Raw genomic sequence first — 144,179 nt, forward strand, 5'->3', positions numbered from 1 at the left:
CCAACCACCTCGAGTTATACCTCGAATGCTAATAAATATTTTCAGCATGAGAACAAATCAAAAATACCGTGTAAGGTTTAATATAATTTTCTTATCGACGTATTCTAAAAAAAAGATTACGAGAAGATTATAAAGTTGTAGAAATTTTATTAGCGCACCGACAGCAACTGAATTTAGGATTGCGCGAAAAACGAATTGAAATAATTGATTGTTAACATGAACGAGGAACCACGGAGCGCTTATCCTGGGAGTCGAGAAATTTCATTAGCGCTCCGACAGCTACTGAATTTGTGCTTGCGCGAAAAACGAATTGAAATAATTTATTGTAAACATGAACGAGGAACCACGGAGCGCTTATCCTGGAAGTCGAGAAATTTTATTAGCGCACCGACAGCAACTGAATTTAGGATTGCGCGAAAAACGAATTGAAATAATTTATTGTAAACATGAACGAGGAACCACGGAGCGCTTATCCTGGAAGTCGAGAAATTTCATTAGCGCACCGACAGCTACTGAATTTGGGATTGCGCGAAAAACGAATTGAAATAATTTATTGTAAACATGAACGAGGAACCACGGAGCGCTTATCCTGGAAGTCGAGAAATTTTATTAGCGCACCGACAGCTACTGAATTTGGGATTGCGCGAAAAACGAATTGAAATAGTTTATTGTAAACATGAACGAGGAACCACGGAGCGCTTATCCTGGAAGTCGAGAAATTTTATTAGCGCACCGACAGCAACTGAATTTAGGATTGCGCGAAAAACGAATTGAAATAATTTATTGTAAACATGAACGAGGAACCACGGAGCGCTCATCCTGGAAGTCGAGAAATTTCATTAGCGCACCGACAGCTACTGAATTTGGGATTGCGCGAAAAACGAATTGAAATAATTTATTGTAAACATGAACGAGGAACCACGGAGCGCTTATCCTGGAAGTCGAGAAATTTTATTAGCGCACCGACAGCAACTGAATTTAGGATTGCGCGAAAAACGAATTGAAATAATTTATTGTAAACATGAACGAGGAACCACGGAGCGCTCATCCTGGAAGTCGAGAAATTTCATTAGCGCACCGACAGCTACTGAATTTGGGATTGCGCGAAAAACGAATTGAAATAATTTATTGTAAACATGAACGAGGAACCACGGAGCGCTTATCCTGGAAGTCGAGAAATTTCATTAGCGCTCTAACAGCTACTGAATTCAGGCTTGCGCGAAAAACGAATTGAAATAATTTATTGTAAACATGAACGAGGAACCACGGAGCGCTTATCCTGGAAGTCGAGAAATTTTATTAGCGCACCGACAGCAACTGAATTTAGGATTGCGCGAAAAACGAATTGAAATAATTTATTGTAAACATGAACGAGGAACCACGGAGCGCTTATCCTGGAAGTCGAGAAATTTTATTAGCGCACCGACAGCTACTGAATTTGGGATTGTGCGAAAAACGAATTGAAATAGTTTATTGTAAACATGAACGAGGAACCACGGAGCGCTTATCCTGGGAGTCGAGAAATTTCATTAGCGCTCCGACAGCTACTGAATTTGTGCTTGCGCGAAAAACGAATTGAAATAGTTTATTGTAAACATGAACGAGGAACCACGGAGCGCTTATCCTGGAAGTCGAGTTTCACCGCGTAGCGGACCCGAAGCGCGAGACCCGGGAGGTTGAGAACCCGGTACTCGAAATACGTAGCGGACCCGAAGCGCAGGATCCGGAAGGTTGAGAACCCGTACTCGAAATTTGCGGAGCGCGACTCTCAACGGTCCGCTCTACTGCGCGGTTGTTACCAGACTGAGCAACTCGGCTAGCCGATTTTAGATTGGTGACGTCACTTTCCGAACATCCGAAAATTCAAACTTTGGTTTCGAACTGTAATACTAGGTATGATGATGTATGATGTATGATGTATGATGTGTGATGTATGATGTACGGTGTATGATGTATGATGTATGATGATATGATATGATGTATAATGATGTTGGTTTTCACATTTCATACAAGAAATACACACTTTATCTCTCCTGCCGATTCCAGACACAAGCGGCCAGGCCCTTCGATGGTCAGCCGTTGACTGAAGATATATCCTTCGGTTAACGGGTCAGCTGATAACGCTGCCGTTCTGCGACAGTTGGATGATGAAAAATTTTGCTCGTATCTTTCAAATGTGTGTTAAAATACACTCGAAGTGTCAAGAAGCTTCGTTCTTTCTCTCCCCATCACCTTTTTAGGTCTTTAAATCACTACGCAGCGTTAAATACTGTCTCATATACGAAGCATCCATTTCATCTCGTTCAAAATTAGCGCATCCGTGATGTATTGCAGTTACTCCGAATTTTCTTCCATCCGAATACTTTTCGAAAAATAAATTCTGCTCCTCCACCCAACGCAGATACTTCACTTGCGACCAGCTAAAACAGCGTTTCGATTCTATGCCTATGAAAATTCAAGATCGAGAGAGCAAATGAAAAGTTGTTGGAATAATTATGAATACTAATGTTATGGAATACATCGAGCGCGCGTCGAATAGAATCCCATTTCGAAATGAATAATTCTTCTTTTTTCATATCATAGCTAATCTAGTAATATAGGTAAATAGGATGGTTGGAGGTGTTCGGAAATGGTAGGAGGTGGTCGGCGCTGGCAGAAGGTGATAGGGGATGGTCGAAAGTGGCCATTGATGGTCGGAGGTGGCAGGGGGAGGTAGGAGGTGTTCGAAAATGGTAGGACATTTCATAAGTTAAAGTCGACGATGATCCGGTGCATCAATTTGATCGTTACAGATTTTCGTTTCCCATGAGGCATAGAGTATTCAACAACGATAATGCAGTCCTTAAAATTCATCATTCATCTCTGTCTGGAAAGCTGATTCGCAAGGCGTGGTATTCTAGATATGTCAAAACTAAGCTAGCGGCACGTGTTTGCATTATTAGAAAAATACCTGTACTCTAAATACACTGTTTCTAATCCTTTGCTACATTTGGTTTAATCCCCATGCTTCCACAGCACGAATAGTCGGAAATGTTTTTGATTATCCATAATAAAATAACAGAAGTAACAAAGCTTAAATTTATTGTTAAAGCTTTAATGAATACATCAAACTGCGGTCGAATTCATTTATTATTTGCACATGACCTCTGTATATTTGATAAATTATTTCTAAATACATTGAAACATATGTATTTATAATGAAATATCATGCAATGGGCTGTGTAAACTATAAACTATAATTTCTATCAAATAGCTGCTTTTATGTCAACAGGGCTTTGAGACTCAGTTAAGTTGGATCTAGATTTTTGCCATCGTATGTAGGACATTGGGTTACAAAAACAAATGCGAATTACGAAGAACTCCGTATTAGAGATAAGGATATTTTAGTTCAAGTATATCTATACACAGAAATCCGTATGTGAATATACTAAAACCTCTGTGTTTATTGTCAAAATCTAGTTTTAAACATGTGTATATATATGTATATACACATGCGTAAGTATACATATACATATATACACATACATATACATAAATAATTGCCAAGAAATTAGAAACACTCACAACTTGTCGCAAATAGAGTAAAACGTAAGGTTAATAATATACAAATTACACAAGCGCACCATAAAACGTGGCAAGGGTAATCCTAGTGCAGTGATTGTATAAACTGAAGAAATATACATTTACATATACATGATATAAATTAATAGACTAGAAAAGGGTATTTAGAGAGCTTATCTAATTCCGATCTTGTCACAATAGATCATTAACATAATCAATATACGGTTAAGGCTGTATTAGCTACATTCACTATTAGAGATAATATTTTTTATCCATTTTTTTGGTTATTTAATTTCTTGTACAACAATTTTTAAAACTTCACAGCAAAATGCCCAACGAGTTCTCGTAGTGCAAATACGAGTCCAATTACCTTACAGATGGCATTACATTGATTTTTGCCTTCTCGCGTCGAGTTATAAATACAGAGAAATCTCAATGAGAGCTCATTTCTATAAAATTTATTGTAGTGCTATATTCGTAGCTGTACCTGTTATTCTATATTATACATATACTGTCCTTAATTTTAAACACACAGCACAACGATGGCTGAAAGCACAACGGCAAGAAGAGAGGAGCAATCTGCATCTTAATAAATCTTTTCTTCTTTATACGTAGCACAGCGATGTCACGTCGGAGGATATGTACTAGTGGATCACTAGGTGGCGCACAGAACTGAAACATAATTATGTTGAAAATCTTCAACATCTCTTACAGAAAGTAGGTACGTTGCCAGACCTTATATACCAACAATGAATATTCATAGAGGTACATTCATAAATACTTACAAAAGTAAGCTAATATTTTACCCGCAATTGCTTATTACTGATAACTTGATATGATAATATCCCCTTCCCGCCCCTCCCCTCCCCTCCATGCCCCCGCCCCGCCTACTCCTACTCCTACTCCAACTTCAACTCCTACTACGACGACTATTCCTATTCCTACTCCAGCTACTCCTACTCCTAATCCTACTCTAACTCCTACTATTCCTACTTCTACTCCTATTCCCACTCCGAGTCCTATTCCTACTACTACTCCTACTTCTACTCCTATTTCTACATCTTCCCATGATCCTACTCCTACTCCTGATCCCACTTCTGATCCTACTCCTACTCCCACTCCTGATCCTATTCCTGATCGTACTCCTACTCCGCCTACTGGTCCTAATCCTATTCCTACTCCTGATGCTGATCTTACTTCATCAGATATTATAAAAATGTTAAACTCACCCAGCACGAATCCTCGTCCTCCACCTCGTCCAGCTCGACCACCTCCAACCACCGTCAACCACCTCGGGTTATACCTGGAATAGTAATAAATATTCTCAGTATAGGAACACATTAAAAATATTGTGTAAGGATTAATATAATCAATTAATTAATTAATACTCTAATAAATTTTATTAGCGCATTGATAGCTACATTAATAGCTGAATATGTGCTTGCGCGCAAAAAGAATTGAAATAATTTAATATAAACATGACAAGTTTGAGATATTTTAGATAAAATATAATTACAATCGCCATCAAGTATTATAAAAGTGTTTTACTCACCGAGCACAAATCCTCGTTCACCTTCATCTCCTTGTCTTCCTCGTCCTCCTCCTCGTCCGCCTCCGACCACCTTCAACCACCGCCGCCCACCTCCAACAACCACCGATAACCACCACGGGTTATACCTGGAATAGTAATAAATATTTTCAGTACGAGAACACATCAAAAATATTATGTAAGGATCAATATAATTAATTAATTAATTAATTAATATGTAATAAATTTTATCAGCGCATTTGAAGCTACTGAATATGTGCTTGCGCAAAAAATGAATTTAAATAGTTCATTGTAAACATGACAAGTTTGAAATATTTTAGATGAAATATAATTACAATTGTTATCCAATATTATAAAAATGTTTTACTCACCGTGCACAAATCCTCGTCTACCTTGTTCTCCTCGTCTTCCTCGTCCTCCTCCTTGTCCACCTCCGACCACCTCCAACCGCCGCCAACCACTTCGGGTTATACCTGGAATAGTAATGAATATTCTCAGTATAGGAACACATCAAAAATATTGTGTACGGATGAGTATAAATAATTAATTAATTAATAATATAATAAATTTTATCAGCGCATTTATAGCTACTGAATTTGTGCTTGCGCAAAAAATGGATCGAAATAATTTATTGCAAACATGACAATTTTGAAAAATTTTAGATGAAATATATTACAATTGCCGTTAAATATTATGTAAATGATAAACTCACCGAGCAAAAATCCTCGCCTTCCTCGTCCTCCTCCTCGTCCACCTCCGGCCACCTCCAACCACCGCCAACCACTTTGGGTTATACCTTGAATAGTAATAAATATTTTCAGTATAAGAACACATCAAAAATATTATGTAAGGATGAGTATAATTAATTGATTAATTAAGGATATAGTAAATTTTATTAGTACATTTATAGTTATTGAATTTGTGCTTGCGCGAAAACTGAATTGAAATAATTTATTGTAAACATGACAAGTTTGAAAAATTTCAAATACAATACAATTACAATTGCCATTAAATATTGTCAAAATCGTGAACTCACCGAGCACAAATCCTCGTCTTCCTCGTCCACCTTGTTCTCCTCGTCCTTCGCGTCCTCCTCCTTGTCCACCTCGGGTCATACCTCCTTTTTCCTGGATGTCAAAATCCACCAGGTGGAGAACCAGGACAGTCAGAACTACGAAAAATTAGTCCTGAAGGTCAAAAGTCACTAGGTCAAGGACGTGGACAGCCAGAACTTTGGACCGCATGTCCCTGATGTCGAGTTTCACCAGGTAGCGGACCTGGAGCATAGAAACTACGCAACGCTTGTCCTGGAACTCGAGTTGCACGAGAAAGCGGACTCGGAGCGCAGGATCTAGGAGGTAAAGAACACGGTACTCGAAATCTGCGAAGCGCGATTCTCTTACGTCCGCTCTACTGCGCGTTTGTCTCCAGACTGAGGAATTCGGCTAGCTGATTTCAGATCGATGACGTCAAGACGAAAAAAAATTTGGGATGACGTCACTTTCTGAACATCCGAACATCCAAACTTTGGTTCGAACTTCAATACTATGTATGATATGATGTGTGATGTACGATGTATGATGTATGATGTATGATTATATGATATGTCTTTACATTCCAGACAAGAAATACGCACTTTATCTTCCTTGCCGATTCCATACTCAAGCGGCTAGGCCCTTCGATGGTCAGCCGCTGACTAAAGGGTATATTCTTCAGTTAACGGGTCAGCTAATAACGCCGCCGTTCTGCGACAGTTGGATGATAAAAAATTTTGCTTGTACTTTGCAATTGTGTGTTAAAATACACTCTAGGTTTCAAGAAGCTTCGTTTTATCTCTTCCCATTAAAAAAAAAAAAGAGTCGCCGACAATCACCTTTTCAGGTCTGTAAATCAGGACACTGCGTTAAACACTCTCATATACGGAGCATCCATTTCATCTCGATCAAAATTAGCGCATCCGTGATGTATTACAGTTACTCTGAATTTTTTCCCAGACGGACACTTTTCGAAAAACAATTCTGCTTCTGTACCCAACGTAGATACTTCACTTGCGACTAGCTGAAACAGCGTTTCGATTCTGTGCTTACAAAAACTTAAGATCGAGAGAGCAAAAGAAAAATTGTCGGAATAATTATGAATATCGATGTTACGGAATACATCGAGCGCGCGTCGAATAGAATCTCATTTCGAAATGAATAATTCTTCTATTCTCATATCATAGACGTATTATTGTAGGGAATCCAGTTTGTGTTCTGGAAAAGTACAATACTTACAGTATGCATCACGTATTCATCGTAAATGGATCATATATATTAATATCGTACGTCGACCGCATATAACTATATACTTTTCGGTCTCTGCATCATTATTATATCTGATCTATTATTATGTTTGATTTATTTATACACTTTTCTCTCGGGTACCTATACTTCAATTGAATCACTGTTTTGCCACCAATTTTGGAAGAAATTTATTTCCATTAATCTCTTTCATCGCCGACAAGTCGGTCAGTACACACGGGCTAAGTACTGGCTTGGGTTTACCATTGCGAAGACTGTGTTACTCGGAAGGTGAATGCAGCCAGCATCATCTCGAGATTCGTAAATCTCTGATGTTCTGCAATAAGTTCTCAACTCTATTGTTGGAACATCTCAGGGAGCGCAAGTGCACGACGATTTTCGGTTGTCACACCAAAGACCATTAGGGCAACTGTCTTTACATTTCTCAGTCAACGGTTCTAGTAAAGAGTTCAATGCTCAATAGCGCTTCGTATTTCAGCCACGAAGTTTCCAGAGGACTCATTTTGTTCAGTACATACCAACATTTTAGTTTCTCCGAGAATTCCGTTCCGTATTCTATTTTGTTCGACATCTTATGCGGCAAATTTCCGCCGCAAAGGCGGAACGTAATAAATGGATATTCACGTCTTCCACTCCATTCATCAAATAGCTTACGTATTTTCAAAGACAAATGCCATAATTTCAATCGTATCACGTATGAATTCGTGATGAAATAGAATCAATGTTTAATTCATGAAAGTAGTGCAAATTTAGCGAATAGTCAGGCCTACTCTTTTCGTGATTGTTGGAGCAAAAAACCTTCCATCTCAGAATTGATTTAAACGAGTCAATCGCAAAATCGACATCCAAAAGAACGTGGGACCACCAGCAGAGAAATTACGACATGAATCTTTCATTTTTCGGCTGTAACTCTTGGTTTGTTTGTCGCAGCGCAAACTGCATGCAATCGATTTCTCCTGAAAAATTAGGTCGATGCAGTGAATCAGGGAATTGATTCCAGTATGGTTCAAATTCTTCAAAATTTTGACTAAACATTAATGGGTTCAACCTCAATTTTTTGTGAAAAAAAGTTTTAGTTCCTAATTCTCTACGCAGGGAATGGATGGTGGGATAAACGATTAGCATTACAAGAAAAAACCAGTTTAAATTGATATCATTGATTTTTTTGGACACAGAAGACTCCTTCAAGCTTCCGGAAAATTTTACCACCAATGATCTACTTTTTCTGCCACTTGTATCAAATTCCAAGGCATCTGTCTGTACTTTTTGCGTCGTCACGCTTTTGACTTAACAGTAATAAAAATATATTACGGGCCCTTGTAAAACTAATTATTCCAAAAAAAGAAATTTTCATATGATAAGCATGATTATGGTTGGTGACAAGTGATCCGCATGTTCAATACATCCCCACAGGATTATGATTATCCATAAATGCCAGGCGACAATGCAACCGGCAAACCTTTATAAATACGGGCAAAGCAATTCTCGGGCTATCTTCTTGTTATACTATTTTCGATTACCGTTGCGGTTGCTATTTTTATTACAGGTGGCTACAAACCACCTATCTTATTTTAAACAGTCTCTTCAACTCTTTCAACTTTACCTTTCGGACACGTAACAATATAGTCAATTTTCACTTTTCGAAATTAAATAAATGTGCTGCAATGCAAGGTCATAACTATACTCGCTGCAACTTCCTTTGAGGCGGAATAGCAGATTATGACTATGTGTTTCGGGAAAGTAGCGATGTAACAGTTCATGTGAAAGTGTTATCGCGCGTTCGTTACAGTTTAAAGTCAATCGCTATTTCAAGTCGTCCTCATACATGAACGCATTCAAATCCTGCCGCTTGCTCGTGTCTCACCTTGGAATAAATAAGCTGTCTATTTCATCTATAATATATATTTTGTTCATTAATCATCATCCTGATTCACTCGCTCCTATCCCCTATCGTTAATTCACGGATCCCACTTCAGTGATCCGCAGTAACTATCGCTATCTGTCTAAATACTACTCTGAGAAAAATTTCATTTGTTATAGTATCTAGAAAAATTGACTAAAATAGGTATCTAGATAAGAGAACAATTCCGAAATTTCAACAATTTAAAATAGGTATCGTAAAAAAAACTGTTTTAATATCGTTGGAATTACGAAAAATGAGGTACGCGTAACCATTTTGCGTTATTGTCGATCCGATTTTGGTAATCGCAACGCAAAATCAGTTTTGCGGTTTTCTGTGCTTTTTTAGTTAAATAATGATTTAACATCAATTTATTGTTGCGCAAGCATTAAATTTTTGCAACAGTTACAAGAAAATATAGTAACAGTGATCGTAAGGAGAAAGAATAATAACGAATACTAGACTTTCTGGTAACAGCTAGAAAACTAATTTTCATTTTGTACCTAGAACTGTATTTTTCGATTGTGGTAAAAAACGAAAATAGTTAAGGACCGAGCGGTAACCGGAACTAAAACTTTCTCTCAGTGTACGACTTTCCTTTCCCGTACTTCGGTAAAATTCACTATACAATATCCAGATTTGATTAATAATGTGTATCAACATTTTTGATACACTTGAGCACAAATTATCATAAAGTATTAAGCCTTTAACTGTGTTGTATGGTAAAATTTTCAATTTCATACTTGGACTCAAACTACTCTACTATCCTGTGATGCTTAATATATGCTGTGTGGAGATATTTGCTATACACGGTACAATTGTATTAAATGTATTATTCCGGTTCTTACTACTATGCCAGTATGACGATTTTCGCTATACGATAGTTTAGTCGAACCAAATATATTATATGAGTTTTCGCTGTTATGCCAGGACGGAAAATTTTACCGTACCGTGTATAGTATGAATTGCTTCGCGATATTTCGCATACAGTATTGTACAAAATACCATATTGCTAGAATGTCCTCTGATTACAACACTTTATGGCAATCTTTACTATATTTTTTGAGTAGCGGTTTCTATAAATTTCTCTCAGTGCATGAATTGACAATAATCAATATTTAGCATTTTAACAATTGAGAAGAAAAATATGGTTTGATAAGAATCTAAATATTATGCAGAAGGTAGCATAAATTTCCAAAAAGATGCATTGCCGAAAGCGAATATTAACCACTTATCAAAGTTTGAAAGAAAGACACAAGACTTTTATTCTTCATTCCAGTTAATTTACAACGAACCTCACGATAGATTCATTCTCATTATTCATTTTTATTTATTGACATTGAATTTTTTCAATCTGTAAGTTTAAATGTGCTCAACAAATCCAAAGAAAAAGAGAAAGAATGTTCTTCATATGCATATCCTTAAAAGGATCGAAACTAAAAATAAAGTAGTTCAAAATTTTTCTTACCAACGTTTTGCACGCAGTAGGCTTTGGTTATAAAGAACTTCTTTTACCGGCTTCATCGATTATTTGGTTGATAATACGTGAAACTGCTAATACCCAAAACCTGCCAAAACCCGCCGAAATGTTACGAAAAATAACCCGGGGCTGTGAGTTTTTACATATCTTCAGTCAACGCGAACTATGTGTAACTATCTTACTTACCATAGTATGGTTGCTAGGCGGCCTGTCTGACCGACCGTTGGTAACTTGCGATTTTCACATCAGTTGGTATGTGCGCACAGTAATTTTATCGGTCATCAGGAAGCCGGTGTAGAATAGCAACTGTAGTACCACCTGTTCTGTCTTTTCCCTAATCGTTATCACCCTGACGATTCGAGCCACGAAGTTAAGGCCACAGGGGAGAACAATGGAATAAATTAAAAGTAGATTGCAGACAAACTTTTTTACACGAATTACCAGCCGTCGCTTATACGTTTCTAATCTTTATGATCGTATCCAAACGCTTTTTTGTGATTGCTCGTGACTTTGATGGGGCTAGGAAAAATTCGATTTCTCTGAAATAGAATCATCATTTCCGTTTAGAGTTATTAAAAGAGACCACGTACTCAAGGCGTTTTGCTATGAAATCATCAAATTAACTGTGACTAATTGCTGATTGCATATTTTCACCTATGTGCTCCCTTTGTTCTTTAACTTCGTAAGAAATGGTTTGTCGTTACTTCATTGCGCAGAATACTACAGGAATGCGACGCATCAATTATACATAGTTACAAGATCTTCATACTGAAATTGCAACGTCGCGCTTTGACATATTAATTAGCGATTATTGAAAATTATCCATCTACGTAACTTTGAACAAATTATACCTACTCAAGTTTAATCGTATAATTCGTATCAATATAGTTATGGTACTCTTTACGGTTAACAGGCGTGTGCTAACCGCGCGTTTTACCTCGCATGCATCGCATGAACGCTGATTGAGATAATCCAGAATCTAAATAATTCTTTGACACTCCCTTTTAATTATGATTTATTTCTAACTTTGCTCCATCACGCCTTCAAACTTTACACACATTTTCCAAAGTGTTCGTTTAGTATTACTTAGAAAAAAAATTTATTTTGACATTACTTCATTTTTCGTATTTTTTATTTTCTAATTTCGGAATCTTAGGAAATGAAAAATTTAAGTATATCGGGCAGGAGTACGCAAAACAAAAACGAAACGACGCTGAGCTGTCAAAGAAAACTATAATATAAGGTAATGGTTTTGGTCAAGTTTGGAGCCAGTGAGAAAAACACGAGAACCGCCGTAGAAGTTTTTCAGATCTCTGCAATTGGTTTTTATCGCTTGGATTTTGTTCATATTCTATGGTGATGGAAAAATACTTGCATGAAAAAGTTCATCTATAAAAGTGTTACATGTGTATAAAAATCTATAATTTCTATACTTTCTTAAACAGTCTTCCCAGATATAGTGTAAAGAAAGATTTGTTACAGTTTTGAATACTTCGATCATCTAAATCTGAGAGTTATGTTAAAAACAGTTGTATTGAAAATTTCAGAACGCAACGTGAAGTTTGTTGCAATTTACTTAGACATTGGCTCTTCTAAATACCGAAATTTTCGTTAACGTTCAATTCGATTTCCAAGCGACGAAACAGTCAGACTAATCGGAAATTCTGTGGTTAGCTAAACAAAAATTTCCTACCCTATCCTGAAGCGCTTCCAGTAATTGGTAAAAATTCAGCCGCTGCTGTACCTGCCCTAAACTCCTAAGCAAAGAACTCGAGAATGGCAGATAGATAAATATCCTCGTAACCTCATTCGCAGAGGCATTGCTCGAAGTGGTTTTCAGTTGGCGGTCGGAAATGCTAGTCGCGTAGTTTCAAAGTTTAGCTTCCACCATCATGGCGTCTTCTACTGCCGCTTTATCTCTCTCTCTCTCTCTGTCTCTCTCTTTCTCTCTCGAACTAGATTTCTCTCTTACCCACTTCTCTATCGTCGTTGTTAGTTTACCTCGTTTCGCGGCATCGCTACGTTGCACAGCATCGCAAGCGACTGCTGCAATGGTTTTGCAAGACGTACAGCATCGGTAATGAGAGATCTCAAGATTTCCTAACCACACTCCCTCTTCACTTACGCTTGTTATACTTAGGTTAATAACCACCGATCCTGACAAAACGCTAAGCAGCCCACAAGAGACCCGAGACGATCAAAGCTTTCCTTGTTATCCTGAATCATCAACCCGTAAAATTGAAAGAGTATACCAATTGTATACTGTGTAAGATGCTGTTCAAATACATGTGAAAATTTCACCATCAAAATGATAATTTGCACATTTCAGTTGTTGCATCGAACACCTTGTCCATAATAGTGCAAAGTGCCAGTGAAACACTTTGCATTCTATCTTATACGCAGGTACACCATTACCTAACCGAATACTTATCAAAACAACAAAACGACTTGCTTCTTTCGACATGTTGGCCTCAAAGACGTGCAGACGTTGACAATTCACGCTTTTAATTGTACTTCTTCATTTTCACACGATGACTTTGCCGTACTTACTTGCAAAAAGACCTCAGCGCTTAAGAGTGCAAATTTACAGGGGAAAGTCCGCTCTTCCCCTTCATAAGGGAAACGATCGAGATATTGTTTCTTCACCTTACTCACGTCTCGAAGGGTGACACTGGGCCGACCGAGAGCGCGGGAATCTCGACTACCGTTACCTACCCCAAGCCCGGCCTTAAATTTACGCGTTTCCTCCCCAGCGGCCTGGATCCCCGGCTTAAACCTCGTTAGGCATCGTTAGTCGAGGACCCGCGTACCACGGGACAAGAGTTCTCTTTTAGGGGCGGTTAAGCGACGGACACGTGACGACAGACGTATAAGGGCACCAATACTCACCATGAATTAGAAATGACGTCCGCTCTGCGATCCCTGAGTATCCTTTCGCCCTTCGTCGTGGTTTGCGGTACTCGAGCAACCGGATAACTCGGCTAACTCGTGGCAAGACTCGAAACAAGTCTGCAAGGAACTTGCAGGGCCCATTAAGAGTTTGTCGGCCGTTGTCTTCGAAGGTTGATAACATACTCGTATAGGTATAAGATGGAGCTAATTTTCCGCCGGGTCCAAGGTCGATTAATCGGGTAACCGGCAAAGTCAAACGAATTGATGCCTCTCTGTCGGCGAAGATCGGCCACGAAGCAATTCGGGACGATGGGGTGCCAGGCCTCGGTTCATCCGCTCACCCATTCCTCCTGCGAGGCTGATACCTTAACCCTTGACCCTTCTTCCACTCGTATATCCTTTCTTCGCTCTCGTTGGTCCAATCAAAGTGTCCTTAGCTCTGCTCCTTCGCAGATCCATCGGCACTTTAACGACCCTTCAAATTTCGGGCTATTTAATGGCAAAGTTATCAGACTTCGCGGTCACGAAACGGAGTAGATATAAAATTACTGTAGATTCACCCTCGTGCGACTTATCCAATCGATCGTTCGTGTGAACTTTGGTTGGAGAGTCATGCAAAGTCTTGGTTGTAGTTGGTGATATTGGGGAATATACATCAGATTTGGTTCCTGAGCTACAGAGACTCTCAAGTTTCGCTGACTCCACAGATAAGTTAGTTACAATCTCCAGGTCAAATATTTCCTTAGTGAATTAACTATTACCTAGACGAAAATGTGTTGAATCTGTTTACTTCGATCAATTATCTGAATAGTGATAACTTGCTTCAACCATTCGTTGTCACTGAAAAGTAGTTGAATATTTTAGGATACATTTCAAGAATTTCTTATTAAATCGAATAATATGACTCCAATTCTTTCTGAAAATTTAATTTCAGAATTAGTTCATCAATCAAGAGAAAAAACGTCTGACTCACAATAAGTGGAATGTATAACGAAGTATCAAATTTCCAGTAATTTAGGTTCCTCTGACTATTCGTCAATCTTCTTTTCACATCGCACGTTACTGACACGGCACGCGGTGTGGCTTGTATAGTGGGTTTCACTCTCCAGGCCAAGTGCCACCCTGCAATATTATAGACGTACATAATATCAATTGTTAAATCATTTCGGGCTTGTCGACGGCATGGCAGGTATCCCACAGCGGAATGCTTGGAGTTGTATTGATGCACGCACAAGGTACACGTATAACCGGGGTGGATTGTACACGATATGCAAATGAGGGGAGCAGGTATCATTAGTAAACTATTATGCCGGAAACTATTATCATGTACCGGGAAGCCGGGTGATGGACGTGCCGACGAACGGAACCAAGGCGAGAGGCCGGAGCGATAGAAAGAGAGGGGGCATAATTTGGGGATCACGTTGGGGCTCGTATATTACGTTTGGAACAATGCCACAACCCGTGAGGACACCGAGGTACCTACAATCACGCGCATAATCTGCGAGGATCCCCCCACCCCACATGAAATTCTATGGGAGTTTCGTCTCCCGGGGATCCATAGCCGGCGAGATATGATCCTTGGGATTAACTTTACCCCAAATTGTTCGGGCAGCTAGCAATCGTCGACACTTCGACTTGATTAACGAATGTACCAACATTCCGGGAGCAGGGTATCGATTCGCAATTCGATCAGTTTCGGACGAGATTGGAATAAAAAATTCAACCCAACTCTCTAAACGCATGGAGTGCTTACATTCGATCTAGGTTGTAGTTCAAGTTCAAAGTCACCTTGATATCGTTATCATCGATGAATTGTGTGGACGCATAATTTAGTGAAAGAGAGTTAAATATTTTCCAGACACGGCAGCCAATAATTATGTCCAATATATCTTGAGAGACAAAAATTGTTTTATTGACCAATAACCCAAATTATTTGTATCCACGAAGTGGCCCATTTTTGGTCAATTGATTTCGAGTAAAAGTTGGAGCAGGATTTTATTTTGAATTCCGATTAAAAAATTATACTTTTGTCAGAATTGCTTGAATAAAATGCTTTGGATTTTTGTTCCTACAGAATCTTCAGTTTGCTGATGTTCAAACTCCTGAACTTTGTTTCGAACCATCTTCGTGCAGGCCGCCCGCACATAATTCATGAAACCTCTCCAATCCCACTTGGGAAATTTAAGGACTCGCTAGATAAATTCGGAGCTTTTCAGTAAAGATATTTACTGCTATAAATTCATTCTGCAAAGGATCCAACAAACGCCACTTCTCGAAGAAAAGTTTATCTCGATAAACTTTCTTTACACACAACCTATTGAAACAAATAATCACAACAGAACCTCTGCAATTCTTAGAAAATTGTTGACGCTGGTTCCAGATTCGGCTCAAAAAAGTCTGTGCCACATTTATATTTAATATCGACTAGTTTTAAAACACTCGCTCGCTAAAGCTGGCTCGGGGTCGGATGCCTAGTGTAACTGGTTTTTGTGCTCGTGCGCTCGCTTACTCGTTGTCAGCGTTTTACCAGATGACATAGTTGTAGGGGAGACTGGGGCACGATGACTCCCCAAAAAAATTATGGTATTTGCTTCACAGTATACAGAATGAACACTGTCTTTGTGCATGTGACACAAACCGAATCTGACCGTGAGAGTTTTTCTATATAATGCTACAAATCACGTTTACATATGCATGTAAGTATAACCAATTGTGATTTTATGACAATAAGTTTCGTTAAAAAATACCACAGAAAAATCAGCTAATTGCTGATAGATTTGAAACACTTCGCACAGCAATTTCAGCTCTAATTGAATGACGTTATTGTCATGTATTACTATGTATACAACGCCAACCACTCACCAATTGCAATTTGTTGATCCTGGTCGTTCGATTTTTTTTTCCAATTCAAAATGTCATCTGAGGCATGCATATTGGTTTGATAGTATTGAAACTTGAAAATTAGTCCGGAAGGTCTAAAGTCATCAGGTCAAGGACCTGGACAGCCAGAACTACGGAGCGCTTGTCCTGGAAGTCGAGTTTCACCAGGAAGCGGACCTGGAGCGCAGAAACTACGCAGTGCTTGGTCGAAAGTTACCAGGTCAAGAACCTGGACTGCCAGAACTACGGAGCGCTTTTCCTGGATGTCAAAATCCACCAGGTGGAGGATCTGGACAGCCAGAACTATAGAAAATTAGTCCTGAAGGTCAAAAGTCACCAGGTCAAGGACCTGGACAGCCAGAACTACGGAGCGCTTTTCTTGGAAGTCGAGTTTCACGAGAAAGCGGACTCCGAGCGCAGGATCCAGGAGGTAAAGAACACGGTACTCGAAATCTGCGGAGCGCGATTCTTTCACGTCCGCTCTACTGCGCCGTTGTTTCCAGACTGAGAAATTTGGTAGCTGATTTTCGTCGCTAACGATTACTATAGATCGATGACGTCAAGAAAAAAAAAAATGTGGATGACGTCACTTTCTGATCACCCGAACTTGCGAATATCCAAACTTTGGTTTCGAACTTTAATACTATGGCTGATGTATGATGTATGATGTATGATATGTATGATATGATATGATATGATATGATATGATTGTTTCATTTTTTACGTTCGAGTTTGAAAGGTCTTTAACTGTTTCCACTTTCAATGCGGTGACTAAATCCCGGCGAATATTGCGTTGCAAATATGTATCATAATTGTTCAATTCTACACTGTGATAAATTTTAATTTGTTATTATCACTACGCAGGTTCCGATTATTTCCCTTTTTCACTACAACTTCAAAATACATTTTTGCAAGATATAAAGTGAATACCAGATAATACATACTTTACATATTGAACATATTCAACGATACTTTTTTAGTTACAATCTAATACAGTGAAACAGCTGATTGGTAATTAGCTCTGCAAGATTTGAGGTACGAAACGTGTTTCCCCTCGATCGTTGGTCCCAGCATGCGGCGTCGTCTTCAAATTTGCATTACAACTTTTGGGAAGGGATGGCCGCAAGTTTCTGCGGCATTAATCCGCCTCTGCGCCTTCGTAAGTAAGGTGAGTAGCTGGTAGGCAACAGTCGTGAGAACCGCATATATAAACCGACCGTGGTTTGGTCGCTCACCGCTTCTTCGTGGTTGACGCGTTGAACGAGTCGGCGACGGGACGAGGATGCAAGGGAGGCATCTTGGGGAAGGTAATAAAGCACAATTATCATTCATATTACCCAAGGAAGCCCACTTTGCGCAAAGATATCATGAATATTAAACCTCAAAACCCTCGCAACTTGTGTCTTCGTACCCGACGCTGGATATCTTCCCTCGATCTCAGCTGGTTTGGCTGTTTTTTGCTTACATACATACATATATATATATATATATATATATATGTATCAGATTAGCCATCGTGTTATTCAATCGCTCCATACGAAAGTGAGAATAATCTTTCGTCCGCTAGTCATCCGATCATTTCAATACACAATCATCTCTGTATGTCGGGTGTGATTTTACCTAACTAAAGGACCGAACGAGAGAAACGTCTTAACTTTGGCTGCAGTTTACGGAAATCGATAAATTTTTAAGAATTTTTCGTCAGTGTTGAATTGACTTTTTCCAATTTTTATTTACGGAATATGATTTGTTTCATAGAGTATTACAAACACTATTTTTCTCGACGTTTTCAGCGCAGGACATTTGTTAAATCCGAATGCTTTTTCACTCTCACCATATATTAGTTTCCTTAACATCCAGACACTTTTGTTACGTGGCCCTTAAAGTAGACACAGAATCCTTGTACACCTACTTACCCATTTATCCTGGAGATGTATCTTGCAGATGTAAATTACCGAGTTACGGTACCCATGATGAGTCGCTCGCTATATCTATATGACTCACTGAGTACTTATAACTTTCAATCTAGGTATATTGCACAGTGTGATCGTGAAATACTTAACACCGTTGTCGAAATTTTTATTCTATAATTTTCTCCGTGTGGTTAATGAACGTGGCAATTGTTTCGGCCTGTCAGTGCAAGGTGTGTACCAAATGACATGGTATTACGTTCATCGGATGCATCGACTTATAGGAAACACCTAAAGCATCTGGTTTGATTAGCCGTGAAGGCGTGAAGTTGTTAGGCTTCTGCAGCTATAGTTTGATATTGGCAATATGAAATGAGTGTGCAGATACGAGCCTGAATTTGGTTGGAGCATCGCCTTTTACCGATGGTTGAAAAATATTCGTTCAATATCCGAGAATTCTTCAATTACGTCGAGAACCGATTCGATTAGCGTGGCTGTACTAACTCGACCTGCAACCGTAGGACGACTTTAATTAAATTTACTGTGAAAGCTTTTCAACGCGTCTCAGGATTTATCCTTCTACCTATCGATTTTTTTTCGATTTCCAACAGATGACGTGACGTTAAGCCGCGGCTTAATCGCCGCATCTTCAGGCAGCGAGTTCATTTTGGTACGTATAAGGCGTACGAATGTCGTTGGAAAAGTTTGGAAATGTTGAAAAAAGGCAAACAATTAACAATGTCCAATTTTGTCTATCAATTTTGATCATTTTTGACTAAGCGGTAAGAATTCTCCATCCGTGTAAAATGAAACAAACATTTTTATTCCAGCTTGAAAATGTACCGAGCCACGCTCGATTGATTTGCTGTTTTCCACGAATTGAGGTTGTTGCACTTACGTTTAAGATGTGATTGAATACCGCAGGTCTCAATGTGTAAGCTATCATTTTTCAAGTTCTCCAAATGGTCAGTGAATTTGCAAGCCGGGAGAGGCTCAGTTTTTCATGATATTTCCAAAAGCATATCCCTACGCGGTGGCTGCATTTTCATTTCTCGCTCAACTAACTCCGCTATAGCTCGTTACTGCAGACGAGCGCATTTAGTATATTTTCATCCAGAGCGGCAGCTTTCTGTGCATCAGATTTATAATTAGCGTAATGACTTTGTCGGGAATGCATATCATATATCCATGCAGGTATACAACTCTCGCATATAAAGTGCCCTTTATCCTACTTATGTTCCGGGATTGTTCCAGTGAATTGAAACGAGGAAAATAATCCGGCACAAGTGTATATTACCTATACTACGCGTATACACATATGTACATCCCGTGCAAGGATACAGCGTATATCACTCTTCGCCGAGATAAATCCCTATTTTCCACTGTAAAACCATCTGGGGAAATAATCTGTCTCATTCTTCACACCGAATTGCTCTGGTGTACACACTGTGCTGCATTGCCGCACTGCTTCCTCCATCCCGTAACTGTAGTTCGGCGTACAGATGCTTATACATCTCTCTGCGTACCTACACTCGTACCTTATACCTCTGGCTGAGGTGATTTGTTGCTAGGTTTGGACTAGGAAATTTCAACTGCTCGGATCTTATTTGCAGTATGTTACCCAGCTGCTACATTGATCTTCTGGTTGTGTTTTCTAGTCGAATCTCGTCAACGGTATTATGGTATACAGGGTGTTTTCGAATAAACTGGCTGTACGTTGGGTTGCCTACTGCTGAGGGAAACAATATTTGTTTAATATCGGTAAAACAGACTTACCGAGTTGTCGTTTAAATTCCTCGCGAATGAGCTGGAACTGCCGGTATTGCCAAGTTGTGTGGATTTGCCCAAGCAGTTGTTTCGTTACTTATCATCAATGCTGAAGCGTTCAGCGATCGCGTTCCGGAGTCACGTTACAGTGATCATATTACTTGACTTGACTAATTGGCGTGTTTATGACTCGGTAGGTTTGTTTTACCGATATTAGTTCCCCTCAGTGGTAGGCAATCCAACATACTGAGGTGTTTATGCGTAAACAATATCCTGTATAGGTGTGAAGTGAACGAGAGACGAAGAAGAAGAAGAGAAAATATACGCGTGCAAGGGTTTCAATGCTTGAGACATTCAAAATCAATTCAGTGCCTCCGAATGTAAAGTTGAGCTGAAAAATAATTGTTTTCTCAAAATGGTGAACGGGATTTAGATTCTTCACGGCGAAACTGGCGAAGTCGAGTTTGTCGATCGGACGACTGCTTTTAGCGAACGATTCCCAAGGGAGTAATAAACTACATAGAGCGGGCGGGACGCACTCCGCGTAAAACTAACTCGATAGCCGACCGTCCAGCAGCGTTGTAGCCTGGAAAAGTGAAAGCTCAGCAAATCTGGAGGTTCCAGATTATGGCTATTCCGACCGCAATTCTACCGGCCGATATCACACGCGTCACATATATCCCTTGACTGCGGGACGTTTCCGTCAAACGCATACTCGACTCCAACCCCCCTTATACGCCCATGCTTTGGTCCCTCCAGACGCTAACGGACAACCTGGCTAACTCTCTGCAAGGCATTCTGAACATTATCGATGGCGGGTCAACGGCGCCGAGGTTAACCGACGATAGGGAAAGATGAGAGGAAGTAGAGAAAAAGTTACGGCGGTGTATTCATCACGAATTGCGTCGAATAGCGCGTCGAGGAGATTAGAATTTTTAATGAGGTATATGTATCAGTAGACGGTTGAAAAAGTGGATGAATTTTAGGGGTCTAAATATCTCAAGAAAAGGTAATTAATATTGATCGAGGTTTATTTTATTCACAAGTATGCGGATTGAACGTTATTTACATATTATTTTTCACTATAATCAATTGATAGGATAAGTATTGCTAGTGGTAATAACGCGGACGTTTTTGCGATATCTCAAAAACGACTCAGATAAACGATTTACTCAAATTTTGAGAAAATATTTTTGGATAGATTATTCTACTTGTCACGATCCGAATTTATTTTTTTTTCAACTAAATGACTAGTTTTGTGAATAATTAGTGACCAGGAGGTAGATGAACATGTTTCGTTTGCCTAACAATTAAACAAATTTATATACCTGACCGGATTTCGACTAAACCTTCTTCATTCTTCTAAATGACTACTGCTCAAAATTGATATTCGATTGTTCGTCCAGTATTTACAAGTTCTTTATTAAACTATCAATGAAAAGCATGCCAAATAAAAAAAGTGGATCATGGCAAAGAGGTTACTCTAATACTAAATAGATTATCGAAGAATATTATTTCCAAATTTGGAGTAAGTCGGTTGAACCGTTTTCGAAATATCGTCGTCAATGTAACGTACTTTACCTATCAAAAACGGTCGATGTTTTCGTCGATAACAATAGTCCCTTGTAAATTTATACCGAACCAATAATTGGTCGTCGAGTTGTGAACATTCGAAATCCCGTACTATTTTAGCTGTCCACGCATAGATACATACACGGCCTCAATCGTTCAAAAGTACACGCATGAGAAGATTCTTCGTACCACGGAGGTGAAAAGCGTTCCACGGAAACAGGGGTGGGAAGGTGAGAACGAAACGCTAGTGCGATTCGAGAAACAGAGATAGAGTAAGAGAGAGAGAGAGAAAGAGAGAGAGAGAGAGAGTGCGAGTGAGAGGGGGGAGGGGGAGAGGAAACAATTTCCGGAATGCGATTGACGCGGTGGTATAAAGCCGCGGCCCATCTCTCCGAGGCTAACCAGCTTGGCTGTAGGGTAAAGCCAGAAGGTTTGATATCTGCTAATGAAATTGTCTGCCACTCGGGTGCTCCTTGAAACGGGTAAAACCTGTTGGTATTTACGGTCCGAATTACGTGTGCGTGTGCTCCCACGTTAGATATTTGTTTTACTTTAGAGCGATGCACGTTCCTCTCTATATATGTACGTGACTGGTTCTTCGGACCATTTATATTATACGGCAGTAAATTCGAGAGAGTGGTAGGTGTCTACCAGGAGGTTTCCTTGAAAGGACCTGCCCGACTTTCACAGTCATCTAGTTTATACGCGCAGCCGACTTCGTCAGAATTTCACCAGCACGGTAAGGAGAGTGGTCATAGAGATATTAAGACCGAGGATGTGAGACATGGGCTCTCATCCCAGTGGGAACTGGGCACGTCCGGTGAATCGAGAGCGAATAAAGATCAGGGAGCCATAGCCGTCTCTCTTTTACGACGTATCCGCGAAAGAGAAAGAAACGGCTCTCCGATGTTTATTCTCTCTTCATTCACCGGAGGTTTTCAGCGCAGTCTCACCTCCTCTATCTTAATATCCCTACAAGAGTAACCGACGCCATTCTTGATAGGCGAGAGGTTACGGTTAACTGTCACTTGTCAGCCGGTCGATTCTAGAGAATTTGTTCTTGCTAGTGAAAGTTTGCTTTCAGGTTACGAGCATGCAGGATGTCAGCCAATCAAAATTAAGCGAGTTGAATCTCGCACGCTACGAGCGGGTTCTGTCAGAAAAAAAAAACCTCTCGGTATAAGCCAGCTCGCATTTGACGCGATTTTCCGAGCGCGAATGCCCGGCTTGAATCTACAGATACATTATATAGAGGAAAAGGTAAAAAGCAGAAAAGCAGTCGAATGGGAGGGAAGAAGTCAGATTTGCCGAGGGCTTGGCTCTGCTTAGCTTGGCTTGGCTTTTCGAGGCTCGTGAATTCAGTTTCGGGATACCTTCGCTCGCTTCTGCTAAAGTATCTCTCTCTCTCTCTCTCTCTCCCTCTCTCTCTCCCCCTCCCCCCCACCCGCCTTCCTCTATTTTCCTCTTCACTCCTGCTCTTTGTAACCGCGTTAGTTGTCCGCCCTGTCTGGGTGATAAAAAATGTATCCTGGCCCAGTCTCCTCTTATTCTTCTACTTCTTCTTTTTTTCATTCAGCCACGGTGTACATCATCAGCGCGGTGTGCGAGGGCGTCTGACGCTTCGCCCTCGCCTTTAGTCATCTCTTCAACCGCAAAGCTCGTTACCCGCGTTGTAATTGATCCCAAAAACTTTGATTTCAAAGCCTTTAGGCCGCGGGCTTTTCTTTACTGACGAGCGGCGCCCTCCTCATCGTAAATTTTGCGATCTCGGTCGCTCGAAGTTCGCATTTGTAAAATCGAGTGCGAAGGTCGTTATTAGAAGCTCTGTAGGTCGGTGTCCATTTGCAGGATTTTTCGTTTTAGGACTCGTTTTTTTTTTACTCCGTTACAGCTGTGTTCTGCGCAAGGGTTGCAATTCCTGTTGCGGAAAAAGACGTGAGAACGAGGTAATATATCACTTTATTTCATTCCTGTTTCAATTTACCACCCGTAAAAGAGTTTCGTGCTTTTATCGTGAAAGTTTTTCTCCACCTCCTCTTCCTCATTCTCATACTCATCCTCCGTTTTCAAGACGGGAAATAAGGGAAGCGAACGACCAACCGAGGCACCGTGGCCATGGGAATATAAAGCATCGATAGGCCTCAAGTACTCTCGAACTAACTACGTTTCAGGGGGAAATATCTACTGACCAGACTAGCTCTCCTCTTCCCATCTAACCTTGTTCTCTTTCCGAACCGAGAGCGAACTACGCGTATAAGTCAATTCTGCCAAAGTTTTATATCAACGTCTGCTACAATCATCGCGTGTATCGATCTGCTGAGGCCGAATTCACTTTAGCCGTTCGATCTTTGAACTCTAATTTTCAGGAGATTGATTTATTTAATTGAAAAATATCCGAGTATGTATGAAAAACTAATTTCTCCTCCGGGTATTACTCTTTACTCAATTATTAATGGTTTACAAAACCGAATGGCGAAACGTTGTTGAAATGTGGAACGGATCAAAGAGTGCGATGCGGAATAATTCGATGATACGATACATAAACGCCCCCCTTGACACGGAGGTCAAAACATAAAATGAGCAATTGATCGTCGGTCTCGGCAATTAGTCGCATGAAATTAATCTATCAGAGTAATCGGGCGAAAGAGACGCGTTTAAGGTAAAAGGCGATCTCCGGTTTATACGTATGCAATTAGAGCATGTAGGTATGTATTATTCTGTTACAATTCCATGCATTTTATTGGCAAGCTTGCAAGGTGAAAGGAAGCTTTTGCACATATAAACATAATTAATTAATCATTCGATCGCTTCGTTCGTGACCGGAATAAATTATCTGTGTATTGGTACAGAATTATCATAAGTCCTCGAACGAGTCGATAATTTTAATTCAGGTTGCAGGTAAGAGCTATCACCGAATCGAATTAGGACCTGTCGATTAATTAAACGTCAATGTTTACATATTATTGAATTCGGGCTGGGTCGAGGTACGAGAGGAGAAGCTTGCTCGAAGCTTGCTTTGGCATTCCGTTTATTAAATACTTTTTTATTCTTAATAATATAATCATATTTTCATAGCATACGTCAGTTATTTACATGGGTTTCGGTACTTCTTTTTTTTTTTTCTCCTCTCCTTTCGGGTTTTTGGTATAGGTATCTGGATAGTTGAGACGAGCAGACGAATTTAGGGTAGATCGGCACTCATCTTGCGGAGATCGGTGAGTCTCCGGCTCTTCTTTCCTCTTCCTTGCAGCAATAAATATATATGTATACATACGGACCTAGAAACTGCGGCGTTGAATCGCCCGTGACGCCTTCCGGAGAACGATCGTTGACCTCGGACCTCTTCCTCCTGATCCTCCTTCTCTGCGGAGGTAACAACCGTCCCACATACAACAAGACTGTTCGTTACCTTCGGTCAAGTTTCTTTCTCCGAGTGGCCGTCGGGGATTCGGTCAGAAACGCGTGGCCCTCCCTAAACCGATGCTTCCCTCTCACGTGGGATAGAGGCTCGTAAAACTCGGTATCCTCCAGCTGACCGTCGCCAGCAGGGAGACGAGGAAGTTACTCGCGAGAATGGCGGGGCTCAGATTTCGCCGATCGCCCCCGTGCATTGCCGCCGGTTTTTCCTCCTCTGAAAATAGAAGAATAAAGCAAAGGTGAGGGTGCGGCTCGAGTCGTTCTCGGACGTGATTTTTCACCACCATATCGAAATACGGATGTACAGAGGTTCGATTCGTTCGGGCGGATTAGCCTGTTTTCATTGACGAAAATGAGATCAGCTGACCCCCCTCACGCTTATAATTCGTGATATCGTCGGGGTTGACGGGGAGGTTTCTTTGATCCCTGCAAAGCGGCGAGTATTTGCCGAGCCGTTTTCCGCTCAGCCGCGTCTTTTCGATGAACGCATTGCTAATCTGATGACCCGGGAGTATCGCCTGACCCGGGCCGATTTAATGAATACTTAATGCAAGCCCTTCCTCGGCAAGATTCCGCCCCGAGCGCGTTCCGTGTCTTTGAAATGAACGCGGTTGCGCGGAGGAAAATCTATGAACGGATTAGTAACGCGTGGAGTGGAAAATTGTTTTCCCTCTACTTGTAATTGGCATCGGGCAGATTGCGGTGCACAGGGCTAATCTGAATCCCAAAAGTTTAAACCCGTCGCGCTGTTGAACGGTTCTAACAGCGTTTTCCTCAGATACGAAGAACCCTCGTGTTCCCGGGGTGTTTATGGATCAGATACATAACCGGCGGCATCGCTGTGCCAAACTTCGAATATCACACCGAGGGGGTGAAGCAGACACGTTTTTCGCCTGCGGGATGCTAATTCGAAAACCTGGTAACCTCAGTGAGAAACATTATAGTTGTCATAGTGACTAGAAAAATTCAGTAAAACAGGTATCGTCAACTGTTTGAATATTGTTGGAATTACGAAACACGAGATACACGTTTTGCGCTATTGTCGATCCTTTTTTGGTAATTGCAATGCAAAATCAGTTTCTTCGATTTACTCTACTTTCTTAGTTAGATAAGGCTTTGACATCAATTTATTGTTGCACAAGCATTAAATTTTCGCAACAGTTACAAGAAAATATCGTAACAGTGATCGCAATGAGCAAGAATGGTAACGGATACTAGATTTTCCGGTAACAGCTAGAAAACTAATTTTCATTTTCTACCTGGAACTATTTTTTTTTCGAATTTTTCGATTGTGGTAAAAAATGAAAATAGTTAAGGACCGAGCGTTAACCGGAACTAAAAATTTCTCTCAGTGCTGCACCCACCGTCTCGTTTTTTCCCTACTCGGGAGTCCATTGGAAGCTTCATTCCTGATTATGACTTGCCTACAATTTTCTACGGTACACAGGTGTATACATATTATCTATACACGTACATGTAACAACCCTCGCCGAATGACCAATGAACGGGGAATTGTTTTATGTGTGTATGCGGCTGGGCGAGCTCTCATCCCCTTGTTGCAGCTAACTTGGTGTATTCAAATTACCAGAGATATTTCATCTCGGTTTCATCGCGTTGCCCTGAGGGAGCGTTGCCTGGGTCGTTTCCACGCTATCGCCTGTTGTACGGTTATAGGTTCGATACTTACCCGGTTCAAGCAATAAATATCCGATTGAAAATGACGCGAATTTGAATAACGGTTCGAGCCGCTTCGCCAGAGACGGATTTTCAACATCGAATCGTTAATCCTCGGACCCGCTTCGATGTCTTCTGTGTTTAAAAATAACTTTGCAATCATTTTAAATTAAGAAAATTATGCACAGAAACGGGGAAACGTCACGTTGCGCGACGTTCGAATTAAGGTTACAGGTGTATTCTGTACATATTGTGAGAGTTGAACATTACTGTGTCAAGCCGGACTCGGCGTTTGAGACAAGGATTAGGTGGGAGAGGAAATCCGTTTCAAACAGGGGACTCTACGAGAAGACGCCGAAGGAAGAACAGTGACTCAATACCTGGTAGTTCTCATTTCAATTATTCTTTGACAATTTCACAACGTGCCTGTCAACTTCATCAATGCTTTCTAGTCTAAGTTTTTCAAAAACAAGTCAAAAGTTGAGAAATTTATAAAGTGTATCAGCAACGAAAAGTGAAAAGCCGTCTACGAAAATGAAAACTGCGGAACCGACTTCGACAACGATAAACGAAATCAAAGTTAAGTAAAATAAAAAGGGTCAACAAAAGTAACCATGATTTGAAAAAAAAAAGACTAGTTATAGATGCATTGATATAAAAAAGCATTCTATGCATGAAACGCGTATTTTAATCTTGCGAATTAATTGATGGACGAATGAATGATTCAAAGTGAGTAATTTTTGCAACTTTATTTATACAATTATACACCCCTGATTTATTTATTTTTTAAAGAAATGAACGTGTTTTTAATTTTCACCTCGTCCGTGCAATTAAGCAAAATCATGATTTACAATATACTTTTTCACCCTTACTCCGGATATTGACGAAATAAATGATCCATTAGATATACACAAGTAGTTAAAACAAATCGTCACAATTTATATATAGGTATGTATCATCATTCTCAAGATCGTCGAGTGCGATCGGTGAGGCGCGAGAGGAATAACAATTTCGCTTCGGGCGAGACCCTTTTTACTCTAATTCAATGTTAGCATGACTGCTGCTGGGTGGTAGCGAGGTATTTTGAAATGTTTCATATTCCATCAGATATACGGTTACGGGTGACGAGGCATGTATCCATCCGTCGGCGTATTCCTCAAGACAGGCAATAAATTTTTCATCTCTGTTCAGCGAGGCGAAATATCTGTGAATAATTTAACCCCGTTTCATATGGGTGAAAATTCACGTACGTGAACTGCACTTGGCTACTCCGGCCCAAGCGCATCTTAGTCGATAAGTTTTAGGGCTTCCGGACTACTGAAACCATTCGGTGAACCTCGATCTATCTACTGCTCATGCGCGAAGGCGGGAAATTTGAAATCTTTACAGTTAGAATGCGCGGTAGGTCGATTTTGGGGGCTTGGAAAAATTTCGGTGGTCTCGAAGCCTTCTGGCCTGTCTACTGACCTTCGATAACGTGAACTATGACGTATGCTGGCCTCGCGTTGCTCGGGACACAAGTGTAGTTGCCACCGTGGGATGGTTTCGCCTTATCAACGACCAATATGGAGCCCGTCGTCGTCGCCTCCACCCTGACACCAGGCTCCACGTCGTAGTTGATCATCCTGCCCTGGCGATACCAGAATAAATAGACCGGCGGCTCCGTCGACGACATCAGCTGGCACTCCAAACGTAGGCTCGAGCCTTGCTTGACATGGAGGTCTGGTGCTCCAGGTATTATGGCATATGCCTCGGTTACCTTCAGTCGGGCGAAATTCTGCTGGACCGGGTGCGTGGCGACCTGGAAAGAACTTTTGTAACCACCTTTTTCTGGGCATTGTTTTTTGCTAGGAGGTTCGCGTCGTGCAAGCGTACGGTGAAATTATATGATCCCGGAACCGAAGTAATGATCGAAAATCAACCGACCTGATGGAGGAAACAAAATGATGCAAAAACTTTACGTGTACCAAGGAAAAATGTTGGCGCGGACTTCTGTAGACTATAATTTGCTGTCGATCTAACGACATATGATGTCTAAATCTTCGAAGTGACCGCAAAAATAGTTCCAGAGTGTAATTCACACCAGCCACTTTTATCGCGACTTTTTTCAGACAGAACTGCAAACTTGATATTTTCAGGTTTTGGCCGCAGGAAGTTAGCCGTAATTTACATCGCCCTCCTTCTCGTAACATATATGCGACTGTGTGTGTCTATGTCTTCTGAAGTTAGCTCTACGACTGTTTTAACGACTGTTTTATTGTCCATTGGCCGGACTCAAACGTACACCCGCTGGTGTTTCAACGGGATATAAACTCTCGAAGAAGAGTCTGCAAACAGGACCTAAATCCCCCATTTATCACGAAAAAATTCAAATTAGGGCAATAATGTATACTGTGTTTTGTAACTTTCCGCTTTTCCAAGAGATCCAGGAAGTTATTATTATAATGACCCCGTGAATGACAAGTCGAGTTCTCATTGGGTATCCACGTTTACGTATGTAGATAAAGGTTTTTTTAACCACTAATTCCTGTAACGGACACCTGAGTGCAGAGATCGATTCTTTCGTGCCAAACAATATCTCGAAAATGAATAAACGTATTTTTAATATCTTGGTCTCAATTAACGCGATTATTTCTAACTGAAAACTGTTTACATTTTTATCAAAACTTGTCGAACTCAATCCATAGGCTTTTGCGAAAATGAACATTTTTTTGTCCGATAAAACTCGAAAACGGATAAACGAATATAAATGGAATTCAGGCGATTGACTTTCCTAAACTTCGAACTGATAGGGGTTTCAAAAGAAAAAAACAAAAAAAAAAAAAAACGGGGCCAAACCATCGCTGAGTTATCCGTGTAAATAAAAAGTTTTCTATCCAATCTCTTCATTTCCGTAAACAATTTGGAAATGGCGTATAGTTCCGTGACTAATACTTCTATGCTAATAGACTTTTCTCTGGTGGTTCCTTGTTTTGTTCCATTCGGCATTCTGAGTAGAGAACGATTGAAGGAAAAAGAAAGTGCGAGAAGGACGTTTCACGTCAGAGCTGGTACTAAGGAGAATGTGAAAATCACCAAATTGAGATCTTCGGAATATATACGGAAGATCTTTGACCCCGGACTAGCCATCCTTGAGTTCTTGACTTCCCTTCGTGCACGAATCTGACATTTCCACGGGGCGGACCTTTGGAATCTAAGGCCAGGCTGACCGATATGTCAGCTCTAATGACCCGTCGCTAATTGTTCCCCGCTAGGCTAATCTCTTTTTAACTGATATTTAAACGCGCGTTTAATTCGGGCGGACAGCTTATGCGGTCCGGCGGGGCGGCTTTCGGATATATCGTAATTGGTATGCAGGGAGGGCAAATAGCCGTTGATGGCATCACCTGACACTCGTAGACCCCGGCGTCCTGAAAAGTGACTCCTCTGATTAGGAGAGCCCAGTCCGAGCTCGAGGGTCGTATCACAAAGCGACTGTCCACCGAATGCGTCGCTGCTCCTACGGTCAAAAGTTGGCGATCCCTGCGCCGGATCCACGTTACCTGAAACAGCAAAGGGTCTCAGGTTAGCCCATCGAATCAAACGGGAATTCAGTTTGCATTTTATTGATTTATTGATTGCGGGAATATACGCGACTGTTTCGGTCATTTATGGTTCGGAAAATTCGGAAATTGACTGTCGAGGAGGTTGGACAGTTGGGAATTAATCACTTTCGTCGATTTGTTCGCGAGATTGTCGCGTGTTCAGAGTAATTCATCAAATTTATTTATTCGTAAGAGCTATGAGGATTTTGCTTGAAATGCAAGAAAAAGATTCTAAAATTCTTGATTTCAAATTGCTCAAAAATGGTGGAAAATTTAGGAAATTTAGGAAAGGTATAATGATTTGTATTTTCAAAATCTAAACTAACCCTGGGATCCCCAATTGCGTTGAAATTCCGCCGAAACACGATCATAGTGAGTAAAAAAAGACTGAACGTGAACTTGCTCGCGTTTTAATTCCGCCTGTAATATCGAATCACAGGGTATAGTTTTCGGTTCTGTTCGCCAAGCTGATTGACTGCCGCAGATTTTGATCGAAGTCCTTTATAGTCGGATTCCGTCCAGCGGCTCGATTAATGTAAGTGTCGGTGCCCCGCAAAGAGATGCAGAGAAGCTGTTTGAGCCGGCTGCAAGCGCGTTTCGACCTGCAGTGATTGGATTCAGATTGCCCAATCAATATTCTGGACCGTGGATTCTGGGGCGGCGTTCGTCGCCGCTACACAAGGCCTTATTACACGCGTAATTAGAACATCGCACACAGCTAATGCCTCCCAGGAAAGCAATTCTCCGGCAATATAATATCCGAGTCACTGCCTCGTAATCTAGGGTTGCCGTAATCCCTATCCTTCCTGAAGATGTCCTCCACCGTATCTCTCTCTCTTCGTCCTGCCGCAAGGATTTTCGCATCCAATACTGCGCGTTTATACGCGATCTCTCCTGAAACTTACCTCGTAAAGTAACGAGCTAACTTGCCCCGTTATCAGATGGGACGGACCAAAAACTAGTTCAAGGACGTTCCTTCTACACGTTTTACCTTCGCCTGGCTTTTCTCGCTAAACAGGACGTACGTTTTACACTTACTTACTCTTAATACTTTAGAATTTATCGGTAATACTTCCTCATACTTCGTTAGTCTGGTCAGGTTTTGCCTCCTTAACGTTCGGTTAAGGATGGATTGGTTTTACGGTCTGAATCAAGTATTAGGGTCAGAGAGAAAACTGTTTAAAAGTCTCCAGTAGGTAGTTTTGTTTGTGCTAATAATGATCAACGCGAATAAAACAACGTATCTGTACTATAATGTATTGAAAGCGAATCTGATAAAATTTGAGTAACACGATTACTTAATGTATCAACGACCTTACGAAAAGGTTTTTATAAGCAGAAAGTATGATAATATTATTGAACTATACTGTTTTCAATCCAATTCTCATGTTTTTCGGTTGATTTTATTAACCAGAAAGATTTTTAAAGATAAAGTATAAAAATATTTTCACAAATAGTTATTTCTAGAGTAGAACGCTAGAATTTTCTCGCTCCTTAACTTGTCTTTCGTACGGCCGGATGAATCCATCCTTAATATATCATGTATCCGAAGGGTTTGCATATCGTCGAACTCTGGGTTTAATTTCGAAATGTATATTCTGTCATTTTTAGACTTCGATACATAACATGTATGTGTGTATGTATACAATGAGAATATGTATATGCATACAATTGTTGAACGGTTTCGAAGTATTTTTATTTTGTTATTTTACTTTTTTCGTCGTTCCAACTCCAGGTGAGAGATTAAAATGGGATTGCAGGAACGACATTCGTTCCGAAACGATGAAGAGAAGGAGACATTCGTTCTCATTACGATGGATTGAAAACAGAGATAGCGAGAGCTAGGAAGGGATCTTTTTTCGCGTTTCCTTTTTCTTGCTTCCCGTCCAACTCCCGGTCCGGATGGACACCAGAGTTCGTTGTCTCCAGGCCGTACCGGGACACGGGAAGCCGCTAATCCCTACTTTCCCCGTCTTTCCTAATTTTCGCGCGGACGACTATTTATACATACGATCCTTGTTTCCCCGCCGATGCAAAGGTCCTGGCCTCAGACCTGTGGCGAACTTCGGGCTAGTTCCGTCAGCTTAGTTAAGCTTTTAAATTGCAGCTTTTCAAACTGTTCGCCACTCCTTTGAATTGTACTGTTATCTCCAAGTTGAAAGTAGGTAACGGTATTATTGTTAACCATGGTGCCGCTTCGTGCCGAAATCGTATTCCGTCAAATTTAACGGAAGAATCAGTTTCAATTTCTGGTAAAAGTCAGTGAACTTTATCTGTATCGTAACAAAGGTGACCACTAGTCGTCGGTAAGTATCCGTAAATCGAAACGATTCGATCGATTGTTGCGGATTCACTTTTCAAGTTAGCGTAAGCTTCGTAATCGTTCACTGTCATTATCTTCTCACGTTTTATTGGCAATTTATATCCATCATCTACTTCCTAGCATAACGACTTTTCTTTGACAAACAAAATGTAATCAGCCCCTCGTATATTCGCTCGACGAGCCCTCCTAGCTCGCTCGCTCTTAGACGTAATGCTGCAACTCTTCCATGAACCACATTGTCTCGTATTTTCATCAGCTGCGTAAGCCTTATCTTTTCAGGATACTCGCTCACAGTACAGCGTCGTCGTAACGAGATATTGCGGCGAAGCCCTCCCTGTATACATAACAATACGTAACCCTCTATAATACACACTTTTGTATTATACGATGCAGGCGCGGTGATAGAGAGAAAGAGAGAGTCTCAGCTGTAACGGTTTACGCAAAATGACAAAACGTTGTTGTACTCTTGCAAAGAATCCATACTCTCGCCTCAGTTCCATTTACGCTTTGATACGGTATGAGTAAAGGCATCCATTTCCGCAAAAGTTATACACGCCGACGTTGACAGAATTCGTGGCGTATTTTCAACGAGTTTATTTTACCGTCGAAATCGATGTCGCGAAAAATTTAGGGCTTGAACGATTTAAGACTCGGAAAACTCTAGACCCAGAGGTTTGGATGAATGTATTGGGAATATATCGATGCTGTATTGTAATAAAGTGTCTCTTCTTCTTTTTTCGCGTAGAATTCGGCCGGCACAACTCTGTGCTTGTAAAACACTCCTTCTCAAACAAAGAATCCCATTTCGCATTGGAGAAGTCCATCTCGGGAAATCGATTAATCGGGGTTTAGTTGTCTCGGACTTGAGTTCCCAGCTCTGACTTTCCGAAGAGTGAAAAACTCGGTATAATACAGGGACGGGTCCATCCGAGTGAACCACGCGAGTCGTGAAGCGACTTTCTCTTCTGCGTCAGGGGGAAAAAAAACTGCCGAGTGGAAAATCCTTTGGAAAATCCACCGGAATCAAGTTCGGCCTATTGTAAACTGGAAACCAATTTCGCTTGTCCTTGTACAGCAAGGGTCAATATCGTCTATACCTGTATATACTTTATCCTCGCGATTTTAACCTGTCTCTCTGTCTCTCTCTCTCTTGGATGGATCCGAACCCGGAACACTTGGTTCGTTCGATTGATCCATGCTCTCCGCGAGACTTGGAAAACACTCTTCTTTGAGTTCTTCCTTTTAGTGCCTACTCGTTCAAGAGAAGTGTACCGGGTGACTTCGGGGGATAGGGGAATGTCAAGTCGTTGATAAGTTCCTTGTTCGATAGTGGCCTGCTACCTCTTTTCAAACTTCAAATTCGCCTTACCTAGTCATTTTACCTACAAGCTTTCCCATTCTTCTGAATTCCCGTTAAAACTTTGTTCCAATTTCAAATTCTCTTCCAATAAGGTCGTAAACGATTAGGTGAAATTTGTTAAATCTCAAAGTGAACTTTAGTCAAATAAACTTAAAATACAACGTATCGCATAATGTAAGGAAAGATCAGTCTCTAAAAACTTTGTAAGATAGTTCAACGCAGGGTGCTATTATACATGCTGTTTAAAATAATTTTAATACATGTTTTGAAGTTCGCTTACGGCTCTCGTCGTTTTACATCAAAATGAAAATCGACATATTCCTGTACATATATATACATATATATACATATATATATATATATATATAAAACAACCAAAGTCTTGATACAAAGTGCCTTATTTTAACCTACTTAATTGTTTGCCCTCCTCTGCATTATATATTTCGTTTCGTACTACGTCCAGCTGGATGTAATTATAAGTACAGGAGTTTAGGATTTACAAGACTTGTTTTGAGATGACTAAATTGCCGTTGCTCGTTCTCTTCTGTTCTTTTGAATAAAGCAGCAAATAGCGTTAATTAAAAAGTTTTATACAATCCGGTGTTGCAGACTCTAAGACGAAGACGGTTCCCTTTGGTAACTCAGTACTCATAACGTTCTCTCAAAGTAACTGCGGAAAGGTCGTGCGTAAATTTAGCTCTAATGTTCGAGTGCCTCAAGCCGCTAAAGCTGCTCGTGAAATGTCCCCGGATGACGGAATAATCCCACCTCAATATTCAACGTCCATAAATACATCTGCGTATACATAATGTACGTTTATACGCCTAAGCGCACCTTGTACCTGATCGTGCAAACGGGTTGCTACGGTTCGCACCGTGGCGTAATTAATTTATCCAATTGATGCCTCCCCTTGAGCTAACACTCCCAGTGGGTATTACATCTATAGGGCGTGCCTAGCTCGTGACTCGGAGTTATTCGGTTGCGTAGTTCACGCGAACTTTCCTAGGTATCTGTACGATCGTCTTGTCGGAAAAAGTTTAAGCAGCCCGAATACAGACGTCTTTAGTTAAGACTTCTTACGTCTCGTGGAATCCAGCCAGATATGCTTGCGCATACGAATAACGCGACGGTTAACGATCGGTGTACGTTTACACACTGGATAATCATACCGTAATAAGTATTCGCAAATTTCAATCGCTCGAGCCGGTTTTCATACCGAAAAACTACTACAACGTTGGGAAAAATGTTGCTAATCGTAAGAAGTAGCAAACATACGCTCTTGGCTTTGGTCACACAGGCATCGAGCAGCCGGGTCTTTTGGGTCCGTGGAAAGCTGCTTACGGAGGACGCAATATCGTTTTCTATATCTTTACTCGTACCTGGGGGCCGTTTACTCCCGGTGTTGTGACGTAAGCTCGTAAATTTCCTGCACCTCGCGGTTCTCGTCATCCGACAATGTCTCGGGGAGACGCTGTTCTACTTTCAAAGGATTGACGCGTCGTGGGAACAAAGGACCGTTGTGAGATGGCTCGTTCATGCGCGAGTTTTGCTCCTTTTTCTTCTTATCTTTGGTCCGAGGAAAGAAGGACGGAGGAAAAATCCTTTCGAGAAAATAGGAAGCGAGAGGCGTGATTCGCATCCAGATTGAGATGAAATTAATTCGAGCAACGTCGCGAGGTGTAATCAAGTTATTCGATTTTAACTAATGGTGTACATTATGCTTTGAATCGAGTCTTTCCAAAGTCTCGTCTATCCGTTAATCAAGGAACGAAGGCGGAGCTCGAGGAATGCTGCTCCGACTTTTTGCTTCCTTTTTTTTTGGATGGTCTGTTTTTTTTTTCCTTTTTTTCATCGCTAAGAAATAAACGTTCCTCGACGTAGATTGTTGTAAAAAGAGGAATTGATTAATTTCAACGTTTTCACGCTGCTTTGCGTTTCTTATTCTCATACAAAACGTCCTCCATCTCGTTTCGCCTTCTGGCATCTGATTAAATAATCAAGCAGATAGAATTAATTGCTCGGTTTTTTTCCGTCGCGTTTATTCGTACTTCTCTGTCTTTGTACACCGAAAGGTCACGTTACAATGGCACTGATTGCAACTGATTCCACAACCCGTATTTAATATCGTTTACCAGTGAATTTTCTTCGTGTATAAGTTACGCCAATGCTACATAGTTCGAAGTCAGACTGACGACCTTATTTTGCACAAAACGAGAGTATAAGGTACTCGCATACAATATTGCTGTTGGCGAAGTTTTTTTCATTCCGTAAATTACGCACAGTCAACACAATTGAAGGCTTCGTCTTTGAAATCCTAGATAAAACGAAACATCCAGACCCTAAAAACTACAAAGTAATTCAAAGTAGTTGTATTCTATGAAATATTTACGTCAACGTTAAACCGCAAAGTAATTACATGTATATTACCCGGGAGGCTTGGGATTCGAAATGACGATTGAAATATCAACGCGGTCTTTATATTTCACCTCAGTGTTATAATTGGTAAATTCCTGGTGCACCGAGTTGATACGATCGACGAATAAATTCATAAACAGTCGAGTTAATTGCGTATGCATGATTACACACATTCGTTCGGCATAAAAGTGTTACAACTCACTTGGGACATATGATTGTAAATTTCTTGAAACAGGCGATACGACACGTATCCCAGCAGTTCCACGCTACAACGTATCGACTCGTATCGTACAACTCTGCAGTGAAAAGTACACGATGTAAAATTTTTACGACGGTCAACGGTGAGCACACATTTTTCCTTGATCCGCATCCAGTCGAGTGGAGTGAATGGTGTAATTGAAATTTGTCGAAATAGCCAAGATTTCATTTGAACGCTGGACCGAATTGCTTGCGGTGAGAACGAAAGCTGTCTCTTCCTCCTCTTCGCCCCGTCAAATTCGGATCAAGTCCACTTTTCCCGATGCTCAAACGGCGATAAAATTCAAGGGAAAGGAATTACTGCCCCGGAGCGTGAGGGGCGAAATCTCGGAGCGAATTACTCGGCGCCGACGGGAGGTAGTTGCTGGCCCTCGACTATCGTCTGGGCCTCTGGATTGCGCCAGGTCAAGTCGAGGGCCGGAGGTTAAGGTGAGAGGAGGTGGCATGACCTACAAAATCTTGGCCCCCTATTATATTTCACGCGATACCTGCTGCCGAGCCGCGGAGCGACGTTTTGTTACGGAATTTTTCCGGAATCAATACCAGCCTCGCCCGAAGCTCTTACCTACACACCGTGCAGACTCCGACGGACGAAAGCTCCTTTCCACCTTTTCTCAACCAGATGAATTCATCTTTTATTCATGTTTCGTTGAACCGGTACGCAAACGCTTCAACTCGTTTCACCGAATTACAGACTGCTCAGGGTCGCCTTGTATGTTCTCTATCGTTCTTTTTTCCCCCTCGCCATCTCTATTGTATAAACAATTTGGCTTCATTATTTCCTCATCCTTTACTTTTCTCATTTTTTGTTCAACGGTCACTTCGGACCAAGACATCGTTCCACAATTATTTTTTTGCGTGGTTTCATCGTCGCTGAAGTTGAGATAAAAGAATCTCGTTCGCAATTCATTCATTGGAAATACAGGTTGCTCTTATTTTCAACATCTTCGAACGCACGATATTTTATTCTTAAATTACTATGCATGCAGTTTTTAATATTTGATATCACTTTTCTATCACTCTTTGTGGTTAATTAATGCACCAGTTGTTTATTTTTGTACTTATAGTGTAGACAATAGGGACGAACACATTGTCATTTTCCCATTGTATATTTTGCAGATGCAAAATGATAAGATAATATAATTGTTTTGTTCATGCGATGTGAAAATGTATTTGAAAGGAAAATAAAATAAATGAAAACAAACTCTCGGACTAATACTCTCGCGTGTTTGAGTCAGCGAGAATAATTTGCGAATCCTTTTCGTTCTACATATGTATAAAGCTTGCGGAAATTCCTCGTGCAAATAAGCTATGGTATACAGCTCTGCGTTTGTATAATTTATTCTATAGGATATATATATATATATATATATATATATACACGTACACTCATACATAAAAATTGTGTGATTGCATATCGTCGACGCTTATTCTAATGTCTTCAGAAGCTCGAGGGCAAAATTGCACGTCCTGCGCAACCAGCTGAGGTATGATATAAAATATATTTCAAGATTTTCCCCAGGATGAATAAATTTCAAAAGCCGATTAGAAATTAGGATCAATTTATCGAACACTGCTGAAGTGTTGGAATATTTCGTGAAAACACACGAATTTCCTTTCGGTGTTAAAAATATCATAAAAAACACATCAGCATAAAACCTCTAATCGGAATCCTCGCAAGCTCACGCGGCCACTCTGATCGCGTGCTGCAGCCTTTCGCTATCTCTTTGAAATCTCTGCGGGGGATTTCTATTTTTCGTTTTAACGTTGAAAAGAGAATTAGCGTATTTTTTTCGCACTTCTTACTTGCCTGATTTGATATCTGTCTAAAGGCTTTAATTGAATTCTTAACTTGTTTCTGAATCAACTTCTGAGTTTCAGATGTATGTGAAATGTTTGCTGATTTGATGCACGGCAACAAATGTGCTTTCTTCCTTCAGGTACGTTGAAAATACGTACAGATTCAGGAAAGGAATAGCTGTGCGATTTGTATCAAAACTTGTGAGGAAGTGACTTTGGCTCGAAATAACTTTTGGACTACCAAACATTCGTGGGGATCGTGGAGCTCGAATGGTGAAAACGAATTTCAAGGAGTAAAACGACAATGAAGGGTGCCAGAGTGCTGCCTCTCCGAATGGGCATATAAATGAGATATTTTGTAGGTCGTTGGTTGTTTTGTTTGGGGGTCGCTACACTTTTCAACTCCCAAATAGCACCAGCAGTGATATACCAACAATGATATTGGCACTAAATTGGAAGCAAACATTTTGACGGTCGATAAAAATTTGAGTCGATAGAAAAAATAAATGATGTAGCAGCATAAAATAGTGGAATTCTCAGCAGAAATTTAGTCATTTATGTTTCGTTTCAAATCGCTTCAAAATGATTGAAAATTTTGCTGCCTCGTTGTTAAAAAATTTTATCCAGATAACTGTTTTCCACAAATTCGCTGAAAAACTTTTCCTCATCATGTTGGAATCGTGAATTATTTAATTTCACAACATTGCACCGATATTGATTACGATCAGTAAATAGCAGTAAATTGCGCAAAGTGCTAAGAACCAAATTTGTTCCAATGAATTTGTGGAAACTGGCACCTGATAAAATGAACCATCGCAGAGTGAAGTCGAACGAATATAATACATTTATGACCATTTTGAAGAAATTTGAAACGAATTAGCATCGATATCCAAGGGTTCGTTTCTAATTTTAGTATTTTAGATCTTTGTATTTTTAGAAAGATCTTCTCAGCTGATGGAGATAATTATTTGCTAAGTACTCAGTGAACGACTATTTCGTTACGAAATTATTGAAAAGTGTCAACTTCCGGTCAGCCAACCTCCTTAAAGAAGCAAATGCCGATTTCTCTGTTCCTGTCCGAATGTTGTTCAATCTTTTCAACGATTGCTGATAGACCCGGCTTTATCTTGTCGGGAAATTCTGTTTTGTATTCGTCTCAAGCCACTGCAAGCCCTCAGAGAATAGCTTCGCGCTTCTCCATCTCTACCGCAAAGTGTCTCTCCTCGCTTTCAAGTTGGCCAATATTTAAAGAGATCTTTTATTTCCAATTGTATTCTCAGCTCTCGTCTTTCAATTCTTCCTTTATTGCTTCCTTTTACTCGTCGTATTTATAAAAAATCGGTTTTAATGCGTCTCAATTGACCGGTTTAAAACTTATAGCTAATTTTCGTTGTATTCGACAGGCTGATTCGATTATTGAAATCCCGTTTATCAAGATGTTGATTGATACTTTTCGAAAGGGCATGTCAGCGAAGATTCAAACTTTTTCGATTGACAAGAAACTTCAATTATCCATAAGGTTTCGTGAAAAAAATAATGATTTCCCTTTCAGTTTGGATTTATTATATTCAGCTACGTTCCAAGATATTGGTTCATACGACGTGGGAAATTGGTAAGATTCAAAAAAAACTCTTTGCGTCGACATTTTTTTTCATGTATAATATCAAGTGATTTCACAGCCATTCTTGTACCATAAAATATAAAAGTTGCTATCCAATGTGCAAATCTGATGATTATGCTGCAAGTCCAATCATCTCTAACCAAATTCAGTGATTCAACGTTGTCCGAAATTACATACTTAATGTTTAAATTTACTCACAATACCGGCTCCTGGATCCGTGAGCTTACAGGGAAGGGTAGCAGTGCTTCCAGTCTGAGCGAGGACTTCTCTGATCGGCCCGTCTGGAATCTCCTCATTTTTACCACTGGGTCCGTTAAGAGGTGACGGTAGGTTGTTGGAAATGGAGTTCTGCTGGTGCCTCGCATCGCCCTCTGCGAAAAAAGGATCTAAATTATCCAAAGTATCAATTTTTTGAAATCCTGACGATGGAGACGAGACGCAGAGCTGAAGGGTAGAAAATCGATTACACCCAAGTATTGCGAAACGTGTATTTCGGTACGCGTAGCTTTTATATTTACCCGAGGAGTCTTCCGAACTCCTGTGTAAGCCGTCGCGGAATATACGACAGGAATATTGATTACCCTTCGACATGCGGAAAGGTGAATTTTATCGTTTTATCCCCCAAGCTCTTTTTGTAGTTGCAGAAATCGAGCGTGCAGAAAGTAGCCAGCGGCGTTTTTGGGGGGTATACACGGGGTGATTGTTCAATTGCATGGGAACGCAAAGGCGAAAAACATTGGGTGAAACTTCGAGCACCGGGGTCTGGGAAACTCGGAAGTCCGGAAACCGCTTGATCATCGACAAGTTTCACCCTGGCAACATTTCGGTCAACTGTTGGACCATTAGAAACGGGACGGCGAAACCTGCTCGCGAGATTAATGCGACCACCGAGAAAGTTCGCGTTTAAGACGTTGCGCCCCAGAAACTGAGGGAGAGGGACAGAGAGAGAGAAAGGGAGGGAGAGAGAGAGTATATTACTGTAACTTGCCGAGTCGTCTGGATAGTTGAGTGTATATATACATATATACATATAAGTTAGTTCACGCAATTATATCACGGCTCTGCCCTAGCTGATGACTTGTTTTCTTTGTGCCGCAACGTTTACCTGTCCAAACTCAGACGCGGCTCTTCTTGGCAAATTTTAGTAGGTCATCGAGGAGACCTGCGTCAGAAACTGACTGAGAGGGTGGATTTAGCGGATTTTAATTGTTAAAATAGGGTGAAAGTTGGAAATCCGTATCTCGATTTGCAAATTGGTTTGAGTGTGCTTTAAGTCAAAGTTGGAGATTGTATTCTTGGACAGTCTGCTCTATGTCACGATTTCACTTTCTTTTTCACTATCGTGTTTTCTTTTTTACTGTCGTACCTTTTTTTACATTGAATGCAAAAGGCGTAACCTCTGGACGGAGAATCGAAATTCAACTTCGAACAAGAACCATTTTGATAAGGAAAAATATTTCATTTATGGTAAATATGGTCTCAAAATTTGAAGTAAGCTGGTTGAGCTGTTTTCGAGGTATCGTAGGTACCGGATAAGATATCGCCGAGCGAGATGTTTGACATTGTTGTCAATAACAATGCTCCACGTGAATAGATATTGTCGTAAAAGTTGTGCAAACGAAGCTCAATCTACATACTTTTCAATAAAACAAACACCAATTGAATTGAATATCTTGTTGTCGCGATACAGATTTCTGAAATTCTCCCTTAACGCCGCTCAAATGTTGCGTGAACAAGCGTGATCGAGGATTTGTAAAAACGAATGGAAACACGATGAAATGGCATTGCCAAAAAGTCCGGCGAAGCTGACAGCCTGCTGAACTTTGAAAACCGCTCGACTCTGCGAAGCTCTGCGAGCCGTTACAATTCCGCGGAAATTGGTTTTAAAGTCATTAACTCGTCGCGAATCGAGTGTTTCATGTCTGGCACGAGAATCACTCCGAAACCCGAAGATGAAACTTTTTGATTCAAATTACATCGGCTGTCCGTACCATCTTCAAAACCTCCAAGGGAACCTTCCGCAAAGCCCTGGTTTGTTTTATCCAGGAAACTTTAACTGTGATAATTTCTCCGAAGTAGGAATACTGTTTTCACTCCCCAAGTTTACGCCCGTCAAACTTAGATCTCGCATTATCGAGATTGATCGAACGCTAATTGGAAGCAACGAGCTTATTAGCTCGCGTTGATATCTCGTCCAAACTGCATGTACAGTTTGGCCCCGATACAACAGCCTGGAATTTCTGCGCAGCTCAAATATCGTCCAATTTTCATCTCGTTATGGTCCACTGTGTTCGGTTTCAACTGCTCGTCATTCCGTTCGACCTAGGGTTACGTGTAGTTCCGAGTAATCAGAATTCCCTGCAGCGTAACCGCGCCTCCAGCTATCCTGGAGAACATTGCAATGATGAAACGTCGGAGTAACGTTGTTAAACAGCCGATGATAAAGTCGTTTTCAGACCTAATCTTTGCGCCGCTGATTGGCAAAGTGGTTATGAAATGCGGGGTTGAAATTGGCTCGAACGTAAATTGGTATCGTTTATTTTCTTCTCCGTGAACACGGAGAAACGGCAAGGGTGGGGAAAAAAGTTGATTCGAAGGAATGGAATATTCATCGCTCTGTAGTTGCTTCATGAAACGAAAGACAAGAGAGGATTTGAGGCGAACTTGAGTCGAACCTCACCAATGGAATTTTGTGGTATTCGTAATAACTCACCTGCGAAGTAGAGGTTGATTTCAATCGCGAGGGCAATGAGAACGAAGTGTCTCTTCATGGCGTTTGATTGGTGCCGGTGCGTGTGTCTTCTTACCACTTCTTTATACCTTCAATCTGAAATGAAAAACACAAAGTGAGCTCGTCATGCTTCATTGCTGCCACTGTATGATTTTTTTTCACGTGACGTAGAGTTAGATCGAAAATATGTCGAAGCGAAAACGTGGCGAATCCAAGGTTTAAAAATTCAAGTATCTTGTATGCGCGATCCTTGTATAAATGTAGATCCTTGCTACGAGTTCATCAGCCGCGTAAAGTTTGTCAGAAAATAATCCTCCCGAGTTTATAGGCTGTATTATAAGTACGGCGGTAAGAAAGGCTGCCCTGTGTCAGCGAGAAGAGGGATAAAAAGGGAGTGAAAAAAAATTGAGAGGGAGACGAGGAATTGAGTAAGAAAAGAGTGTAAGGATACTCGAGTGTAAGGCGGTTGAATAGCCGCTTTTGGCAGAGCTGCATGGGAGAAGTGGAGGTAACACGACATTAACCAACCTTTTCACTAAAACCAGCAAAACCCAGAGGAGAGAGGGTTTCTATCACCCTGGTCAAGTCTCTTTTTACTTACATTTTTTCCTCTCTCTCTCTCTTGTCTGTTTTTCACTGTTTTCCGTTTCCTTTTTATCGAATCATTCCGCATTGTGACTCGGACATCGTCGACCGCTCGATTATTCTATCGGAATTGTTAGGATGTATTGATTAATGTTCGTTTTAGTCTATCGCTTCGGAATTGTGGTTCAAAAAAATAAACGTTCAAATAATTTTTACTCAATCAACGGCCCGGATGTTTATTGGTACTGATTCCGTAGTAATTTTTTTACTATCTTCTACAGTTACTGTATGATTACATGACTGTAGAAATACGTACCAGGTGAATGTTTCGAAATTCGTAAAGACTTTTAAGCTGTCGAATAATTTTCCACCTATTTGTTGTAAGAGAAAAAAAATGTCTAGATAAGTATAAAAAGTGTAGCTCGCGTAATTCGCGCCTTTTAGAGATCTTCAGTAACAGCACAAACTTTGAGATTAACTCAGTATATCTAAATTAGACTCATATACTGGCGGTATTTCAATATTCTCCATTTCCAGGAAGTGGAAAATAAAAAAAAAAAAAATAAAATAAAAAAAAATTAGTCGGATCAAATACGACTGGGTCAAAGGTTAGGTACACCGGAAGAATGCGTGTTTGCCGAGAACACGTCTGATTTCCTCAAGGAGCGTGTCGTTGTCAAAGCTTTTCGCAGGGAGCGAGAGCAGCGACCGAAGCCCTGAGGGGTAAGACAAGCGGCAAAACGCGAAGGGAAAAAAACCGATAAGGGGGGGGAGGATGGGAAAAAAGCTGACCCCAACTCCCAGAGTTCCGCATACAGGGTATCCTGGCGGAATTCCCCAGTTGTAAGAAGCTTTCGTCAGACGGGTAGGAAAAGCTCGCGTTCCTGTGGGAAGGCGTAAATATCCGAGTACATGCTCGCGGCTTCGGAATATTAACTTTGGCGAATCGCCATCCGAAATGACCAACTTCCGAAGACACGTGGCATGTGCTTCTTGATATTTCCCAACTTCATTTTTATGGAGTATATACGGCTGCATGCTGACACACAGTTTATTTTCTTCCCACTTTAAGGGGGAATTTGGCGTGAACGTTTGTGATTTATCGCATTTTCTAGAATTTCTTTCTAAAAATCTATTAAGAATTTTGGGATTTGAGTTTTTTGTTGCTTAATAATGTAGAATTTGGACTATCTTTCGGAATCTTTGCACTGCAAAATATTGTGAAATAGCCACTGTATGCGGCATAATAGCGTAAAATGTGTATTTTTTATCGTCTAACGTGATATTTGAAATTTGAGTTATCGTAAACAGAAAATTCAAAAAGACTTGTTAGTGACAGACCTCACAGCCGGGTACTACAAGAATCCAAATTTCCTTTTGTACTAGCTATAGGTCTCACAGTCACCCTTCTCGATAGACTCAAAACAATAATAGTGGATTCGGGGTCGATTTAACGATTAATAATATGGCCATCAGATATGAAACTGTACGTCAGGGTTTATTGTACAGGCTTTACATTCATTCAATCAGTAATCATTCAACGCTTGTGTCAACTTGGGTAACTTTCTAACGGTTATCCGTTCAACACGGGTCTCGTCGCGAGCAGAACCGGAGTAGGCCCCGGGATGACGCGTACAGGTACCATCTCACCCGAAATCATCTGTCAGTACCTGGACTATTTTAACCGGGGGCTGCAAGCCGCGCCGGTTTCTCGACACGGAAACCACCCCGAGATAGCTCAGCTACCCCGGCAAGGCCAGCCCACGCGGCTACACCAATTTTGTGTGATTTGTTATTTATTTTGAAGTCTTTTTGATCCGCGGACTGCAATAACCACGTTGGTTCCCCAACGCGTCAACCACCCTGGGTCCAAACCTCAATCATGAGGCCCCGGGAAGGCCAGCGCGAGAATCCCCAACCGGCTTTACCCAGTTCTGCTCTCGCATCTAATTACTCGATCACAAGTACGTTAGAAACACGATCCAACGTCATTTAATAATCAAATCGATCATTATGAGCCTCGATTCGCCGAGTTGATAGCCCCATGTTCACACAGTTCACTGTATCACTCTCGCACACATAACGAGCTACTTTCAACAAGACTCACGTGTTTTCTCTTCCGAGTTTCGACTAATACTGATCTGGTTTTGGATTCTTCTCTACATTCTCGTCTCGTTTGCTCTCGCGGGGATTTTCAGAACTCTGGACTGTATTGACTTGTTGACCACTCGCCGTAGTGTGCGTGAGATTAGCGTACTTGGATTCATTCACGCACACATCGTAGTATGATAATACATTCTGTCCCTTTACTAATCTCTAGCTGATCTGTAGCGGACGTTCACTCCCTTGCCTTACCATACCTCTCTGTTACTACATATGGTTTCCAGTACTAATGCTCGTCCAAACTGTAGCGTTATTGAGTACACTTCTTAATTTTTTACACATTCTCAGGTTGATATCGCGTTAAACATCGGATTATAACTTAATAATGACATGGGGCAACAATGGTCTGTGGCAACGGCTGATTACGAAATTATAGGTCATAGGGCACTAGTTTCAGCTGTTGTTTTCTGTCTATGTATTTGTATGCATCGACAACAGGACTATTAAAATATATGAGTATGACTACACTAAGGCTTCAACGTCAATTTATTGTTGCAGAAGCATTAAATTTTCGCAACAGTTACAAGAAAATATAGTTACAGTGATCGCAATGGTAAAGAATAGCAACGGATACTAGACTTTCTGGTAACAGCTACAAAACTAATTTTCATTTTCATTTGCTATCCGGAACCATATTTTTAGATTGTGGTAAAAAATGAAAATAGTTAAGAACTGAGCGGTAACCGAAACTAAAAATTTCTCTCAGTGTATAGTCCAAACTACAATCATGTCGATATCGCGATATCGCATAATTTTAAAGTCGTAGTATCATGTTTTAACGTTTCGACCATAGTCATACCCATATTTTCAAAATCTTTTCGAATTTTCGTTTAGGACAATTGGTACTCCAAAAATCACGTTAATTATCAGAAACCACGCATTTTCTGTAACAAACGTTGAATGATAGTTTACATTTTAGATTATTGACTACAAAAACCCGAATCTAAAAATTTCTCACAGTTTTCTAGAAAAAAAAGAGGTAGAAAAATAAGCGCCCACACTAAACCCCCCCTTAATTCTATCCGCAGGTTTACGCGAATAAGATATTGCCCTAATAAGTTGCACGAATGTCGCAACGGAAAATGGAAGACAGATAAGTACACATAACCGAGTTTCCCGCAGGTACGGAGCGCCCGATAGTTCTTCAGTTAACGTCTTATATTGCAACCATAACACACGGCATTCAGCTCTCTGCAATACTTTTTATTATGTTCTTTAAACATTCTCCTCTCGTACTTACACTGCGCCATGCCGCATGAGATTTCATTCTTTTATTACTCGTCCACACTTTTCTTTTTTCCCGCTAACCTTGTTTCTACACGTTCAACTCGTATGAGCTTTACGCTCGGAATTCATTCGCTTTACAGATTGGCAATGTAAGCTTACACGTATCGCAAACGCGCGAAGTTCAATGCTCTTTTTTATGGACCATCGACAGCGTTAACTTTATTTTGAAATTCGACTCTTATTACAAACTTGCATTCTTTCATATGAATGGTTTTTTTTCTTTAAACTTGATTTTCACGGTTTTATAGGAAATTTTCAATTTGTCGTGTGCTCAACAGAAACGTTCAACTTTTAACGCACGCTGTTTGGTCAAATTTTTTTAACGAAATTGACTGAGACGTGTAAGTTTCTTCACAGGTTTTGAATTCAATCAAAAAATCGTTATAAATGGCGAATGAAATTGTTTAATATTAGACTGACGAAGTACACACTTTGGAAATTACCGAAATAGTACAATAAACGTTTTATCTCAAGATTGTCTCACGATTCGAATCTACAAATTAATTATTACTCGTATAACCTTCGAAACTTTTTTAAAATTATATTTTGGTTTCGTCTTCGTTTTTCTAACGTACAATTAGTTTCACTGAACGAGTCCTAATACGCATCGCGACAGTTGAATTGCCGTGTTCCTGTGACAGCTGCGATTCTTGGAGCTTTTCGCGCGGAAAGCTTGCGGGGTTGTGAATACGTGGCAAGGCGTATACTGTAAGGTATTTGGGTGGAATTTCGTCGTTACTGTTCTTCTCTCCTTGCGCTACGCTTATACGCCTCCATTTAGTGTCATTCTCACACTTTATATACCTGCCAGTCGACGTTGTTTTCCTTATCATTAAAAACAATGACTGAGAGTCGTTAAAAGTTTTAAAAATACGACAAGATGAAGTAAAAGTTTCGGTTCAAATTGACCAGGCTCGTCGAGTAAATATTATAATCAAAATGAAGTTGCGATAAAATTTAAAATTCTCGTGACAAAATGTTACAAGTCTTCTAGATCCAAAATTACGATTTTTCAGATACATCTTGCGTTTGATAAAATTAAAATAATAAACGAAAGAAAAAAAAGAAAAAATACAACCAATCTTTACATATTGTATTCTATTTATTTCAAAGCCTTTGTGCTTTACTTAATCTCAAAGTTTTTCATTTAAAATTCGATCACCTATATTAAGGTATGCTAATTGAACAAGTGTTTCGCAAAGACTGTACAATACTTGGAAATACATCAAAGTTCGAGCTTCGAGTGATTAATTTTTTTGTATAACTTATATATGTATTAATATATTAGCTTTTGCCGAGGGCCTACATCAAAGGGCTGAAACGTCAAGCAATTGACAGTATTTGATTTTGACCTAAGACACCGAGAACCGAAATTCACATATATTGTATAAGGTCGGAAAAAACCCATTAATAATCGAGCTTCAAGTTATCGATTTTTTCAAAAACTCGTTAAAACTTGCATTCTGCTATTTTTCCATCTAGAAAAAAAAAATCCCAGACTATTCAACGTTTTTTCATATTGAACGAGTAAAACTGAGTTGCAGGATTCAGTTTTGTCGGTCTATAGTAACGCAGCCTTGGGGAATAAAAAATACCAACTTTTTACTACGATGCGTCCGGAGTTACTCGCCGCTGTCGAACAGCGCTGAAACAATATTTTCTCGTTAAACAATAACGCATTAAGGGCTGAAGTCCGCACGTGCTGAGGTATTTGAAGAGGTTAATGAGCTCCGGAGAGGAACTGTTCTCTATACGTATAACCAGGGATCGATAGGTGAGGAGGAGACGTTGTGTCGGTGAGCGGCTCATGCCAGCCTTTTCGGTCTTCACTGCCGTCAACTTTTCATGCACACACATAAATCCGGGATAGTATTAACGCAAGGTAAGGTTCGCGTAGACGCAGGCCGAGTTTCACAAGAGTTTTTAAATTGGGGATGTTGGAGAGCGAGTTTCGGAATTGCGGGAAAAATCCTGAGGGATAATCCCATTTCATTCCTAATGCGAATCACCGAGAGTTCAAGTATATAAGCTTTGCGAAAACCTGAAAACGGATTTTACAGGGCACTGTTTTACCGGTTTATAGCCCTCAAAGCGTCGGAAACACTGATCACATATTCATTGTAGAAAAAAGCACTCTGAGAAATGGGATTCTTCGCAGACGTTAGGGCGTATGTAATGTTTTTCAGAAACAATTCACTGCACACCCGAACAAGAGATATTTGGGAAAACAAGAGACTTGGGTAGAAAAATGTTCATTTTCGTAAATCACTTTGAAACGAGATGCAACCGATTTCGATCAAAATCCAATCAGGTCCGAATGATTTTAGACGATTTTCAAGAGATGTCAAAACGTGGAAATCCAGCGAAAGCTCAACCTATCATTTCCAGGGTATTTGAGACAACTAATTGAATTCTCAGAAGAGCTGAAAGCTGAAAAACAAAATAACGCGTCTCCTTAAGCGGACAGCAAACATCGGCCACGAATTTTTCTGAATTGACATAATTCATAATACTTACTGAAAAGGAAAATAGATATCCGAGTTCGATAATAATCAGTTTCTGTAGCATCGCACGTAATCCTCCCCTTGGGCGTTTAATCCATCGATTATCGGCAATCAGTCCAAGTACGAATACGAGCCGCGATCAAAGCTCAATTTTGGTATATCTCAATTTTGGTCTATGGAGGATTCGCCTTTTCGCCGCGGGTCGATCGTCGATTAATCAGGTGAAACCTTTGAAACGACCATCATCGCTTCGCCCCGGATGGGCTTACCCTAATCTCCCCTGTTGGATAGTTTTTGTGTGGTTTCTCCTCAATGACATCTTGTTCAGCCTTTACCACCCCGATGGGGTTATTGCCATCACGCAGGGTGCGGACAGACGGAATTAACGTCGTCTATCGATCCGGAGTCGCGATTTTTCCCTTTCAAAAAAGCTCGGCATCGCGGTTTTCACTGATTTTCAATCCGGTTTCGCGCGTCACCCTCACGCCATTACTACAGCTAATACCAGTTCACGTTTTGCAAATTGGCGTGATTTTTCCTGCTTTTAGGATGTCGCCACTTCATCATCGTTACTCGTATTTCATTTGTCGAACAAATTACTTCGCCCAGGATTAGGAAAGTTCTTCTTATCGTAACACACGAGGCTCCTGACCGCAGTTTCCGACCGCTTAATTATCCGCAATAAAACAGAACTTTGCGAAAATCTAGGTCAACGACGCGGTGGAGGTTCTTTGCAAATCGGATGATACGCGATACCTCGGTTGCAGTTTTTTCTCCATCATAAATCGTTTTAACATTAATGTTCGGGTTATTCAACTGATTAGACAAAAACTGCCGCTATCGTTATCAACATTTTGTGAAAATGATCGAAATTAATGGAGTAAACGTGCTCCTTGACCATTTAAGTGGCTTTACAAACATAAGCATAGCAGAATTTTCGTTTCTATCACATTTTTTCTCTTTTCTTTTACTTTTTCACCCGAGGGTTGATCCCATTAGAAATATTTTCATGCGAGGCGAAGGGTGGCGCGAACGAGGGAAATGTGACGTAACGCAAAAGTATAACAAAATAGGTAGATACCTATACCGGGCAACCAAACGGATGGTGAAAGGGACTTTGTGTATACAATATAATTCTCACGCGGCGCGACAATTTCGGCGGATTTTTTACTCGCGATCATTGTTGTGATTATATCTTTCCCATTCATTTATTTCGTTCCTGTACTTTTATATTTCACCCTGGCAGAAACGAAAATATACGGACGCATACATGTATATTCCGAGAAGGGATCTCGGACGTTGCGAATGGTAATTCATACGCCTTGATACTTTACAGGGCCAAATAATTAGCCTACATACATGCATATGTACGTATAATACATGGTATTATATACAGACCGGCGTTACGGGTGCGTGAATTCGTACGCGTGGCTTTTTATACGTGTATTTCTATATGTATACACGCGCAAAGAGAAAAAAATTAGCAGGAAAAACAAATTTTCTCCCGTGCCTCTGTTGTTTGCCTTTTTTCTCTTTCTTTCTTAAATTTTTATTATTATTCTTTTAATTTCAGTACACAATAACAAAAGAAGGAGATATAAAAAAAATACGTACTCGCACATATTTAGAAGCGTCCTTTTTTCTTTCATGTAATTCTTTCATATTTTAGTGTTCGAATTCACTGCCGTTCAAGCATTTAACGTAACGAAATCTAACGTCAGCGAGAAAGCTAGATGGATAGGTCTAAATTTTTCGCAATTTTTTAAAAGTAGTGCATCAATTTTCACATCCTTTTCTCAACGTACCAAATGCGAGGTGTAACTAAAAATTTGCACATTTTAAGTGTATTTATATATTGTATATAAAGTATTTCTAGAAATGTTGACGATTAAGAAATTGTCTCTTAAGAATTACACTATTCAACGCTTGTTTTGTTATCCTTCACATTTGAGATTCGATGTCAAAAACCCTAGTAGTAAGCGTAGTTTTTAGAAATTGGCCTTAGTTATTTATTTTATCGAAATTTTCATATATAACCCAAAAAAGTAATATTTCGATAAAAAATTAAATTTTTTTTTTAAATATGTATAGTGTACCAAAAAATCCTTCTTTCCGTTGAGTTGTGTTATATGTGTTGAGTTTCAAAATATCGAAATTGAGTCACATTTAATCAATTTAACCGTACAACATATCACGACATATTGCAAATTTATTTTAACGTCAATTCATAGTTCGTACTTGGTAGAAATAACGTTTCAACTGTGAAAAAAACGTACAATCAAAATAATGAATTTCAACGACTTCCATTTCTAGATCCGAGATAAAAAGATGGGCATGGAAAGCCTTTCGATATTAGTTCGATATTACTGCGACATTCATGTGCGAATAACTAAACTCGAAGAGACGTGACGTGGTATCATTTTCGGAACAGGCTTTCTCCCCGAATACGACCCCGATATTAGAGAGCGTAACGACCGAAAGGCGTGCGGCATTCATTCATCTTGCATTATATTGTAATTAAGTGATTATACCGCACGGTCATTAAAACTGCGATTGCGGCGACGGCGGAATGACGTTCTTGGTGGCAGCTGTTCGGTTTTCATCCGATAACCGGAAGTGTGGCGTGTCGACTTGTTCGCTTTAAAACCGTTTGAATTATCTCATGGTGCATGGCTAACTTTATACCCGTGTTGTATGTCTGTCTCTGTCTATGTGCGAATACAGATACGGGGCATTCCATGCTAACTCGACCTGAGTCTGACCCTTGATATCTCCGATTTGGTGTTCGATTTTTTATACGATTGTTTCGACTCTCGAAAACACGCAGTTTTTTTTTCTTCAAGTATTTTCGAACCGATTTTAACCGTTTAGAATTTTTCGAAACGATCATATTGGTCGGCACAATTTGAAAATCTGAAAAATCATGTGTCATGTATCAAAATTTTTAAGCTTTGAGCTGGAGTGGACTGAATTTTCTTTCTAATTTGATAAAAAAATTTCGAATAAAGGTCGAAGAAGATATATCAAAAAATTTTTCTTTACTTTTTGTCAAATTAAAAGGAAGAGCCAGTCCACTTTGACTCAAAGCTTAAAAATTTTGATCCTTGATAAATGATATTTCAGATTTTTAAATTGTATCGATTAATAATTTCGTTTTTAAAAATTGTAGATAATTCAAATCGATTCGGAAGATTTAGGAAACAAAAAAAAAAAAACCGAGTGCCCTCGAGAGTCGAAACAATCATACAAAAAAATCGCGAGCCAAATCAGAGAGGTGAAGGGCCAGACCCTGATCGATTTGGCATGGAATGCCTCACACGTAACCGTATCCCCAGCCTGCTTCGAATCTATACCGTGTGATAAGGCACGTGCCGTCGCGATTCACGCTCGACTTGCACTCAGTTGACTTTTTTCCCCGAAAGGGTTGAAAAACATGCTTGCATAGATGCGGATCTAAGGAAATCGCCTCGGGCTTGTGCCGGCACAATTTTTTGCCGCAATTTTAACCAGGTGAACGACGTCTGGAATGTATGCATTGTGTGTACCATACCTATATTTGCGTTCGTATCCTGAGGGTATGACTTAATCGGCGTTCATTTCTAAAAAACGCACGTTCCATACATTTATTCATATATTCTGTGTAGGTATAAACCTTGTATTCGAATATATGCGGAGATTATTATACGTACGTGCAACAAGGATTTCGGTGGAATTAGCTTGACGGGCGATTTTGGAACGTCTGCACCGTGTTTTATGATTTTTAAACGAAGACAAATTACCTCGCTGTTAACCAAAGTCACGGTTAGCCGCAAGTTTTTATTTATATTTACCGCTCGTTTCTCCGTTATCCCAGTTTTACTTTTGCCAAATTTATACCTGATGTTATAGAGTCCCTAATTCCACGTTAACCAGGACTGACAATGAGTAAAAAATGCTTTTAAGAATGTATAATCAAAGCAGAGCGTTTAAAATGGTTTTCTTTAAAAACCATTTTTGATAAAATGGTATAATTTGAAACATAACATTCAAAAGAATTATTTCCAACCGATTATGAAAGGTACCATTCAATCAGTATAAATACTAGGAAAAAATACGTATATTCCTTCAAATTTCCGAGGATCGAAACAACCTGCAGCTTCTATAAATGTTTAAGAAACTGCTTCAAGAACTGATCAGTACTGCTATAATATTTTCAGACAATAATTTTTAACTTTTAATGGAGTGGAAAGATTTGTCTTAATGCAACGTCGTGTTTATCAAAACAATTTTATTTAAATTTCTAGCCCACCCAATATCTTCGCGTGATTCTATTTAATATTTCCATCTGTAATCGTATTCGGCTGCGGGGGTGCGATCGATTTAAGAGTGTTTCATGAAAGGCTAGTAAATCCTCGGAGTTTTTAACCTCGAAGAAACTCGGAGCGCAGCGTTGAGATTTCGTGGCTGTGATTCAAGTATAGTAAAGTCATTTCCAGCCATCGCCGAGCTGTGACTAGTAACGCCCAATCTGTGTTTCGCGATCCTGGCACTGGCGGCTTCATTTTGCCGAACTGCTTCGGGGTTCGGTACGATTTCCTGCTGCCAGGCCGTAATTGTGTCGAAAAAAAGAAAAGAAAATTAATGCACGCAATCGGATTCACTCAATCGCCTTCGCATCTATGTCTGATGAAACCTCTTGCGATGGGGTGAATAGGAAACAGTTTTTTTTTTTTTTTTAACAATATTCGAATTTCGAAAAAAAGAAAATGGTTGAAAATTTCTTTAATTCTATTCATACTTGTTGTATTCAACATAGGTATGTATATGAGCGGAAGATGCGCGACAAATTTTATTTAAAGATATCGAGGTTTTAACAGTGCAAGTAACTTTTCAGGCTCGCGCAATCTCACCATTTTATTCTATTCTATTTCTTTTTTACCGTTTGAATGTTCAACAAAAGCTAAATGACATTCAGTTGAAAACTATGTATGGGTATGAAGTGAAAATGTTCAGTGAAATAATTAATGAAGCCTGTCAATTTCCGCAAGAAGTTCCAGAAAAATTTTAATGGAAGCTAATCAAATTTGAAGACACGAATGACTATAGAAGGTGTGTATTTTATGACTTTCATTTTCATTCTTACAACGTCGAAGCGAACGTATCATCAAATTTGATCAGTAATGTGAGGTTTTTATCAGAAAACAATTCGCTACACACTGAGATAAATTTTTGGTTCCGGTTACCGCTCAGTCTTTAACTATTTTCAGTTTTTACCACAATCGAAAAATATAGTTCCAGGTACAAAATGAAAATTAGTTTTGTGCAACAAATGAAATTTTCTCAGCGCAGCAATCGAGTACACGTTTCAGGTTTTCTGAAATTTTTCCACAAATGAACTATCCGTGCATAAGAAAGTTCGAGGAACCCTTATAACCTTGGCGTCGTCTGACGGACTCGATCGACTTTCTTTCAGGCACGTCCCGGATTAAGATCTGCAACCACGTTCTTTTATGACCCATCGGCATTCCAAGTCAAGGACGCACCTTTGGCTCGATAAGAGTTTTGCGAGAGTTGCCGCAATACTGAAAATCTGCGAAATTGATCGAACATTTTTTTTTTTTTTATCCCTTCAAGCCATTTCGTCTAGGATGATCATTTCGAAGAGGATAAATGTCCTGCCGACAATTCCCTACAGTTGGATTTAAATTTACAACGGTCGTTGTTTTTCCGGTATCTCGGGAGGAAATTCGCGGTCGCGAGGGAATCTTAACTTTATTTTTGTCCATTACTTTTTCTCTTTTTTCCTCCCTCCCCCCCCCCCCCCCCCGCCCGCAAACGTTTCACTTTTTCTTTTAACCTTTTTTTTTTGTATTCTAATTTTATTAGAGAAGGCACTCGAGGAATGAAAGCTGTATAGCGGAAAATACACCCCGACCCCTGTAAAAGACGAGCTTGGCGAGGGTCTGCACCGTATCCTGGGCGAGATTACCGGGCGGCCAGACGGAGGGTCGGGCTATTATCGAATCATTTTGCGCCAAACTCGTTTTCATACTCACCCAAGGACCGCAGGCAGAGCGAAGAGAAGGAAACGGGCGAAATAAAGAAAGGGACTCGGTAAGCTCGCCCTTAAAACGAGGGTATCCAGCTCATCAGGCCTGTTTCAACTGCACATACATACTTTCAAGACTCTAATTGAAGGTAAATACACTGTATAAAGTACTTGAAGTTAATGAGGCGACGTCGAGGACAATTGCAGTCCTTTTTGTAATTATTATATTCTTTCAGGAATTTTCTTATTTGTTTTAACCTTCCGGCTTTCTCTATTACCGTTCGTTTTTATGCAAATATTTTTCGACGCTATAGTTTTGTCACCAGTATTAAACTGAGAGATCCGCGCTTTGAAAGTAAAATGAATTTCTAAAAAATTATACGTGTGTAAAAATTTGCTGATAGCACAATTTTATATCAATTACACACAGACTTGATTGGAACCGAATTAATCGGGCAAGAAATCGTCGCCGAGAAAACGTATATATTCGACGAAAAAAAATTGACTTTCGTATCTTTATAGTGTTCAACATGAAAAGTAATCGCGGCCAGGGTAAAACCTTGACGCAAGGAAAGGGCCGGGGTATTTTCTGATAAGAAAAGCTCACTCAATCCACCTAATGTCTTGTTTCGAAGCAAAGTATAGTAGCCCGATTATTATTCGAGATAAGAACTAGCCACGCGGGATCTCCTGAAACCGTAACCGCCACTTTATCCTGGTGCGTGTAATTTGACGTTGATTTCTTAATCCCGGATACGCGCTCGTACGTTTGCGGATTCAACGAGATCTCTTCCCATTAGGTACGGGCCAGTAGGTATGTACATACCGTGAGCAAAGTGTGTAATTCGGGAAATTTCATTCCCCGCTGAATTTCATTCAGCTGAAATGTCTGTCTCTAAATAAATGTAGCATTTGGCCCTTCGGGTACAGTGCGCATTTTAAATCATTGATTTCCCGCTGATTTGTTCTTCGTTTAGTATTTGATTAATCGATTTGCCCCGTTTTATTTTTATCAACGTGAACCTACCGATGGTGCAAAATGATATGAGCCACCTACGCAGCAACCCTCGACTGGTACTCAAACAACGATGAGCGTAAATATGGATGAAGGGTCCTCGCGAGCACTCGCGGAGCTTTTAATGACGGGGGAAATGATCGGTCATTGAAGCCGAGAGAGTGAGGTGTTTGCCATGAGAAAAGCAAGGGCCTAAAAACGAGCGTAGAAATTCCAAGAGGGGATTGATAGTAAAATTAAAATGAATTGCACGATTAAAACTGTACCCTTGTAAATCTGGAAATGTGCGTTGATTTACGTATACGCGGTACATATGCATAGGTATACCTATAGACGGTGCGCAACGATCGCTTTGAAGGCAGTACTAACTTTTTCCAGTTTGTTTGCTTCTTTTAAATTAATGGAATTTTAAACATAAGGTAGTAGAACAGCAAAGCCGGCTATGGGCACAGATTCCTATACCGACATTCTAGAAAAGGTTTACATCTTGGCTAAGCGTCGGTAAAATGTCGGTATAGGAATCTATGTCTAGAATCAGTTTTACTATTTTAGTCACGTTTGCATTTTCAGGAACGCATGCGTGTATATGTAGCGCGTTTAATTTTAGAGATTAGTTGATAGATGGAACGAAGTATTCGACAAAAGTCCCTATTTTGAAACCGAAATACACGAATCTTCGAAAGAGGAGTTTCTTTTTGTTATTAAAGTTTTTTCAACCCCTTATTCTGCGAGTACTAAACAAAGTCGTTAATATTTCAGTTGCGAATTTCAGAGTTTTTTCACACGTTTCACCTACTCGAAATTTTTGTGATAGTTATTAGAGTCTCACTCGCAGTAAAAAGTAGATCATTTTCAAGGCAGGTTTGACAAATTTTTGAAATTCATAATATCACCACGGTGAAATATGAGTTAGTCCAAACTTTTCCTTTTTCCAATCACCAGGGATTAATCAATTAAGCAGCCTGACGTTTCAAAAAATCAGGCATCATGAGGTCCGAAAGATGCGAGGCTTCGAAAATATGCATGCTCGTTGACTGCAGTGGAATTGAGGCATTTTTTCCCTTCTCGTTGGTCATGCTACTACGCGAATACGCAGGGTTATAATGATCTAAAAATGTGGGTAACGGATACGCTTTGTTATACCTGCAACACAACAGGATGAGGTTGACAACAAAAGCGCCCTGTAAAGAAGTAATAACGGGAGCACGCATGTATAAAGGTTTCATGCAAAGCAGCCCCCCGAAAACGGATTTGTACCTCCTTTATTTCACCACTCGTTCCTGGCTTTACATGATATATTATAGGTATATACGTACATTGAGTGAACGTATCTTCCTTCCATTAAGCGGACACGATATCGTCACACACGCGTAAGATGTCAAATCACATCTGTGTGCACGTATTTATACGAATATTCCATCGCTGAATGGAACCAATAATGTAAGTTCAACTCTAAGCATGCAGAATTGGCTACCTTTTGATGTAAAGAGAACGTTTTTCAACTTCAACGATTTTTCATAGCTTCTTGTCTTAATATGAAAAGTGTGCAAAAATCTTTCAAGATGAGTCAATAGCGTGGTACTAAATTCTCAAAATATTCTCGTTGAAGAGTTCAAATGAGTTTAAGTTGATGTTCAAGTTTTATGAAGTTATATAGGGAGTAAGTTTGCGAACAAATCCAAGTCGATACTCATTGTTTGAAAAAATCAAAACAAATGAATCCTTAAAATATGCAGTGTTTTAAAAATTTCATCATTCCTACAAAAATGTCTTAAATTTTCTGATATCTTCATAGTGACTTTGTGAAGCTTGTCATACTTGCTGTGATTTTTTTTTGCGAATTTTGAATTCATTTCCTCGAATAAAAATATTGACTTCTTTGGTTGAAAAGATCTATTGGCGTGTTACAATTGGATTTGTCTGATAAGCCGACTGAATTTCAGGTCTGACGATCCTCCCTAATCTTGATCAGAAATCAGAATGTAAGCAAACGAACTTTGACAGCGATTTCTGAGTAAACAATGTTCAACGAGTGTTCAACCTGACCAAATCCCTCTCAGACCATTTGATTCGATCAAGAACAGCAATCAGCCAACTTTTAGTATTCTGAGTACCTTTTCGTTCCCGCGATTCCGATCTGCGAAATGTGAACGGTTGTTTTTCACCTCGTAAATTTATCGCAATCACGTCAGAGCGCCTTGGCACCGTTCCTGAAATAACACGCAGGTTACACGGGCACGTTGAAATTAACGAGTCTCTTCGAGATCCCCTAGACAAGAGCCGGTCGTCCATCCTGTGTGGACCGTCCCTCGTCATCCGCTGGAGACCTGCAGGGCGACCTGAATGTGTTTTATTACCGCTGCGGCACAAAGAAGGTATAACCATGGCCGAGTCGTTGGGGGGAGGCGAGGGGTGGATGATGACGTCACACAATGGGAAGCTGACGTTATTAATCATTTTCTTCCCTCGCAAAGCCCCGCGATCCGATCTCCGCTAAAATCCTTGGTATAAAGTACAAACGTTAAACTTGCAGGCTGCATCAACCGCTGCATAATGTGAATGATTCACGGTTCCGCCCATACATTTTCCGCTTTCCACTAGCAAGTTTCTTCTGCATCCGCCTCAAGTCGCCTTGATCTTCATCATGATCAAAATTCTTTCAATTTCACGGTGCACGGAATGTGGATGGCAGTGAGGCCTCGGCGTCAGTCCTCCACTTTGCAGCCGATACGCGGTAAAATATACGGACTGTTTCTGAGTAAAGGTCGCTGTATGTTGGGCTGCCTACCACTCAGGGGACCAAATATCGGTAATACAGACCTACCGAGTTATCGGCAGGTAGCGCAGTTGAAGTTCTCACGAGCGAGCTCGAACCGCCCCTGTTGGCTAGTTGTTTAGATTTGGTCAAGCAGTTGTTTCGTTGTTTATTACCTATGCTGAAGCATCCAGCGACCGGATTCCGGAGTCAAGTTGAAGTGATTATATGACTCAGTGGCTCTGTCTTACCGATATATGTTCCCCTCTGTGGTAGGCAACCCAACATACTCTGGCGTTTACTAGGTACACCCTGTACAGTTGACCGGATTGGCTCTTATTCCGCGGAGAAAAGAATTCGTTAGACAGCTTCTGCAGCCCGGCTGCGTCCCGTTTACGGTGAATGTCAGCGGTGTTCATGTGTACACGCCCCGGAATTCTCCCCGCGATTCATTTACAACGGCAACCCTGCTAACATTCTTTGCCTCTCGTACAACAGGGACTGGGAGGGTCCGCATTCTCACCCCCTATTTGACGCGACGCCTGAAATTCGAGGGTTGCGAGGGGGTGAAATACGGGGTGACTTGTCTCCGGAGGAATTATGGCGCTAGCTTACACCCAGGAAAATTGACAGGTTGTTTTGGAAGTGTACAGAGTTCATTATGGAAAAGTTGATGAGCTTAGGTACGCGGATTTGAACGTGCAATATATTTTTCAATCCGGCGATTTACGGAGGTTGGTTGGCCAGTAATTGATACTTTTTATTTATGTTATTATAATAAATTATTGTACTCGTATCCTTTAGAGATCTTTTTGAAAATAGAAGAATAGAAAATACTGGAATGTTGAACAGAAGCTTAGAGGTTTGTTTCAAATATCACTCTAAAATTGTTAAAAAAAAACTATGAGATTCGTTAGTTTTCTACGAAATCACTAAAATGGCTTTTCCTCTTAATTTTTCAGTTTGCAGTATTCGATATTGCCATTTACGTTGTTTACAATCAATACTGGTATAATGTTGTAAAATAAATGATTAACAATGCCATAGAAAAAATAGAAAAAAGAATTTCAATGAATTCATGAAAAGTAGTCTTCTGAATAAAATGTGTCGTCGTAAAGTGAAATCGAACGAATGTATTAGATTTTCAACTTCATCTTTTGATGCGACTTATACCAAAACATCCATATCTGAGCTTTTCGTTTACATTTTTAAAGATATCTTCGTAGTTTACGAATATAATAATTTGAGAAATACTTGACGTACCTGCGTCTCGTAACAAAATTAATAAAAAGTATCTAATTTTGGCAAGTGTAGGACGTTCTTCTTTTATTTATTTATTTTTTTCTCTTTGCAAGCTTCCGTCTGGCTATTTTTATACCGGTCCACTTCCCACGGGGCAATTTCATTCTTCGTGTATTGCGTCAGCGGATCGATAAGTAATTGTTTGAAAACTCGGCCGGCTTTGTGATCCTCCGTCAAAAAAGCTCGGTTCCAGTAGCATACCTCTAATCTAAGAACGTACGTGTGTGAGCGTCTGTGTCGTACGTATTGTTGAAATACTCGATTATTTCAGACTTACTTCTAACAACAAAAGATACCTGAATCATTTTTTATTCATCCATGATGACGTTCGCGTTATATTTGATTTATTTGTAACATAAATACTCATCGTTGGCACAAAGTGTCAAGTTGATTGAAATGTAAAAAATGTTTTTAAAAAGTTGAATCTCAAAATATTCTCTCCACGGAAGCGTATTGTTTATTTTTTTTCATCTGTTCTGACGAAAAAGTTGAATTGCACACGAACGACCAGCAGCTGGAAAATTCGCGAACGTCTGCTGGATATCGTTAAATAAATACGAAAATTTCAATACCGTGTGTAGCGACACTGCGAGGGCGAACAAAATATTTCATTTTTCTGCCCTTATTCAGGTGGCTTCACGTGTGATTATTCTGCAGTCACAGCGGCGGCGTTGTTACAGGCTGTATTTTCCGCTATTGGCAATAATACCGGATGACGACCGACGAATGGCTGACTACAGGAATTGATGGGAAACGATGTAGCCGGGTGATAATTTCCAATAGAATGCATGCTGATTCTATTGGACAATGACACACGCACGCTATGCTTTGACGATCGAACCAGTACCGTCTGGATAGGCTGATTGTGAGTTGGGTCACCAAGCAGAACGATCAGACCATTTCAATACCGTTTCAAATCATTTTTGAGAATGTTATTATACTTCTTGAAGTGTTAAAATAATTGACACGTTTTCAATATTGATAAGATTCGCACTTGTTGCGATTTTATTTAGAGTCTGATTACGTATGTTAAAGAGTAAATTTAACAGAAATTCGAAGGTTTTAATGTTAATTGCAAAGTGTCGACGGAGTTATTTAATACTGGAAAATATTAAGATTTTGTTATTTGGTTGAAACAAAAATATATTATAAGTTTCTCGGATTGCCGCCAGACGTTGCCGACCGTTCGAAATTCTCGCGGTATAACAAATTTTCAACCCCATTCAGCCGCCTGTGTTATTCACGTTGTCAAATCAGTCCTAAATAATATTTCCCCTGACGATCGTGAATTTTTATACGAATTGAAATTATACACATATCAGTAACGTTTACCGAATGAAACTAGTAGCCGATATAGTTATATTCATCCCTTAGTTTTGTGAACTTCGCTTCGACGAATGATATCAAAATAATCTTCTTACAATTAGTTCAAGAGAGAAATAAAAGTTCCAAATGCTTTCCCTTAAGACATACTTTGTTCCTCTGTAACAACAAGTATCATGAATAGCATTGAAAAACTGAAACCCAATCTAAAATGTGAATCAATTAACTTGATGATAAAGGGCAAATTGCGAATCCATCCATCGATAAATGTCTACCTGCAAGCGTAACGAGGAGGTGAACGAGAACAGTTTGACGTCCGGTGCAGGCTCCCCGGGTGATCAACAATTAATGGCGAACAGTAAAACGGTGCGGAGCTTTCGAGTGAGGCCGGAAGACGGATGGGGAAGGACAAATTGTTGAATTGCATCGCATCAATCGATCTCTCTGAGCCGGTGGCTTTACCGCGGGAAACTCGCAAAATTTACGCACGTACGCTAAACTGAGGGATGGGGGGAGGGTTTCAACACGTATACACCATATCAGGGAGTGTACCTGCAGCCGTTGCGTCGTTCGCGATGGCTTAATTGTAAACAATGCTAACGATTCGCGGATTCTCTTTCATCGAAGCACGTCCATATCGCACAATGGATGGGATAGGCGGGCAGAGGGGGTGGAGGGGTTGCCGCGAAACGCGGGGCGGTTGAAAGCTCTACGGGATTTTCAATTGTTGCAACGATTCGAAAGCTGAGCGACGGTTGCCCCGTTCCGTTTTTTTTTTTACCTCCCTTTTTTTCTCTCTCTCTCTCTTTTTCCGTCCCGTTCTCTCCGCTTTTTCAATCCTCCAGTATTTTTCTACGTACTTTTTTTTCTCGCCAGTCAGGAAACAGCAACGCCCACCACGCAGCAGGTTTTTAAGCTGCCGGAGGTAATCCGGCGGGGTACGTCGGACCTCCGTGTACGTTACCGCCTACACGTGTATGACGGCTGGGAAACGCTGATTGCGGAACGGCGAAACTGTAACGAGAATTCGTGCAAATTCTCCGGCGACCATCCGACGCTGACAAATGTAGAAATAGACAGACGCGCTTCAACCAGTCGAGGGGACCGCCATGGGATTAGCCCGAAACTGGGCGAGGCGAGGAGCAGGACTTCCGTTCGCTTGGTAGTCCTGCTAGTCGGGCTGGTTACCCGGGTCCTGTGAACACGAGAAAGTCTTACGGCGATATGACGTGTTTCCGGGACCCCTTAAGCCCATGGGAAATAGACTGCGGCGTACATTATGCAGTGTCAGGTTTCTGACTTACTCATTGTCACTCCCGACGCGGTTAGAGCTTAACGTAACAAATGGACGCTCCTCCTTTTGCACCGATGTTTTGATTGGCGGCTCAGTTCGCGGTGCTCTTCCCTCGACGATCGACGGAACAAACCGTCGTCCGTCTTCCCTCAAAGGACGCGGATTCCGACTCAAAGTGATTGCCGGATTTTTGTCGCGGGCCTGAAATGTTGAAATTTTCCTCGTTGTTTTCACCTACATAGCTACACGACTCACTCTCCTTACATTTACTTTTAAATATCACCAAAGGTTTACTTAGGAATTCATCTCGTTTGGAGAAAATATAGCTTTAGTCGAATGTTGACGCAGCTTTCAACATTTCATTTAATCGCTTTTCGCATTTTCACGTGGGCAGCGATCCGATGGAAACTTCAAGCGCGATACGCATGTTATATATTTTTTTTTTTTTGATCAATGTGAAATTTTCAACCACAAATCAAGCTTCACGAGGCAAACGTTTTACCATCGGTTTTGATCGATTGTATTCGATGTCATGAAAAATTGGCGTTCTTCGAAAAGGTTCATCATTCACAAGTCCTCTCACAATAATCGGAAATAATTTCACACCTGTTCTTTGGTGCCATAGAAAACGCAATTTGATGGTTCAGATGAATTTTCAATTGTATAGAAATTCAATTTTACAAATTGTACAGGAGGTTTCAACATATTTATCACTGTTTTCCAATCAACTAATTTTTGTAAATTAATAGTATAAAGTGACGGTCCATTATATAATCGTGAATTGTGTAGCAGCTTTTGTCCTTCGTGCTGTAAAAAAAGCTGCGGAATTGTTTTATATTTTGTTGAAAGTATAAATGTGACTTAAGGAAATTTTTACAGAACACCAATTATTGACTTGTTTTCAAAACTGATATCTGCAAACATATCGAGTTCGATCAATAAAAACAGACAGGAACATACTTGTTTCATGAAACTTTATCGAAGCTTGGGATTTTAAACGTGTCCACTCAAGGATCAATCAAGTAAAGTGAACAAGTCAAGTACAATTTTCAATACAATGGAAATGAATCTATATTTCAGGCATGAATATTTACACTTTGACGAATGTCAATAAACAGTCGCACGGTTAAAATCATAAACTCAAAAATTCCCAGCACGTAAAATTCCGTCAACGTTAATTTGATTCCGTAAAAGAGCCTAGCAAATTTTGGTTTACTTCAAAGTGATCAACTTCAGAAACGCGTTGTAATCAATACAGGGAATTTTTCACGCACGTAAATCATCTCCAACAGTGTTCAAAACGTCCTATGAAAAGTGTTGCAACACACGAAAAATAATAAGTGGACCAAGCCTTGCAGTGTTAATTTAATGAAAGAAATTCCGACGTCAGACGGAGACAGGAATTGGGTGACAGGGGTGAATGGTTGGTGTTCGCCTTCTCCCTCTCAGCTCCGGGTGACACGGATGTGCGTTTATGCAGTCGTCAACTGGCTACACGAGAGTCGAGAAAGAACAGTCGTGATAAATTATTTATTAAATTCTGAGCTTCGTAGAAAAAAATGTAATCTCCTACAGGGAAATTCTTCCCGATGAAACAGAAACATCGTTGCAGCTAATTAAAATTTCATTCGTTACATCTGCGTGGTTTTCGCATTTATAGAACTGACTGAATTCTTATTTTTCGCGGGGCGGAAAATCAGATGAATAAATTCTCAGTTTTTTTCAGAATTTAATATTTTAAAACCTTGCCGAGACATGTTATGCGATAATAAAGACACATTAGTTCCTGATAAAATCCGATATTGACGTTGAGAAATCGACCTTTCATCACCTATCTTCCTATCAATTCTCAATTTGAACCGTTCTAAACTAGACGTAAATTGGGTGGCAGCGGTGGGATAATATATTTCCGAAAAAAGTATTTTCCACAGAATTTATTACCGCAATTACGTACAATTTATGGGCGTACGTAAGCCTGACAATACAAGACAAACAACTTCTGAAATTAAAAAATGACATTCCATTTGAATGGTGAAACTGAATCTCGAATCCTCCCTAAATTTCCTGAACCGAGGATCGGAAAGGATAAAGTTTATTCGGTGCAACGCGGCGAAAGAATTGAGTAATTAACCGTTTTACCCGGTCGGTTATTGACGGATTGAAGGGTGGCACGGGACCCGAGTGGAAACCGCACAAAAACGAGATAAGCCTGCCTTCTGGGTACCTACATCTACCTAGTAGAACAGGATTACCTTAATCCTGATATCTAATCGATAACCCTACAAGCGCGGGGAGAACAGCGACAGGGTTGTAAAGGGGTGAGCCTGTATGGATTTAGCCCCGATTCCTAGTTTCACCAGAGCTTATCACGCTCGCAGTGCAACTAGCCTATATGTTGTACCCCGTAATTAAATCCTTCACCCATTAACAAGGAGGAATCGATCGGTTCGTTTTCTGCGCAAACTCATCGACTGGGATTCGAGGAATCTCGTTATCGTCCATTTCATTCACTGTTTCAGAGTTTCGAATGAATTACGAGTGTCTGAGATTGATCGAAGCTCCAATTTCGAACGATCTTAACTTTGGAGGTTCAGATTCGAAGGTGTATAATACAGTTTTAATTTCGTAAGAAATTTTCTGTAATCCAAAAAATACTAGAACATATTTATCGTGACGCACAAAATAGAACAAATCGATGTTGAAGCTAATTCTAAAAATTCGACCTATGAGCATGAATCGACGGCGAAGAAACGATATTTTTATACTGTGCCTCATTTATCGATCACCCAGGCTTTATTTTCGTCCGTATTTGGTGAGTAATGCAGGTCGGATATAAATCGTTTATAACGTATCGGAGAGAGTCTGATTGCCATGGAACGTAACGCCAAAGATTAAGCAGTGTTGTTGTAATAAAAAGTATTTCGATTTAGCGAAAAATGAAACTAACGCTTGAAGTACATCGGGAATTCACTGTGCTCATATTACTAGAATTCAATAAAAAGGAAAACAACCCCCTCTCCGTTGAAATGGTATCAGATTCTGAAAGCAGTTGGCTTCCTAGTTCTGAAAGGACGCGCGTCCTGGCCCGGAAGGAGTTCGCCAAGGATCAAGATAATTCTTGAGTTCCATAGCTGTCAGAGGCCTTGCGGACGACGTTTGCTCGCCGCTCCTTTCCACTCTCCGCGAACCCTCCCATTCTCTCCTTTTCATCCGACGCTCACACGCCGATAAATAGCGGGAGAATAGTGGCTCAGATCAGTCGATTTTCAATAAGAATCTTCGCCCGAGCGACGTGGGAGTCTAATGGAGAAACATCCGTATTCCCGACTCCTAGATCCTTGTTCCTCGTTCCCCGGCCGTGTCACGCGTCTCGAAATTTACTCTCGCCGAAGCCACGCGGCTATCTATCGGGAGAGCAGTTTGCTAGCCGGGTTCAGATCAGGAGCGAAAATCGAACCTGCTATTTATCAGTTTCCGTTACTTGCTTTTGTTCGACAAATCCTAGGGACCAACTTTCGAAATTTCTCAACTCCGTTGAGATTGCTTCCTAGATGACTTAACAGTGTAAAACGCAGTTTTCAATGTTGAAACGGTAAACGGCAACTCTGACTTTTTGAAAACCTGTAAGATTCGTAAGACCTGAGAAGAAAATGGAATATTTCAACATTGGTCGTACAATATTTTTGCGGAATAAGCCGGAACAAGAACTGAGAAAACTTTTTACTTTTTTAAAAAGGTCAATTTGTCGACGCCTTTTATAAGAGGGAGTTATTAAGAGGGATACCAGGCATCTGTCTGGTATAATCAGCAGAACTAAATCATTAATGGTCTAGTACCGTTGAATCAGCTAGTCAATTCACAATGGCATATTTCTCCGTCGTTGTTTGATGTGTCGCTTAGTTCACATAGCATAAATTACAATGAAACAATAATTTTCCAGTCCAACAATTGCACAGTCATTTTTGAATCTTCATAAAATCATTTCACTTTGTAAATCTCATTTTGCAACTGCGACAAAATCTATGGGACTGCGGTGCCAAACCTTTGCTTAGTCATTACAAAACCATTTTGTTTTCCGCGCACTATAAAATCAACCAAACGTTTCGGTTGTGTGAAAATAATGTTTGATCCGATGTACGTTAACCCTGAAACTTCGTTTCCGGGATCGAATTCTGGTCGTCACGACCGATATTTTTCCGAGTGTAGAAGAATGCAGGGGGATGGTGGAAGGGAAATCACCCCATGGCTGCCTGAAGCACACCCTGAACTCGTCGGTTCTTCGCGAATTGGCCGAGGGTCAATAATTCGCAATTATTCATTATTAGCCCCCGGATCCGCGGCTTATTTCCTATCCCCGCGTCTATTCCCCTGCGAATGGCTTAAAAAGATAAAGCAAATGACCCGCGTAATCCACCGCGTTTTTCTCTCCACGCCCCCTTTCCGCCCTCTCATCTGCCTAACCGCCACCCCCTCAACGGACTTCGGGTCTCGCATTTTCTCCGCTCTCCTCTCCTCTCCTCTCCTCTCTTCGCCTCTTCGACGTCGTTAGACGCATCCCGAGCTCTTTCCGCGATATATCCCCGGCGACATCTGCCTCCGTTTTATACATGCGATTCGCCTCGGGCCATATATGCGGCCGAGAGGGTGCATAGATTAGCCAATCAGCGTGTAATCGGTTTAGCTTCCTTATTTCTCCCCGCGTGACTAACCGCACTTTGAGGTTACCGCCCGGGGATCGAATCGATGCATTGCAGGATCCCCCCGGCCCTTCGGGAACACGAGAAAGGGAATATTTTATGAGCCTGGCAGATGTGTTCGAAATTGCGTTACGCCAATATTCGTAGGTAGAGAATGCGCGTAACGCCGATGTAACGCGTTGTCTGCACGTGCAGCGCATTCATTCTTCACCCTTCTATCAACTTCGCAGGATTTACCTCGGGATATTAGTCCAAATCTTCGTTTCAATCAAAAATCGTATTTTCGGATGCGCGGAAGTTATAACTGTACTTTTCACCTATCGAAAAAGAAAGAAAGAAAGTCGTAAGAATATTATATTATTTCCTAAATCTTGTACATTTTGAGGGGTGTAAGATTCATTGACGATCATGCTTGTAGTCTGTACTCTTCACACGAATGTGCTTAAGTAATATTAATATTTAATATTTAAGTGAAAAAAGGAAATGAACGCAAAAATCAGCACAAACCGGAGATCAAACCCTTACGGTATTATAAATATGCTGATCTATCAACGATTATTATATATGCATGATATAAACTTCACTCGGCAGAGTTTATCCCGCAGGAATACTTAGTCGTCAACAATATGAAAAGATACCACATAAAAGTAGGAAAAGATCGATTCCTGAATACCTCAACTTACGTACAGATAACGCTGTGAGTAGGTATTGATATCTTTAAGGAACGCGTATCACGTACGATACATAGCTGATGGAGGGGTGATAGATTTAGTACAGCGTTCATAATTTTTAACATCAAATAGGTACCAACGTTATTTGTTTTTAAAAAGTCGAGAGTCTCGTACGATTTTCCTTTCGCGTGTTATTAAAATATTCCAAATATTTTGCATCTCCTTTCCTAGTTTTTCTACCCTTCTTTCATTTATAATTTACTTATCCTAAACGGTAGGTGGGATTAATTTTGTACAAAAAAATGGATGTAAAAACCATGCGTGTTAATACCGTGCGGTTAACCAAGCATTCAAAAAAATATGTAGATCTATAACACGATGAGAATAAAATACGTAACTTCGACGATTGATAAATAGTCTGATTATTACTCGAATTACGCGCTCCGTACGTAGAGACGTTCATATGTTTTTCCATGCGAGTAATCGTATGATATAAATCAAGTAGCTACGCGGATACTGAAACCGTTATATGTACTATAGCTATCGTCTAGTAAAATCAGGTGTAAGTAATCATCGAACGATTCGTACGATGTGTAAGAAAGTTTTGCACATATGTTCAGGCGGGCTCCGATCGGGCAATTTTAGCAATTGCTATTGACCCGTTTGGATTATAAGAGGTAGATGGACAGACCTGGGCGCGATGGGGAGAGAGGAAAACGGCAATCCCAGAGTCTTGTGCCGCATTATATACCTTTACTCGGTGCGAAAATGGATTACTGCAATTTTGCATGCAAAAGTTATTACCTGAAATTGTCTGAAAATTGCACTCTCGAAGGCCGCGATGCCTCGCCGTTCCTGCAGCGAGGTGAAGGAGGCGCGGTAGACTCTGATCCTTTTAAAATAAACTGACGTTTGCATTTTCGCGGAAGCTTAAATATGCAAATAGTCATCTCGAGAGGGGAATTCGTAATTACCGTAAAACAAGACTGAAATTGTTGAACCAGATTCATCGATAAGTTGGCAGGTACGACATCGCGTTCAACGCGTTCGTGTTTCAGTAATTCGGCGCAATTCCACGTGAAAACAATATCCTTTACTGTAAAAACGACCACCAATCAAGTGATCGTTACCGTTTTTTCTTTATATCAATTATTTCTATTCAATTGTTCCGATCGTCCAAGCAATGGTTTTTCGCACTTTATATTTACTGCGATGTGGTTTGTTCGCTTTGTCTTGTTATTTGGAGAAATTTCCCCACCTTGTTCCGTAATTCCAAGAAGCAATTTGTATCTCCCGAGATATCTCTAGCAGGTTGTTAGGAACATTATAAGCTTCCTCTAATCATAACGGTAAACCTTGTTTCCGTTATTCGCATCCCCAGATTTAACGCAGACGTTGGAATGAACACGAAACTTTGTGCCGAGGGTAGGAAAAGCTCCCTGCTCGAAAACAGCAGGATTAGAAGCCAGGCGTTTTTTCCGCAAAAAGTATGCGCAAAAATATATTTCGCAAGTCTGTTCTGCGCTTGGTTTTATAACCGATCTCAGTATCCTCGCGTGTTAGTTTTTCGTCGACGAAATCAACCTAGGCAAGCGTTTCTCGAGTCGGTTTAATATTCGGTTATCTATAAAGCAACGGCGAAGATAAAATGAACGTTTATTTTGTATTAATTTTCAACGAAATGACTCGACGTCTCGCGATCGTAAATTCCACTGTCACACAATTCCTGCGGATGGAATGGTAATTTTTTCAACGAGGACTTTTGTATATATAACTTGTTTCTCTTTCTCTATGATCCTCGTCGATGCCGGATAATCGAATCGAATTTTTATTCACTGGTCGCGGTACGATCTGAAATTACTTTCCACTCCAGGTGAAACTCGGCGGTAGATGTATAAACTCCAGACCGGGAAACGGTAGTTGTGACGAGACCTAGATAGAAACTTTCTTTGTTCTTCGCCTCGAAAGCTTGCGAGCTGTAACTCCTATACATCCGCGCTCTAAATATGGCGTCGGACTTTGGGTAGTTCTCACTCTATCAAAAGAAAAATATAAGTGCAGTTATGTGAAAAAAGTTTATTCGCCATTTATATAAGTATTATATATACCTCGAAACTGCGGAATATTTTTATACTTTTCTTCTTTTCCTTCGTTCTGAATAACACAAACTTCGGTCGCAAGGAACTTTTCCTCGAGACGGAAATGGAGAGAAAATATGTTTGCCGATTTGACGAGATCTTTTTTACGGTTCACGGGAACGTTCTGGTTACTTATCAAACGCTTTGTTGCCAGGCAATATATTTACCTATAATAACCCGAGAGAAACAACAAAACATAATTGGAAAAAAAAGTTACGTTGAACGCAAGAATTATAAGTGACTCCTTTCGCAGTTTCAATTATCTTGCTCGTCTTCGTGTGTCTGAACTTAGTTATCAAAGATTTTCCGAAGTAGCTTATTGCGGTCCAACATGGCGCCGGCAAAAGGAATCAGCTGATCTCAGTTTTCACTTAATAGCACGAGTTACAAGGCGCAGAAAAATTCCTGCAATTAATCGTACCTTCGTTTTGCTGCCTTGAATTTATATCTATAAAAAAATAGGCTACAAACTGACTCTCATCATCAAACACGGTCTTATGTTTCATTGAGATTGGTTAAACTGTACAAGTGAAACTTTACGAACTCAACAAGCTGAACTGAAACGGTTTTTTCCAATCAAACTTGACGGCTTGATCGGACAAATTTCTCTTTCTCTTCCCATCGGTAGTGGAAAATGTCCGTAGGTATTCAGGTCCACGTGCTGCTCGGCCGTAACCATCGAGCTGTAATTGGACGTTCGAATGCATCTCTCGATGCACCGCAATCACAAATTAAACCTCCGCGTCCGGTCACCGGTAGCGGATAGGTACGGACACTGATAGAAGAGGAAAAAACGGAAAGAAAAATCCTCGTTATGCCTATAGAATCCTCTCGATCGATTTATCCGACATACGTTTCCCTGCCATGCCGATTGAGTCGCCTTTTGTTCAATCCCGGCCACTCGACGTGTGCAGGAATAAACAAGGCGTTGCAGTTGTTCGCCTTCTCTTTGCACGACAAAAATCTATTGTCTTCTCATTCGCACTGTTCATCCGGTTTATTGGCAATGGGAATTTAGGTAGAGTAACTCTGCTGCACTGCACATGAATTTCAAACAGCCAGCGAAGTTTGGCACGTATTTGCAAGATGATTGCACACGGAGTATTACAGGGGACCTACAGTTTGAAGAGAATTTCTGTGTTTAGGTAGAGATTACGAACGGTCAAAATGTTACCAACGAACAATTCATCGTACTTTAAAAATCATGGTAATCATATTGTAATTTGATATTGAAGCAACCTTATTTCGAGGTTTTCCAATTATTTTTACGGATCAAATCAATTGGAAACGAACGAATTAAGATGCCGCGGAACTGGCTTGTCATGTATATATTTTGTGACGTCATAAGCACTACAGATTCTGGACATTCAACGTTGAACTAAATGATAGACTTCTCGTGTACACTAAGTGATTTGATTGGTCGGATCTAACGGAATAGGCCAATAAAATCACTCAGTGCAGCAGGAAAAAATGTGATTGATCGATAAAATTCAGCACCGTAAGCAGACAATCAACGGTAACGAACCGAAGAAGAAAGCCAGTATCTCAATGATAAATATTTGCACGTGATATTTTGGAATTTTTACGGTTTGAAAAATAATACAGATCTTGCGGAGCATACCGATAACAGCGATATTCTTTGTCTATACGAAACCTGGCCACCTAAGCTGCCTGACATCTCACCCACATGGCTTTCTAATTGTAATGTCGTACACTCTGACGGCTTCAAAGTCAATGCCAAGAGACGAGCAAAAGACGGCTTATGTATTGCTTGTAATAATAATATTCAGTCTCACGCATTAATTGAAACATCCAAGTAGCATATAGCGATCAAAATAAAATCAAGAACCTTCGAATGCATTACAATGCTCGTGTACGTTGGGAATTATACCAATTCCCAAGTTTTGCAGGCGGTGCCTTCGACTTAATTTTATTAATTAATTTTATTTTTTAATCTAAATTCCCTTAACCCGGCCGTAGCCTCTGATGGTGAGACTCACTCGACTTGGAAATAAACACGAGGGGGAAATAAATATTGGAACATTTCGAAAATGCTGGTCTAGTCATTGCAAACGGTTGATCTGAGAGCGATACACCCGAAAAATTTACTCATCATAGCCTGCTTGGCTCAAATGTAGTGAACTTGGCTGCGTGTAATTGGTTTATTTGAAAATAATTTCCGATTTTTAAATTTTAAATATACCCATTGCGTTTGGCCACTGAAAACAGGGAATACACATATAAGGTACAAGAAACCTTACCAATAAACCTTTTGAAAAAAAAAAAAAAAACAAAAAGCGAGAGGTGAGGAGATGTCTTCGAAAGTGCCGAAAGAATGATCTTAAGCTAATACTTTCAATCAATACATAAATTATAAATGGGATTACTTAAAATAATTGAAAACTGAAGAAAAAAAAAACTTTTCTAAGATAATTTATCAGAAACAGTTAATAATACCCGGGACAGAAAAAAAATTTGGTAAATTGTTAACGGATTTAGACCTAAATTACAAAGGAAAAGGTACTGAAAACGACATTTCGAAACTCTTTTCCCTACTCGACAAACCTTTGATTATGAAATTAGTGACGCGAGACCTCCTTTACTAGACATTTCGGTTACACGTAAAGAAATTATAATCAGTATAAAAAATGCAAAGCACCCGGCACGGATGCCCTCGATAACGATTTTTATAAAAACTTATTCGACAATTGGATACTCTACGTATAATGTCTTTTTAACAAAATTATTGACGAGGAGCGAGTATTCACGGACTGGACAGAACTGCATACATCCATGATTAGTAAAAAGGGATCCCAAGATTCGGAACAATTATGGATTCGTCTCAACTCCATACTTAAATTTTAATTCGAATGGACGAAGCTTACAGAAACACTGCCGGAATTCCAATCCAGATTTAGAAAGAAAAGAGCTTGCATTGACAAATTTTTATTTTGAGCGCGATCTCTCAGATTCATTTCAGTAGACCAAAACGTGAAGTGTAATCGCTTTTCATTGACTTTGTTCGCGCACTTGACTCTATCAAGCACTCGCTATTGTGAAAAAACTTGTTCGAAATTGGTATTAGTTCAAAATTTATAAGAATAATAATGAGGCTATATGATAAACGCGTCGATAGCAGTACGTAACCACGAAAGTGTGGCCAAAAAAGTCGAGGTCACCGAAGGGGTGTCACAAGGTGAAATCCTTAGTCTGCTGCTGTTCGCTCTGTATTTAAACAACCTTGAGAGAGTTTTCAAAGGCAGAGGGGTGAAGGGAATCTCGATTGACCATAAAAATCATTTACTCCAGCTATATTCTCCAGTAGACATGAAAAAGATGATCAAAATGTTGGAACAATACTGGGAAATAAACTCTCTCAAAATAAACAGAGCCAAATCAAAGATACTCATATTTCATAAATTATAGCTAAACGAAAATTATAATCAATGTGTACGCGATAATGAACCCCTTGAAGTAGCGAATGAATTCATATATTTTAGTGTAAATTTTTCAGCTCAAGTCTATTTCTCCACGAAATGAAAACTGCGACTTATTCGGCAAAAATTGCAGTGAATTCGGTGCTAGGAATCATGAAAGAAATACTGTTCACGTCTCTGGTAGAAGGTGTTCTATTTTATGGAATTGAAATTTGGGGGTTGTGATATTTGGACGAAATTAACAAAATTCAAACTACTTATTGTAAGGGATGTTTAATTTATATAATTATTGTCCAATCTACGAAAGACTTCCAAGCACTCCCTGTACGTCTGTACGTTTAAAAAGACAATGACCATCGAATAGCTCGGAGCTCGATGCTTGCGACTAACAATAAGTGGTAAAAGTGGGGAAAGCGATAAAGCGCATTTGTTGTAAATTTTGCGACCGCGCGCCCGCTGGAAGGTTAATACGTCATCAAGTCTTGAATTGTAAGGTAAGTGTACCAGTTATTGACACGTTTAGACCCAATTATTGACCCTTTTATTTTAAAAATTGTAAATTGACGGCACAAAGTATGAATTGTGCGATGACTAAACCCAATTAATAGAGGGCTAGACACTGCAACTTTATTTTTTAATAATTTTAGAACCAAGGATAGAACAGATACGACTAAAAAAGTTCGATAATTGGGACAGGGTCAATAGCCAGTACACTTACCTTACCTGTGGTTAACCTCGAAATCTAATACCCTGATATGTTTTGATAACATACGGAAACTTATGTATGTACATTAGGGTCACCCTTAGTATTGTTAAAAAAAACATTTTTCTTCTCTCACCCCTTAAATTGACGTGGAATATTAAAAAATTATTTTTAAAAGTGAAATCAACTCTGAATTTTAATATTAATCCGTGCCCTAAATGTCCTTTAAAGGAGTTCAAATCGATTTTTTTTTTTATCAATTTTTTAATCATTCGCGTATGAACAATGAAATAAAATTGTGTGGCAACTTAAACTAATGTAAAAGTAATTTTACAGCATTTCGCACATTTGTCTGAATTTCTTAAGGTGATACGGACATTAGATCAATGAGATAAAAAGCTGAAATTTTGATATGTTATTAATCGCTAATAAATACGTATAAAATAATCGTTTTTAATCAAATAAAATGAGAGATTATTTGATTTGAATTTAAGAAGCAGAAATAAGGAATGTTTTAAGAAAAATCATAATGTGAAAAAGTTGAAACTTCTACAAAAATGAGCTGGAAATCAATGTAACATCTCGGAACATAATTACTGCCAATCTATCGTTGTGGTTTTTGGATAATTATAATTTTTCAATTTTCTCGTATCTATTTCATGTCAAAAAAGTAACGCTGTCGAACTACGGATAACGGCATTGATTTTCGCAGGAAAAACTATGTAAAACTTGTTTTTTAAAAATTTTTTACCTTGACAAACACTCCTAATCGATTTTAACTCCTTGAAAGGGCCTTTAGGGCACGGGCGAATATTAAAATTAAGAGGGGATTTCACGTTAAAAAATCATATGTATATATATATATGTATATACACAACTGAGCTTGGATAAGCAAACTTTTATATTCAAGTGACTCGACTACTTTTACATGTTTTTATATGCTATATACTTTTACATATGTGAATTCAATGTATTCATTTGTACAGGCCCATGTCGTCTATGCAAATTACTCAAATATAGTGTATAGTATTTATTCATCATTATTAACAATAAACATTATCAGCGATCTACACGGAGCGAAAAATGTGAGAAAAATTACCCTGCTGTCTGTAATCGTGATGTAAAAGACACCTAATGCATTTTTTATTGATGCATGTAACAAAAATTATAGGTTTTTATGAAAAAAATTACTACCTTGCTTCGAAACTATGTATTTCGGCAGCACAAAATTTAAAATGTGACGACGCATTTTTCTGATGCAGCACCGTAAAAACTGCATTAGGTGTCTTTTACATCACGATCATAGTAACAGCAGGGTAATTTTTCTCAGATTTTTCTCTCCGTGTACGTTAGCAATGACTGAGTTAAGGACGTGCACTTTTATTTAAGCTACGGTTTAAAGATTTTCTTAGTCGGATTTGTATCCCCGTTATCGGACACTTCAACGAAGAAATATATGACAATCCAGTTCAGTGGCGCCTTAAGCTCACTCTTGTCAGTGAGCTGAAAACTATAATCCTTAGTCGACACGGATTTTGGAAAAGATTTTTCCAACAGAGTTTGGCTTCTGATGTAAGATGATGAAAATCACAGTAAATTCTCAACTTCGGTACGCCGATGACGTTGTATAAATGGAATCGCTAGCAGCGGGAAAGTGTGCATTTATGAAAAGCAAAACACTGCACTTTACTCGGTCCGAACACGACACCGAGATTGGCACCCTAGCTTAAACCGGGGGATCGTGCATTGGGGTCGTTGGGCTGACAGATTTCACGTCACAGTCGACGGAGCTAACACTTTACTCGATATTAGGTTTACAGAAGCAAAAAAGGAGCCCGCAACGTACTGTGGCTCAAACGTTTCTTCTTCTTACTCTTGGGTCAAAGAAAAGCTGCGTTTAATGACACGTGGAAAATAAATGTGAGATCCGAGGTAAAACAGCCGTAAGAAATTGTTGCGTAACTCATAACCGCGCACATAACGCACCGTGTATATTATACAATGTATGTACATACTTGTGCGTTACATGACGTGGAAATAATCCGAGTTTCGAAAGTAATGCAACTGGTTGATGTTTAGCCGATATTTTCACGGCTTTCTAAAGTACAGGATCATACGAGTTGGACGGTGGGTATCATGTGGTAGTAGTCGAGGTATGCTTACTGCAGCGAGCGTGTGTTCAAAGTTGAAACTTTGAAGCGTTGTGTATTTCGAAGCTGAGTTTGACAGGGGATTTCAGGGCTTCAGGGGGCCAAAGTTGCAAGCTTGGCAATTTCTCGATAGTGATGAAAGTCTCGGTAATGTACCGCGGTCTCTGTTTCCGGCAGGTAAACGGACGGGACGGAGAAACGAAGAAAATTTTCGAGATGCGGAAGCTTAACCCAGTTTATCCTGAGCTTCGACAGTGATGAAAGGCGTCTTTGTGACTCTTTTATCATCACTGTTGTTCCATCTTCGTTCTTTAATATTTTCCCTACACCTTCTGCGAATGCGTTTTTTCACGGCAGGATGTACGCCCTTCAAAGCAATGCGATTTCTGGTATAATTGCGACAAATCCGAGCATCCAAACGCTCGGATTACGGTTAATCGACCCGGTTAGAATTACGGAAGATTTTATAAAACTGATGATTTCTCAAGCTACAATCTCGAAACGCCTCGTCTGTTGGGATTTTGTTTTTATCGTGCTTAAAATTCGCAAGTCGCATCCGAGTGACGCTGCAGATGAAGGAGTTAAGTTTAAATATCGTGGAAAGTAATTCTTTTCATTAACTCAGTTAATGCTGATCGGTGAAAAGTCGATGTTTAAAGATAATCCCAAAGTCTGTAAATTTATCTACCGTCTCGTTGGTAACATTAATCTGCCATTTATTTTCAGCGAAGCATTCCGTATCTCTATGCATCGATTACTCAGAAATTCTGTGGAATATTGCAAGTGGCTGGTGATTATTGACCGCGTTGCGTTTGACGACATATTAATACTTCGAATAGAACTCTTCACAGTGTTTGATGTCAAAGTAATGATTACTGTATAATTTCCACATGAGTTTGCCTATATTTCGCTAGTTAATCCAGAGTAAAGCATGATGTCGTATTCAGCGATGTATACATGTTATAATTTATATTAAATTCCTGTCGATGTGGTCAACCGGTCATTAATTAGTCGAATTAATTAACCAGGAACTTTCGCATGAACGTACGCCAGTCACCCTGTAATTAACGAACCGAGAAAATGACAAATTTCGCTAATAGAAAGTTTCAATTTTCATCGATTTCTGTTTTCAACGATCACCGTAGTTGTATTTCCGATCTAAATAATAGAGTTTTATTTCCGTTGCGTGCCAAAATATTGTATCTGTATTCAACAATCGTGTGCAGATAATCAGTTAATGAAGAATTGAAAAGCTCTCCCACTTTCTATTTTTCAATTTCAAACAAGCTTTGAACTCCGCGGAATTAGGCCGAAGGATTATTTGCATTTTAACCATTATTTTTTTTTTTTTCAATCAATGTGCGCAGCTTTTGTTCAGACATTTTTATACGTGTATGTAGTAATATGTCTAACGAAAAACGGTTAATCCTGGAAAGGCGACGCAGTTCTTTTAGATTAAAAATGACCTTCTCGAATCTTTCTAATGAAAAAATTTACATTTAAATTATTTTCGGCACACGTCGTAAAATCTGATTTTAATAAATTAGATATTCAAACGGGCAAATAAGGTTAAAAGAATTCGCTCATATCCGTAAAAACTTTTTATCAAATGTTTAATTATCAAAATTGCTGATGAATGTTAGTCTGAAATTACTGATTTTCTCGAAAATCTAAAAATTTTCCTGTTTCAGAACACGATTCGCAATTTCAAGATTTGTATTATCCTTGGATCGCGGATCTATATTTTGATTCGTGTAAACTTCTGACGTCAAATTCTCTTACTTACTGTATCCGTTCTTTTCAAACCCTGATATTTCAAGAAAGCATGCGGAAAGCTTATGATACGGTGAATATTCTTAATCCTCAGAGATTGTGTATCTAGCTTGTGAAAAATACACCCAGCCGCGGGTGTAATAAAGCCGTTTTAAAATGATTAATGATATGTACCTGCAAAAACACGCTTTCCCCAAGGCGTAAGTCTCGATGTTCGTGTTGCACGGGCACGTCGACAATTTACAGGCGTGTGTTCATTATACACACGTTACATGTATAAATAAGTGTGAAAAACTTTTAAGCTTAACACAGGTCGCGTTGATTAAGTCTTCGCGCAAGCTGTACGATCGTCACAATTACGTTGATTGTTCCTCGTTCGAAAAACTGCAAAGTTTTTAAGGTTTGAAAATAAAAGAAAAATTGAAATAAAAAACTTTTCAACATTCGCAAACTTCCTCTCCTCCCTCTCTCTTTTCCGCACCGCCATCCACAGATTCTACTTTTCGTAAAACGTTCCACCCTCAGTTAACAACAAATTAACATACGGTAATAATCCCGTTGCACACGCTCTCAGCGTAAAATATAATATCACATGCACCCAAATTGTACACTGAAAATAATTCACAATTTTTCGCCAATCAGTCAGTCACTTTTCGATCCGTTACTTATTATTAAAAGTACTCTTTCCTCGTTTCTACGGATATTACACGAGGAAAATTTCCTCGAGACGTAAGAGTTGAACGAAAAAAAATATCTGTATCTATTTATAATTATACATAATACATACACGTATATGTTCAACGCGAACGTTTGTAATTTTTCAAGATTATCGAAAGCATCGCCTCCGCGGTTTGTTTAAAAAATAAAACAAGCGGTGCATTGTTTCGCGTATTCGAAACAACTTTCGCTGCTTCGTTTCTTTCCGAGAGACGCGCTACTTGCCGCGGGGTTCGCCACTGACTAACCTCCGGCCGACCTGCACCCGGGATTTTGCGCATGCCCTCTACTTCGGGGACTTTTCAAGGGTCGGTTCTCCGTGCACGGGACGCGTCATTCGGTGCGTCGTCACCGCCATCCGATCGCTCGTCTTCGCGTTCCGCACCCTCTTTTTCGGGGTGAGATTTAACCCGCGGTTGCAGCATCCCTGCGTTCCTGCACAGTTTTAGCGGATCGTTTGCGCCGCAGCCTTTTCCCCCTTTCGCCCTACGCCGGAAACTGAGCTTTTCCGATTTGATACACGCAGGAAAATTTCACTCTTTGGATTTTACCCAACTGGATCTCTGCATCTTTGGGTTATTTTCTAAGAAATTAAAACAGTTACGGACTGTGCAGTAACACGACTAAAATTTTTCACTTTGACCTAGATATAAAAGAATTAAGGAAAATTTTTGGAAAAGTGAATTATGGAAGTTTGGTCTCTTTGGAGAAATTCAACTCGACTAAATCATCCGCCGCTTCTTTCATCTCGAATCGTGTATTACGACTAATTACGATGATTCTGTTTCCGGAAATTTGTTGGGAACTTTCGTTTTTACAGAAGTTAAGTATAACTTACGAAACGTTGTTACTTTTCACAGATAACTGTAGAAGAATGCTTGTTTTTATACCGAGATATCTTGAAAAGTTGAATAATGTTGAAGCTGAAGAAGCTTAACGATCCTGGCTTAATTACTTATGTATTGCAATTGACGTGCTTGTTTAGAATTACGTCGGAACTATAACAGGAGTTATTTAATCAAGATGCTTGATTCAATACTGGAATTTTGCAAAGCCAACCGCTCGGTAGAATTGCAGTCGGTGAAATACAAAAATTAAAACAAATGAAATGAAATTTTTCACACAAACATATTTCCGAGCCTTAACAATAATTGCTGCCGAAACGTGTTTTCGAAGTTTGAAATGAACGAACAATATCGAATAATATATTTACAGAACTCATTGTTTCCTTTGATTTCGGAAATTAAATCTTATGACGCTTTTGAATAATTCTTTGATTCCCTGCGGAAGCACAAATCTTTGCAAGTTTTTTTAATATAATATTTTATTCATTCTCTATTCAATCACATTTTGGCAATTTATGGTTTTTCCTTTCCTTTCTGTCCAATTCTGCGCTGTAATTAAAAATACCGAGAGAAAATCTGACGCTCGTATATTCAAAGGGAATTTACTATTGCGATTTCGTAAAGTCCATGCCATTTCTTCATTTCTGCCTCGAATGAAAAGCTGTTGTAGTGTTTTTGCTCTGAATTGCGCATAGAATGGAACTGTTAAGCCCTTTTTTGCTTTTAAGGTACGTGTACTTCGATATTTGAAATTATATACGTCAATATCAAAATTGATCAGGGCACTCCCTTAAATTTGATCGCTTACTCCGATTATATATCTCAGTTTTTTATCCGCGTGGCCTACGTCGAGCAATTAGCGTCAGCTCTGAAGAAAATGTTTCAATATTGAACAAGCATGTAACACATACGAATATGTATGTAAAGGGTACGTAAGCTTACATTTGGGCTAAATGAAGCAGGGAAAACTGGCTTTTGCCCTCCGTTTTTTCGTCAGTGAATGGAATTCATCGCCAGTATCCGAACGTTGAACAAAAAGAGGTTTGCAGTAGGGCGTTTCGTGTACAGAGACTACAATCAGCGAGGTGAAATCCTTAGGTGCAAAGGATTTGCGGAAACTCCGGGGGCGAAAAGGAGACAACGATCTCCTCGAGGATAGCGAATTTTCCGAAATACGAGAAGCCTAATCCCATCCGTTTAGCGCAGGTTATAAACCGTAGATATACTCGTATACTGTACAAGGTATATTACACTACGGTTTGTAGGTAGAAGTTTTCATGGAAATCGTTGGAATTTTTCTCATATTGTGCCTCGCGTGCGTATTAACAATAAGAATGAAAAATGTTAGCAACGATAGGAAAGATTGAGAGGAGGATACAAACAGCGATCGATCACTCGATGATCTGTGCAATTTCTGCCTGCACGTAATATGCCCGAACACACACCGATCCTTTATAAATTCTCACTCGAAACGACGGGGCGTATCGGCCGATCGTGTGATCTTTGAAAGGGAAATTTTTACCCTCGGAAAATATCGCACATCTACGCAGAGCTAAAAGCTGAAAGCTCGAGCTTTCCGACACCCCGGATCGAGTATATCTATACGCAGGTGCGTTTTGTGCGTCGTCGGTCAAACTTTTGTGGTTACACGCGTGGCAGAGATTAATCTGGCTTTTGTATTACAACCCTGTGTTATACCGGCGGCCCCTCTCCCGCCCTTGTTCCACAAATTAATTCACGGATCAATGAAATTGTTGCGTGGAATAACGTTTGTACGCTAAATAGAGACAAGCACTAAAAAAAATAAACCGTCGATCGGTCGCTCCGCGACCAATCGGAGATGATTTCCCTACGGGATGCGATCAAACTACACGTACAAAGCTCCATATTTTTAGCCAAAGAAACACCCCTAGAAGTTTCAGTAGAATCCGTGATCAGAAGTCCGATACTCTTCTTGTAAGTGAAATTTTCAGTCACGGTTTATACCGTTTAGTAGTTCGACATTTTCATTTTCTACCATGACAGAACAATATGTGTACTTATGGGTGACAGTTTTTTTTTATAAACTGAGAAAAATTTTTAGTTCCGGTTACCGCTCACTCCTTAACTATTTTCAGTTCATACCGCGATTGAAAAATAATAGCTCTAGGTAGAAAATGAAAATTAGTTTTCTAGCTGTTACCGGAAAGTCGAGTATCCGTTACTATTCTCTCTCATTACGATCACTGTTACTGTAGAGTCGGAAAACTTTCCAACAAGGAAGGCTTCCGTGATGGTATAGTAAAAAAATGAGGATTGAAGGATGAGATATCGGCTGAAATAAAGTAATCAAAACACTCGATTGAGCCAAGAAAATTATTGCAATTTATTGACTCGCAGGGGAAAAGCCGCTAAGGCATAAAAACCCCTTATTATATAGTAATAAAGTCGTGTCAAGAGTGTACGAGGTGTGAGTGTACGATCAATGGTTTTGTCTCGCATGTGGAGAGCTGCCGTGAGATTCAGAGGCCTGAAGGCGTGAACATACTGTTTTTTAATTGGAGAGGAGAGGAACAGAGACTCAACTGAGAGGATGGGAAAATGTGAATACCTAAGATGATCCGCGGCGATGTTATCGTTACCGTAGACTCGATCAGACTGAGAGTCCGAGCCTCAATTCCCGGTTATTTATCGCTATTCATATAAAATTATATTTCAGCGAGTAATAATTAAGCTTATTGTAAATTGATGACGTGTAAATTTTTTTTCTTCATGCATCTTCAAGCTTTCGTTTCTATTAATAATAATATATACTCTTTAAAAAATCTCAGCAAACAGTATACTATCTTTGTTCTTAAGCAGCTCTAGTATACCTATGTCGTGTAATTTTACGAAAAAAAACCGTAAATGACGGGAAACTTTCGATCGCGGCTACAATTTGCTAAAACTTACGCATTTTCACCGTCGAGAACGAAGCATATCAATGGCAATTTCAGTTGATTGTGAGATACGTATGAGGGTGAAAAAAAATCTCTCTCTCTCTCTCTGTCTTTCTGATAACGGAAATTCCCGACGCGAAATATTTTTGCGAATTGGCGGAATGAACTGCGGGGGCGCGTGTATAACATACAAAGCGTGTATCGGGGCAGCGAGCGGTGTAGAAAATGAGGCATAAACCGAGAACATCGAACGTGACAAATCGTTTCTCACGCGTGAATTGAAGGGGAGTCGATTCCGAATTTCCTGTCATAATGGGAAAGTTCGGTAGTGCGTTTCCGCAAATATACATTCGTGGAAAAAATTAACAGGCCTCCCCGTTTTTGGCGGAAAAACGTCGAAATTTGAAACACTGTAACTTTGTGTAAACTGCAAGTAGAACATTGAATGAAAAACTATTTTAAAGCCGAAAAGATTTTTTTTTCAGAATTCCAGGATACTAGGATCAAAGTTTTATTTCTTTTGACGTTCGACAACTTGGCGAAAAAAAATCTCAGACGAATCTTAAAAAAAGTATTTTACAGCGGAAATGCTAAGCTACAAAATATCTATTTTGAAAATCTAAAAGAAAAAAAAAAATTTCGCTTATCTTTGGTTCACTTTACAAACACGACACAAGTGACTTGAAAATAGGGTTACTCAAGAAAAAATCCGTACTTACTAAATTATCTAGAAAATGCAGCCTATAGCCAATATTTTCAGCTTTAAAATCGTTTCTGATCCGTTGTTCTACTTCACGCAGTTTACGCAGTTGCAGAGTTTCAAACTTGAATCTTTTTTGGATCAAAAAAGGAAAGAAGGGGGGTGTTCATTTTTCCACGGGTGTACATATGCGGCCATCAACTAGCGCTTGCCAATTTCGACACAAAATATCGATGCGAAATGAGGCGATTCTAAAGCCATTTTCTGCGAGCTCGGCGAGTCGCGAAACGGGACGAGGGAGAGAGAGAGAGCGAGAGAGAGAGAGAGAGAGAGAGAGAGAGAGAGAGAGGGAGTTTTCCCGTGATACTAATAGGCTATTCAACTCGCGTAGGCACCTTCCTTGTCTAACCTACGCTCCCGATAGCTGATGGTTCGGGCCTACCAGGATTTGGTAAACGAGCCCGTTTACTCTTGTTAAGGTGAGCGAAGGGAGCAATTTGTCCCTGGCGCGTTCCGGCTCGCCGGTTTTGCTCTCGGACTGATCCTGCAACCTCGGACACGCGATTCCACGAGAGCTTGCGTCGAGTCTTGGGTCCTTGACGCTTATAAGGAGGAACCTGTCGCCATCTGCGACTTGTCCGCGGCTTATTGTCTGCGGAATATATACCCACCCGTCCCTGAAGCATTCGCGGGTCTTAGGTGCCTACAAATTGCAGAGCGGATCGCGTCGTCACGTTGTCTTGAAAGCGCGGCGAAGGGGAAAAATTACTCCCGACTTGTTTTCCACCATCTTCTTTTACTTAAATTTTTTTACTCGCTTGCACTTCACCACGTCCTGCTGCGGAAAGAATTTTCTCCCGCGTCAGCTGCAGCCGGCCGCTATTTTCGCTACCGCAGATTTCAATATCAACGTACGATGCAAAAATCGACGAGGTCGATAGCAAACCGCAAAAAAAATAAAAACCGAGTCAAAGCCATCTCTTTAATGGTTGTAATATCTGAATTTTCCGTTTTTTTTTCTCTTTGCTTAATTCTTTTCCCAGAAAGAAGTCTGAATACGTAATGTATAGACGATTGTAAGGAACTATAGATACTAACGTTATTAATTTACTGTAAGTTAAGTACCGCTCAGCGTGTTTGTTGACCTGATTATATTAAACTTCGTAGTGTTGAATGAAGCAATTGATTTAACAGAGATTACGCAGTATTGAAAGAAATGACTATTTTCTGCAATAAATGAAATATTTTTGTTCGTTCTTGCAAACATGAACTCACTAATTTTTATGAAAAAAATAAAAATTCAATGCAATCGTTATTACACAAGATATCACAACGATGTTTAAATCTTTGATAATACTGAACTTGGCACGTCGCGTGAGCGTGTTATTGTCCATAATCTTTAAATCGATATTTACGTTACGACATATAATACAAGAAACAAAAACATTGCAATAATTTCATTTTCGGATAATGTAAGTTTGACGAATTCACACAACAAGTTTCCTGAAATTTCTGAAATTCGTACAGCCATTTTTACACCGTCAAAACAGGCAAACAGTGATAGTTCGTAAGTAAAGGATAATCATCGACAGGCGAAAATCCAATTTTGCCGCAGCTCGGTAAGGCGCTTTTTTCGGCCCACAGCTGCCACGTCTGTAAATAGTAACGTCTGATATAGACGTAGTGAAACACGGGTTATCGTGTCACGGCGATCAATTCCTGCGGCCTTGGTCACCCACCACTTTGGGGAGGTACACTCACACACGTGATGCATAATATTCCGATACACCAACTCGCGTCGAAGGCTTGCACAAGCAGCTTTCACCGAGCTCCTTGCCGGCAGTCGTGGCACGGAGCTTTCGAGCTTGGCAAGTGGCGAGCGTCGTCGGTGATTCGGGAGGAGTGGGAGACACGAAATGTTCATTCGTTTGCGGGACCTGCAACGTGACGCGTCGCTTGTGTGAATTTATGAAATAACGAAGTTGTGATTCCGCGTGCAAGTGGAACTGGAATTTGAGGAACTTGAAACTACTAATTAAATGTTACAGTACTACGTATTATTTCACTTGTCTTACGTGCGTGTGAGTAGATGATTGAAAAGTTTATCCAATTTTGGGAATTTCTCATTCGATAAATAATTATTCGATTCGATCGGTGTTATTGACAGACCTTACAGCCGGGTCCTACAAGTACCCAAATTTCCTTTTGTACTAGCTATAGGTCTCACAGTCACCCTTCTCGATAGACTCAAAACAATAATAGTGGGTTCGGGGTCGATTTAACGATTAATAATATGGCCATCAGATATGAAACTGTACGTCAGGGTTTATTGTACAGGCTTTACATTCATTCAATCAGTAATCATTCAACGCTTGTGTCAACTTGGGTAACTTTCTAACGGTTATCCGTTCAACACGGGTCTCGTCGCGAGCAGAACCGGAGTAGGCCCCGGGATGACGCGAACAGGTACCATCTCACCCGAAATCATCTGTCAGTACCTGGACTATTTTAACCGGGGGCTGCAAGCCGCGCCGGTTTCTCGACACGGAAACCACCCCGAGATAGCTCAGCTACCCCGGCAAGGCCAGCCCACGCGGCTACACCAATTTTGTGTGATTTGTTATTTATTTTCAAGTCTTTTTGATCCGCGGACTGCAATAACCACGTTGGTTCCCCAACGCGTCAACCACCCTGGGTCCAAACCTCAATCATGAGGCCCCGGGAAGGCCAGCGCGAGAATCCCCAACCGGCTTTACCCAGTTCTGCTCTCGTATCTAATTACTCGATCACAAGTACCATGGAGACTAGAGTAAAGGAGTGGACACAGCGTGCTTTAGAAATGTACACGAAATCCCGGCCTAAAACGGCGGCGCTGCGATCAAAAAGATCGTAGTCATATATATATATATATATATATAGTTTGACCAGACACACTGTTACTACTTATTTCCTAACCTCAATGTGGCAAAATTCGTGCAGTGTTTATGTTTACATGTGTAAAACTTTTTGTTATTAATGTGCAGTGTTAATTAATTTATTATGTTTATTGAAATGGATGTATCAAATTTCGTTGAATAAAAATAAGCTGAAACATTGGTGAATGAAATTACCTTGCTCAGAGAAGAAAACGTCGAATCGTACGATGAAAACTCGGAATTGAATTGTTGATAGAGATTGTGACACAAATCACAACTGTTCTTACACGAAAACCACGGCACAAGATACTTTACACAAGCACTGATAAAACAAAAATAGTCTTCTTAACCTCCAATATACTATCATTTAGGTGCGTCACTTTTTATTCTACTGCACAAGCGCGGATCGGTCACTAATTTTATTACTATATTTACGATCTTTTCGACCCATGCGATGCTAGTGGCAGAGCGGAGAATTAATTGAAGGACGGGTTTTTGAGGACGCCGTTACTACTTATTCTCCTATGCTGTGTCCACTCCTTTACTCTAGTCTCCATGACAAGTACATCAGAAACACGATCCAACGTCATTTAATAATCAAATCGATCATTATGAGCCTCAATTCGCCGAGTTGATAGCCCCATGTTCACACAGTTCACTGTATCACTCTCGCACACATAACGAGCTACTTTCAACAAGACTCACGTGTTTTCTCTTCCGAGTTTCGACTAATACTGATCTGGTTTTGGATTCTTCGCCACATTCTCGTCTCGCTTCCTCTCGCGGAGATTTTGAGAACTCTGGACTGTATTGACTTGTTGACCACTCGCCGTAGTGTGCGTGAGATTAGCGTACTTGGATTCATTCACGCACACATCGTAGTATGATAATACATTCTGTCCCTTTACTAATCTCTAGCTGATCTGTAGCGGTCGTTCACCCCCTTGCCTTACCATACCTCTCTGTTATTACATATGGTTTCGAGTAATGCTCGTCCAAACTGTAGTGCTATTGAGTACACTTCTTAATTTTTTGCACATTCTCAGGTTGAGATCGCGTTAAACATTGGATTATAACTTAATAATCACACGGGGCAATAATTGTCTGTGGCAATGGCCGATTACGAAATTATAGGTCATAGAGCACTAGTTACGGCTGTTGTTTTTCTGTCTTTGTATTGGTATGCGTCGCCAACAATCGGTGTTCATTTTATTGCAAAGTGTATAAATCTTATGTTATTCAAACTTCTATTCTTGACAATTACATTAAAAATGTCCTACGTTTCGGACGAAATATCGAATTTCAACTTTAATCGGCTGACATTTTTCTAAAAATAATTAAAAAAACAAAAATATTCGGCTCGTGGAGAAGAGTATAAACTGTCCAAGAATAATGTTTTCAAATTGAAACAAATCAGCACCGCAAGACACGTCGCGCCGTAATAGTACGATGCTGAACTTCCAAATGAAGCTTCAATAAATAGCGCATAAAGTTGAAGCATCGTTCGCTAAATGTCGTACGTATCACAAGCTTCGAACTTGAAATATTATCAATAACAGTGAAATGAAAATATTTATTTTCCTCGCAGCCGGTATCGAGTATTTCTCCACATCCTCCGGTCTCGATGTTTATCCTGATCGCTTTCGCGTTCCCCGCGTTTTCCATGAATTTAAAGCTTTGTACGAACGCACACCTACTTATGTTTTTCTTTTCTCTATGCAAACAACGCCGGCCAACATCAGTTACTGGCATTATTCCCGACGACAGCTTACAAATCAGGGTAGAATTTCCACCCTGTGTTTATAACGCTTAACAATAAGTAACGTACAAACCTGTGTCCCATTGTTTGCCTACGGAAAGTTCGTGTGAGCCAAGAGTGACTGACGTAGGTCTTGTAAAGCCACTCGGTTTTGTCGCTCTGTCAACCGAGGGTAATAACAAAAGTGTTTACTCGGAAAAGTCAAGTGCGCGACTATCGCGATCCTGATCGCGACTTGTAGAATATTACACGTATAACCGCGGTAGAAAAATAAAAGAGTGCCACGGTCGGTTTCTATGTTCATGCTACTTTCTCTATATGCGTACATATATATATGTATATATATATATGTACAGGGACCGCGTTCTCTGCGCCTCGGGCTTCGGTGCTTTTCCGCGGTTTGTATGTACAATAATGCGCATACATGCCTAGGAATATCCGGTTCCCCGTTATATGTCACAGGATCTCATTCCGGCCGTAAAATCGGGCCAAACGTTTTGAACACTTTACAAATATGCAACGTGATTTCTTTTCTTCATATTTTCTTTACTCTTAGGTTCTTAATTAAAAAGTCGAAGTATGTGTGGGATATTCCTTCTCGGATCTTAAAAATTCTGATTCTCTTTAGTCTTCGTTGCGTTGAAAATATTTTCGGCCATAGTGGCAGCGCTAAAGAATTTTGAGTTTTCTCCTTTTTGACTGTTTATTTCGAAATCATTTTTAAGTATCGAAGACTTTTCAAAGTTAAGCGTTATTCAAAATGGTTGAAAAATTTATTTCTGTGATCCAATCGTTATGATGGTGGTATTTTTTGAGTACCTACTTAAATTTTTTTTTATCGATTAGAAGCATTCAGTTTAGTTAATAATTTGTAAAAATTGTACAAATATTTAAAATAATTCATATCACGTCCATAATTTCAACGTTTTTTTTAATGGGGTCAAGAAGGTTGGCAAAGTTTTTTGAAACTTGCCGAACGTTAAATATTGGTGCTCGTGAGTCCAAAATTTTTTGGATCTTTCAACAAAACAGTTTTTCAAATACGTCTACCATTTGATCAATCTCAAAGTGCTCGCAATAAATAATCGACTTCTTCAGTTTTAAAACAGATGAATATCAGAAATTAATGTTTAAATATGTGTAGTTCGAAACTGATTCCAAAAAAAAAGAACCGATGAAAATTGTCGATTATGGAGATACTAGTATCAGGTCAGCTAAAGTTCCACAAAATTAAAAATGCTTCTGGTGAAAATTAATGAGTTTGTTATGAAATGCTCTATGTATACTAATTCACTGAAAACATGTTGATAAATCAGATACGATTATCATTATTTTGTAATTTTGAATACGCAGTGCGTAACAAATTTCATCCAAGTAAGCGTTATTCAACTGTAACAAAAACTTGCCTTCCACATTTGAATTTGAATTTGAATTTTATTTTTTAATTCCGGCATACATTCTATGGAGATGCAAGCATCTGTTCATAGAACCAGAATAGTTGTTACATCGTTGAGATACTTTAATTGTGCAACTACGTCTGAAATTTACAATTTTGTCAAGAAAACTCGAGTCCGTATAATTGTTTATGCAAAAATTTCAATGACCGTATCTTGTTCAACGGTTTCAAAATTTCTTATCATTACAACTTTGAAAAAAGAAAAGTGAATTAATTACGTTTCTACACTCCGCGGATGCAGTGTAGAAACATTGACATCGTTCCGTCTGTGAAATTCTGAGAAAAGTTAATATTTGGAAAAGGAAATGAAGTCTACCGGCGCCTTCCCGCTGCTTCCATTTACGCCCTCGCGATTCCTGAGCCTCGAATCAGCGCCGGTTTTTACATCCCTGAAATCCTCGAGGAATCCCGTATCCGTGCTCGATCCTCAGTTTTCCGATTGCCGGTGCAGCTTGCCGCCCATTCCGGAAACCCGGGTCTTATATATTTTATCCAGACCCATTCTCCCCGACCTCAAGGGACGATTTTTAAGTGCGCCTCTCCCGGCCTGATACCGCTTTCATATTTCCTCGCACGTGAAACTCGGAGGCCTGGAAATAACCGGAGGACGAGGTGAACGTCTATTTTCATTTCTCCTCTCCGAGTTCTGCTGTTGCTGCTGCTGCTGCACCGTTGCTTCGTTATACAGAGATGTATCATGCGTATTTGATTCGCACGGCTCGTCGCGTTGCATCGCGGTGTTGTTGCATCCGTAATTCAGACGGTTTCTGGACACGCGACCTTTGTCTGCCCGTGCTGTTACGAATGAGCAATAATTTCGCCATTTCACCGTTTCACCGTTTCACCATTTCGCATCATCACATGTCACGTTACTCGTCCTGCGGCTGACGCTACATATGCTACAGCCCTAAACCCAGCCGACGGCCAGTGATTACATTAACTATTTGGCAATTTGTGTTTACTCGAAGTGATTTGCTCGCAGGCTTTCGATACGCGTACAGCGAACGCCGAAGGAGCAAAATTCAAAGCGAAGGTTTTTCCGGCGATTCCTACAAGTAATTCGTTGGTTCGTTTGAAGATTTCTATAATTCGAGATTTGAATCGACAAGATTTTCGTGACATGTGGAAACGCGATTAATATTTCCCCGAGGAATAAGTTTCTCGAATTTTTAAATCACTGATCATTTATTCGTAATCATATTTGTTGAAAATAAATTGAAAAATGGAAATTTAAAGATTCGACCGTTGATGGAAAAAGTCGTAGCGGTGATTAAATTGCAACGTTTTATTATTTTTCGCTATTCCACGATACTCGATGCAATTTTATAAATGACCAGATGAAATTAAACATTGTTGGTATGAATGGCCGTGGTCGGAGGGTTTGTTTTTTAATCACGATATTCCGTACTTGACGTATTTTGCTTAAACTTCAACGTCTTTGCAATACCATACGTACTTTCTTCTTTGCTGTAATTTGTTAAAAAAGAGAAATTACGTGACTTACACCGGTTACGATATTGTTTCTAATTCTAATCCAGGGCTCGTTTTCTCTTCGATTGCTTATTTTAATATAAGTCGACCGTAACTCGCAGGTAATTTGGTATGCATAGGTTAAACGTAAGTACTACGAAACATCAACCCAGCCCATTCGTAAGTGGGTGTAACTTACCTCCAGGACGTGGGTAAAGTGGATTAAGTCTAACTTCGAATCTATATTGCTCACCAGTTACCTCGTCTGATGTAATCCAAACTCCGAGCCGATTTAGGCGTACGGTACATAAAGACATGGTGTAAGGATAATCCACGCAGCGTGTAGACCCTAGGAAAATTAATCGTGTCTCAGATTTGAAACGCCGATGGAAGAAAGTGTCGACTTATTTTTTTGTTTTATGAAATTGCGTTAATTTTATGACGCATATAAGCATAGCATTTCAAACTATTCAATTTTATATTTAATTTACATTTAAAAATATTATTTTCACTTACTGTTCCTGAATACTGTTATTATTATTGTTTTTTTTTCAGAATTATTGTATTTTTGGAATATGTCTTATATATATTCATAACGCGTAGACTTCCTCATTTGATTCAATAAAATGGTGTGACATTTTTACAACGATTTAAAATAAAATGAAAGAGACCTGTAAGAAAAATGCACAAGATAGTTTAGGATAGCGTCAAGAAAAACAGAGTGTTCATTTATTTAGCTGGTTATTGCAAAGTTATACCGTCAAGTTTATTTTGTAACATAAAATAAATCCTTGCTAATCTTTGCAAGCCAACAAACTTGCCTTGATAGTTCTAAATATCAAATATAAATAGTCAGCACAGGGTGTACAAATAAAAGTGTAATTGAATTTGAAACAACAACCGACAAGTATTATAACCAGAAAACGTTATAAAAAATAAAACAGCGATAATTAAACTATATATCTTAGAGTGGGCGTTTTAATGACGTCGTGTATCGCAGAGAGATTGATCATGATTATTATTATGTGCGACTTGAACTGTTTAAAATGATTTTTCAATCTCCTTCCTTTTATCACGTTGAGCTTCGAACCAAATAGATTTTTGATTAATTACCTGATCAGGGTATTTCTATTAAATTAAACTCTCGGAATTTTTTGTCGTTTAGTTTCGTGCATCGATTTGAAGACACTCAAGCATGCATTTAATCGAACCACAGACACGTGCTTTCAGCTACCACGCTGCTGTATGTCTATACGATTATACGTACATATGCGAACATGCGGACATTGCTTGAGTATAGCTCGAATAAGAACAGCCAGACTGACTCAGGTTACAATCGATTGTCAGAGGTGCCTTTTCGTCCCGCTATAACCTCCTCACTTCACCTCGTAGCCCCGATGTCGTCTCTATACCTTTTCTTAAGGCGAATGACGCCCACGCACACATGCATCTCCATCACGCGATCCCACGCCTCGACAAGGCCTTCCTGCTTTCGCCTGTCTAGATTCCCTTTGGCCTATCACTGGGCTTAATTAAATTTCTCGTCAAAATCTGCGGCGTTCGGTGGAGTATTAATTTTCTCTCTGTAGGTAGAATTTCTCATTCTTTCTGTTTTCTTCCTTGTTTTGTACCAGCTATCAATTTGAAACTTTAAACAAAGTGCTTTATCACATACCTTGCATTTCGATTGGCTTGCATGTACACTGAGAGAAGTTTTTAGTTCCGGTTGCCGGTCAGTCCTTAACTATTTTCATTTTTTACCACAATCGAACATATAGTTTAGGTAGAAAATGAAAATTAGTTTTCTAGCTGTTACCGGAAAGTCTAGTATCCGTTGCTATTCTTTCTCATTACGATCTCTGTTACTATATTTTCTTGTAACTGTTGCGAAAATTTAATGCTTGTTCAACAATAAATTGACGTTGAAGCCTTGTAAAAGTAGAGTAAACCACAAAAACTGGTTTAGCGTTGCAATTGCTAAAAAAGGATCGACGATAGCGCAAAACGGTTACGCGTACCTCGTTTTTCGTAATCCCAACAATATTCAAACAGTTTTTTTAACGATACCTGTTTTACTCAATTTTTCTAGTTACTGTAACGAATGAAATTTTTCTCAGTGTACATACATGGGAAACGAAACTTTTCAAAACTATTTAACGACAACGTGACTGAGACTACATTTTCTGGGATCAATAAAGTCAAGTGCGATAACGTTTTCGGACTTATCTTAGGGTGGCGAGAAAACTGCAGTCTCATCGCGTCACGAGCACGGCGCGTAGAAATAACCACCGGGGGTGTTTCAGCGTGTTTTTATGTATGTTAATACGTTAATATAACGTTACGTTGTCCCATATCTTCGAGTCTAACCATCCGGGTCACCGGTGCCTATTTGCCATAAAAATATATGCTCGTGTCGGAGCGGCGCCGGGCGTTTTGCATGGAAATTGTCTGGGGCATCTTGGGACAGAGAATTCCGAGCTTCCCTTCAAAATGTTTGTAGCATCCTGCAAGCCGCGTGGGCGCAGCGCAGAAGAAGTACGACTATTTCCTGACCCGCGGGCTCGAGGAATCCTCCTCCACGTCTTCTTTATCGAGGAAGAACCGGACTACATCCTGGGTATACCATCCACCGAGACTCAACCGGCGCCCGGGAAACTTTCCTGACCTCAAAGTGAGCCGTTGAACACGGTGCAGTCTGCGTTTATTCAGGGCTATCTATCCTCGCCGGGCCATCCTCTTTCCGTTCCTGCACACGGACTGAGAATCCCCCGATAAACTGAACCGGGAACCAAGATCACCGAAAGCTTTGGTTATCCCAGCGTACGTATCCGCGTCTAGCAGCCATGGCGATTCGACGACTAGTATAAGAACGCTGATAATTGCGTTCGTTGGCCGAGCAACTTTATGATTCGACAAGTGGGGTTCACTCGTAATTGAGATATTCCTCGTGGCCTCTGGTGGCAACGGTCGTGTAAGGAATTCAACGCCGTTTCCAATCAGACTGGAGCAAATAACTGCCTGCCCTCGGTCTTCGTCAATGTGGTTCAGGCACGCGTGTAAGCGATCGTGTATATCTGTGCCAGGATCTGCAGCACACGACAGTGTTGTCCTGGTAACGTTTTACTTAACCTTCGCTTTGTCAATGAGCTACACGCTTCTTCTGTAGACGATCGTGGCGTCGTCAAAGACAGACAGAGAGAGAGAGAGAGAGAGAGAGAGAGAGAGAGAGAGAGAGAGAGAGAGAGAGAGAGAGAGAGAGAGAGAGAGAGAGAGAGAGAGAGAGAGAGAGAGAGAGAGAGAGGTTGGGTTCGAGATATAATGCTGCCGGGATGATCAAAGTAGATACCCTGGTATTGATAGATCGGTCTGAAAGGCACCTTAAACGCTGCCGCGAGTGGTGCAAACGCAAATCATCCGCGTATCTGTGAACCCAGGGTTTCGATCAATATGGCAGAGCTAAAGACGTACACGCCTTACTCTTAAATTGATCGGTGATTATCGTCGTGTTAAATTTTGGACGTGGCCGAATGCAACCGTTGACCGATAATCTTCTGGTACGTCTATGTTACGTAAAACTCATTTGGCACATCTTCGAATGAGTTACTTTGCCGAAGTATGGCTGCACCCTCATTTTGGATGAATGTTTTATGCGGCATGGCAGCTTGGCACAGGATAAGAAGACGTACCAGTTAGGGAACAGCGATACGCCACGATGCTTCGGCCGAGTAAAGTCCGCGGACACCACTTCCGGGGGGGTAAAATAGTAGGCAAGGGAAATTCGACTCGCCCTAATCTTGATCTATGCGCCCTGGCATGGTAGTCTGAAACGAGGCAGCCGTCCATTTCGGCGCCTTGCCATTAATAAATTTGTGTTTATGGACTCCGCATCGCTCGCTGGTGGGTTTTTCTCCGCTCCCGACCCCTCTCTCAAGACCCTTCCAAGTAACCTTGTTAACATATTTTTCCCTGCGAAAGCAGGTAGTAAATATCAAAAGGTCAACACTCTCTGATATTCAGGGATCGAAGCTTGTCAGGTGTGGTTTTTGGTGTTGCCACACAGCGACGGGTGTTGGTGTATGTTCAATGTCGCGCCGTCACCAGGCCTCGATCGCTCTGACAATGAAGCACCAAATATCGTCTAGGGAGCGTGGTACTTTTGAGCTGTGGAAGTTAAAGATTTGACCAGCGCTGAGATGTCATCCCCTTGAATTGTGTATCTACACCCACACAAGGCTCCGAAGCAAACTACTTCGAGCGGTACTTGCTCCGCGTCTATACCCGGAATACTTGCTTCGTTAATTGTTCGAACCCTCACACTAATCGTTGTCTTATTATTATTATTGTATCACGAAAATGATTGTTCAATCAATCGGGCGATTAATTTCGAACGATGTTCGTCGTTCACTCGATTCAATGCGAACAACGCCGTCTTTGTGCCTGCTTCGTCGTGACGTCTCACTTTTTCCACTCAACATGGCCGATTATTGTTACTTGTCGTAGCTATAAGACGCGATGTGTACGCCAATAACGAGGCAGCTACTGCGGGAGCTTCTCCGGTTTTACAAAGCTTTTCACTTCTTGTACGCTATTGTTGATGTTTCCTACTTCATGTTATGGGAATTGATCTCTTGTCAATGGCATCTCGTTTATCTTGGCTTTTACTTTGTAGGTACGATGTCCCAGTTTACAGTTTTAACGGCGTTTGATCTGTCTAACAACCCACTACGTTCAGGTTTGGGAACAGTGAACGCACAATTGCTATTTTCTGAACTGAACTGATGCAGGTTGACCGCAAACTAAGTGGAATTACGAAGGATAACTTGCATCTCGATCTTCCGAGTGCCGAGTTGAGGCACGGAATCCATTCTTTCCACTCTTCGAGTCCGCGATTATCAGTTCAAGTGTCATTTCATTTCAACAGCTGTCTTGAAAACTCAAACCTAACTCTTTAATACGATCTTTTTAATTCTCGTTGTGATAGATAAGGGCCCTCATCGTCACTAGAGCTTTTGAAATTCCTTTTACTTTTCTACGGCAGCGGGGGAAATTTGTTTTTAATCCTTCGAACAAAATCAAGAGCAATTATTGGCAGCCTCTACACGGAAAATGCTCGGTTCGCTGTTGAAGTTTCGCTGAAAACTCTTGCGGAAGAGCATCTTAATCTCTTACCTTTTTTCCGACCCCTTATTCAATCTGAAAGCAGCATCGGAACTCAGAAATTGTGTGTGAAATTATTGAGGAAATGACAGATTTACGTGCTCTAATTAGTTCGACGCGCAACGCTAAGCTCTTTAAGGCTTTCAACCAGGAAACCGCGAGTACCTAACGGAGACTTGTTCAACTTGAGGAAAGGCGTGAAATTCGTAGAGAATTTGTTGTTCCGTTTTTTATAATTTTTTTATTCGTACCAACGCTTCTGCTTCTTGTTTTTCTATTTTTGGGCCACGCCAGGATGAAAATTTAAATAACTCTGAAAACCGGATGGAAATGCTCAACGCGAGGAAGGGCCGCGGGGGGTAGAAGCTGAGTGGTGGAGAGTTTCTAGTAGTCGAGGCACGAAAAACTTTTACAGGAATTCCCGTTGGCTAAAACGAAAGTTTGACAATTACCCGAACCGGTTGCCATTAGTATGTAAATTCGATTGGAGTTGTTCACTCTCCTGTTCGGTTAGCAACGCAGTTCCCTTGCGATTTTGACGCCCGTACTCGCATTAATACAGCTTCACTTCCACCCCCGGCTCTCCTCGAGCCAAATCGAAGTTTCGCCTCTCCCTAGTTTTTGATTCCGTTCCCTACATCCGCTCCGAATTGTCTGGTTATCGAGATTTTTTTACCAAATCTTTTCATCAATTTTATTACCGCTTTAGACTGGACTGGTACGATAGTCGTTACATTATGATACCCGGCACGGCCGTAGGACCTTGCATGCAATAGTCGCGATATGCATCGTACGTAGCGCTTTGTATTAAAAATACGGTGCATCGCTCGATATATTATCACATTTTTTTTCATGTCTCTCATATCCCGAACGTTGGGATAATTGCGATACAATGAATGTTTCAAGAGTTCTCACTAATTTAGGAAGACTAGTGCTCATCGTACAAACAGCTCAATCAATCCCATTCGGCGATCGATTTTCGATGTAAATACTATCGCGAAACATGAATCGAGGAACACAATATTTAGAGATGATGATACTTGAAAATGTCATGAAAATCTCACAATCTATCCCTCACACGATTTATTTTTTGAAATTACAATTCAATTTGAAAAAAGGTTTGAAACATCGGTATTAAGTATAATTTAAAGTCTAGTGACTACACGCAGTGGAAATTGTTTTCACGCATATTTTGCAGTAACAACTTTGAACTTTTGGAATACCCGTACAGTTGCGGTTATTTTTGAAATTTCGTATAAGAAAATGTCACTCCTTTTAAACATTTGATAGATGCATAATTGATGTGTCACAGGTTGATTCTGACAGTTATTACATAACTGGAGATCAATTTTTGACATTACCATTTTTGCTTGAATACCTTCTGCAATGGCGATCTTCGCTATGAAAGACCTTGTCTCCGTCACTTGCCGTCCGTCAAGAACCCGCAAGAATTTGACGCCGATGCGATGCATATCACTCATGTAATTGTCACCGTTGGCCGTGGCTGGCTTTACGGTCATATCTGACACTTCAATGGAATCATTTTTCTCGACTTTCCGTAAGACGGCTTTTATGTAATCCGAGTTCAACCACATCGGTACGGCCATTTTGATAACTCGGAAACGTGGGTGTCAGATACAGATTCAGTTACCCGCGGTGTTGAGGTGCCACAAGAAAAGTCTGCAAGAAAAACCCTGACATAGTAATGAAGAAAAAATATACTGATGTGTAACTACCTCAGCTTCGTCGAACTCATTTCGCTGGAGCTGCAAAATAATAACTTCTGTTCAGTTTTCGTTACGTCAACCTTAATAACTGCAATCTCGTAATTCAACAGACCAAAACAATTGGACCAGTTACTTAAAAGTTGAAGAGCAATAGTTGTCGCCAACTAATTAAAGTGGGCATTGTTGAAGTAGGGAAAGGAAATGTTCAGTTAAGATAAAAAAAGAAAGATATTTTTCTTGTTGCACCTATGAATAGAGATTTGAGTTGAACTACGTCGAAGGTATGTAAGAGAAACTGATCTCTTATTGTCGGTCAAAAGTTTCCTAGATTGGCCATTGGAGTCGAGCGCTACAATTGGGCTGAAATGACGCGAGCGGGGCTAGCGTGCCGGTTTCGAGGACGGTAGAGCTCCAGACATGGTAGAGACGAGAAGTGCTCGAGACAGTTAAGTTGATATCAGTTTCGGAGCAAAAGCGGCATGGGCAGGAATCCGTTAATTTCAAGTTGAATACGAGTAGGCGCAGATACATGTTAGAGGCGCCTGGTTCTCCGCGGCATGGACATTGAGGTGTTCACGTGACTGCGTAGAGATCCCGGTGTCGACTATGAGAATTTGAATACATCGAATCGATCATTGTTCCGGATTGTTAGCATCGTTGAAAGAAAGGATCGACGGTTCCCGTGACTTAAGCTTGAGGAGTGTGTGCTGGAGCTCCTGAAGCCCGATTGATAGGGGGATGGACTTAAAAATGGTAATGCGACCGTGTTGGAACTCTGTCTTGGGGCACACTGTGTACATGCGCTATATTTCGATTTCTGACTCCTTGATCAAGAATTAAGGCATTTCGATTCATTGCCGTGTATCATGACGATTGTGTTTGACATGTGTGTCCACTATGTACGCCAGGCTGTGAAGAATTATGAACTACAGAATAAAAGCGTATTTGAACAAGTTTACAAACTGTTTGTGAATGTAGCCACGGTTCTCTATACTATGAACTCGTTGGATCGCTGACGTGAAAAGTCCTTGGTGACCTGACTCCGATTTTAATTATTGATATACATGATATTTAATGACGGATGCTTTAGTCGCTATAGCACAATAGAGACCATACTGTCTGGAGGCAGATGGAGTACAGCTATTACACACCGAGATGTTATGTATTTGTAGGTAGAGTGAAGCTGCGATACACTACTGGACCTAAGAAGGTGCTCGGGCGTCCAGGAAATGATATATAGATACGATATATCAATTATTCGCGAGAATAAATTTGTAGAAAGTCAAATTTGAATGTTTTAGGTGACTTGCATGATTGCTGAAAAATTATCGTATGTCACATTGGGTGATTCACTCGAAAAAAATTTTTTTCATCAGTGCTGCTCCCTTATAAAACTGTTATTTATAATGAAAAATGAATCCTCTACAAATTTAAGCTCGATCGGATACAATTTCGAGTTTTTGTATTTACATTAAAATAACACGTAAAAAATGCTTGACTTAACTCACCGTCGATTTCGCGTGAAAATACAGAGGAAAATTGAAAATAATAAAGACTCAAATTTTCTCTGAATTTAATTATTTTTGATTCTCAAAGTTTTTCAGTTTCGAGTCAATAATTCTCAAAATATGACAAGTTAGATGAAGTATTTGGAGACCTCTTTCGAACTAAAAATTGTCGCCTACAAAAAAAGGTATCTTGATATTTTTCATTTTCGTCTATATTTACACGTGAAATCGACGGTGAGTTGAGTTTAGCATTTTTTCACACGTTATTTTAATCTAAAAACGAAAACTGATCATAAACAACTGTTTTATGAGGGAGCAGCACTGAAAAAAAAAATTATTGTTTCTTTGGGTGAACCATCCTAATGTCACACCGGATTTTTGAAAATTTCTCAGATTTTTCGCCAGATTGTTTTTCCCTCCATTTGGCTAATGAAAAAACTGCAAATGGTAAAATATTTCCAAAAAATTATCAAAAAAAATATCCCCATTCCGGCGTTAAGCTTAAAAATTTTGAATATGATACGTGAATTTTCAGAATTTTTTCATATTTTTAAATTGTGTCGATAAATAAAACCGTTTAAAAAAATTGTAGAAAATCCAAACGGAGTTCACAAAATTAGAAAAAAAAAACAGATTACCTTTCACAGTGAGAACAATCATATAATTAATCGTCGGCCCAATCCGAGAGGTTGAGGGTCAAACCCAGGTCGAAATGATATGGGTTGCCCCTTATGCACGAGTTTGACTGACTGGAATAAAAATCACAGAGTGGTATGAAACCGATAAAAGAGTACGAGTATATCAAGAGTTCAGTGCCAGAGTAGGTTAACACACCTTGTCGATAAAGTTCACTTTAACAGACTGTCTAAAACTATTTAAAATGAGTCTTGTCGACGATGTGGGTTAGGCTAGTCTGGCCCAGAATTCTTCACATAATCGAATCAATAAAACTCAATCATATAGATAAGCTTAATGTTGATACGAAATTACGCAATGAGGTAATAAATAGGCGTTTATGTGACGCATCGTACGGCGCAATGATATATGTTTTGGACCGATGCCGACAGCGAGTGAAAGCGGTTCTTCTACGTTTGGAAGGGCTGCTCTGTTGATCTCAAATCACGATTAACTTCATAATAGGACTCACGAACTATAAAAAAATAGACACGAGACTACTTGATAAAGTGAATTGCGTGTACATCCCTTATACCTGAAAGCAGGTAACGTACCCGAAACTGTTTCGCAAATCTCGCCAGGCATACACTTTGAGTAAAACTTTATTCGTTTGGTCGTTTACTTTTCGATAATTATAAATATAGCAATATAACATTGGAAATTCGATAAAGGTTCGTGCAAATTCACGTATTTTTTCATTACACTACCTATGAATTGTAATATATATATATGTAAAAGAATATACCGAGTGTTATGGGAGAAAAAAAAAAAATACATGAGCGGGACTCAATCCAGCGATCCAGCGACTATGGATATTGAACGCTCACCACTTGGCCGCCGCCGCCTCGTGCCGAGTGTCGCTATGCAACGGTAGATATTGAATTACGTAAGATTTCTCAAGAATCGTAAGAATCTAAAGTCGACGACTGGACTGACAAAATAAATCGTGGTGATTCCAGAGAACAAGTGAATTCGTGACTTACACTTGATGTAAACGATCAAAGGCTCACCTTAATAAAGCGACATCCGGTACACTGACTCGACTAACGTCATTCGGACGAACCTTAAACTCAACTCGACTGATTACCAACTGGAGGAAACAGAATGAATGGACTCTAATTTTCAAGGACGATAGGGAACGATACTAAAATAGTGAATGGCAAAAAAGATGTGAGTAGAAGGAAAGTTGTTAATCAGGTAAGAAATCGGGTTTGTGGGAGCAGAAGAATCAAGCGACTGATCACTACACGGATTAATTATATGAATACTTATCGTAAATGTCTTGCGTATCTTAGAAATTTATCAGCCACCATGTTGTGGCCTTCAAATATCACGTGAATATTTTAAGTGGCTCGAAGTGACCTGATAGACTTGTGAATCCTCATGTAACATTGAGTAGACGTCGAAAATACGTAATTAATATGTACGATAAGTGAATCCCTTACAGAGTTGCGAATAGAATAATTTTTCAGCTACCCTTGCAGCGTGGATAGTATCAATAAATCATGCGTCAAAATAAAATTTATTTATGAATATTTACATAGAGTTTTGAACATGTTGCTAGTATCATGATAGTGAAATGATCGGGAGATCGGAAGAACGCGCCTCCCGTGTTCGTTTGCATTGCAAGTTAGAGCTGGACTTCGATTAACAGTTTAAGCTTGGATGATGATTTGATGGTCTCTTGAAAAAGTATATACGACGTTGATATTATAGTATATATATAGATGAGTGATATGATGGGAATGATTACCTAACGTACGACGGTGATGACTTTGAAGTTTTGAAATAGCTTCAGTTATTCTTGAGAACCGTAGACAAAATAAATCTCGCCTGTACGTATTCAGGCCAGTTATAATGGATTTGTGAATGCTGGGTTGAAATCTACCGGAGACCGTTTTGCGTATCCAACAATCCCATGCTGTCGTACAATGGGAGAATCCTCGTCATAACCTTTCGGAACAATTCACCCTTGTACGAGAGTCTTTCATGTTCCACGTTGTACTCCTCCGCTTCCTCCGGACTGATCGCACTCTTTAGATCGAATAAAGCCAACGGTAATATCGAGAACGTTAGAATCACTTCGAACAGAGCACGCTTTCTCAACGAATCCATTATATATTCGAGACTTGGTCCTGCGGTGCTGCACTTCAGCTGGGCCATGGCAGTTGTCAAAGCGGCGTGATACTCGCGCACAATTAACTCACGGTGTTGCTTACGGACATCGTCGTTTGGGCTTGTTGCAAAAAAGTAGAGAAGGTCGAGCACTGGTGAAGCGTAGTTACTGATTTGAAAGTCTAACTGCAATTCGTAGACGGAGAAGCGATTCATTATTTTGAATGAGATTCTTTTTCCATTGAGAAAATGAATAAAATAGCAATAAGAGTTGCAGGCGCAGACTCTTATACCGACATAGTTACCGACACTTGGCCGAGGCACAAACCACCATAGAGTGGGGTATATCCCTACTCTCAAACATTCTAGAAAAAGGTTTGTGTCTTGGCTAGGTGTCGGTAAAAGAATCTGTGTTCAGAACTGTTATTGCAGTTCTACTTAAATGGTACTTTTGGTACCACCCCGAGCACCATGTATGTACACAATTTCATACTTACGAATCTATGATCGATGGGCTTGTGATTTTCGTCATAACGGAACATCATGTTATTTGTCCAGACATCTCCGTGTGTGAGAACGTTGAAATCGTCTTCTCGTAAAAGAGCAGCTTCACATCCTCTCTCATAGAGACCTTCGGGAAGCTTTGCGAGTTTTTGACGAATCCTAAGTAAAAAAATTTTCATTTGGTGTATCAAAGGAAAGTCGAGTTTTAATCGTATTGTGTAGATTCGAAAGAAAGTTCAGTTCATTCAACAAAATCTGGTTGAATAAACCATATTTATGGTTAACCAAATATTCATTCAATCTCGAATTTAAAGAAGCTGCTTGACGTGACATATTTATATTTTTACAGATAATTTAACTGATTGAATGCGATGATTTGACGGAGTTCATTGAACGTTTGGTTTAAAGAAACTATACTATACGTATAACGAAAGAACTTAGGTAAACCAGTTTTAGTTGATTTGAATCTGTTATTTGTTTCAGTGATGCATCCTTATTTACTAATAACATTTTCTTGGAGATACCGAATTCTCTTCTGAGCGGAATTTAGAACTCAGCTTTTTGTAATTACCGTGGGCTCAACTCGGGCCAATTAGCAACTTCCTCCGCTAACATTTTCGCTCTGCCTGGATAAAATTCAATGACTGCGTTACACTGATTCTTGTCAAACATTCCTTTGTTGTACTTTTTCACGGCTTGCAGGTCCTTGAATTCAGAAATAACGCACAAATTTCAATGCTGTAATTCTTAAACCGGTCGACTGAGCGGCGAGATGAATATTCCAAGAATTCGTTCTATGTAAGAAATGCTATTTCATGGCACTGCAAACAAGACTTTAGCACATTGCCATATCCGTACCTTCTCCCCAAGGGCTACAGAAGCCGCGTGAAACTTGGCAAGGTTTCTCATTGCAACTAGACAATGATCCAGATCTAATCCCTTTCGGCGATCGGCGAGACGAAATCCTGCGACTAGTAGATCCTCGAGGAACAAATGCTTTGGGTCTGCTTCCTGGATGTGTAGACATTGTGCTGATAAAGAAGCGGACATACCGTGACTCGTCAGAATCTCTTGCATCCTTGGCAAAGTTTCCGACATCATAGACATTTCTATCTCGAAAAATCGAGATTCTCTTGCCTATTTCAAAGAGGAAATAGTGTATAATCGTATTCGTGCAGGTCATTTTGACCTCTTTGAATTTAGGGTCAATTTGTTACGTCATTACCATTTCATCCCGACAACCGCCATCAGTGGCGACTTTTGTTATGACAGACTTCGACTCCGTTACTTGGCGCCCTTCGAGAATCCGCGAGTAATCTACGTTCAAGCGATACAAGTCACTCGCGTAATTTTCACCCTTGGCTATAGCTGGCTTTACACTCAAACTGGACACCCTGATAGAATCATCCTTCTCTGCCTTCCGGAGGATCGTTTGCACGTAATCCGAGTCCAGCCACTTGGGCACGGCCATTGTTATAACTTGAAGGCGTGGGTCTCAGGTACAATTTCAGTTTTCTGCGCTGAACGGCGGTTAAAAATTGCTGGAACAAAACCGTGGGTAAAATTATTCGGGGAAACTTTAGTAACAAGTGGATCGATATCAACAATCAAACTAGCAACCTCTACCTGAATGAAACCAAGATTTACATTCGTGTTGCTGTCAGGCCTGGAAAAAAATCATCAATTGGTAACTTTGCGATTGGCAATCGCGAAGTTGAATTGATTTTTATTTATCTCTACGAAGTTCCATTTTTTCGAAAAAATAACATCACTTAGTCCTATAGGTTGGAACCATAATTCTAAAAAAAGTATATCATCCGATACAAATATGCTCCGGCTCCCAAAATGACGATTTTCATGCTGCGCTAACAAACTGATCAGACATACTCCAGTGAGAGCAAACATCCTACTTCTCAAACAATTACTTACATCACGATTATTCGGAACTTAAGGATCACTGAATTACTTTACTTCTGAGAAATACGGAATGTTTAGGACCTACATATTCCAAATATTCCGAACGTGCAAAACTTTTTTTGAATGGGATAAAGTAATAATGTTTAACGCCTAAGATATTACAAAAGTAGGTATTGGATTTCCATGAGATCTCAAAACATCCTGATTGGATGGAAGATGCCTCAGATTACGAATTAAACAGTATTTGATGCGTTACTTCGGTGCAGTGGAAATTGAAAACACGCATTATGACATTGTACTGATAAGTAATTATCTCGTTAATATTTAAGACACTACAACCAATCAAGTCCGCCGCTAAGTTCCCATTAATGCAAGAAATTTATTCTTGATGAATGAGATTTCGTATTTGTACATCATTAGCAATTCTGATAATGCCACTCTGTTACTAACGTAAGGTACATTATTAATGTAAAAATTATTGTCTTTACCAAACTTCAATACCGTGTCGCATATTTTCTCGTGCTGTCCGAACTATTCTATAGTATAATGAATATGAATACAACGATAAACAACGTTTAGACAAATTTTGAACATGGTTGCAAGAAAATTGGCAGACATTTTTCTTCGCTTAAGTAGGTTGTAAGTTTAAAAAAAAATCAGGCTTGTATTTGATTACGATTCCACGTACCTACCCAGCTGAAAAAATGTATTCGGTCCAAGAAATTTAGTTTACTTGAGTCAAATAATTTGTTTACTTAAATCAGTTTTTCCAATTCCAATATTCAAATTTTTTGGCATATACGATTTTAATTTAATCTATCGCTGTGATTTCTTGGCTAAATCAAACCAAAACATTTACTCAAGCAAAAACGTGATCTCTACGAATGCAAAGAAATATTGCTTTGGCCGGTGGCATTCGTTTGTCAATTGAAATAATTGACTACTTGATTCAAGTATCAATTACATCTATCTTCTGAATTTATTCAATCAACATTTCTCACACAATTTTCTTAAATGATTTTGAACTTGCATGTATCATTTATTTATCGATAGACAAATAATTATTTCACTTGTCTCGAATAGCATTAATTTTTCTCCATTTTATTTCGCAATGCTCTGACAAATTTGTCGGACAATTCGCACTCAAGCTGCTATCGCGAAATTGATAAAATCTTCGGTGTCTGGATAAATAAATTTTTTCCTTGAAAACAAAGTTTCAACTGTGCACAGACAGCCGCTTCAGATTATTTGGATGTCTAAGATCGCATGAGAAACGTTCGGGAAAAACGGAGAAGTTATCTAGGTATATACTATCTCAGATTTTTTTTTATGAATTGTTGAATATATGTTCATATATAATACATAGATCAAAAGAGTTTAATCAAGAACGAATTATAAGCTACCGTAAAGCCTTATCAACAAATTGCAATCATGGGTGCTTCACAGAATGAATTTTTTTTTTAAGTTCAATAATGAATTTTCATGTTTGCGAATAACTCGGAAATTCTTGTGATCGATATTTCTCAAATCTAATCGGTTTTAAGATAGGCAAAATCCCGTTGATTGAGGCCAAGGCCATGAAATTTCGTTCATTTACTCTCGAAATGTTAGATGAAACGTTGATTACACACAGACACACACACACATACACACTGTTGCCTGCTGCGATTTATAAATTCATTGTGGTTTTTAATGTAATCTAAAATTGCACTGACCCACAAAATTTCACTATATACATACAACAATATCTGGCACGTCAGACGGTTGATCGATACCATTGTTCGGTTTTGGCGAGGTATGGAGAATAAACTACGTAATTGGTCTTATAATTTCAATTATTTCGGTTTATTACCGTTCAGAGTTCGAAAGATAAGAAAATCCGACTGCTGAATACGTACCTGATCGTAAGTAACTATGAGTGTATTTAGATTGGCAAGTGGATAATTCAAAATGTGCAATTAAAAGTAATGATAACGATTGATCAATCCGTGAATAAGTGATTGCGAACAACGAGGCTTGCTAAAATATTGAAAATAGTTATAAATGGTAAGTGAAATTATCAGGTGAAATATCACCGCTGTCGTTTCAAAGTTTCTTACGTTTGATTCTGATTATTAACTCAGTCGTTGAAATCGCACTTCTGTATATTCGAATACTGACAGAATATTCGACAAAGTTTCAAAGTTTGCTATGATCGAGTAATATCAGAGGAGGTGTTGACTGTTTAAAAAAACTGCAACCAACTACGATCATCTACCTTTACAGTAGTTTTTATGGAATGAGTTAAGGGATGGTGATCCGTCAAGTCTTCTCATTGGTTCACCGTAATTCGTGGGGGTTTCAACCAATCACTTTGGCTTATTATGTTCGAACACAGTTATCTTGGTGTCTCGAGTAGACATACTCGATCAAATTCTCACGGTATCATCTAGCAGATGCCGGAGATACGGGATTGTTTGGTTATACAAAGAATACCTCGTCGACGTGAAGTACGAAGACAATTTTTCGCTTTACGATTTATCATTTTAGCACGATCCAAAGTTGTCTAAATCGGTAATTCACGTATTAAATGAAACTACATTTATTGACATGTATTTAAATATTAATTTTTAGATGATCAAGAGATCAGTAAAATACGCTTCAGTGTTCATTCGCAGTGCAAGCTATTTACTTTTGGAATTTAAGTGACGGTTTGATGGTCTTTCATGTTTTCACCACATTTTCGGTCTGCTATTATACATAATTTACCTCACTTTTCGTTGAATTGAAATTGAAGTGAGAAAATACGTGCAACGTCGGTATAGAAGTTTGCAGTTGCAGAATGAATGTTTTTAAAAATACATGTAGACGCGGTTATTTCCCAAAACAGTTGATATAACATAAATGTGCAATGCTGCGTCCCGATTTGTAAAAAATTAGAACTATCAGCTTTCTCACCGGTAAAATTTGGCGCTGAATAATCATTTTTCGATTTTAGTTGAGATTGGAACTTTTCTGTACCGGCAGGACATATTTATCCCATCGATTGCACATCACTTCTGCACTGTTACTATTTTGCGCTTCTCGATGAAAAAAATTTTGCTATCTCGGCAAATAAGCTCAATAAATGACGTAAAAATATTTATCAGTGTTGCAGATTTTTATCAAAAGTTATTAAATGCCATTATCAAATACGTTGTCTCGAAATCATAAATGAAAACCGACGATTAAAAGATTAGTCCAGAGCCACATAGAAGGAAGTTTGAGATTAATATATTACGGTCTGTAAATATTATCGACAACGAGATAAGTTTACGTTTTATAAACATCAAAATCCGGGGATGAATATATATGAAGGTCGAAGATTAGATCATGAAAATTGTTTGAAATTGTAGATTACTCAACATTTCGAACTTGGCAAAAATGTAAAATTCCAATCCGAAGATTATTGTTTATAATCTCTTGTAAAATTTTTTGTAAACACTTTGGGCAAATTACCTTCTCCGATACATATAACAAGCGTGGTATTGGCAAATATCATTTGATGATGACATTTCAGGCAGAAGATGTATTCATTCGAAATCGTATTCTGCTGGTACAATGAGCTGGTACCTGATATGTTGAGAATTTTGATGCTGTCGCAGAGAGATAGAATTGATATCCTTGTTATCATCTTCCGGAGCAATTCCCAGTGCAAGAGAGAACTCTCCTGTCTTCCATCTACTGTCGTCGTCATTTCCTTCCAACTTCTCCGATCGATTCTGTCGTCTAGAATGAACGGTACACTTTCGTGAACAATGAAATCACCTCGCATAGTGAACTCTGTTGACAAAAAAAAAAAAAAAAATAAAAGTAGGCAGTGTCTACTGTCCAGTGCCAGTAAACCGTTGTGACTAATTTGAATGTCTGTCCATGCAATTTATATAACGAGGCGGTCTATTATTCTGCGAATGGAACAACGTAGTGGAAGGTGCAACATCTGCATTATATTTTCTGTGATGTTTATATATAATATATATATTTTTTTTAATCCAGCACACGTCACCTATTCAGAATTGCGCAAAACAATTACCGCTAAGAATAATTATCACGCGATCTTCATTTTCTCTTTGTCGATGATTAAACTGCGATGACTTTAGCTGAAAGCATTAGTCATCCAATAACGATAATTTCAGATCCAGATTTGACCGAAATTCCTCATTTCTTTCCGCAAAGAAGTTTCCAAAGCAATTATCTTGAGCTTCAAATAGTGGCGTAGTTGTAGCTACACGTCAGAACTCTTTTAAAGTGCCCTAATCTGTCTTCTAAATGCATCAACTAGAAGGTAAATGTAAAATAGTTGTTATAATTTACTGTGTTCAAGCCCAGCGGCGCGCCGCGGCGTGGGTTTCGATCCTGAACAGCCTCCGCTCACTGTCAGGGAAAGTTTTCTGTTATTATTTAAATGGAGTTATTTAAAAGGTTCGTACCTCACGGCATGTGCAAATATGTCGGTATTTGCCTGGAGGCGAGTCGGGAAATATCATATTGAATTAATGAAGAGCATTGCCTCCGTGTGACAGGATATACAATATTTATCCAGGGAACTGTACAAATTATCATTCTCGATGGCAGAAATCAAGATCGGTGGTCGCTGATCCTGCCAAGTTCATTAAAAACAACATGAACGCGTGCGATGCCTGCGCACCATCTCTAACCGCAAATAGAAGCATTTGGCCTATCTGGAGAAAATATTATCACATATTTCTCCCTTCTTACGATGAAATTTGATATTCGACGAGTTTTGTACGTTTATAAATTTTTAGGGGTTGACGAAAGGCTTTTGCACCAGAGGTGCTTTTTGGAGGTTTGCTAATGCTTTTGAAGAATTTGACAAATTGTGATAAAATGATGCTTCTCAGAAGAAAGATCATTATATTATGATGTGCAAATTTTAGCAACAATATTTCAAAATAAGTTTACTTCTTATAAACATTGAAATTCGGGGATGAATCTGAAGATCGAAGACGAGAGATCGAAGAATCTAAGACCGTGAATATTGTATCGAATTTTCGGTTCGAAAGAGTTCAGAACTGCATTCCTATGATCATTTTTGACAATCTATTCATAAAAATACCTCACACAAATCAAGTTTTATTCAAGAAAGCATAATATTGGTATATATCTCGAGTTCAATGCGATATTCGGTAGATATCGATATAAATAATCCAAGAACAAGGTATTCGAATAAGCTTGAAATTTTTATCAAGTATTCAGGACATTGGTGGATTATAAATGGATGCTGAACGACTACGTTTATTCGAGGTCATGTTCCGAATAACCTGACACCCGGGCATCTGGTGAAATCCCATTCTGTCGTACAAAGGTAAAACCCTCGTCATTGCAGCTTTTCCATCAATCCACGGTGTAAAATTTTTCAAGATCCTTTCTCTCTGCTAAAATAAGCCTCAATACAGCAAGCCGATGCCTTTTCTATCGGTGAAATTGTTCGGCTTTTATCTGCAAAAGTGAATCTTGCTTCGAGATAAGCAATTATTTAACTTAAGTAATATAAAATCGATGGAAAAAAGAAATTTAAGAGTTTGAATAAAATTGTCCAACCAGGATGCTGATGTGGCGATAACTTCGCGGCATTCAACTCGGCTTCCTTAGGCCGTTCGAATATATATTTGATTCCTCGAGAATACGGGCATTCGGGTATAGACGGTACATTATGTAATCTCGCTAACGCAATCTTTTCATTTCGAAACCCCAAACTCCGGCTCTGAGTTATAGCAATTTGGGAGACAACCTCTCCCCGCTCACTATCTTCGCCGATAACTTCTCCGTGGACATGCGATCCGCAGCCCAGACCATTGGCCTCGGTTCACTACGATGGCCTCCGAGTCCAGATTCATTATCAAAGCGACTTATCCGCTGCTTGTCGGGATCTTAGACAGCCAACCGCAGCTCAGGCTTCATCCACTCCCCAATCCTTAGGAGTACTCACCTACAAATTAAGCGGATAGAATACGAGCCGGGATCTCTCTTTTTTTTTTTATACTACAGAAAGTTTCTACATTCAATTACGTTGTATTAAGGATCAATGAGCCGTACCGTCTGAAATAAAAAACAGTTTGAAAAAATCATATAATGGAAACATGAATGAAATAATATTCCTACTATGGTGATAGACACGATTATGAGAAAATTCTAATAGCACGAGCTAAGATATAAGATATTTTTGGATTCAAGAGTTTCAAAAACTCAAAAATTGGTTAAAACTAGAAAATATTATCGTCAACAGAAACCAAGTCTTCTCTCATGGTTCACCACAGGTGACGAAAAGTAAAAAAAGATTGGACATCGCGAGTGACGAGGGGGTCAAAGAATGCGAAGACTCACTGTGGTCGAATTCGGCGGTTCGAATCTCTTTGATTTTGAGGTCAGACGCTTAGCAGGCCGGTTTCCGGTTCCATCGTCTTACCACCGCAACCCTACCAGAGGTTCAACCCGGCGAGCAGAAGGCAGGATTAATTTTTCCTTGTAAGCCGGATGGATTCGTTGGAGCGACCGCAGCGCCGTGACGGCGGAGTCGGCAGGATGGGGGAATCCTGTTCCATCCTGTCCCATCCTGTCCGGCCGACATCGCGCGGCTTCAAGGACCTTGTGTGCGTACCCTGTACGTGAAGGACTCGAGGGTTGCCAGTCGATGGAGGTATGCTATACGTACATCGGCTGGTCTAGCCATGATGTATTCCGCAGCACACACGTCGGATTAAACCAAAGCCTTGCGTGCTCTGGCATAAAGGATCTACGTAATTGCCGCCTTATTGCGTCCGCATATATAAGGCATGACACCCTTCTCTCTATGTACATCCTGAATTCTCGCCCAAGCCTTGTTTTACTTTGTATTATACCCGCGGATGGAGGAACCCTCGAACCGTATATAATGCGTCAGGTACGTCCTTGCGCAATGCCGTCACGATTAACCCTCTCAGTTATTGAGTGATTTCTGTTTTGTAACAAGAAATTCACAAGTATGTATTTAATTTATGTAAACTGCTTTCTGCCTATTCGATAGCGCGAAAGCTACTTAAATTACACTTACATTCATCATATTACAGAAAAATCACTATTAAACCTCCCAATTATTGAGTGATTTCTGTTTTATACCAGAAAATTCACAGGTATCTAAACTGCTTTCTGCCAAGTCGATACCGCGAAAGCTACTTAAAACACATTCACATTCATTATGTTACAGAAACGTCAAGATATTTGAAAATCGATTTCTACGTAACGTATAGTCGAGCGTTATTCCTTTTAAAACGCCTCGGCATTGAGAAAATGATTATTATGGTTATTGTTATTACGGTTATTATCATTATTATTGCCACTTGTTCTTAGCGGGATGAGAATCAGACTTCTAATTGATACATTAGCGCATCATTATTAGTCCAATTTTAACAAAAGTTTATCACCCCATTTATAGTCTCTAATTCTCCTTGTGGCAAATCACCCTCATTTATAACAGTTTCTTTCGGAAGCACTTGATGTTTTAGATAACGACATATCTTGCGCAGGAAAGGTGACCCCTTCATTCAACATAACTCATCGATTCTTCATCATTTCATACATCGCTTCCATGAAAAACACGTTCATTATTTGCGCTAAAAATGACACCCCAATGTGTATTGAGACCTTCGTGCGTATTGCGTAATGCAATTTACAGTCACGTAACTGTTACCAATAATTATGTTCACGCGTCCACGTCACAGTTATTAAAATTCAATCTTGTACAACGTGAACTCCTACAATTCTAATCAAAGTATTATAAGTGCTTTGCGGGTTAGATAATTGATTGACTTACAGGAATAGTATTTACAAAAATATAATATGAAATTAGTCGGTGCGGTTATAGAGTTATAGTTTTGGTTTACAAATTGGTTTCAAATTAGTTTTGTTAAGTTGCATGATGTTTAGATAGATACATATCAACGAGAATATAAGTTTAAACAGCGTTAGACATTCTAGGAGCGAAAGATCTTTAGTTTAAGTTCAGGACGACGATGCTAAAGTATACCACCGAGAAGATCCTGATAGACTGAAGACTAGGTTTCGGATATTTTGATTATTAGCGATAAAAGGAGCGAAATGGAATTTTTTCCAAGGGTAGGAGTTAGTTCATACATCGGGATTGGTTGAGGATAAAAAGTGGAAGAACTGTTTAATAAGTTGGATTGTTCAGGAAAATGTAGGAGGGATGATGGGGGGTTTAGATTCAGTGACCAGTTTGTTATAAGTTTTGGATTCGGAGAAGAGGTAGGTAAATATTTTTCATTATTTGCCATATTTTCATTCCAAGAAAAACTGGAAACTCACGTACGGAGTGTAATAAAGTGATCGGAAAAGTTGGAGTTTAGAATTGAACATGTTGTCGCCAAACGTGAGGTTTTTATACCCACATTATTCCTTGGGTTCGTGAACGATCTAGTTGCAAATGCTCAAGTTCGAACGATTCAAACCGCCAACACAAGTTTCGACATCACGAATGATTCTTGTCGACAATTATGAAAACTTAGCCCGAGACATTTGTCACAGGAAGACTTGGTCCAGAAACTCAAGCGATAATTACAATCATCCTGGAAATTTTAACCGACACTCGAGTTCGCCTTCCGTGCTCCACTCCGAGTACAACTCAGGCACCCCCGCGAGCACAAGGTAACTAGAAGTTGTGACGTGCCACACGGCCTCCTTACGTATGTATTCACGTGCCGCAAGCTGCAAGCTGCAGTTTCGCGCCGCGCACACATATGCATTTATACTGCATATGGCGTAATTTGCATTCGTGGTACATATTTCCATCCCTGGTTGGCGGCCTTCGTAATTCTCGTACACTTATGTTATACCTACTATCCGCAGTTTATCGCTGCTGCACCAACATTCGCCCGGCGATTCGAGTCTGCGTGCGTGTACGAAGCTGAAGTAACGCGTTGCGCCCATTCCCGACGGTTATTACACGATTTTACATCCCCTTCGAGACGCGGTGCAACCGCCTTCCGCATTCTTCGCTCCGTGTGCAATCCGCATACCCACTTATACTGCAAGCTTCTCGCTTCTTGACTTTGAATCCTTGACGCCGATACACCTTCTTTCTCCTCCCTCGCAATTTCTCTCTTCTCTACTTTTATTTTCTCCTTTCTCTTCTTTCCCCTACAAACGATTCTTTGCACTTGGGGCTCAAGATTAACTCACGTGAACTTGTCACGAACCAAGATCCTCTGTTTGCTGCTAATGTTGCTGCAGCAGTCTTCGAACCTGCAAACTTCACCCTCGGTCACCATTCCCTTCTATAAACTGTTTCAAGGTAAATAACACATCGTTCCGTCTTTTTCCCCGAATTTTCCACGATAGCGCGTTCATTCGCGGCATGTCTGCAATGTAACTTGGTCAATTAATGGGAGAAACGTGATAGAGAACTATCGAATATACCATCTAGTCGAAAGACTAGATAGGAAGAGTACTTTTTTTTTTTCTACTATGAATCTAAAGTAAGGAAGCATATTGTTAATCCAAAACTATACTTGCACCGTAGTTGAGCCAGCAGCTGTTAAATGCGTATTTTTACAAATTGGACCCGTGAAATTACGGAATAGAATAAAAATCGTAACGCTAATTGAACGTAAGTAATTCAAAACCAAATACCCAAAATAATGAGATTGCAGATAGAGTAAAAAGCGACTAGTATACGTTCGCGCTTCTCAAGCTACTTTACAATTCGTCCCTATTACCCGAGATAATTGTTTCTTTGTTACGAAATTTGCGGCAACATTATTTGGTGCACGATACCTAGGATTTTCGGAAATACAATTGTTCGACATCTTTATTATGAAATATTTGCTCAAAAGTTGCTATCGAATATAATACTCATGAATGGTTAGATAGAAAACAGCATTTCCAATAGCAATACACATTGTGCTTCGTTTTCCAAGAAATTGCGGAAGTTCGAACAAGATTCGCAAGATGTGAAGCAGCCTGTCTACGAATCTTAAACAATCAATACCGGATAATGGTTACAAATTGAATAGTACAAGCTGCTCGAAATTACGTATAAATTATTTAAAATTTGTTTTACAGACTGCGCTGTTAAATCCAATTATAGAGTCGAGGCGACTCGATTGTCACGAGGAAAATCCGACCATGATAATCTTAAATAATTAGGTATAAGAGAGACGCGAGAACAGAGCTGAGAAAAACAATGATGCAAATGAATGACTAACATCTGGCGATGTTGTAAATTACCTTCCATTGTTTGACAAATTTCCATGGATACAAAACCGCACTTTCAATTAGGGCCAGATTTAAAACAATGAGATATAATCACGGCACGTTCAGCGGTTCAGCTGCCGATCATTCGTTCTCCATCACTCCCCCACCGATCATCTTTCCACATGTTAAACTGCAGTTGTAGGTAAAATTTTCAATCATTTACCCCGCTTTAAATTCTTATTCAGCAAATGCTACTCTGTCACCAGTGCAGTAGCTCTAATCTAATAGATGAAATGCGATATATCTATTATTCTGACACCACATGGTATCAATGGAATTTAAACATGCGTGATAACGGGCAATTATCCCCTTGGCGAAGCTCGAAGTTTGATATTTTTGACGCTATCTTCATTGTCCATCACTAATCGCTTACACATCAAGCGATTTTTTGACGAATCCTACACAGCCGAAGAAGCGCCAAGGCTTTGCCTTCAATTTTCTTCACTATAACATACGCATCTGAATTGATATTGTTACAAAGAGTGAAATCAGCCGTCTTACCCCCTTTTTAATGATCTAGTAGTCATCGTGGATAAAAGAAGTTTACAAACCGCTTATGTCTTTAAAAAGAATAAGGTTGCTGCGTCAACCAGCATTATTGTAAAAACAGTCTTGTTCGAGACTTTAAACTAGAAACACGTTCTCTGCTATTAAAGCTTTTCCATAACATTTTATTTGCGCCTTTTAATTTAACTCACTAAAAAAGCTCGCGAATCCATATTTATTTTGCAACGTCTTAAAACGTTACAGTATATTTGAGTTTTGAATAAAATATTGATGCGTTTTTTTTTTTTCTGTTTTTCATTTTAAAACAAATCCGACCTCGAAGAAGTCTGTAGGACAGAACTCACCTCATCACACGCGATGCGGATCATATTATATTCCTTTGAAATATATACAGCTTTTTATTAACGCAAGTGCTTTATAAAAATAAAGTGCTCGCTATGAGCTTTTGCATAATGAAAGAATCCCCTGCGCTGTAGCTTGTTTCTTCTTTTTTCTACCTTTCTTTTTACAACTCACCAATTTTCACCAGACCGGGAAAATCTGCAAGGTGCAGGCGCGTTATATCTCTAATCCCTCCTCGGTGCGCTTTCGCGCCAAAAAATTGAACAATGGAAAGTGTAACGAAGAAAAGCGGAGGGTATGGATTGGCGTATATATATATACATATACGTATGTGATGTACATACATACATGTATATATATATATATATATATATATATATACATATATGTTATATTGTATATACACACACACGTATAGGTATGCCTATGTATATGTATATAAGGTACGCGTATAACGTTCCGGGGATGAAAAATAATTCTGCAGATGAATAATGAGTCGGCTGACGGTAACGTAATTTTATCCATACTATCCTCTCTCCTCTCCCCTGCCCCGTATAAACGGAAGGCGAATATCCCTGGTACGGTTTGCCCTCCGCAGTTGAATCGGCGAGATAATGGCACGTAGCCAAAACAATCGGCGCTCGGTAAATTTCCAGTCAACAAACACTGGCTGCCCGCCAGCCTAACGTTATCTCTCCCTCTCTCTGTTTCTCTCTCTCTCTCTCTCTCTCCCTCTACCGACCCTCGCACGCTCACACACCCTCATCGCGACCCTTTTCAGTTTGAGACATTTTAACGTTCGCCATTTACCAACAGGCATTTATGCCATTGGCTCTCACCCGAACGAAACACGAGGCAAGTATTCTTTTCGCGGTTTCTCTGCCGTTCCGTTTTCACGTCGCATGCAATGCCGGCCTCAGTTGGCGTATTTCGTTCATGCGTGGCTTCCGGGAATTCCTGAAAACCTAATGAACCTATTTTTCCATCCACTGGCTTCAACCCCTGCAGATTAATTTCGCATATTTCTGCAACGGCTGCTGCTGCTAATGCGATTCTCTCGTCTCTTGCACTTTTATTCAATTATCAGAGAACCGTTTGTTAGAGCCGCTTGAAGGAGGCTGGTTGTATGAAAAAATGACACGTTTTTACAAGTTTATTTCGGGATAGTCCCGGATTGAGTATTTGTCAAAGTATTATTTTTGCAAGCTATGAAAAAGCCTTTGAAAATACGAACGTAGAACGTACTGATAAATTTAAACGAAAGCTTACATATATATACTTTGTTTCAAATCGCTCGAAAATTTTTAGAAACTTCATGGATTCGCTCGATTTCATTCTACGACAGCTCGTGTTATTTAGAAAACTGTTGACTCTGCAAGTCACCGAGACGCTTGTTTTTAGCGTGTTAGTATCGTTGAATATTTAAATTTGTAATACTGCACTAATATCGATTATGATGTAGGTAATCAAAACAAATACGGTAAGTGAACTTGCAGAAAATGCTTTTCCGAATAAACTGAGCCACTACAGATGAACTAGATCTTCAACAATTCTAAAGCGATATGAAAATCGACATCGATATCCAAGCTTGAATTTTTTTCTATAATAACAGTATTTTCTATTCTTGTAATCTTAAAAAGGATCATCTTACAACCTCCGAATCTAATAATTAGACAAATGTCCAATGTACGACTACTTCGCCATGAAATGAACAAACAATTAATCACAGTTATTGCAATAAATTGCAGCAAAAGTTAGGTGCGAAGATTCAAGAGCAGCGAAAATGTCGCCCTTATTGTTATCCGGTAAATGCCGAGTAAATATATTTAACCGTGCAGTTACTACTGAAAATGAGCCTCGGAAGTGACGCGATAATATAAGCTTTTGACGGTGTGTTTCCGCTCACTTTTGACCGCCGCGTATGAGAAAAGTTATCAGACTCAGTTTCGCCGGACTAACCGTGCGGGCAGATCCCGAGGGTGAGGGTAGGCAATCCCGGAATCCTGACCGTATCAACATCGCGTTGGACTAAGACCTAAATCCCCGGGTTACTCCACTCGCTGGATACCGGCGTGATCTCAATCCCGAGCCGTGGCAGAAGACAAACAAGAATTTCTCCGTACCGCAAGCTCTGTTGTTTCTTGATCTTGAACCTGCCATTACGGATGCTGTGGGCTTTCCGTTGAGTGAGGAATTGCAGCGTAATCGCATCTACGCGAATTCCAAAGAACGCGGCTTGTGTGTTCTGACAAATTTAAGTTATAATTGTCAACCGATTCGAAACGTTTTCTCACAGGTTCGTGAGAGATCATTTTTTTATCGCCAAGCAATTTAAGCCGAGCAGATCGTGGCGTATTATTTAAATTTGGCTGATTTTTGCGGAAGGTTGGACAAGCAAAATAATAAACATGCTGGAGTTGCAGAGAAAATTCTGTATATATGTGTATATCGCATATTTTGAACGTCGGATAATCACTTTCAAAATCTACAGACGCAGCTTGTCTGTAGGAAAAGATTTTTTAATACGCACGTGAAATTACCTAATAAACGTAAATTTACGGTTTGACTTGCGATTGAAAATATTCCATCCTGATAAACAAAACCCTGAACTTTGCCTGAAAGTAAAACATGTACGTGTACCTGGATATACATATATAAGGTTGTAAAATTCTTAACTCGTCAGCGTGCGACAGCCGACAGATTAATCAAGGTTGACAGAGATATGTGGTTAAGTGATTCTAGAATATTCCTGCACTGTACAGTGATATTATAATTCAACTATGATTTTGAGTCTTTGAAACATTGTACGAACATAATGTTGATTTGTTCACCCAATGACATTCGCTTTGTATGAATTTAAAGTTAATAACATCTGTCAAATATCGCTATGAGGATTAGACACTGATCGATCGTAGGAGAAATAATTTCAATACACTAACGATCTTAGGCGCCGGGAATGGAATAGATATATGACAATAGATTCAAGTTATTTTTCTTTATGAATGATAAAAGTGACGTCGAAGATCAAGTTTTATTGCATGCATTAATCCGTTAAGTTATATGCTCGTCAAATGACCAATAATATTCTTATCGAATCAAGATAACGTTGATAGCCTGCAAGCCTTTGTTTTCGTCGTCATGTGACGCACGAAGATGAAACAAATCCGCCGAGGAAACGTTTCGGATAAAAAATATTAAAGGCGAATAATTTTTATAAAAAAATATCATACATATCCGAATGTAATTCGCTGGTGGGATGATCAGTACTGGAATAATTTTTCTGCATACGTCACGTGTTTTAAAAATCGTTCGCGTGATTCTATCAGAGTACTGACACATATTAGACGCCTATTTATACACGTGACGTTCAATCCTTGCATCGAAGGAAACGGTGGAGATTGATTTCGAAAAAATTCATCGCTCCGCGTAATTTAGGGTCGGTCTAATCCTGCCTCTTTTTTCCCGAGATATACAGAAGATACGAAACTGAGAAATGAGATTCGTTAGTATCACCATCATCCCGAAATCGAGATCGTCATAAATAAAAATGCCTCCCGCTTTCCGGCAGTCCTCTTATTCTTGGAGAAATATTAATATCTGCGATTCCGTTTTCTCTCGAGCTTTGTTTAAGTGCCTACAACGTTATATAATTTATTAAAGAAAATCTTGACGAGTGTTGCGAATTACGGAACTTTGGCTGTAGATCGCAGGCATAGATTTAATCGTGTTCCTCTACTCTTGTGATTCATTTTCATTTCTTTCATTTTCTTTATTCATTTTTGAAAGAGATATGGACTGCGCGGATCAGTGAAATAAATTGTAAGCAGTTGCGACGAAGAAATATTCTTCCTCCCGCCTGTATCCGCGGTGAAAGGTTTCTTTAACTATTTCTAATTTATACTTCCTTCTTCTCTTTCCCTTTATTTATTTGTTTGTTTATTTTTATTTTTTACCCCTATTCGTACAGGAGAAGGAAACTTTTTCCCGTAGCGTACGGGCGGCCGATTCCAGGTAATTTAAGACCCCTTTTTCTCGGGCACAATCAGATCAGAACGACAGGCCCTCGCTCTGAACTACGATAGGAAATCTCGCAAATCCTGGAGGGTGACCCGAGTTAGCGAGCTGCGACTTTAACTGTTGGTTCTTTTCGTATTTTGCTTTTTCTATTCAAGTTGTGCCCTGCAGGTAGCGACGGCTTCGAGTAGCTTTGCCCCGTTTCATTTTCTCACTTCTCAGGCAAGGACTTGTTGGGATTTGAGCCATGCAGAAAGGAAAATATGTTATGGGCTAATTTTGTGGGAGCCAAATCCGGACCCACGTATTGTTCAAGTGAATGCATTTTTAACCGTCAAAAAAAGGTAAGCATTGCTTATTTATTTCGTTACGTATCCGGAAACATTAGTCGTAAAACTATATCTTTCAATTGTTATGGAAATTTTTTACAAATCACGAAACATATAAAAATCCCAGTTTTTAGCTTCAAAATTCAATACTGTTTTATACCATTCGATTTCAAAACGTTTTGCCAATAAAGTTTAAAATCCTAGCGAAACCCACAATCACGTGAGCCTTGTTTTTCGATGTTACGTTTTTGAGAAACATTTCAATTATGTTTTTCCATTAGATATATCCTCCGGTAAAATCCGAATGACAATATTTTTTCAAAAATTTTGCGTACGGGAAAATATAATCGTCGGTTATAATATATGTGAATTCGGCAATCAGCGAAGTGCGGAAAACGGCACAGAATACGAAGAGGCTTCGGGGCTTGGGAGGAGGGATGAAAAAAATAAGGGGACAAGTTTCGGGCGGAAGTAGCGAAGAATCGGAGAACCAAGTTCCGGGTGGCAAGTTTGCCAAGTCTTTCTCGGTTCTCTCAGGTCGCCGCGGAGCCGCCGGACAGGAAAAGGGGTAGGAAGAGAAAAGTTGAAGTTAACGACCGGGCTCGTAAATTTTCGCTCGCCCGTTCGCCTAGGAAGCTTATACCTAGCCGCTGCTTCGAAAGCCAAGAAATCGAAAACTATTTCGCCACGCCCCATAGATTACGTCGCGGCGTGTCTCGAAACAGACGGCACACAACGATATAGCAGTGTTCGAAAATGGGGAATTCCAGGAGCAATCGCTCGACGTTATACGTGAATCAGGGGCCGGGGAAAGGCGTTTGAAAAAAACACCGCAACGGCTTACAAATGGAAGAAGAAAAGAAGAAAAAAGAGAAGCTTAGCGAATTATATTGGTTCCTTTACGGAGTCGCTGAACCGCCGCTATCTCCTCTTTTCCTTTCACTCTTTCTTTCTCATCCTTTATTTCTTACCCCTCTTGCGGGTCTCGTCGGTAAAACCTTTACCCTATGTCACTAAAAGGGTAATAATCTCCCCGGCGAGACAGTGGATTTCAAATCATTGGTAAGCAATCAATTTTCATTCATGTAACCACTGAACACGTTTTATTACCATTCGATTCAGACTCCCGTACAGCCCAGGCATTAGAATATTTGAATAACCGTACTGGAGTTATGAAAGAAATCATAGACGTAGGTCAGAATCAATTCAACCTGAAAAGATTTTGAACCTTATTTTAACCGCAAAATTGCACGGAATTCGATTGTTTACTTTGGGTTTTAGGATTAGTATAATTTTCGTCGTTGTGATTTAAGTTTCAGTTGTTGCTTACTTTCCTTCTTTCTTTCTTCGCCAAAAGTTACAGCAAGACGTGATCCAACGAGTCATTGCTTTAGTTAGTGGCCGGACGTGTCTAGTGGCTGACAGAGTGAAGGTAGTGTTGAACTTTGAAAATGTGTCGTCATAAATTTGATCGTTTACCACTCACCTCGCATTAATCAGCTGTCGGTAGTTTGAACGACGTTTATCGCGTTTTCTCCTCCGTTCAACAGTTCGCCGCCGGTTGTGTGCCTGCCCTGCACTCGCGATATTTTTCAAAGCAAAATCAGTTGTGCCGTTTTCAATCACGCAAGTTTCACCCTCCGAGGTTATTTCTCATCGGGTGTTTCGGAGCAGGAATATTTTCGAGAGTTATATTTTCGTCCCAATGGAGAGGCGCATCAATATTAATGTGAAATCATTTCACATCAAGTCGCAGAAGATTTCACACCAGATATCATCGTCGGATACTCTTCTATTTTCCACATCGTCGAAGCCCGGAGCGTTTCATTTGTCCGCTTAAAATGAAAAGTTTTTTGCGTTTATTAACGAAGATCGGTTGGTGAAATTTTTTTCACATTTTCTAACTTTGTCTTATTCCGTCTTTACGATAATCCTAAAATCACAGCTTACTTTATGACAAAGCTATTCTTTCAAGTATATGTATTTATCAATTCCATATTCAACGGGGGTCAAAAGATTACGATTCTTTTTTCTTTTTTCTTGCTTCGAGAACAAAATTGAAGATATTTTTTAAACATATTTATAATTTATTGGTGTTGGTATGCCATTTTTGAAGTACGTGCCAGGATTTTTCAGATCCCTGTGGTAACTAGAAATTCGAAAAATTTTAATACGTCATCAACTGTTTGACGGATGATCGAAAAAGTGCCTTTTTTTAAATTCTTTAAACTTTGTTGGTATTTCACTGTAATTTTGAAAAATAAAATGCAAAACATCATGCACAAGTTTTCAATGATTGCGAGTAACACGACGAATTTCGAACTGTCAGAAAATTCGCGTCGCATTATTATTATCGGTAGTTGTCTCTTAACAACATTGAGTATTACTATTAGTCAGTAAACACGGGTCAAGATTTCCGTCACTTGATTCGTAACACGGATCTGAAATTGCCAACGTACCGACAAGCTCGTTCCGTTTCATATCCCGCAGGTAAATTTTATCCATATCGACAGATACGCCTTACATTTTATCGTCGCAATGAAAAAGAGCCGAGCGTTCATATTCAGGACTGTAAATATTTTTCAACGTTAAACGAATCTCGTATTTAGTATAACGTCTTATACTCGTACTCGGAGTATCCGAAGTGAAATTGAAGCTATATTTAGGGTGGGTAGGTAGTAATTAATTTACGGAGAACATTGCTGTCGTCATATTAACAGACAGCCCCGCGTCTATCTCGGTCGCGAAGTTATTCCCCAGTTGAATGTATCCCGTTGTGTATAATATAGGTACATTATACTCAGACTCGTATGCAGGGCGGATCGCAATACGCGGCTACACGGCACCTGAAATTCCGTCAATTATCTCCCACACAATTACTATCATTGATTATCTAATTGTCTGTACACCAGTCGGCGAGTTCTACGCCTGGATCGTACCTTCGTTATCTGCGATATCAGCCTCGGCGCTACGCCCATACGAAATTCCAAATCTCCCAGGTTTTCTCCCCCCTACTATGTTCCGCGCAAACTTCTCAGGCGGGTGGGTTGCTGTACGCCCTAATTTACTGTCAGAACCAAGCGATATGTCTTCGTGAAAAGAGTTTCCTCAGCCTTGTTCCGACAGCGAGGCGTCTCGTGCTCTCCCACCAACCTACGGTTTTGTCTTCTATTTCAGTTTCAGTTTCATCACTTTCATCTCACTTCTTACATTTTGGAATAACCTTTTTCCCTCACACCCTCGAGGCCAAATTTTCGTTATCAAAATTACATACATCATTATGACAGTATGAAAAATGTTCAATCCTTTGCATGCAGATAATTTTAATATCATACAGGCGTTTCTTTTTTCAGTGAGAACAATTTTCGATTACGTTATCTTAAGATTTGTATGAAATGAAAGTTATTTCGGGGGATTTGTTAGGCAGAATTCGATGCGTTGTATTAATTTCATTGTACAATCGTACATTGAATATCTGTCAAATTACTGTATTCGTATTGTAAACAATCGAGACATGCTTCCTTTCAAATTGCTTCCAAACAATTGAAAATATAGCAAATTCTTTTGATTTTACTCTATGATTCGGCTCATTTTACACAGAATACAATTTTCTACAAAGTCAGTGGAATAGATTTCTTTTTGTAATGCTATGAAGTTAAGTGGGTAGTTGACGAATTTATCATGAAAAAACTGTGTTTTGGTGAATTCGCAGAAAATATTCTTCAGAATAAAATGTGCCATCATAGAATGAAATCAAAAGTAAAAAGAGATGAATTCGCGAAATTTTTTATCGTTCCGAAGCGGTTTGAAGCTTTCTAATTTCAGTATTTCATATTTTTTATACTATCAGAGAGACCTGATTCGTAGTTTACAAATATAATAACTCCCTAAATACCCGATGTGCAATTATCTCGAAATAAAATTAATAAAAAATACCATTTATTGTATAACCAACTGCTTAAAATGTGTCTGCATTAGAGCAGAATGTGAAGCTAAGGTTGTCGAATAAAGCTGCATTTTTGGCCACTAGAAACTAGAACGAATTTGAAAAAGATCGTCGTATTATTTCCTTGAATATTAAAATTCGTCCCTATATTTTTGCTTACAAATTTTCCCGATTAATTACGCTGCAAGCTGCATTTAAATAATATTCAACAATATTATAATTTGTACGACACTCGGTACCGCCTATATCCGAGCGGTATATGCAACGGGTTAACATTAATGAACGGGCTGCGAGACACATACGTATTCGAGAGTAAAATCAACGACGCGTACAAACCGTTCCATGAGCGAATGTTAACAGGACGTTGAATTACACTCTAGTATACATATGCGACCGAAAGCTCCGAGTTCGATGCAAAGTTCGGAGAGCGTTGGGTGCGAACCACGTTGCTACGTACAACGCGTTCTCCCCCGGCGACTAAAGCTCCAGCTCTACACCTGGATTCGGTGAACCTGTGCAGCCTCGATCGCGACGAGCTTTAACCCTTTGAGTGCCGGGAGCCGATATATCGGCTCCTGCTACACTCGCGAGAAGTGCCAGAGCCGATATATCGGCCCGCGCCTCGTAGCGCTTTACTATTCGCATTGCGGGAGAACTCTATCTCAAAATAAATTTGTAATACGTTATAAATGATCTAATTTCACTATGAGAGAATTAAGAAAAATAGTTTTTCGTTTTAACTCTTTGTGGACGAAGACCTTTTTCTATCGCTTGGAGGTACCGAAGTCTAACATAAATACCGATGGTCGCCACTCAGGTGATATTCGATCTGCGGCGTAAATCGCTGTGGATTTGGACCCTTATCGGTACTTGTCGACAGTGTTTTGTATAACAAAATAGCATCGCATTCCCGCAGCGAAACGTAGGATCAGTTAGTTTCTCCACGATCGTTGATGTGAACAGTATATTTCGTCCCATTTACAGTTTGAAAGCGTGTTTTGTGTTATTACCGTTGTTTTTCGCTTGTGTCAAACATTGTTGCTTTTGAGGAAAATTTTACCATCAACCGTTTTATAAAAAAACCCGTCATGGATGACGCGGAAATAGTCCGAATGGTTGACCAGTTGAATCTAGCACATAGTGACGAGGAAGAAATCGTGGCACCAAGAAGTCGGCATCCACGTAAGATCTACAGTGATAGTGAAGCGAGCGATGATAGCGAATCAGAATTAGAGGGAAACGATACCGAGGAAGAGCTGAGAGATTTCCGTGAAGTTACCGTGGCCAACGACAGCGAATATAATCCTCGCCCACAATTTATGGAGATTGCTGGGCCTAAACATATGCCAGCAAGAAATTCCATGCCGAGAGCGTATTTTGATCTTTTTTTTACGGAAGAATTTTTGAGCTTATTGAGAAATGAGACGAATCGATATGCCAGGCAGTTCCTCAATAGAATCAATGTTCCCTCAGGATCCAGAACAACAGAGTGGAAGGCAACCACAGTTTCGGAAGTAAGGGCTTTTATTGCTGTGCTCTTGGAAATGGGTATAACACGTAGACCGACACTTTTCAGTTATTGGTCAACAAACCACAGACAAATCCCATGGTTTGGCCAAATGTTCAGTCGCAACAGATTTCAATTAGTTTGTAGGTTTTTCCACGTAGTAGACAATGAAAAATTACCAGCACGTGATAATCCAGAATATGACCCTACAGCGAAATTTCAACCAGTCGTTATCCATGCAAACAATAAGTTCAAATTTCATTATTCGCCTAACCAACATCTGAGTATTGACGAATCATTAGTCGGCTCGAAGTGTAGAACGTCGTTGATTCAATATCTGCCAAATAAAAAGCATCACAGGTGGGGTATCAAGTTTTGGATGTTGACTGATGCAGTTACCCATTACTGCTTATCGTTCTTCTGCTATAGAGGAGCTAGGGATCAAACCGATAAAGAAGAAATAAAGAAGAATGGTCTTGGCCACGTCGTGATTCATAAATTATTGAATATGGGCAATTATTTTATGAAAGGCTATCACGTGGTAGCAGACAACTTTTTTACAAGCATTCCCTTAGCAAGAGCACTGTTTGAAAAAGGGACATATCTGACTGGCACAATCCGCAGCAACAGGAAATATATTCCATCATTTATGAAGACTAAATTGCAAGAGGGCGCATCTAAGTACGCCCGAAATAATGAAGTCTTACTATTAGCGTACCGGGAAAAAAAGTCGCAGAAGAAAAATGTTTTACTGATGTCCACATTTGAGAAGGCTCAGAACAAAACGACTACAATCAGGAAAAGGAATGCACAAATACAGGTCGAAAAACCAGCAATCGTAGCTGAATATAACAAACACATGGGAGGCGTAGACACGTCAGACATGATGCTATATTCATACTTAGATGAAAGAAGAGCCATCAAATATTGGAAAAAAGTAGTTTTCTCCATTTTCTCCCGAATGGTGTTGAATGCCTACATATTATATCGGCACAATACAGACGGCAAAACCAAAACAAGACTGGAATTCATTACTGATGTTATCCAGTCGATAACCACTGAATGGTTGGCACTAAAGAGGATAGCACACGACACACCATTAGCGGAAACTTCAACAAATGTGCCCCGCATAGGTGTACGGAAACTGCCTGAAAAACTGGAAAGGGTTTGCGTGGTGTGCAGCAGAAAGGATGGTGGCCCAAAGAGAAAATCACGCACAGTTTGCAATAAGTGCAACAAAGGATTGCATGGAGTGTGCATTAGTAGCCACGAATGCTAAATAAATTATTTGTGTGAGTTGCAATAACAAAATTTTACACATTTGCAATATATATATAAATATTTATGACAACATAATTTTGTTTCAGCAATGTTATATTACCGATAACAATTACATATTTCGAAAGAGATAATCCGCCTGGCGCCTACCGTGTACCTTCAAGTTATGTTTTATTTTTGTTATGTAATATTGTTTATCTTGTTACAAAATATATTGGAAATACAAAGTATATGCTTCATTATAATTGACCCATATAAAATTGTGGGGAAAAGATGGCTGTTTGTATGTGCAAACACGTTTTGTACGAGAGAACTCAACTTTTACTTCATTTATAAACATATATACCTTTGTTTTTTCTATAATTCTCAAATGAGTACAAAAAAACTAGTGTCATTGTTTCGTTCTGTATTTCATCTATAATACGCAGCTTTTTGAATCATGTAAATATCGTTTCTCGTTTGGTTTTTATAAGCATTTTCCCGAACCCTTGTAAAACTGTGAAATTCGGCCGGTTTTTCTCGCATAGGCACCTCCATTTCGCCCGGCACTAAAAGGGTTAATTGACTGCCGTGTTCATTAAGGAGTAAAATTTCAATATATGCGGTCTGTTTGTAGCCGTCATCACTGGTTCTATGGGATATAACAACGTTCTGCGAAAGGTGTTTGACGATCATTTGCTCGGACGAATCGTCACCTGGCATATAATACCTCCTTGTCAATCTCGCAACAACGATTGAACCGTTTTAGCATTGATATTCCCACTTTTATCCAATTTATTGGATGATCGATAACGTCAGAAAGTAAATGATCCAATGATCAATAGAGTTAATCAAAGTGGGGATATTCCCAACTCTCGTACGTTCTAGAAAAGGGTTTGTGTCTTGGCTGAGTGACGGTAGTTTTCAGTTGATATAAGAATCTGTAACTAGAACTGGCTGTGTATACTTACTTCAATACGATGAATTAAGTAAATATTCATCCTGTGTAAGTTTACGATGCAAGTAATTAATATAAATATATCACACTTGCTGAAGTGATTTCGATACGTTGACCTTTCCACATAATTTGATCATGCTATATTATGAAATAGATTTTCACAACTCTGAAAATTCAAGAAATCAATAATAGTGATTACTCTACAGTGTAATGAACGGTGAAAAAAATTGATGAACCGAAGATACAGCTCGGCGAAAAAGAAGCAGAAAGGGCAATGCTGTCCCTCTTGGCTAACCGCTGAATGTAATCCTGAGACCATTTAGTTAATTGTCTCTTTGTCTGGGCTGGAGGGGTGAAATTGGAAATGAAAGAGAAAAGAGGGTAAAAGAAAGGAAGGAAGGAAGGAAGGAAGGAAGGAAGGAAACACTAGAAGCTTCGCCGTCTTGCGAATAGATGCAGCAGGTACATCTACACGCCTTGGGGTATACGTATATCAAAGAAAAAGTTCCGGATGTATTTCCAATCGTTCTTTAATGGGGATACAAGAGGGTCTTTCCGTAGCCGTCCGACATTTTCGCGGGATTTTCTATCTTCAAGGGGATTTGCATAGCTGCCGTAGGCGCCGGGCGGCGCGACGTCGTGCCGTTCGCGGTTGGCTAAACTCACCAACAAATTTACATGTTGAACAACAACTGCAGAAAAAGGTCGTATCCGTCCCCGCATCCTTAATCTCTTGCAGAAAGTCCCCCCAGAGCAGCTCGCGTGTCGCGAAGTATTTTCATCCCGGTTCAACTCTTCGCCGACATCTGTTACCCTGCTGCAGATATTCCCTCGTTGCTACCCCTGACATGTGTGGCGGCAGGCTATTTTCCACCCGAAACCGACCATTAAATATGTAATATGTACTGACCTCTTTCGACATTTTTCACGCTTTTATCGCTACGAAAGAATAAACAAAAATCGGATATCGTTTGTATATTTATATCTTTGCACCTGGTTCTGGTTTTTTTTTTTGTTTTTTTTTTACACACGTGTCTCTCGTAGATTTATTCATTTATTCATCATTTTCAACGAGAAATGTATAAATCTCGTTGTGTTGTGGTGCAGGCATCTCAATGAAATTGTTGATATTAAAGGTCTCCGTTATACTTTTCCATATGCAAAAGTTTGAACGAAATAATGCAAATAAAAGGTTCTATTCTAATTCTTGAAAACTTATAATATCAAATAGACTTGGGTTATGTTGCGTGAATCTTGCAGAACTTTCACGAGAATTGAAATAACTGCAAGTTTTGATGCAATTGAATAATTTTCAAACGAGTTTTTGAGGATAAGTAACGAAATTGCTAAGCATTGTTCACGTTATCTTGGTGCTTCAAAATTTGTCAATTTAAATAATATTCAAGAGGTGTGTGAATTCAGTCTAAAATTACGAAAGTTCGGGATTTTTTTAAACAATATAATACCCGTCCATTTTTTATCTCCAATTTTCTCAAACTCAATATCAGTTTCGTCCGAATCACTTACAATGTCACAAAATCTCCAGAATAAAAATACAGTATTTTATCCTTGAAAACGGTATAATTATTTCAACTCCGCACTTTCGTCGAATAATCAATTCGATTTCCCTTGAGGGTGAAAAAATCCCGCGAGCATTATGGCTAGTAAATATTTCGCCGTCGCAAACAACTCGCAACAGCGTAATCATTCCGTAGCTTTGTACCGTCGATACAATACCGCATTTCTCACCCCTTGCAGATCGACGCGACACTTCCACGGGTCAGTGGCCATCGATAATCCCTGATGAGGTCACGGGTGGAAAATTTCTCCCTGCCAGACGGTAGGCTAAACTGCGGGGATAAAAAGGTTTCGGGCGCTAAGAGCTAAGGGCGTGTAAAGATGGCGCGGTGGTTGGATAAGGGTGAAAAAGTTTCTTAAGCTATGAATTTAAGGGAAAGGCAGCAGCGAGCCACGGGAAATATCTCGCTGTTAACAGAACAGAAAGGGATGACCAGGGTGAGCGTAACTTCGTAACGGCACCCCGTAAACTAGATTTTCCCAGTCCTAATTTTTTCCTAGTCTCTTTTTCAGTTGCGCCGAGGTTCCTTCTGCTCGATTTATCTCGGAAACAACGGGAGGAACTATTTTTTCCAAAATAGCCCGAGGAGAGAAAATCACCGTCTCGATCGTCGCGATGTTTTGCTTTTTTTGCTTTCCCTCCTCTCTCTTCCCAACGAAATCGGTTCGTTTCGCGGAATCTCGGCTCGTCAACGTCTCGCTTAGGATCCCCTTTCGGATCAGTCGACGAACACAGTCCTTGACCCCGACCGGCGTCGCGACGCCTCGCGAAATCACATCGATGCGCCTCTGATATCGACTGACATACCGGAACACCCGCCATATTCGATACCCACCGAACCTCAAGGCCTTCCGAGTTGAGGACCCTCGAGTCTCGTTTTCAAGTGTCGAGGCACGCGGTTGCTTTCATTGCAATAATAATTGTCATCGGATCGGACGCGCGATGAGCTGTAACGTTTCGATGTATAGAACCAGCTTCCGCCTATCTGCCCTCTTAGAATATTCGACATTCCAATGGAACACTCGAGTTATACCATATACATTACAATGTGGTCTGTTGGAAATTTGTAAAAAAATGTCAAACAACACGAAATTTGGTAATTCGAGTGAAATCGTTTTGCGAGCCACTTCAAATGTCATGATACGGCGTAAGATTGTTGGAAAATACCAAAAATTTCTCGGTGATCCTGCAATTGCGTAAATCTTTGTTCTGCCCCTCAAGATTCGAAAGCTGGGCCACACCGAAACTTATGAGTTATACCTATGCCCAAGTTCTTCAGTTGAATCTATCAAATATGACAAAAGACACATTTTGTTGATCAAATTGAATTTGGTTTTACTCATTCACTCAAATTTTATTGTTGTCGCAATAAATGAAACTTCTTTGACTCAAGAAAACATTTCTTTCACCAAATTTGGTAAACTGAAATCGACAACGGTCAACGTTCAATTTTCTTTTCATGTTTTATGCTTGAGTTTTTTTACAATTTTCCTTGTGCATACATATTTCATACGTACTATTAGTTGAAAAGCTCTTAATTAAATTACGTAACAGGGCCGTGTGCAGTCGATGGTTTCAATTTGAAAAATAATCATCATTTTCTTCGGCAGTTGAGTCACGTGGTTATTGTACCTCGGATCTTGAGAGCCAGCATCCGATATTACGCACACGCTACAATTATTGGCCCTGAAAAGTCAAATTTTGTGAATGGAATAATTGTCTCAGAAAATGTTGCTGTCAGGAACAGACGTTAACGATGGCTGAATGTTATACTCATTTTTTGTAACTTGTAAATCTAACGGAGGTGAACAAAAATCGCGTCACTTTGCTGGGCGGGATTTCCGCTTATTCGACGTTGCGTGGTTGTGGGTTTCAGTTTTAAAGCTGATAGTCACCGTCCCGCGTTTCATTTTTAAGTCAATTTTTAACAGTTGTCATTGATACGAGGAGCTTCGCAAATAATCAACGATTATACAGCTGAAAGATACTAGTTTCATCTTTATTTGAAGTCTTCAAATTTGAAAAATGGCTCATATTCGTTTAAGTTACATCAATTTGTACTTGAATAATTTTTATAGTTCCTAAGAAAAGAACATATCCGAATACAATGTGCACCAAATATCATTAAAACTGTACGAACGGCTTCGAAATTATCATGTGAAAAGTATTGAAATACGTTTCGAGTAAAATGAGTCGAAAGCCGAATTAGAGATCAATTTTTCAAGTTTTAATGCTTAGAATAAAAAATATCAGTACTAGTCGTATAATCGTTAACTATTTCAAGATCGACTTACCTAAGGGAAGCGTCCGATGAAACTACTAAGTCCGACATTTTTTAATATAACTAAATGCGCTTCAGAGATTTTTAAAAGTTTTTGCGATATAAATTCTTCCATATTTATAAGTGGTCGAAATTTGCATTGCATCGTCACTCACTGGTATATATTATCCGCTATGTTTATTCCTGACAAGTATAACATGACACTGAACAGTTACTCGTACATGTTCGTGTGATTCCAATAATATCCAAACCATTGTTGCAATAATGCTCAATGTACTGTAATTTCCTGGTGACCCCAACGAACAAAATTTTTCTCCGTGGACCCCTTTAACGAGGGTTTGTTTATTTCCCGTTGGCATACAGCTCCAGGTTATTCAACATAAAATCTAGATGCTGTACTCGAGAAGCTGAAGCCGCAGGAAACAGTTGATTCGCTTAACGGCGGCTGCTGCTAGAATGACAAAATGATGCACGAGTCTTGACAAAGCGCGGTATAATTGGGCAACCAATTTCCGCCAAGTGGTTGGAACGGACGTCCTGCAGGCCGATAAATTTCAGGCAACACCCGCGCCTCGATCCTCACGCAAAACAAGTCAGCCCATTTCGCGAGTTCTTCTTTCCCCTAATTTTTATTTCGCGCAATCGTATCTTCGACCTCCCCCACCCTTATTTCTCTCTAGATTCAGTGCCTACTTTTTCTCTCCCTTTTTCTCTGTTTTTAATTATCAAAATCCATTAGATCCGCTCAATCAAGTTCCGTCGCGGCGTCGCTCCGCCCGCGGGAGTTTTTCATGACTTTAAATTCAATGTCTATATGGGATCTTCTCGGTACGCTTTTGCGGCGACACCCCAATCGGTCGACTTTGATGCGGTTTAACTTTTTAATTTTCTCTTGTTTAGTAACGGTTCAAAAGCGTTTGCGTTAAGTTTCAACGATTAATTCTTCGAAGCAATTTTTTCTGCATCGCTGTATATCAGGTGTATAAATTTTTGCCTCCCGTTTCACCGCACGACGCTGATAACAAGGTCATACCACGACTTGTGACTTCGCAGAGTTAGCTAAGTCGGATAAGTTTGCTCAAGCGCCTGTATTAAGCGATATATTATTAATTCACTAATTCAACCATCCTACACGAAAATAATGAACTGAACACGTTTTCACATTTTTTCACCGCTCGATCAGAAGAATCGCGGAACGGGTGTATAAAGATGCATTAAAAATGATATTTAATATTCTGAAATATTTTACGCATATCGCAAACGATTCGATCACAACAAAATCCTACCAAATGTTCGGGTTCTTCATTCCCCATGGATATGACACATGTTGATAACTTGTCAAGTGATATTCGCACTCGACTTACTTTATGTGCGAATTTCCAAAACGTACAAATTCACTTATGTCTGATGGTAAGAACACGCCAAATTTTCACGCAAGTATTTCTCGCACTTACGAAGCGTAACGCAAACAGCAAATGTACCTACATGCATGTGTGTGAAATGTAAAAACGAAAAATCGTTTGACACTCGAAAAACTTATGCAGCACTAAAATGTTGACATAAATACTGTTAAAAACGTGCCTTGAGCTTTTGAATTGATATCGAAGTCAGCGTGCGTGAGGATGCAGTCATCGTGAGGAGGCGAAAGAAGGGAAAGAAGAGAAGAAAAAGGCAAAGAAAAAATTGGCGAGAAAATGGACAGCTGGTTATTGCCGAAAGTGGTGGTAATTTGTCCCAGCCTTATCCCTCGATATTCGGAGATCAGGTAAAGGAGGTGAAAAAAGAAAACGGCAAAGGAGCGCAAGGCGAGAGACAATAAAAATGAGGGTACACAACAAAGAGGTAACATAACTTACAAAGGCAAGATTTTCAACACTTCGGTGTCTCGCTAAGAAGAAGTGGGAAGTCTTTATAATGGAAATCGTATCTCATGCCTGGCGATTTGTCGCGGAGAAGGTCTTCGAGAAATACGATACAACAGATGTTGACTTTCAGATCCGGGGACAATCAATTACTGTATCAAAGGAAATGGAAGAAAAAACGAAAAATAAAAACCAAAAAAGTAGACGAAACGACCGGGGCGAGGCGAGTGAAGCGGTTAGTGGAGATTAAAAACAATCCTGAGTGATGAAGTTTTGTTTTTTTGTTTTTTTGTAGTTTAGCTTACAATTTAATTTATTAATTTAGAATCAATTTCTCGCTAATGGAGAAGAAAAGAAACGTAAACAATTTCTTTGACAGATTCAAACTTGGTCAAACGACGATTTTCACCATATACCCGTCAGCTAAATATTTACACACGATTTTACTGACTCAATACTAATAAAATATCACGACATTTTTATCGTAGAAGCAGAGATTGACGGCAATGACCCACAATGTGCAAGCAATTATCACAGGTTGGGAATACTGTACGTGAATTTACTCGCTGTGCGTAAATCCTTTATTTCCATGGAAGGCCGAGAAGAACGAAAACATAATAATAATAACAATAATAATAATGTAGAAGATTATTCCCGGCGTCGATACAAGCGTGCCCGATAAACCCGAGTGACAAAATAAATCTGGCAGAATTGCCCCGCTGGGATAGATACCCTGGACGGGTAGGCCCTATACGTGTTATACTTTTCTATTTTCTCACATCCCGCGTTGATCCTCTCTTCCTGTTCGAGAAAGTCGAGGACGACGCGTATAAATCTCGCGGCATCGTGGCTGTGGTAAAAATGAGTTAAGATTCATGAGATTTTATCACACATGTGAAGGGATTTTTTCCCACTGCATTTCCGAGCCGGCGTGAAAACGCGAAGGAAATCCTCAGACGCACTCCTGCCGAATTTATCGATATCTTCACGCTCGAATGTTCCCGGAGTTCCGGTCCTGCAGGAATATCTGGAAGGAAATTTTCGTGCTACGCGGAGGGGTGCCTCTGAAACGGGCACTTTATTTCGAAACGTAATTTGATTATATCGAGGCAATCGCTTCGTTTTGGCGGGCGAGGCTTCGGCGATAGGGAAAACAGAGGAAATGAGGGGGGAAATCAATGATCAACCGACAAACGAGTGAAGAGAGCGCAAGGGAGGACTGACGGGAGACAAGCAATAGGGGAAAAGCTCAGCCCGAGAATCCCGGGGCAAGGTAACGCGTCTGAAGACCCGGGATGAAACGAACACAAAGACCGGAACTGCCGCGATCTTTCTCCGTGTGTCTCTGCGAGGCAGCCAAGCGAAATTGGCCAACTCAGCATTTCCTGATGAACAACGGAAACTTTGGAAAACAAAAAAGGAGACCCTGGACACAAGTCACCCTCCCCCGTCACTCTGCAGATTCGTCCTCCCCCCCATTTGATTTCTGCGATGCAACCTATAAACCGTTTCAAATTTTATCGCGTGTGAAAAATACGCGAATTGGGTAAATCGTCAAAAGTGGTTAAGCGCCAATTTTTATTATAAACAATTTTTGCTTTGCTCGAATGCCCTGAAGTTCTCTCTGGTAAAGCACATGTCTTCAAAAAATGTAGATACCGCTAATTCTCGTAAGGTTCGCATGGCAAAAGTGCCTAAATATTATTCGTTATAACTGCCCGGAAAAGTTTTGTTCACTCAACGTAGACACGTTTCTTCTTTGCTTCGTATTGTACTCGCAAATTGTTCGTATTTCATTTAAAAAAATAACTCATCCGAAGTTTGCTTCTACAAATGGACTGTAATTACGCTAACTTTTAGGATTTTGTTTACGGTCAGGTACAGCTGCACAATACTGTGCTTGCACGTTGTTACGGATTAATTGGGTATTCTATATTCGACAGGAATAGAGCTTTTGTAATTTCTTTTCGTAATGAGATCAGCTTAACGACATCACGTTACTTCAGACTTCAGAGGCATCCGTCCACTGGTTCTGAGTGGTTGAATTACAATTGGTGCTGGTACGAGTCGCTGAGGGTTTGCTCTCGCTGGAAAGCACCGAACGAAAAAGTTCGCAAAACTCGCTTTGAGTATCCCGTCGTAATTAATGACAAATCAGTCGAGATCTTGATTCGCTGATTAAGCGGGACAAAGACAAAGAGACACAGTTCTTCTTTATCAGATAACGGCTGAACGGACTTGAGTGCTTCCGTAATATCATCACAGCGATCTGATTGTAAGCGAATTTCCAAGAGAATAGTCGACGCAAAAATCGGCTACCTCTTCGGCGGATGAGATTTCCGTTCATTGGATGTCGCTGCGGTTACATCCGATCGATTACACCTCGTTTCCCTCTCACTCTCTCCGTATACACGTATTTCTCACTGCTGTTTCACGAACAAAACTACGGCCCGAGTTCGACTGCAGCGTAAAAAAGTAAATCCTGCAAGCGTGCGTTCGCTTGATATGAGTTTGAAAATTCGGCGAGCATCGCGAGCTTTTCTTTCACCTTCACAATTCTCTACAATTTTTCTCTCGTTTGTTTCTTATTCTCCTTTCATTTCGGCGTTATTTAGCCTTGTAGCTTACTCGTTGGATCCTTCGCTCGTTGAAAAGTTTGAAGGGGTCGGGCGCCGATCGCGCGTCAGTGTTAAATTGACAGATACCTACAACTTCGAGGCGATGTGGGCGGGTTTCGATATCGCTGTCCGCCAGGCGTCGACGGGCTTTTCAATCTCTTTTTTTCTTCCCCCTCTCTATCCTCGATAAAAAGCTCCAAATGTCAGTCCTTCGATGCCGCATGTTTACAGCTACACGTCCGATGCGTCTTTTCAATGGAACAGAAATCCCGAACGTAACATTCTCGGTCATAAGTGCCCTGCGTTTCAAAAGCGGCAATCTTTACTTTGGTTAAAGAAAACCATCCCTCCGGTACCAACGTCTTTTATTTTTCGTCCCGTTGAATTTTTCGACCGCCCGTTGCACCTCACAGCAGCTGGGTGAAGAGTCTCGACGGGTTTGATCGTCGTTACACAATTGTTCGGGGCGCTGATCTACGCAGAGACTTTTTACAAACGAAACGCTGATCCTCGGAAAACCCAATAAAAATAATAATCTTCCACCTCATTGAAAAACGGAAACTCCATCGCCGATGTAACGCGTTGCAAACTGCTTCCCATTGGACTATAATGTTCTACATTCCGTTATCTTCAGGTAAAATCTGTTCGGTTGAATAGTCTCTGCGGAATTTGTGACTAAAATAGTGGATGAACGGGGAAATGAAAAATTCTGCATCGGTATGCGCAAAAGCTTTGTCCACAGGCGCCGGAAAAATCATTATTGCACTGATTACGTCTGTTATGCAAAGTGCACTGTTTGATTTTATTGTATATCTATCCTAATACCAGAGAATGCAAAATTGCCACCCCGAGTCGGTGACTGTTCACGCGTTTCCTGTATCGTCGAGTGCCAAAACCAGTGTTTGGCATAGTTTCAGTTACTCATAAGGTAGCCAGACGGTTGACAACGCGAGTTAAACTTCCGGCGCAGAGTTAACGGTCCACATTTTTTACAAAGGTTAACACCGCCAGCTGAGATTTGATTCCAAACGGCGTGAAGGCGCCAGCGAATGAACGTTGTATTCTCTATTTAGCCACTGGGAAATTTTCCCCCTTTCCATTCATTCGCATCAGTCTTTATCGCTCCGGGTACACCTGTAGTACGTAGCACACGACTGCAGTGCGCAATGACTTCTGCAGTGAAGCGCACTCGTCGTGAACGAAGTGGGGAATAACTCATTGCAGTTTGAAACTTGGAATGCGCAGTCTGGCAATGCAATTTTCGTACAACGTTGAACAATCGCGTTGTTTCACCCCGCCTCTTTACTACCAGACCGTAGTTCATACTCGTTGTCTTAACATCCATCCGACATGTGTACACTATGTGTTATATATTTCTACAGCTTTCATCGCGCCACCGTCTTAACGCATTGTGAAACGTAATACCGCGAACTACTTCGCAATTTCATGCAAAGTTACGCGTGTCTAACTCCTTGAAAGTGATCAAAGCCTTTCAGCTGTATTTCAACTACAAAGCTGACATGCGATACTCTTCAGCATCGCTCGACTAACGACATCCTTTACTCAGAGCTGCAGGATTCGATGCAGTAATTCAGATATTTTACCCGGATGTTCCGTTGGGAGGGAATTTTCATAACGCGGTGAAAGTTTCCCGTTGGTTTAGCCTCAATTTTTGCTTGGATTCCAAGCAGCGAATCAGCTTCTTGCAATATTTCATGCAGCCAAAGAACGCGTTTCACTGATAACGCGCCGAGTTCTGAGGCATCTGTACATGACGAAATGTTGTTTTTTTTTTTTCACTAATCAGAAACTTGGTAAATAAATTGTCGCACGGAGTAAGACGAGGCTACTGGATTATTAGGAATTATTAAGGGCCGATTTAACGACCTGGTAGCGAGCCACTTAGGCACGCTCGATTAGCTTAGCACAAATTTATTGATTTAATATCAATGAATCATTGATTAATCAAACGATCTGCTAATGAAGCGTTGATACGTTTGATACAAGGTACAAGGTACAGAGTAATAATTAATTGACTTCACGGTAAAGATGAAACTTTCGTAAAAGTTTATCGTTAGATGTCTGCACGCTCGAAATGAGTAAAGCTATAAGAAAAATCAAGAAGACGGATGGTTTTTTAAAATTTTTGTAAGCTTGTAAAGAAAAATGACAAGATCGGCACAAAGTATCAAAGCTATAACTAAGACAGGCATTATTTTTCCATTAGATCTCGTTTCTGAATGAAATCCGAGTCCGAGTCTCACTTGAGATGATCAGAAGTTTTCGCGTATCATTTATTTTTGCAAAAAAAACCTCGCCTTCTCAATTCCTTTTGCGAACAGAATAATCTCGCCGTCTTCAGGCGTATGTAAGAGCGTGCATGTTCGTCTACCTAGCTCTAATAAATTCTCTTCAGACGAGCTTGAGGAAGCCTGATCAAATTAGTTAATTGCAAAGTGTGGAGGATGTCGGGCAAGAGAGGTGTAGAAATTTGTAACAGAGGCGGAAAACTCTTTGAGATTCACGGAGTTTCCTACAATTCAGGTGATACGTGTGTGTATCATACGAATTAAGGTGCGTGTGGAAGGTTGTGTATATCAGAGTGTGCGAGGCGCACTTCTACCCACTGAAGGATTATTCAAATGAAATACTGCTGCTCGTAAAACGGCCTGTGAAGCGAGCGCGTCGAAATTACAACATAGATTCATCCTCCGCTCTGCTCTCCTCTTCTCTGCCCCGAGGACAACTAAGTACTCTGCTTAATCTACCGTGTTGCATAAATGCATAATCTCTGGTCTCTTGAACCTGGTGACGCGAACGGAGAATAGGGTTGTCTTTCTTGTCGGTCTCCGGATATGCTTCACGTTGCACCGTCTCGACTTGATACCTTGGCATTGTCGCCATTATAGGTCAAGATTCCGAATGGTCAAAGAGTAGACTGACCACTGTCAAACATTGCATCGGGGCCGAAAGCCGAGTTCTTCGAACTGCTGGATGTTGAAGGTCGTCGGATGGTTTTTAGATGGTCTTGAGATCGAATTCGAGTCACTCGAGTCTTCGTCATGGAGAGTACGAAGTAGAAGATGCGTAAAAAGGATTCCTGACTCTAATTACCGACTGTCGAACTCCAAGTCTTTCAAATTGCCGGATGCGCAAGGTTTCCGGAAGGTTCTTACAGAATCTTGAGATTAAATTCTAGTCACTCGAATCTTGACCACGGCGGGTGTGAAATAGGAGACCCGTAAAAAGTATTCCTGACTCGTGTGATTCTTTTTTGGTGTTTTACATGCTTGGTAAGTCGACACTCGCCTCGTAGCTACGTTACCTGGATCTAGTCGACCTCGGGTTGCCCTGGGGGTTGAATCAACGCTGTTTCGTAAAAGTGGGTTTTATTCTGAACACAGTGCTCTTGGAAATAACCCGCAGTTTAGTTCGGCGTGTTTTAGAAGCGTCATGGAAGATTCCATCCTTTTCAGGATGATTGAATATTTCACGAATCGTCGGAGTGGAATTTTATCGAAGACAAAAAATGTCTAAATTGCTTCAAAGCACCGAAACGCTGAATAAAAAAGGAAAGAGTTCGGACCCGGCGGTCGAAAATTGATCCGCAAGGTGTGCGTCGACGTTCCAAGACGCGGAACGTCCTCTGATAAAGTTTTAACTAGTAGCTGGAGGCGATGCTCGACTGAAGGAAGGAAGAGCGGGCGTGGGTAGAAAATACCTCGTTAAAAGAGGAGATTGAAGTTAAACATGCAAATTGTTCGGTGGAATGTATAACGCGACGGGAGATGTACGCTAATACCTTACGTACACCTTCACTCTTTGGTTCGTCCGGATTCGTATCTCCTTGAATCTTCAGCCCGAGGCTTCGCGACGCCGGGAACGAAGTCGCGGACTGATGCAATTTCCTGTATTTTGTATTGCCTAATGAATAGAAATGACACAGATGTGCTCCGAGCCTCGGGGGAGGATATTCGGCGAAGACGAATGCGCGCCTTTGAGAAAACACGGGACGGCGGAAAAAACCCTGAGAGTTATGTTTGTTTTTTGGGATCGATGCAGCCAGAAGTAAAGCGCTTTGCGATTTTTACCTCGTGAAATTCTTCAGACCCGTAAGCATTTTGTCAAGACTTACCCTCGCCGCTTCTGACCCTTCTCAAACTCACCTCCTTCTGATCTATTGCGATATTGGCATGCGCTTCTAACAGTTTTCTTCACGAAATCAAAACGATACTCTCTCCATGCTTGCTCGAGCCTTATTTCGCGCTTTTCATCGCCTACGGCAAAACGATCGTCGCACATTCTACGAACTTCTACGCCTTCGTACTTTCAGACGAGGGTCCGCAGTTCGCGATATTCGTTTCTTTTTATAATGCGAAGGATGCAAAAGGTGAGAATCAAATTCACGATATATTTCGGCTGAGAATGAAGACGAATAACAACAGGTTTTTTGCGACGTGATACCGTGTGCAACGTATTCTGAAAAATGAGCGTATCAGTTTCAGAGCTGACTAAATGAGAGCCAAGCGAAACGAAGCGAATCGTCGAGCCGTTCAGAGATGAAAAAGAAAATGAAAAAAAGTGATAAACAGATGCCTGGAGCTCTCCTAATTATCGTGCGGTAAATTTTTTCACTTCGCGTCTCTTTCTCCCTTTCTTCTTCATCACAGAAACAGAGAGATACGGGTGTGCTGTATTAGATTCAAATTTACGCGCCCAGCGAGTCGTGTCTCGTTAATATTTCCATTGTAAATAAATTGCGAGCTGGTTGGAGAAAATTTTGCATTCTTGACGAGCAGTCTTTTAGCATCCAGCCGTTATTATTTCCCGTCCTATCGCATTTATACACGTGTACCGGCGCTGTGTTTACCTACATCTATACAGAATACATTCATTCGAGCGATGATGACTGTTAGCAACAGAAATTTCGTTTTCTCATTCGTCGGAGAGTCCGTTTGAGCGATGATTTTCAACTCGATCGTTTGACCGCATTTCCGTTTTAGCTCGACCATCGCGAAAATCGATCCAACGTATTATTTTAGTCCTTGTCTATAGACGTATGTATGTATGTACCTACATACATAATTTATTCGTCACACTCGTATTTCATTTTCTTTCTATTTCGTTTTTTCCACGCAATTTGTTTTTTTCTTATATATTCCTCTCGCTTGGCACATAATTTCAAGTATTTTCGACCGTCTGCCGCGACAGATAATCGATTATTCGACAGAATATTATTCATTTTCATTAACGTCCTTCGGTTAGCTTCTTTTTTTGCTCTCTCTCTCTCTCTCTCTCTCTCTCTCTCCCTCTCTCTCTCTCTCTTTGTTTCTTGTCTCCTTTATTCCTCTCTTTAATTTTCTTATCGAGTGCCACAGAGTCGACTCAACGGTGCGAAATTGTTACGAAAGTCGCAGCCGAAAAGATAAGATCGACTGTCAACGAGGCGGTAATTAATGACAATAATTCCGTTCGGGGCGAGTCGTTATTATATGTATATTCGTCTATTTCTGTTCGCCTCATTTATACATGTATTCAATACACAAATTCAAACAGACATTCGCTCAGACTGTCGTAAAATGAATTGATTGATTTTGTTTAACACATTTATCAATCCGACTCGACTGTGCATATAAATTAATTAGTTCCGCAGGCTGAGGCTAAAGTTTACAGGCAAGATCTTTGTCGATCGAAAGTTAGTCGAAGTCTAATATCGTACGGCATTTTCAAGTTCCCAAACTAAATTGATACTCACTGCAAACCACCGAAAGTCGCCACACATCGAGTCAGTTTCTAATTTTTTGCAAGTGTCCGATATTTTTCCGTTTATCGCCCATTTGAGAGGTAAAAACGGTTATGGGAAATAAATATCACGGATCGAGAAAGTGTAATTCAGCTCGCATCATCACCCCCTCGATTTTTTTCTTCGTCCGATTTTCTACGCGGGGTTAAAAGGGGGTCGTGAGCCAGGAATCGCTGCCGCAACGAGATAGCGGTAAATAAGCTAGCACGACTGAAAACGATAATTATACATTATACCCCTAACACGCATTTAGCACGCGACCGTAAGTTCGATAATCGCTGGCGCACTATCGCCTCTTGCTGATCCCAGGGCGCATTTCATACCAGCGAAACGGGCTGGCTCCGATTTCTCAAATTCGGAAAAGCGGACAAATAGGAAGTCGAATCAGAAATGATCAAGTGTAGCTTTAACATCGGTAAGTCGACGCCTTGTAAAGATCTTTCAGCACGCAAACTACTTTCAAACTGCTGCAAAGCCCGCTTCTCCATCGGGCAGAACTGAATCAAAGCTTACGGTATTAAGAATAAATTACCAACCGCAATACCGGTGCATTGCAAATAAGTTGGCAGGTATTAAAATATTAAAAAATCCGAAATCCTGTTGCGCCGATTTGAGAATAAATTCTTTCATTAGCCTGAGAAATTTTTTCTGTCTTTCCTTTTTTTCTTCCTCTTGATGACGTAGATCTAACTGAACGATTCCTTACTCAATGATATCGTGAACTTTGTAGTAATTTTCATTCGATTGTTGTGACTGAACGATGAAATTTATCGGTTTCATCCAACAAAAATGTCTGTTCTTCTCAAATAGCGTACACAAATAAATCTTATTCTTAAAAAACAGCTGCAGGTGAAATTACGTAACTTGTACTCACTATTGAAAAAAATTATAGAGTAAACGAAAAAGTTGCGAGTTAATTTTCAAACGAGGGACTCTTCTTTGATGGTTTTTTCAGATTTTACCATCGCGATATTGCAGGCGAATTGCCGAGAAGATATTGATGGCACGCCGAGTTTCACCGACTTGTAACTCGTACAAGATTGGCTGTTGATTGTAACTTCGAGATGTGAAAGAAGTGGAAGATCTCATCGTCCCCCGGCTTTCATCTCGAAATATTTGCCGCGTGCAGCGTTAATTTAAAATTTCCATTCGCCAGCCGCGATATAAGCAAGACTGTCTAATGACGTCTGGCAGATACAAAAGCTGGAAGATATTCAGTTTTTATTCTGTCTGCGAGGGTTTTAATGCGAGTGTCGATTAGCACGTTGTGTTATGTATAAATGCAACGTCGGATGGTTTTTATATCCGGACGGTTTCTGTCATGGATGCACCTCGATCTTAAACATAGCATGCTTCCGTCACTCTTTTCTGTATTATTTCCTTTCCTGGCTCTCCGTTTTGTGTTTTATCTTTAGAAGATCTCTCGTTCCTTGGAATTTTCTTGGACAGCGGATTTTCAGCGGTAAATAGCGACGAAAGGTGTGCGAATAATTGATGGGACGGTTTATCAACTATTCGAAAAAACGAATTACTGAAAGGCTCGGTTGATCGATTGATCGGTAGAACGATTTATTGAACAGGCTGCTTGATAGAAAACGAGAATAAATTCAAAGGTCCGATTCATCGATCGATATTAAAAACGATCAAATGAAAGGGTCGATTGATCGATACATGGAAAAGTCCAGTT

The 144,179-nt window shown here is 40.0% G+C and overlaps 3 protein-coding genes and 2 long non-coding RNA genes across 10 annotated transcripts; 1 reads left to right on the top strand and 4 right to left on the bottom strand.

Moving 5' to 3' along the window:
• Positions 1-5,558: 5,558 nt before the first annotated feature.
• LOC124295204 lies at positions 5,559-6,528 on the bottom strand. Its single transcript, XR_006905100.1, has 3 exons — positions 6,147-6,528; positions 5,823-5,906; positions 5,559-5,583 (listed from the first exon to the last, which is right to left on the bottom strand). It is a non-coding gene; the product is annotated as an uncharacterized LOC124295204 (long non-coding RNA).
• An 18,344-nt stretch (positions 6,529-24,872) lies between these two features.
• Positions 24,873-79,762, bottom strand: LOC107225482 (limbic system-associated membrane protein). 3 transcript variants are annotated; one of them, XM_046744278.1, is made up of 7 exons: positions 79,607-79,762; positions 78,994-79,203; positions 42,977-43,090; positions 40,462-40,634; positions 30,289-30,444; positions 28,370-28,703; positions 24,873-25,442 (listed from the first exon to the last, which is right to left on the bottom strand). In XM_046744278.1, the coding sequence occupies exons 3-7, from the start codon at positions 43,032-43,034 to the stop codon at positions 25,303-25,305; spliced, it is 861 nt and encodes a 286-aa protein (XP_046600234.1). In that variant the 5' UTR covers positions 43,035-43,090; positions 78,994-79,203; positions 79,607-79,762; the 3' UTR covers positions 24,873-25,302. The 3 variants fall into 3 exon arrangements, with proteins under 3 accessions (XP_046600234.1, XP_015521451.1, XP_046600235.1); XM_015665965.2 differs by having other exon boundaries at positions 78,994-79,762; XM_046744279.1 differs by lacking the exon at positions 24,873-25,442 and adding an exon at positions 27,652-28,106 and having other exon boundaries at positions 78,994-79,762.
• An 18,069-nt stretch (positions 79,763-97,831) lies between these two features.
• LOC124295203 lies at positions 97,832-100,913 on the bottom strand. The gene is made up of 3 exons (XR_006905099.1): positions 100,826-100,913; positions 100,630-100,740; positions 97,832-98,436 (listed from the first exon to the last, which is right to left on the bottom strand). It is a non-coding gene; the product is annotated as an uncharacterized LOC124295203 (long non-coding RNA).
• A 1,256-nt stretch (positions 100,914-102,169) lies between these two features.
• Positions 102,170-108,940, bottom strand: LOC107226484. 4 transcript variants are annotated; one of them, XM_046744272.1, is made up of 6 exons: positions 108,794-108,940; positions 104,511-104,826; positions 104,144-104,422; positions 103,857-103,990; positions 103,279-103,444; positions 102,170-102,967 (listed from the first exon to the last, which is right to left on the bottom strand). In XM_046744272.1, the coding sequence occupies exons 2-6, from the start codon at positions 104,754-104,756 to the stop codon at positions 102,551-102,553; spliced, it is 1,242 nt and encodes a 413-aa protein (XP_046600228.1). In that variant the 5' UTR covers positions 104,757-104,826; positions 108,794-108,940; the 3' UTR covers positions 102,170-102,550. The 4 variants fall into 4 exon arrangements, with proteins under 4 accessions (XP_046600228.1, XP_015522794.2, XP_046600227.1 ...); XM_015667308.2 differs by lacking the exon at positions 108,794-108,940 and adding an exon at positions 108,140-108,240; XM_046744271.1 differs by lacking the exon at positions 108,794-108,940 and adding an exon at positions 107,302-107,440.
• Positions 108,941-125,715: 16,775 nt separating this feature from the next.
• On the top strand, positions 125,716-127,413 carry LOC124295174 (piggyBac transposable element-derived protein 4-like). Its single transcript, XM_046744063.1, has one exon. The coding sequence runs from the start codon at positions 125,716-125,718 to the stop codon at positions 127,411-127,413; it is 1,698 nt and encodes a 565-aa protein (XP_046600019.1).
• The last annotated feature ends 16,766 nt before the right edge of the window (positions 127,414-144,179 follow it).

This window comes from Neodiprion lecontei, chromosome 6 (genome assembly GCF_021901455.1).
Source record: "Neodiprion lecontei isolate iyNeoLeco1 chromosome 6, iyNeoLeco1.1, whole genome shotgun sequence".
NCBI classification, from domain to species: domain Eukaryota; kingdom Metazoa; phylum Arthropoda; class Insecta; order Hymenoptera; family Diprionidae; genus Neodiprion; species Neodiprion lecontei.

Coding starts and splice junctions, on each gene's coding strand:
- LOC107226484 (XM_046744272.1), bottom strand. CDS start 104,756: ATGGCCGTGCCCAAGTGGCTGGACTCGGATTACGTGCAAACGATCCTC. Junction 104,423..104,510: donor GCGGTTGTCGGGATGAAATG/GTAATGACGTAA, acceptor TCTTTGAAATAG/GCAAGAGAATCTCGATTTTT. Junction 103,445..103,856: donor TGGCCCGAGTTGAGCCCACG/GTAATTACAAAA, acceptor TTTTTTACTTAG/GATTCGTCAAAAACTCGCAA.
- LOC107225482 (XM_046744278.1), bottom strand. CDS start 43,034: ATGAAGAGACACTTCGTTCTCATTGCCCTCGCGATTGAAATCAACCTC. Junction 40,635..42,976: donor AATCAACCTCTACTTCGCAG/GTGAGTTATTAC, acceptor CTTTTTTCGCAG/AGGGCGATGCGAGGCACCAG. Junction 30,445..40,461: donor CGGATCCAGGAGCCGGTATT/GTGAGTAAATTT, acceptor TTGCTGTTTCAG/GTAACGTGGATCCGGCGCAG.
- LOC124295174 (XM_046744063.1), top strand. CDS start 125,716: ATGGATGACGCGGAAATAGTCCGAATGGTTGACCAGTTGAATCTAGCA.